At 58.0% G+C, this 128,719-nt stretch overlaps 5 protein-coding genes across 11 annotated transcripts; 2 read left to right on the top strand and 3 right to left on the bottom strand.

Moving 5' to 3' along the window:
- The first annotated feature begins 7,260 nt into the window (after positions 1–7,260).
- On the top strand, positions 7,261–12,887 carry PERM1 (PPARGC1 and ESRR induced regulator, muscle 1). Of its 2 annotated transcripts, XM_079930217.1 has the most exons (3): positions 7,261–11,129; positions 11,688–11,813; positions 12,075–12,887. In XM_079930217.1, exons 1-3 carry the CDS (start codon positions 9,122–9,124, stop codon positions 12,158–12,160), a joined length of 2,220 nt encoding a protein of 739 aa, XP_079786343.1. In that variant the 5' UTR covers positions 7,261–9,121; the 3' UTR covers positions 12,161–12,887. The 2 variants fall into 2 exon arrangements, with proteins under 2 accessions (XP_079786343.1, XP_079786342.1); XM_079930216.1 differs by having other exon boundaries at positions 11,688–12,887.
- Positions 12,888–13,443: 556 nt separating this feature from the next.
- Positions 13,444–20,728, bottom strand: PLEKHN1 (pleckstrin homology domain containing N1). The gene is made up of 15 exons (XM_079932075.1): positions 20,538–20,728; positions 20,339–20,438; positions 17,671–17,817; positions 17,504–17,584; positions 17,309–17,381; positions 16,682–17,010; positions 16,491–16,571; positions 15,647–15,722; positions 15,380–15,528; positions 15,118–15,255; positions 14,781–14,921; positions 14,486–14,617; positions 14,093–14,302; positions 13,783–13,831; positions 13,444–13,700 (listed from the first exon to the last, which is right to left on the bottom strand). The coding sequence occupies exons 1-15, from the start codon at positions 20,618–20,620 to the stop codon at positions 13,585–13,587; spliced, it is 1,905 nt and encodes a 634-aa protein (XP_079788201.1). The 5' UTR covers positions 20,621–20,728; the 3' UTR covers positions 13,444–13,584.
- Positions 20,729–21,404: 676 nt separating this feature from the next.
- KLHL17 (kelch like family member 17) lies at positions 21,405–27,279 on the bottom strand. Of its 4 annotated transcripts, none has more exons than XM_079943073.1 (12): positions 27,073–27,279; positions 25,957–26,216; positions 25,748–25,869; positions 25,366–25,587; positions 24,772–24,957; positions 24,378–24,684; positions 23,960–24,104; positions 23,708–23,875; positions 23,208–23,296; positions 23,052–23,125; positions 22,671–22,852; positions 21,405–22,332 (listed from the first exon to the last, which is right to left on the bottom strand). In XM_079943073.1, the coding sequence occupies exons 1-12, from the start codon at positions 27,180–27,182 to the stop codon at positions 22,104–22,106; spliced, it is 2,094 nt and encodes a 697-aa protein (XP_079799199.1). In that variant the 5' UTR covers positions 27,183–27,279; the 3' UTR covers positions 21,405–22,103. The 4 variants fall into 4 exon arrangements, with proteins under 4 accessions (XP_079799199.1, XP_079799201.1, XP_079799200.1 ...); XM_079943075.1 differs by having other exon boundaries at positions 24,378–24,591; XM_079943074.1 differs by having other exon boundaries at positions 24,772–24,888.
- Positions 27,280–28,757: 1,478 nt separating this feature from the next.
- NOC2L (NOC2 like nucleolar associated transcriptional repressor) lies at positions 28,758–41,093 on the top strand. Of its 3 annotated transcripts, none has more exons than XM_079943055.1 (19): positions 28,758–28,808; positions 28,952–29,104; positions 30,291–30,465; positions 30,554–30,670; positions 31,267–31,384; positions 31,471–31,561; positions 33,275–33,353; positions 33,464–33,574; positions 33,938–34,051; positions 34,758–34,946; positions 35,121–35,260; positions 36,084–36,195; positions 36,982–37,095; positions 37,347–37,448; positions 38,613–38,756; positions 38,862–38,975; positions 39,769–39,922; positions 40,121–40,177; positions 40,474–41,093. In XM_079943055.1, the coding sequence occupies exons 1-19, from the start codon at positions 28,783–28,785 to the stop codon at positions 40,584–40,586; spliced, it is 2,223 nt and encodes a 740-aa protein (XP_079799181.1). In that variant the 5' UTR covers positions 28,758–28,782; the 3' UTR covers positions 40,587–41,093. The 3 variants fall into 3 exon arrangements, with proteins under 3 accessions (XP_079799181.1, XP_079799180.1, XP_079799182.1); XM_079943054.1 differs by having other exon boundaries at positions 31,264–31,384; XM_079943056.1 differs by lacking the exon at positions 40,121–40,177 and having other exon boundaries at positions 31,264–31,384.
- Positions 41,094–41,098: 5 nt separating this feature from the next.
- SAMD11 (sterile alpha motif domain containing 11) lies at positions 41,099–60,732 on the bottom strand. The gene is made up of 14 exons (XM_079943113.1): positions 60,199–60,732; positions 59,010–59,101; positions 55,309–55,487; positions 53,697–53,747; positions 49,558–49,682; positions 46,500–46,589; positions 46,187–46,321; positions 44,301–44,463; positions 43,234–43,349; positions 42,930–43,008; positions 42,345–42,841; positions 41,996–42,120; positions 41,579–41,689; positions 41,099–41,463 (listed from the first exon to the last, which is right to left on the bottom strand). Exons 1-14 carry the CDS (start codon positions 60,713–60,715, stop codon positions 41,218–41,220), a joined length of 2,526 nt encoding a protein of 841 aa, XP_079799239.1. The 5' UTR covers positions 60,716–60,732; the 3' UTR covers positions 41,099–41,217.
- Positions 60,733–128,719: the final 67,987 nt, after the last annotated feature.

The raw sequence follows: 128,719 nt of genomic DNA, 5'->3' as shown, positions 1-128,719 counted from the left end.
CAGAAATTGACAAGCTGCTCCCAAAATTCATATGGAAATCCAAGGGACCCAGAATATCCAAAACAATCTTGAAAAAGAACAAAGTTGGAGGACTCAAACTTCCTGATTCCAAAAGTTACTACAAAGCTACAATAATCAAGACAGTGTGGTACCAGCATGAGGTTGAACATATTGATTGATGGAATAGAATTCAGAGTTCAGAAAGAAGCCTTCACTTTTAGTCACTTGGTTTTCAACCAGGATGCCAAGGCAATCCAGTAGAAGAAAGAACAGTCTCTTCAACAAATTGTGCTGGGACATCTGAATATCCATATGCAAAAGAATGAAGTTGAACCCCTTCCTCACACCATACAGAAAAATTAACTAAAAATGGATGATACACATAAGTGTAAGAGCTAAAACTATAAAACACTTAGAAGAAAATCTAGGAGTAGTTCTTCAGGACCTTGGGTCAGGAAGGACCTGAAGTCAGGTCCAGAAGACAAAGCCTTCTTGGATATGTTTCCAAAAGCAAAAGTGACAAAAGGTTAAAAAAAAAAAAAGATAAATTGGACTTCATAAAAATTAAAACTTTTGGCTTCAAAGGAGATTATCGAAAAAGTGAAAGACACATAGAATGGGAGAAAATATTTGCAAAACATATTGACAAGAGGTTTGTATTTAAAATGTATAAATAACTCTCTCAACTCAATAATAAGACAACCCAACTAAAAAATTGGAGAAAAATCTTAATAGACATTTCTCCAAAGATATATAAATGGCCAATAAACACACGAAAAGATGCCTGACATCATCAACCATCAGGGAAATTTAAATCAAACCACAATGAGATACCACTTCATACCCCCTAGGGTAGCTATAATTAAAAAGACAGATGGTAAAAAGTATTGGTGAGCTTGTGGAGAAATTGGAGCACTTATACATTGTTCATAGGAATGCAAAATGGTGCAGCCACTTTAGAAAACTGTTTGGAAGTTCCTCAAAAGGTTAAATGTAGAATTACCATATGACCCAGCAATTCCACTCCTAGGTACATACTCAAGAGAAATGAAAACATGTCTACACAAAAATGTGTGCATAAATGTTCACAGCAGCATTATTCATAATAGCCAAGAAGTGGAAATAACCCAAATTCCATCAACTGATGAATGGATAAATTTAAAAATGGGCTAGGGAACTTCTGTGGCAGTCAAGTGGTTAAGACACCCTGCTTTCACTGCGGGGGATGTGGGTTCAAACCCTGGTTGGAGAACTAAAATCCCACATGCTGCTCGGCATGGCCAAAAAGATAAATAAATAATACATACATACAATTTATTTACATAGCTTATTATTTACATATCTTACATACACACACACACACAAAATGTGCTATACCCATACAATGGAATATTCTTCGGCAACAAAAAGGAATGAAGTACTGACACATGCTATGACATGGATGGACCTTGAAAAGATTATGCCAGGTGAAAGAAGCCAGACCCAAAAGGCCACATATCGTGTGAGTCCATTTACATGAAATGTCCACAACAGGCAAATTGGTACAAAGTAGATTAGTGGTTGCCCATGGCTGGGGTGGAGGTCCAGGGGAATGGGGAATGACTACATATGGGGGTATGGGGTATCCTTGTGGGGTGATGAAAATGTTCTAAATTTGTTTATATTGATGGTTGCACAACGCTGACTATACTAAAAACTATTTAATTTAAATGGGTGAATTGTATGGGGTGTAAATTATATATCAATAAAACTGTTAACCCCTTCTCTATAAAAACAGCAGTAAAGAGAAGGTTTTAAGAGCCTCTGGAAAAAAAGACATGATATATACAGAGGAACAAGGACAAACAATGGCTGGTTTCTTGTTAGAAACAATGCGTGTGAGGAGACAGTGGAACTACGTCTTTACTGAAAGTAGAAACTATCAACCTAGAATTCTAGAAACAGAACCACCCATACCTATGTGGTCAGCTGACTTTCAACAAAGGTGCTAAGACAATTCAGTGGAGAAAGAAGAGTCTTTTCAACAAATGGTATAGGTACTATTGGATATCCATACAAAAATAAAATAATCTGGAACCATGTCTTTACACCATATACACAAATTAACTCAAAATGGATCATAGACCTAAATGCAAAACCTAAAACTAAAAAAAACTTCTTGGAGAAAATTTAGAAAATCTTTGGGATCTTTGGTTAGGCGAAGATTTCTTACATACAACCAAAAGAACAATCCATGAGAGAAAAATGGATAAATTGGAATTCATCAAAATTAAGAACTTCTGCCCTTCAAAAGACATTGTTCAGAAAATGAAAGATGAGCCACAGACTAGAAGGAAATAATTTCATATCACGTAACTGATGAAGAACTTATGTAAAGAATATATAAAGAACTCTTAAGACTCAACAATAAGAAAACAAGTAACCCAATGACGAAAATGGGCAGATTTGATCAGTTATTTCATGGAAGAAGATATATGGATGCATTTATTTATTTAAAATTTTTTTATTTAAAATTTAAATTTTTATTTAAATTTTTAAATTTAAATTTAAAAAAATTTAAATTTTTATTTAAATTTAAATATTTATTAAAAAATTTTTTGCCACGCGGCTTGTGGGATCTCAGTTCCCCGACCAGGGATCAAACCCAGGCCCTCGGCAGTGAAGGCGCCAAGTCCTAACCACTAGACCACCAGGGAATTTCCTGGATGCATTTAAACACACGAAAAGATGCTCAACTTTAGTCATTAAGGAAATGCAAATTAAAACCACAATGAGGGACTTCCCTGGTGGCACAGCGGTGAAGACTCCACACTCCCAATGCAGGGGGCCCGGGTTCAATCTCTGGTCAGGGAACTAGATCCCATATGCATGCTGCAACTAAGAGTTCACATGCCACAACTAGGGAGCTGGTGAGCCGCAACTAAGGAGCCCACCTACCACAACTAAGACCTGGCACAACCAAAAAAATAAATAAAATTAAAAAATAAAATAAAGGGGCTTCCCTGGTGGTGCAGTGGTTGAGAGTCCGCCTGCCGATGCAGGGGACGCGGGTTCATGCCCTGGTCCGGGAAGATCCCGCGTGCCGTGGAGCGGCTGGGCCCGTGAGCCATGGCCGCTGGGCCTGTGCGTCCGGAGCCTGTGCTCCGCAACGGGAGAGACCACAGCAGTGAGAGGCCCGCGTACCGCAAAAAAATAAATAAATAAAATAAAATAAAATACCCTCTTTAATAATCGTTTAAAAAAAAAGCAAGCAAAAAAACAAAAAACAAGAAAACTCCACAATGAGACAGTACTAACCATTTACTAGAATGGTAAAGTTAAAAAGTCTGACCAGGGCTTTGCTGGTGGCGCAGTGATTGAGGATCTGCCTGCCAATGCAGGGGACACGGGTTCGAGCCCTGGTCTGGGAAGATCCCGTATGCCGCGGAGCAATTGGGCCCGTGAGGCACAACTACTGAGCCTGCGCGTCTGGAGCCTGTGCTCCGCAACAAGAGAGGCCGCAATAGTGAGAGGCCCGCACACTGCGATGAAGAGTGGCCCCCGCTTGCCACAACTAGAGAAAGTCCTCGCACAGACATTAAGACCCAACACAGCCATAAATAAATAAATAAATTTAAATCATATGGGCTTCTAAGAAGACCTCTGCTTAAAAAAAAAAAAAAAAAGGTCTGACCAGACCTAGTGCTGGTGTGGACACGGAGCAACTGGAACTCTCAGGAACTCCTGGTGGGGATGAAAAAATGGTAACCACGCCGGAAAACAGTTTACCCAAGAGAAATGCAAGCACGTGTTCACACAAAGACTTAAACACAAACGTTTATAACATAGCCCCAAATGTCCATCAACAGGTGAATGGATAAACAAATCTTGGCATGTCCAACAATGGGACACTACTTATTAATTATAAAAATAACTATTGGCATACACAGTGGCATAGACGAATCTCAAAATAATTATGCTCAGTGACAGAAGACAGTCATACTGCACTCTTTTGTACTATACCAACGAGTGCCTACTGTATGATCCCATCTACATGAAGTTCTGGACGGTGCCACCCAACTGCAGTGACAGAAGGGAAGGAAGGCCCACGTGGCTGCCTGGGCAGAAGGCGGCGTCAGAAAGGGCACAGGAACCCTTGGGATGATGGGAGTGTGGTGATGGCTTCCCGGGTGACTACACATGTCAAAACTTAGCTAACTTTACACTTTAAATATGTGGAGTTTATCATATTAAATTATACATCAGTAAACTATTAAAAAATGAAAAGTAAAAAGCCTGTAATCTATGTAAAGCATTTAAGACTGCCGGGCGTGTAATAGCTGCTCGTTGAAAGTCGGCTCTTATTTTTGAGGGCTTATGTCTCAGGGTCAAGGGCTCAAAGCGGGCTAAGTGGCTTCGGGAAGGGGCCCTGGCACCCCCAAACACACCGCCCTCGCAGAGCCAGGCGCCGACGGCTCTGCTCTGCCAACTTCCGGTGGAGCCTGCTCGCCCGCTGGTGGCTTCCGGCGGTACCGCAGGCCGCGTGCCCGGCAACGCCACTCCCCGGCGGCTCCTCCAGCCCGTCCGTCTGCACCCGCTCACGAGCCTCCACAGAGACTTAAGGCCCCCAGCGCGGAGCTGGGTCAGAAGCGCGCAGATGCCCGTGTGCTCCAGAGCCCTTCCCACGAGGAGGCCCATGATTGGGGGGCGAGGAGAGAGAGGGGACGCCTCGGGTAACTCCAGCCACAGCTGCTCTTCAGAAGGAACCAGGTACACCGCGCCCTCCCCACAGCCTCCCCTCGGGTCCTGTACTGCCTTCTTCCAGGGCAGCCATGGCAACTGTAGAAAAGCCCCTGCCCCAAACCCTCCAAGCTTCCTCTGTCTGGGAAGTCCATGGGGGGGCTCTGCTGCTGTGGCTCTGTAGACAGACAGACACACACGTGTGCGCCACGGAGTCGTGATGTGACGCTGGGCCAACTGGTGTCCACACAGAAACAAAAAGGTGTGACAGGACCCCCATCACCCACCATCCACGAAAATCAGTACCATGTGGGTTGTAGTCCCAGTGAGAAAGGTAAAACGATGAAGTTCTAAAAACGTGGAAGGACATGGTGAAATCTTCATGACTTTTTGGGGCAGGCAAAGAGTTCTGTAAAAAGACAGAAGCAGGGCTTCCCTGGTGGCTCAGTGGTTAAGAATCCACCTGCCAGTGCAGAGCACACGGGTTCGAGCCCTGGTCCCGGAAGATCCCACATGCCGTGGAGCAACTGGGACCACGAGCCACAACTACTGAGCCTGCGCTCTAGAGCCCGTGCTCCGCAACAAGAGAAGCCACCGCAATGAGAAGCCCGCGCACCGCAACGAAGAGTAGCCCCCGCTCACCACAACTAGAGAAAAGCCCGCGCGCAGCAACAAAGACCCAACGCGGCCAAGAATAATTAATTAATTAATAAAAAAAGACAGAAACAGTGATAAGCATAAAGAAAATTGTTGATAATTTGGACTATGTTAAAATTTAAAACTTCTGTTCATCAAAAGGCACTGTTAAGAGATTGAAAAGTTGAGATGGGGGGGAGATATTCATAGTACAAATATTCAAAACAGAATCTTTACCCAGAATGGGTAACAAACTCCTACAGATCAATAAGAAAAAGGCATAAAAAAGAGGCAGAAGCACTGAAGAGACACACATCTTCACAAAGGAAGATGCCAGTGGGGACTTCCTTGGTGGTCCAGCGGTTAAGACTCTGCGCTCCCAATGCAGGGGTCCAGGGGTTCGATCCCTGGTCAGGGAACTAGATCCCACACGCTGCAACGAAGATCCTGACTGCCACAACTAAAGACCTGGTGCAGCCAAATAAATATTTAAAAAGAAGATGACAATGTCCAGTAACTTCATTCTTAAGGAAAGTGCTGCGCCAGGCGGTGACAGGCCGTAGGCAGTGTGGGCGCAGACACACTGGAGCAAGGGCACAGCCATCCCGGAAAACTGTTGGGCAGTGTCCTCTAGAGCTGGACAAACACCTCTGACCCCACAACTCTCCAAGACCGCCAAAAGAAATGTTCCAGAATGTTCATAGCATCACTGGGAATAGCTGCAAACTGGAAATGACCCAAATCTCCATCCACAGGAAAGCGATGCACGGATCACACGTGGACCACCCTCAGCGGCGAAGTTGACCAACACAGCCTTAGCCACCGAGTCCAGAGCCTGAGGAGGACCGGGGAAGAGGACTGTGGGATTAGAAGGCAGAGAGCATGGGTACTGGTCTCTGCCCCATTCCAGCACAGAGTGCCTGAACCTGGAAATTTCCTGCTGAGAGCACAGGAGCATCTTTTGTTCTAATGAGGCTCCTGTGGGGGCTGCTCACCGGAAAGACCAAGCCTGATGAGAAGCGTGGAACTTTCAGCCCCGCCCCCATCCTCTTGAGAAAGGAGAGGGGCTGAAAATGGGGTTAAATCGATCATGGCTGTGTGAAGAAGCCTCCACAAAATCCCGAGCGCTGGAGGTGGGTGGAGCTGCGTCCACGCTCCTTCCCACGAAGCCCTGCCCATCTCCCAACCTGGACCCTCATCTGCATCCTTCATCCTACCCTTTTATAATGAACTGGTGAGCGTTAGTGAATGTCTCCCTGAGTTCTCTGGCAAATTAATTTAATCCAAGGGGCAATGGGTCGTGGGAAGCTCACATCTGTAGCCAAGTCGGACAGAAGTGGTGGGTGACCTGGGGACCTGCTCCTTGCCATTGGCGTCTGAAGTTGGGGGCAGTCTGTGGGACTGAGCCCCTAAGCATCTCCAGATATTATCAGAATTGAGTTAACCTGTCAGACACGCCGCTAGTGTCACCGAATTGCCTGGCGTGGGACACCCCCTCCACACACACACACTTTTGGCGACCAGTAAAGGAGACTCACAGGAGAGACATAGGAGGGAAACCTGGGTTTTCCCAACACACAGAGGCAGCGAGGAGAGACCCCAGACCAGGCTTGCCCACCCAGGGTGGCCGAGAACATCACCCGACCTCGCTCTTCCGGGGTGACTCGGCCTCCTCCACTCGAAGCCTCGGCTGTCGTGGTCCCCACCTGCCCAGTCTCAATCCCCTGGACCCTCCTCAGAGGCCACCCTCCTCTCCACTCTAGGTCCTTCTTAAGATGTGTTGCTGTCAGAAATGATCCTATTTACCTGTTAGTTTCAATGTTTGCTGTCCAACCCCCCTACTCCCTCCTCTGTCCCCAGCGGGAGGGGTGTGTGTCACAATGACCAGGCTGGGGATCGGCAACACCAGCCTCGAGGGCAGGATGGCTCTGAGCAGGGCCTTTGGGGCCCAACTCTGCCACTTACTAGCTGTGTGGCTATGGACAACTCACTCACCCTCTCTGTGCCTTCCCAAGCTCAACTGTGAAGGAGGATCCTCCTGGCATCCCTCTCAGGATGGACACATTTTGGAAAAGTGCTCAGGGCACTGGGCAGGGTGATGCCTGTAAGGGGCTGTTCTCAGAGGCCACGCCTCCTGCCCGGCTCCTCCTGGTGACCTGCAGGTGGCAGCGCCAGACCCCTGTTCCTGGAGAGAGAGACTGCACTGCCACCCCCGCCTTGGGCCCCGCTTGCAGGAGCCTAGGTCGGGAGAGGTGCTGGTCTTGGGGGGCTGCCGGCAGGTGAGGTGGCAGGAGGAGTGGGGAGGGCTGAGTTTTCACAGTGGGCGGGGCCCCTTGAAGAGGAAAGGGCAGCCTTCGGCCAGGACGGGCAGCAGGGTAGCCTTCAGCTTAGGAAAGGGAGGGCCTGTGGGCCTGACTGCTGGTCAGCGTTCTCTAACTGGCATCTGCCCTGACCAGGAAGGCGTCCCTCACGTAGCTGGCAGCCCCTCAAATGCCATCTATTTGTGGCCTGTACCCTGCCGCCTGGCAGGAGACATGTGACTGCGGAGCTGTGGTATTTTGGGCAATGGGGGTGGGGCCTGCGTGGCGAGCCCTGCACCATGCTGCTCTGGGACAGGCAGCTTGGATGCCCAGCTCCGCTGCCCCGGCTGGCTGTGGGGTCCCAGGTACAGTACTGTCAGCCCCTCATTCCCACCCTAAGGGGTCCCAAGGCAGACAGCCCCCACTGGGACCTCCCCTAGGACCAGAGGGGAGGACGAGGTGCAGCGGGGTCAGGAAGCCGCAGTGCCCTGGTCTCAAGGCGCCTCCATCTCAGGACTTGCCTGGCCAGAGTGACCTCCCACCGCCCTGGGTCCAGTGGCAGCTGACCAAGGCCCAAAGGGCAGCCCCCTGCAGGGGGCTGAGAGGTTAGGGGGTGTCAGCCAGGTAGGGTTGCCTTAGTTCACTGAGACGCGGGGAGGGGACCTCTGCCGGCTGGGCAGATCTGGTCAGGGGCACAGACACTGAGGATGGCCCCGGGGGGGCTGGTGGGAATCAGGAGGCTCATTTCTGTTGTGGGACCTCCTGCCCAGGCAGGGGCAGAGCCAGGCTCGCCCTGATGACCCCTGAGAGGGCTCTGGCCAGCACTAGCTTGACCTTGGTAAGCTCAGAGGAAGCCCAGCAGTCTGTCCCAGCCAAGGCCGGTGGAAGGTCATCACCAAAGACTGGTCACCTGCTGGACACTGCGGCTCCTCTGAGGCATGTTGGGATAGTCCGGCGCTGACTGTCGCCCAGGTAAACTGAGCCCTGGTGGGTGGTCCTTGAAATGGGCTTTGGTATATAGAGTTGGCCTCGGTACCAACACCTCTGCAGGAAAGCTGGAGGCTGACCCAGCTGGACAGAAAATGCATAACGTTGTGGAGGAAAGCTCCTCCTGGGGATGAAAACTCAAACATGAGGAACCCTATTCTTTAGTGAACTTCACTAACCTGAATGCAGGACTGCAGCAATACGTCACTGTAACGTTATCATTTGCAGTCAGTTTGGGAGCACGGAAGGTGGGTTTCGGATGTTCTAGCTCCAGGAAGCCATCAGGTTTGAGATCAGCACAGCTTCCCTCTGGATTCTGTTTGTTCTGCTTTCTTTCAGGACGGAGATGGAGTGCTGGCCCCTGAGCCAGGGAGCAGCCAGGGGGCAGGTGGGGTGTGGGCAGTGTGTGCCGGCCAGGGCCCCGGGCCTGGGCCCATGAAGAGCCTGGTCTGTGGTTCACGTGCCTCTGCTGACCCAGAATGGAGAGCTTCCAGTGCAGCGTCCAGCTGAGCGGCCAGGACCGGGCTGAGTTTTCAGCCGCTGCCGCAGAGTGTGGCCTCCCGCGGGCCGGCCTGGCCTCTGGGCATGAGCTCTTGTCCAGTGACACTGACCAAAGGGACAGCAGTGGCAGCAGCCCCCCAGGGCCCCTGCCCCTTCCTGAGGGGCAGCTGGCTCCCAGGGGGAGTGACCGGCCTGGCTCTGAGGGGGAGAAGGTACCCGCCCGGCAGCTGGTCAGCAGGTCTTGGTGTGAGCCCGTGCTGGCCCCGGAGGCCGGTCAGCAGACGCCCAGCGTGTCCGTGTGGCCAGAAGTTCAGCCGTCCCTCAGCCCTGGTGCTGCCCCTCTGGTCCAGGGCTCATCCCTCCCGGGGCCAGTGTCTTCCAGAGGCGAGAGGGAGAGGCTTCTGCAGGGGGCAGCCCCCCGGGGTCTTGCCCCTACTCTCACGGGTGAGCCCGCTCGGAGCCCCGATTCCACCGGCTGCAGCACTGCCCCCCAGAGGCCCCCTGGCAGCCCTGGAGCCCCGCTGCGCAGCCCCAGCCAAAAGAAGAGGCGGGCTGCAGGCACCAAGGCGGGTGGGCGCTTGGGTGACCCAGGCCCTGCTCCCACCCAGCTGGGCTCCCTACTGCTCACTGAGGCCGGGGCCGAGGACGGCCTTGGCCTGGCTGGGTCCAGGGGGAAGGGCCTCCGGGTGGGGACCACAGGGCAGACAGCAGGAGCTGGGCAGATCGAGCTGGGGCCAGAGTCTCCAGAAGCCCCTGAGCAGGTGGCCAGGCGAGGGCCAGGTGTGGATCTGTCTACATCTGTCCCTACCACTGAGCAGGGTACAGACCTAATCGGAACGACCCTCAGAACTGAGCCACGCACTACATCCACGCTTGACCTGGAGGCTTCTGCAGGTGTCACAATGGCTAAGCCAGACGTGGCTTTGTCCACACCCACCTCCGAGCCTCAGCCCGATGAGCCTCTGTCTACACCTGCCTCCGAGCCTAGACTGGATGTGGACCTGCTTGTGCCAGGTCCAGGGGTCCAGCTGGAGGTGGGTTCATCTACGCCTGTCTCGAAGGCTATTCCCCGTACAGCTCTGCCTCACCTGGTTGCTGAGGCTGGGTCTGATGTGGGTGTGTCTACACCTGCTCCCATCCCCGAGGCTGGGCCTGACGTGGCGGAGCTGGAGGTTGCCCCAGTGGCCAAGCTGGGTTTGAGCCCTATTCGGTCTCCAGAGGGGGGCCGACAGAAGCTCAGAGGGGAGCCCTCAGCAGGTGCCCCTGGACACCGCACTGGGGAGCCCCCGCTAGGCCCTATCCAAGCCCCCAAGAAGAAGAAAGTGCGATTCTCCATGGCTGTGCCCAGCCCCGAGGAGCCAGGGTCAGGAGAGGCCTCAGGCCCAGCCTTCCCAGCCACAGCCCCCAGGACAGCAGCTGGGGGCCGCAGGGCATCTGGAGCCTGGGACACTGTGGCAGTTGGGCCCCGGACCCCCCAGCCTCGGATCCCGAAGCACCTGCCTCCCCCTGCCCCCTCTGCCTCAGCGGGGCCTGGGCGCAGCTGCTCCTTTGCGGTGACCCTCCCAGAAGCCTATGAGTTCTTCCTTTGTGACACCATCGAGGAAGAGGATGAAGACATTGAGGAGGAAGCAGAGGCTAGCCAGGCTCTGGCCGAAGTCCAGTGGCCGGACATGTGCGAGTTCTTCTTCCAAGATGGCCAAACCCAGAGGTCGAGGCACCAGGAAGGCCACTCCCAGGCCCCACCCCTCCAGGCTGAGCCTCTGCCGGCCCCTCCACCAGGAGATCCCACACCCATCTCCATCCCCGAGGCCTACGAACACTTCCTCGGGGAGGACGTGTCAGGGGGCATGCTGGGGCCGGCTGTGCTTCTCCAGATGCAGGCCACGGAGCCCCCCAGGTCAGTCCCCTGGGACGTGGGGACCGGCACCCCACCAGGGCCCAGCCCAGACTCAGCGAAGCAGCTTGCCCCGGCCATCAGGCAAGCAGGTGTGTGTTGCGGGGACCCCATGGCCTGTCCAGGACCTGGGTACACACTGTCCAGGGAGTTGGGCCAAGAGGGCCACTGGGGAGGGGCAAGCCAGGACCCTGGGTTGCGAGCTGGTGGGGGCCCTCAGGGATGATCTGGGCAGGAAGGACCAGCTCCTGGCCACCCCAGGACCCGGTCCAGGTGGGGCAGCCCCAGTCGAGCAGGGCTTTGGCTCCACACTGACTGTCGCCCTGTGTTCAGGCCCAGGTAACAGCAGTGCCTGCCCCCAGCCTGTAGCAGGCAGGCGTTGGGGCAGCTCCAGCTCAGGCCATGCCGCCTGCCAGAGCAGGCTCGCATTCCCCCTGGACGGTATTTTACAAACCAGGAAACGGTGCCCCAGACGTACTCGCCCAAGTCAGCCTGACTCAACTATGCCACACGCTATCCTGTATCACGGGGAGGATGTGACTCAAGACAGACATGTCTCAGGACAGACATGGCCAGGAGAGACATGTCCCAGGGCAGGTGCGTCTGAGTGGGACAACGGCAGGAGCTCAGGACATGCTTCTCTTTCCTAGGGGTACCCCGGGGTCCCCTCACCTCGTTTACCTTCAGCCAGAATGACATGTGCCTGGTGTTTGTAGCCTTCGCTACCTGGGCTGTGAGAACATCAGACCTGCATGCCCCAGATGCCTGGAAAACAGGTTTGTGGGCCCGGGGGGCGGGGGTCTGGTGTCTAGAAGCCAAAGGGAGGGGCAGTGGTAGTGTCCCAGCTGCTGGGCCAGCAGGGGTGAGGGGCACATGGGGAGGCGCAGGTGTCTCTCCTGACGGGTCTCCTGCGTTGCTGACCCACTCTCGCCCCGCTGGCCTCCTCCCATCCTTTGAGAACCCCGCCGTGTGGATGGAGGGTGGGGACCGGGCCGGAATGGAGCCGGCACTCAGGAGGTCTTGTACTTCTCTTGCAGTTCTGCTGGCCAACATCGGCACCATCTCCGCCATCCGGTACTTCCGCTGGCAGGTGGGGCGGGGCCGCCGCAGCCCCAGCTCCTAAGACCCAGGCTCCGCCCAGGAAGACGCAGGATGAGGAAATGTCCACAGGTGCTCAGGATGAGGTGCTGCCCTCAGGCCTCGCCCTTTGACCCTTGCGTTCTGCGGCGTCTAGGAAGGAGCCTGCGTCCTTGGTCCTGGCTCTCTTGGACTCCACCCGAGGGTCCAGCCAGTGGCCGAGGCCGAGGCTGTGTTCCACACTTGGGAGTGGGGAGATTCTGGAAGGCTGGGAGGGTAGGCCAAGCAGGGAGCTGGGCGTTAGTAAGGTGCCAGATTAGCAACAAAAAACACAAGGTGTCCATCGAAACTGGAGTAGTTTGAGACCTACTTATACTAAGGAATTATTTGTGGTTTATCTGAAGCCAGAGTTAACTGGAGTCCTAATCCTATGTGGTTATCCTGTTGGAGGGAGGGGCATGATGGGGCTTCAGAGCAGCAGCGAGGCCCCAGCTGGAGATCTGGGCAGAGGGCCTTGAGGCTGGGGGCTGGCGTCCCAGGGACCCTCTGCCCTGTTTATAAGTGGGCTGGGCCGCTGGAGGCCTCTGAGGCCTCTCTAACCCCTGAACCCCAGGGGTCTGTGGTCAAGGCCTCCTCGGCTCCCGCCCGAGATGCTGAGCAGGTACCCAGAGGGGCCCTGCAGGCTGGGGGTCTGTAGGGCAGAGCCTGGAGCCCCTCCTCTGGGGAGCCCTGGAGGAAGTGCAGAGGCAGAAGGCAAGGGTATCAGGTGGAGGGACGGGACACCTGGGTTCGCCCAGAGCTGACAGGAGCCGGAGGTGACACAGGAAGGTGGACAGGGTGCGGGCAGTAGTGGAGCAAGGGGGCTGCCAGACTAGGCGCTGGGGGGGCGTCCAGCTACGAGGCAGCACATACAGGGTCCCCAGGACGCAGGAGACTCCTGCTGCTCAGGACAGAACGCGTGGACACACGGCACCAATAAAATCTCTTTCTTTCTTGTTTAGTCTCTTGCCGGTTTCTCCCGACCTTCACGCTCACACGCGCCCAGGCCACCTTCCTGCCTCCTGCTTGTGATGTCTCAGACCCTGTGCCCTCTGGCCTCACACACTCTGACTCTCGCTAACTGACCTTCTCAGCCCTCTGACCTTTACACCTGTGCCATCCCCCCCTCTCCCAGCTGAAGCCCCTACCCCGAGTCCCCTCCCTCATTCCTTCCCTGAGAGGCAGGCTGAGGTTTGGCCCCTCTGGGCGTCCAGTCACCTTGGCCAAGGTGTCCTGAGGATGAGGCCCTCCTGACCCCTCAAGAGCCCAGGGTAACTCAGGGTTCTGGAGGCCCCCTCCACCTGCTGGGGTCAGACCCTGACTCGATACTGGGTGCCTGTGGCCCCACTAAAAAGCCCCAGGTCCTGCTTCAGCCCCTCCTGCAGGGTCGATGCAGGCAGGTGGTCCCGAGAAGCAGCCTCCTGGTGGCCATCAGATCCACTGCACGAGCCCGCCTTCAGCCTCAGCTGCTCCTCGAGGCCACCGCTGGTGGGAAGGTGACAGAGCTTTGTCCCGGGCACTGTTGGAGCTCCTTGGGGGGCGGCCGTCTGGTGGGGAGGGCAGAGGTGCATGTGCTTTCAGGAAGCAACACCCAGAGCTTTCCCAGGAAGAGGCAGGGCCCTCACTCACCTGGGGTAGGTGGCGGGGGCTCGGGCGCAACTTCCCTCGCAGGAGAGACCTGGGGACCCCAACGACAAGTCTGAGGGATGGGCCCTCGGACCGGCTTGGCGGCCAGCTCAGGGACCTGCCGGACCCCACCCCCACCTTTCCTCTTGCCCCCACCCCCTTACTGCCGCTGCTCCCGTCCTTGGTCTCCGCCCATCCTCCCTTCCCCCGTTTCTGTCTCTCCTGCTCCCTCAGGGTCCCAGGAGGCCCCATGCGGTCTCCTCTCCACCCCCGGCTGCAGAACCCCTTGCCCGGGGTGGGGGCTGCTACTCACAAACTGAGGGGAGCCTGGGGGCCGGGACCCCCGGCCCTTGATGGACCCGCGATGCCGCTGAGAGGCTCGGGCCTGCGGGACTCCCTTCTCGGAGAGCAAGTGGGGGCCGGAGAATCCAGAGCTGGGGTCAGAGACAGGCACGGACACGGGGCCAAAGGGGAATGGGCTCGAGGGCTCAGGTCCGAGTGAGCTCTGCATCGCACTGAGGAACTGTCAGGAGAGCGTTGGTGACTGAGGCCCTGGGCTGGGACCTCCGTGCAGCTGAGGGGCCCCTGCCCCAGAAACCCCCTTAGCTTCCCGTGGCAGCCTGAGCAGATCTCAGGTTTCAGGCGCCCTCTCAACCTCAGGCTGTGGCCACGTCCAGCTCTTTCTGTCACCCAGCAGGGGACTGACCTTGTCCAGGTCCTGGATGTCGGTGACCCTGCGGCGGGAAGTGGCAGGTGGTGTGTAGGGGTCAGCGTAGAGCGGGGAGTGCGGTGTCTCCAGAGAATGGTCTGGGGCCTCAGGGCCATCCTCCAGCCTCAACTACAGGCAAGAAACAGGACAGAACCGCTGGAGCTGGAAGTGTCCAAGCCCTCCCTTCTCTGTGCAAGAAGCCTCTGGGTGGCTCCAGGGCCGAGGAGGCCGGGGAGATGGAGGGCGGGAGGGAGAGCCATGCCTGGAGCCGGGGTCAGCGTGCTGGGCCCACCTTGGTCAGGTCCAGGTGCAGTGGGGTGGCTGGGCCGGGCCCCTCGCCCTGGGCCTTGCTCCTGGGTGATCGGTTGCTGCCGGCCCGTCTCAGCTTTGCCTTGTGCCCACCGACGCTGGTGCAGCCAGGGCTGGCTTGCTCCTGTGGGGACCAAGGGCCTTCCAGAATGTTCCCCGGGGCCCTCTCCCACATACCCCTCTGAGACTACACAGAGCCCCTCCGGTCTGAGTCCCCTCCCCTGAAGAACTAGGGCCCTACTTGCAGTGGTGTCCCCAACACAAACTCGCCGCAGTGTCCCCCGCCCCCTTCCTCTGCCCGTTTCCCCCCAGATACTCACTGGTGCGGGCCGGGCAGGGCAGCCTCCAGTGGACTCAGGCGTGGAGTGGCTGGTATGGTTGGAGGCATGTGCTGGGCACCCCGAGTCCCAGCTGGTCCGTCCGTCAGAGGAGAGTGAGCCTCGGCCACTGCCCACAGCCTGGGCAGCCGGCGGTGGGTAAGGGTGAGCCGGATGGCAGGGCCCCTCCCCCCACCGCCCCGGGCCCAGGCCCACCCTCCTGTTTCACCGCTGCCCAGCGGCACCTCCCCTGCTGACTCCTCACCTGTGGGGGCACCCGCAGCCCCGGGAAGCTCTCGGGGCCGGGCAGTGGGGAGGTCCTGTCCCCGCGGCAGGCCGACTGCAGGCAGAGCAGCCAGTGGCCATAATCCTCGTAGCTGGCGCACACCACACGGATGGTGTTGATGAGACGGCCTGGCACACAGATGCCGTGAGGGGGCCTGGCGGGCAGGGTGCCCCCTGCAAAGCCCCGGTGCAGAGCTGGGTGCGCGCTAGGCTCACACCCTCTCTCCCAGGCCTGGCCTCTGCCCACCTTCGATCAGGAAAGAGCGGATCTGTTTCTCCGTCTCGTTCAGGTTGATGTGGATGGCGCTGAGCGGGAGCTCCCCCTGCGGGGCATCCAGGGGGGACGAGGCCTTAGTTAGGGGGAGCAACCCTTGTGCCCACTGCCCCGTCTTGTCCTCCCGAGCTGGGTGGGCACTCGGACGCCGGGCAGAGGGCAAGGCAGGTCCAAGGCCGACACCCCGTGGGAGGCCAGGCACTCCCCGTCTGTCCTTGGGGGGTGCCTTCACCCCCGGTCTCCAGGTGGGGCCTTCGCCAGCCAGTGGCCGACACAGGACTGGTCGGGGACTGGTCCCCTGGGCTACCCGCTAAGATGGGGGTGGGTGGGAAGGGATTACGAGGAAGCCCTCTGTGTGTTTCTCAGTGACTGAAAGCCATGATCACCCCCAGAGTAGAATGTAGTACCCTGATGCACATGACACTCGCTCTGGCCCCGAAGGCCCTTCACACCCACGCCCGGGCCCACACGTGCACACGCACACGCATAGGCCTCAGGCACCAGGAAGATGCCTGCTCAGAGGTATAGGCCCCTTTTAGGGGCACTAGGGGCCCCCACACCACCCACCCCAGGTGATGGGTCTGCTGGTGCCTGAGGACCCTCTAGGATGACACGGGATGCTGAGGCAGGGCGCCCACCTTCCTTGCCCACGTCAGGCTAAGACCAGACTGACCAGGGCAGCGGGCTGGGTGGGTGGGGCCAGTGCTATCTGTCCCAACAGGCCCCGAAATACAGGTTCCTCCTGAGCTGCTGCCCCCTCCCACCCCCACGCAGAGGGTGCGTCCCTGGGGCGGGTCCACAGTGGGGAGGGACCCACCTTAAAGCAAAGCCCATCTGCTTCCTCGGAGAATATGGCCAGGGAGGTCGGGTACAGGACCAGGAGCCGGTCCCACTGCTCCTGTGAGGGGCCACAGAGCAGAGTAGGGGCTCCACCGGCACACACCCAGGGCCCCCACCTGCCGCCTGCACCCCTCCCCCGCCTCCTCCACCTCTGCGCCCCCCACCCACCTGTGAGGGCAGATGCTGCAGCTTGACCCTCGAGGCGCAGATGGCGGTGCCCACCACCTGGAGCCCTGATGCCGTCCGCAGCGGGGTCAGCCTGCGCTGCAGAGTCCAGGGGAGCTCGTTCTCAGGGGGGCCCTGGGAGAGGGGGTTCAAGGGCAGGAGGAGAGTGGGGATGGAAAGGGGCGTGGGGTTCCCAGCACTGACCTGCGGCGGTGCTGGGTGGCGGCGCGGCACCCCTCCCACGAGGGCTATCTGCTTCTCCAGGTGGTAGAGCCAGCGGTCCAGCTCGGCCTGGCTGGGGCAGAGCACGAGAAGGGGGGCGGGCAGCGGGCCTGCGGGAGAGGGGCAGAGTAGGCTAGGCCAGCGGCCACAAGAAAGGCTCCTCAAGGGTTGGGGGGAGCCACTGATGACCACACGCACAGCTCTGGAGGCCCCCGACCCACTGCCCTCCGCCCCAGCCCGGCAGACGCATGTGTGCCCATCGGAGGAAAGGCCAGGACCCCTCAACGTGCTCCGAGCCCCGCCCGGGTCCTGGGGCCGGTCGACGGCCTGGTTCACTGAGCAGCCTTAGTGCTCTCGCCCTCCTGGGGGCCAGGTCAGCACAGGCAGCACCCCCGTGCCCCTGCGCACCTGTGATCTGGAAGGCATGCTCTCTGGATCCCTCGAGCGGGCAGACACTCAGCTCCATCAGTGGTAACAGCCCCTGCCAGAGCACAGCGGGAGGGAAGGGCTGGGGGACTGGGCCCAGCAGGACTGGGCCGCGTGCCCCCCAAGGGGCTGCTCCCTCCCTCTCCCCCAGCTCCTCCGCTGCCCATGTCCCCTCACCTGGAAAGTGAGTCCTTCGGAACCATGGGCCTGGAAGTAGAGGTGGGAGGGGAAGAGCTCCAGGTAGCAGTCGCTGATGTCCTGGGGGAGAGTGGGGCCAGGGTCTGAGGGCTGGGGGCAGGCCCCGGGGTGGCCCTCAAGCATGCCCCTCCCGGCCCGGCCCCCACCTGGCTGTGCTGGAAACGCAGCTGGACCTTGGTGTAGTGCACAACCGTGCCCAGGCTCCTCACGGGCGCCCTCCGCTGCCCTGCCTTGAACACGCTCAGGAAAGGCTGCTCCAGGCTTGCTTGCTGGCTCTCCAGGCTCGGGATGCTCTGGGGTGGGGGCAGAGCTCAGGCGAGGGGGCCTGACCAGCGGCCAGCAGCCCTGGCCCCCAGTCTCACAATACACAGGTTAAGAAGGCGCACGCAGCATCACACGTGTGTACAGAACCCTGTCCACACTCACAGCCTCTTCACATGCAAACAACGCAGCACACACACACAGACACACACACACACACAGACACACACACACACACACACACACACACACACACACACACACACACACACACAGCCTCCATGCTGGTCACAGAACTCTGTGCGCTAGTCTTGGAGTCGTCGAGGTTTCAGTTCAACGCAGATACAACCTTAGCTTCGTTATTTCCTAACCGTGTTCCCTCATTTTGGTTATTCAACCTCCCAAGACTTGTTGGTCAGAAGGGTTTTCAGGTGTCCAGGTGAGACGATACTCGAATCCCTCCCACACCTCAGGGTTGGCTACTAACATTTTAGAACTTGGTTCTACCAAGAAAGAGGGGGGCTGATTTGTAGTATTTGCCAATTTCCCTGGTGTAAGTACTCCCGTTACAGCCCATTTCAAGCCACCAGCACACTGCCACCCGCGCCCAATCTCCCTCTCAGCGGAGGCCAAGGTCCTGACAATGACCAAGGGGTCCTCTCCGCTCACATCAGGCACGTGCCTGTCTCAGGAGCTCGGCCTTGCTGCCCCCTCTGCCTGGACCACTCAGCTCGGACCACTCAGCCCAGCCCCTTCTCACCCCATCCAGAGCCTGGCTCAGACCCCCTTCTCTGTGAGCCCCTGTCCGGGTGCCCTTCCAACATTTTAGCCTCACTGACCCCCGCGCATTGGTCCTCCTGTACGTTTCTGCTCAGCGCTGGCCATGTCTGGCTTACTCTGTCTTTTACTTCTTTGTTTTATCACCTGGCTCGGTCATGGGGTGAGAACGGTACGAGAATGGGGCCCGTTGCTGGGCCAGGGCCTAGGACGGGCCTGGAGTGTGCTGGGGGCTCCATGTCTGTCTGCTGAAGACAGGGAGGGTGAGCGCCCACCAACAGCTGACCCTGGCACACAGAGACTCCTCTATAAACAGGGGCTTGACTGTCAGAATGGAGTCAGATTGGGACGGGCGCCGAACTGGGGCTGGAGGGGCTGAGGTCTGGGATCAGGGCGTGCTGGGGAGCTGGCAGGGGCTGCTGCGCCCTGACCAAGCTGAGGCACCCCTTGGGCAAGCCCAGGAATGTGAACAGACAGACTCACAGCTTGCTGGCGTCCCTGCCTTTGGGTGGGGCCTCCTGCACCCACACCCAGTGCGGGGAATGATGCCGGACGGGACCCATGCAAAACAGGCCACGGCGCAGGAAGGGCCACGCAGCTGGCCCTGTGGCCTGGGCTCAGCCCTGGGGCCGTGGCTGGGCAGGCTCTCGTGTGGGTGTAGAACCCACACCCGGGCAGGGCTCGCGGAGCGCTGGCTCCTCCCCCGGCCCCACTCCCAGAGGTTCAGCAAGCCGGGTCCCCTCTCCAGCTGCCATGTCCCGGCCCAGGCGGGGCCTGGACAGAGGGAGCTGTGGTGTGAGATGCGGCCACACAGAGGGATGCCGCCTGGGACTTGTCGGAAGTGCTCTGTCCACTTCTCTGAGGCAGCCTGGTCTCTGAAGCCAGCACTTGGCCACAGGGAGCCCAGGACACCCCAGGGAGGAGGAGAGGGGACAGCCCGACTGGGACACTTGGGAAGCTGGCTTGGGAGCCCACACCAGCTGTTGTGAGGACCGAGGGGCGCAGGGCAGCTGTGTCTGGGGCAAGGACCTGGGGGGTCACTTCCCTCACACCCCAGGGCCTCTGCACACAGCAGAGCCTTGCCCCGCCCCTTGCCATGCTGGGTTAAAGGGCGGGTGTCTCTCCCCCTCGGCCAGCTGGGCAGGGGCTTGGCGGTGGCGTTCAGCTCGGGGTGGCCTGCCGTGCGCTTGGGAGCCATGTCCCTGTGGCAGGGCCTGGGGGCGGGGCGCAGGGGCTGCTGTGGGATGAGGCAGCGGTGGACACTGAAGGGACACCCCTTGGAGAAACCGGGGCCGAGGGTAGGGGGGAGGCCGGCTCACTGTGCACCCGAAGCCCCTAACTCTCGGAGTGACAGGGGGGCGTGGCGGTTCATGGCCCTGTCACCAGCCTGACCCCCGTGCCCACACGGCAGCGGCCAAGACACGCGTGCTCGTCCAGCTCCAACGTGCCCAGACACGCTGGCCTGGGCCCGGGCCCGGGGCGGGGGGCGGACACCAGGGCCCCCAGGCAGGGCTGGCACGTGGCGAGGCGTGGAGGCCCCGCCCCACCGCCCCACTGACTCAGGGCCGGGCCTCAGTTTCACTCTGCTCAGACTTTCGGCCGATGAGCTTCCCAGGGCAGGGCTGCACCTACTTCCTCCCTGTGCCGTGGACTTGACTCCCCTGGTCCGACGCGGAAGACTCCGGGCCCAGCACAGGCAGGACACACACGCCCGGTCACACGCAGACCACCACTGCCACGCCCCCTCGAGCCAGGGCTCACTGGCCGGCTGCTCACCGTTCCAGGGATGAAGCGGAAGATCTTGTCGGCAGTGGTGTCCCCATCCGGACTGGCCTCGGTGCCAAACAGGCCGACCAGCTTCCGGGCGCCGTCCTCTCTGGGAACAAGGGAAGGGGTGCTCACAGCCTGGCCCCCGAGGCAGATTGAGGGAGATCCTGTGACCGAGTGGCCGCGGCTGTACCCTGCCCCGCCTCACCTATTTCCCTTCAGCGAGGGCTTTCTGGAAAAGGAGGCTCGGAGCCTCCTAGGGGCCTGAGGGACACAGTGGCTGTTCCCCATGGGCAGCGGTGGCAGCCGGCCCGAGTAGAGCAGGTCGACAGGTCTGGGTCCCTCCGTCCCGAGCCTCCTGCCCCACCTCCTGGGGCGGGGCTCTGGGGCAGCCTGCCCTGTACCCAAGGGCCGGGGAGGCGGAGCCTTTCTGGGAGGGACCTGGCCCCCACCTGAGGCTGAGCTGAGCCTTTCAGTTCCCTGCCCGGGGTCCTCCACACACGCCAGCCAGCGGGGGGCAGGGAAGGCTCCCCTCCTCTCACCGCCCAGTGAAGAGTCCCCAGTCTGTACAGGAGGGGGCCCACAGGCCAGACTGTGATTGCATCAGACTGGGGGTGCCTAGAGCTGGAGCTCCGTGAGCCCAGGCGTCCCCTTCCAGACCTCCCCACCGTGTGAGCACACATCCTGTTTCCACCGAAATGCCTGTTGCTGAGTCACCAGTGACTGCAGGGGGCTGTGTGCTGACTCTCAGCTGTTGAAGCAGGAATTTGCAACTGGGTCAGGGGAAGCCAGGACCCTCCCGCAGCCTCCTCTCTTGCCTCAGTCCAATCCTCACCCCAGATCAAGGTCAGGGTCCCCAAGGCTTAACCAGAATCCAGGAGGGAGGTCATGACCCTCCCAGGTGCGCCTGGGACAGCCATGGTGAGGGGGAATGCCACGCATAGCCAGGAGTTAACGCACCGGCCACCACAGCCCTGCCCCTGGATGTGATGGTGCGGCCTCCAAGCCCCCAGGTGCCAACACAGCATCTCGGCCCAGCCGCATAGCCACCCCAGGCCCTCCTGGTCACCCCAGGCGGGACCCTGGAAGACAGAGATGGACACTCAGCCACAGGCCCGCAGAGCCCAGGAAATGTGTTTATTGTTCAAGGGGCTCATATTGCTGTATGCGGCCTGCGGTGCACGTGTGCCCAGCTCAGTGCAGGATCCAGAAATGACACCACAGCCACGGGAAGGAAGCCCGATTCGTGCCCGCCCCCGCCGGGAGTGTGCCTGGCTGGGCGAGGCCAGGAGGTGTGCACAGCTCAGGCTGGGGGTCTGCACCTGCTCAGAAAGTCCCCCCCCATAAGTGCTCTGCATCACCCCTCGGTCCCTCCAGGTCTAGAGAGTCCAAGTTGGCCCCTTACCCACGGGCAACGCCAGTGTCCACCCTGTCGCTCCCCAGTGCCCCTAGCACGGTGGGAGGACACCCAGGAGGGCAGCTTGGTCCCAGAGACAGGACACTTTAAAAGTAAACGGAGAGACTGGCAGCTGCAGCCTGCTCACCACCAGTCAATAAATAAACGAGTGAATAAATAAACGGCACACACAAACAAACACCGAGGAAGGAACACAGAAAGCCGCGGCCTAGACGCGCGGAGACTGGACAGACGGCCCCGGACGTTCCTGGTGGGGGCCGAGCCCCGCCCCACGCGCAGGGGAGGCAGGCGCTGGGCCCAGGGGGCTTAAGGCACGTGGGAGGCCGCGGGCGGGTCTCTGCGCAGCCGCACCACGGGTCAGAGGCTGGTGGACGACACGGACAGCGTGGGCGAAGAGGGCGGCGGGAAGTTGAGCAGCTCGAGCACTGCCACGCCCACGCTGCTGCGCCGCGTGAACATGCAGGACGCGGCCACCCACTTGTTGGTCCTCGGGTTGTACTTCTCAATGGAGTTGAGGCTGGAACTGCCATCGTTGCCCCCTACGGCGTACAACCAGCCATCCATGGACACCAGGTCGTGTGTGCTCCTGCCGGCAGGGCGGACAGGGAGAGGTAAGGGGCGAGGCTGGGGGTGAGGAGGGCGCAGGGCCGGGTCTGGGGCGGTAGACACCTGAGGAGCCTCAGGGGGCGGGGCCTTGGGAGGTATCATGGGGGCGGGACGGATGGGAGGGGGAAATGAGCCGGTGAGGCGGGGCCTTGGCATGATGGGGGCGGAGCCTTGGAGCAGTGGGGGCGGGGCCCTGGAGGGAGAGACCTGGGAAGGAGGTGGGGGCACACGCCGCGCAGGGGTGAGAGCCTGGGACACATCTGTCGGGGTCGGGGGTGCAGACCGCTGTGGTGGTGACAGGTGTGGGGGCCAGCACACCTTCGGATGTTCATGGGCGCCACACTCTCCCAGGCACCCGCCTTGGGGCTGTATCTCTCCACAGAGTTGAGGCAGCTGGTGCCGTCATTGCCACCAGCCACGTAGAGGGCCCCCTCCAGCACCGCCACACCCGCGGAGCTGCGCCGGCTCAGCATGGAGGCCACGGGCGTCCAGGAGCTCACCTGCGGTGGAGGGACGGGCTGGGGGCAGACCCACTACCAGCCTCCCTCCGTCTCCACGTGCAGGACTCTAGTCCAGGGTGGGATGTCTGTGGGACAGGGTGGACGTAAAGGGATGACCCTCCGGGGGATGGGGGTGGCCAGAGAGTGATGGCCCGAAGTAGCTCTGGGGAGGGGAATGTGTGGTTGGGGTGTTTCGCACCTGGGGCTCATACTTCTCCACGGTGGCCAGGTGTGACGAGCTGTCATAACCGCCCACGGCATACAGGTTCCCATCTGCAGAGAGTCAACACACCCATGGTGCACCTGCTGTGTGCGGGGGTCCCTGGGGTGGGAGCTATGCAAAGCAGTCACCCACCGAGCATGGCCACGCGCACGTATCGCCTCCGGGTGCTCATGGCGGCGATCGACGTCCATGTTCCCGTCAGGGGGTCGTAGCGCTCGGCACTGTAGACACCAGGACGGCTGCTGACCTTGAGCAGTGGCAGAAAGGCAGTCCCGGCCCCACGACCTGCCCTCCCCCGAGGAATGACTAAAATTCTGTGCTAGGCAGTCACGGAGGCTGACCCCAGAGTCCCACTGGAGCAGGAAGCAGGGCCTGCTGGGTGGACACAGGCCACAGGCTACCTGGATAATGCTGGGCGAGTGTCCACCTGGGCCCAGCCCCTGGCCTGGTGGGAAGGATGCCAGAGAGGAAAGAAGGGGCCACTGGGCTAGCCAGGTCACAGGGGACCCTGGTGACCTGACTCAGGCAGGGTCCCCCTTGGTTCCCCTCAGGCAGGACCTCTGCGGTCCTGGTGCAGCCACACCTGCTAAGCCAACCCTGAAAGGCCACCCGGCCCTGACCCCAGCCACTACCTGTTGAGGCAAGAGGCCCCATCGTAGCCACCGGCTGCATACAGGAGCCCGTGCAGGGCAGCCACACCCAGGCAGCTGCGCCTTGTGCCCATGGACACCTCAGGCTGCCAGGTGTTGGTCACAGGGTCGTAGGACTCTACGGTGGCCAGGTCTGAAGTCCCATCGTAACTAGGGGAGGGGTTTGCTGCCGGTCAGGGTTGGCCCAGTGGGCACATGCCAAGCCCCTGACCCGAGCCCAGCCCCCGCTCTTACCCGCCCACGGCATACAGCCGGTTCCCGACTGCCGCCACGCCCACCCGGGCCCGGCGCGCGGACATCGAGGCCACCACATGCCAGCGGTCAGCGCGTGTGTCGTACGCTTCACAGTCGCCGTGGATGGCGAACAGGCTCCCGCCACCTAGGCAGGGGGAGGTGATGGGGCAGGACGAGGGGCCAGGGGCACAGCGGGCTAGGGGGCTCTAGCACAGCCCGAGGCTGAGGGCCTGGAGGCTCCGAGGGCAAGTGGGGCCAGTGACTGGTGAGCAGGTCACACCGCGGTGGATGCAAGAGCAGGTGTGGGGTGAGCGCAGGGTGGCCTCGGCACGGGGTGGGGGGGCTTGTGCTGGGCTTGTGGGTAGGGACACAGGGCGTAGGGCAGGGATGGGGGACCGGACGGGACGGGTGGGCGTACCCACAGCGAAGAGCACAGGGCCAGCGCCCTCACAGCGCCGGGGCCGGGTGCGGCTGCTGCCCAGGACGCCCCTCTGCTCGGGCAGCAGGTGGAACTTGAGGGCCTCAATGAGTAGGTCCTTGCAGTCTGGGTGGTGCCGCACCAGGCTCTCGGCGTCCACGTGGCCCAGCAGGAAGTCCCGGCTCAGCAGGGGCAGGCGTACACACTTCATCAGCTGGGGTGTGGTAGCACGCCTGCTATGGTCGGGCCTGCTCATGTGTCCTGGACCCTCCTCAAGACACATGCCTGCATCACCCCTGTGGGATCTCTGGACACAGAAGGGCCCAGGCACGCCTGATCCTCAGTCACTGCATCCCCTCCCACGCACCGCAGGCCCCCCAGCGCCTGGCCTCACCCGAGGAACGTGCTGCCTCCGGGTATCCACGTCGTGCTTGACCCAACTCAGGACGGCACGGTAGACGTCCTCCTCTGAAGGCACGTTCAGGCTGTCGCTAGAAACCAGTTCCAGCACCTGGGGGTGGGGACCCTCAGACCTGAGATCTGGGGAGGGGCTTGGGGACCCATGGAGCCCTGAAGGTGCCTGGGAGGGAGAGTCCAAGGGGGCCCAGTGTTCCTATGAGGAAGACCCAAGCAGGGTCAGGAGTCACAGACCCAGTTCCCAGGGGCCTAGCTCCAGAGCAGTCCTGGGAGTACGGAACCAGGCACGGGAGACTGTGGGCAGGTGTGTAATCAGAAGAGGAGAGTGTCAGGTATCAATGGTGATAGCTTGTGTGGGGTTAGAAAATGGGGGTGGGGGGTTCCCAGGGGATGGGTGGCGGGGTTGGAACGTCAGTCAGAGACTGGAGATAAAGACTAAGGGGCAAAAGACCAGGTCTTATGGGCCCAGATGATGGGGGCCGGGGGGCCAAGGCTGGTACTGGAGTCTGGCAATTGGGTCAGGGTTGGGGTCCGAGTCAAGGTCCAGGCTGTGCTCCAGCTGCCACGTTACCTGCTTCAGCGGCAACAGCATGAACTCCTCAGTCTTGGCCACGTCCACGAAGTGCTGCAGCACGTACCTGTGTGCCGCCTTGAGCAGGTCACTGCACGAGTGTGTGTCGGCGAAGCCCCGGATGCCCAGACAGTTGGAGGGGTCGAGCTGACTCAGCAGGAACTTGCAGCAGGCATCACGGACCCCATTCAGCTGCAGAAGGCTGGCGGCCGGGAGCAGAGTCTATGGGGCAAGGTGGGAGAGAGGGCCAGGGGAGCAGGGACAGAGAAATGGACGTGAGGACTGAAGGGGTGGCAGCAGTACAGGGGATGCTGGGGGCGTGGGGAGAGCAGAGGCACAAGCACGATAGCGGTACAGGACATGAGAGGTGAGGCAACCTCACCTGCACGTTGCCTTCCCCCACCACGATCTCGGCCGTGTACGCAAACTGCACCAGCTGGTCCAAGGCCTGAGGGTCGATATCGTGCAGCGTCACATGCGTCTGACGGCTCTCACTCATCTCATCTGTGGGGACAGCAGGTCAGGCTGGTCCCCACCTTGGAAGAGCTGCAGAGTCCCCCAAGTGCCCGGACCCGATGGGGCAGTACTTGCTTGTGAACATGGCGTGGAAGTAGGGGCTGCAGGAGGCCAGCACCACCTTGTGTGCCCGGATCTCCTTAGCAGCCACGTGCAAGACGATGTCACACAGGAGGCCGCGCTGCCGCATGCGGCTCATGGCCACGAAGGCATCGTGGTAGTGCCGCTTGGAGTTGTGGGATACGGTGTGGCCCTCGCGGCTCAGCAGCTGCACTGCACCCTCCATGGGGCCCGTGGGCCGGGCCTGCCGGGGCCGGGCACGCTCTGCCTCGGGGCTGTAGGTGGGCAGTGCCTGGTCACGGTGTGCTCTGCAGGGAGCTGCTCACCCACCCCTGAGACCCTGGGCAGGGCCTGGGCACCCAGGAGGCCACCCGCCCCCAGCAGCCCGAATCAGGTTTCCATCAAGGACCCACTCCCCTCGGGACCTCCCCTGCTCTCCAGGCGCTACCGCACTCTGCTCCCTCGCATCCAGGGAGCCCAACTAGACTCTGCTCCAACCTGCTACCAGAGTGAGGTCGGATCCCACGGCAGACCCCGGTCCGTCATTGAACCTGTACATCTTCCTCTGCCGCGACCCCTGCTCCAATCAAGCACCACACTTCCCTCCGCCCGGGGGCCTCCGTGAAGAACCCGGCTCTCTAGACCCTCCTCGCGACTAGGCTCTCTGTCCATCGCTGGCAACCCTTCCCGTGCCCCCATCAGAGTCCGGTGTTCTCGGCACGGGCAGGGCATGAGGGAAGTGCACGAGGTGAAACCGGTCCGTACTGACCGGTGGCTCTGAAGCAGACCCCTACACCGATCAGCAAGTGTGACCTCTCTTGACCGCCAACCCCCCATCATTCAGACTGGCCGCCCGAGTCTTTGAACGGCGCAGCCGGCATTCAAGGGCGGTGGGAGGGGACAGAGCCTCCGGGAGCAGACTCCTCGGGACGCCCTGCCCCGCGCCGAATGTATGCGCGGGTAACGCAGGGGACCTGGACCCTCCGCGGTAGGGCCGAGCCTGCGGGGCACGAGGTCGCCCCCTCCCGGCAGCCTGCCAGGGTCGGCGCGCCCCTCCCTCCCTCCCTCCCTCCTTCCCCCCTCCTCCTCGGCCCTGGCCAGTCACGGTCCCCAGGCCCCCGGCCCACTCACGCTGCCGGCTGCGGCGGCGGCGGCGGCGGCGGCGCCTCGGGCGCGGGCCCCGGGCTGCCGTGCTCTGGACTTTGCGTCCTGCCGGCCGGGCGCTCGCTGCGCGGCTGCATGGGTTCGGCCGCCGGCCCGCCGCCGATCCGCGGAGGACGCTCGGACAAGCGGACGCCGAACGGCTGGAGGGCTGCTCGGCGGTGGCGGCAGGCTCTGCGTTCCTCGCTCCCGCCGCTTGCCCGCAGCCGCTGTTTCTCGGCGCCGCCCGCTCCGCCTCCTGCGCTCCCCCGAGGTTTCGGGGGCGCCGCGTAGCGCGCGAATCCTCCCAATGTTTCGGCGCTCCGCCCGCCTCCTCTTCCAGGAAGCCCCCCGGGCCCCGCCCGCCGCCTATCCCCAAGAAACCTCCTGGACCTTCCGCCCGCCTCAACTCGTTCAAGAAGCACCCCTCTCCCCTTTCGGGGCCCCGCATCTCCTGGGGGGCCGAATGGCCCCACGTGATGCCCCTGGGACCTGAGCCAGCCGGGGGCCGCGTCTGCCCTCCTCTCTCCAACCCCACGCAGGCCACTTTGCCGTCTGGCCTTGATCTGGACGCTGGCTGCAGAGCGGGAGAGGGGGTGGGGTGCACGCCCTGGGCGCTGTGGGGTCCCCTGTCTCGGGATCTGGCTGTCCAGGCCCGCGGACCTCCGCCATTAGGACGAGTGGGGGGAGGGGAGGGCATAGGTTGGCTTCCCCACCTCCTTCCTTCCCCAAGGCAACCTTCCAGCCTCCGGGCCTTTGCACCTGCAGGCTGTTCCACAGATAGGGCAGAGCAAAAGTGGCTGTCCCCGCCGGGGCCGGCCTGGGTACTTAGGCAGATGTGTTCGTAGCTGAATTCCCAGTAGAGGACTCGCTGGACTGAAATATCAGCCATCCTCTTTCAGGGAGACTTGGCCAACCTGGTTTCAGTAACGGTGCTCGGGTCTGTCCGCTGTCTCACCCCTCTGGCTCCCCCAGCGCAGGTGCTATGGGGCTGTCCAGTGAAGTGGAAACGGCTCTCATCGTTCTGATCCTCATCAGAGTGTCATTTATCAATTCCCAAACAGCTCATCTATAGCATCACCATTTCTATTTTCGTCTGTTTTTTCTACTAAAGATTGTTGGCTTTTTATTATTGATTTCTAAGAGCTCTTTGTATAGAAGTCCTCTCTGACACATGTTTCCCCCCATGCATTTTTTCCGTGGTCAATGCATTGACATCCTCACAGGCACGTGTTCACGGAACCCATGGAGGGGGCGGGGGGGGTGTGCTGTGGGCTGGGCTGGGCGACGGTGACCCGGCCCGGCCCTCCCCCAGGTCGGTGTCGTTACTAGTGCCTTTTTTGGTAAACGTCACAGATTTGTGAGCGGAATGGCGGGATTCCGCCCTACGCAGTCCTGCCGGGTGCTGGAGCTCCGCAGTCTGTCCCTCAGCGGAAACGAGCGGGAGCCGTGACTGAACCAGGCCTGCGCAGGGAGCTTTCATCCCGCGTGCCACCCTGGGAGGCCGAGCGCCTCCCGCCCAAAAAGAGATCCGAACGCGCCCTCCCGCCTGGATGCCGCCGCAGCCAAGGTTGGAGAACCTTAAAGCCACCTGGCGGGGCGCGGCGGGGCGGAGCCAGGGGCGGGGTTGCCTGCAGGAAGTGCGCCTGGCGCAAGGCCTGCTGGGGCCGGAAGTGGGGCGCACGCTACGGGCCTGCAGTTATGGCGGCGGCGTGGACCCGCAAGCGGTGAGTTGAGGCTCCGATCAGGCCTCCCGGCGGTCGCTTGCATCCAGAGAGGCTTCTCTTGCACCTCTCTGTGTTCCTGGGGCGGCCGGGCTGGGGCACATCGGGCTGGCGGGGAGTCATGACTCCAACGGCATGGCCCGCAGGCGCCTGGCGGAGCTGACGGTGGACGAGTTCCTGGCCTCGGGCTTTGATTCCGAGTCCGACTCGGAGCCCGAAGGAGCCCCAGAGGCGGAGACGCGGGCGGCGCGCGGAGCGACCCGGAGCCCGGACGGGCCAGGTGGGAGTCCCTTGCCCAGGTGAGTGGAGCGTCTTCTACGGGCCGTGTGTAAGCAGAACCCACTTAACCGTCCTGGCCCGCCCCACCGGAAGGGTGCTGACCACTCCTGGGGCCTCAGGACTGAGGCCTAGGGACCTCTGATCTCTCCCCCAGACCTTTCGATTTGTTTATTCTTCCGTCCGGTATTTACGGAGTGACTGCTCTGTGCCAAGTCATCCCGGTGTTGGGAAACGCTGGAGAATAGTATTCATTTTTGGTCCAGGAGAGCTTACTCGGCCTTGGATAAACTACAGCGTGTAGGGCGGTGGAAGAAATAAGTGCTGCAGACAGGAAGGAAAAGCAGAAGGAGCTGGAGGAATAGGGAGCATAGGTGGGAGCTTCTGCGGCAGCGTTAGGTGGAGTGGATAAGGCCGTTTTATGAAACCTGAGGGAGTAAATTGCAGCAGTAGGGGAAGAATGTCTGGGTGTTTTAGGCATTAGGAACAGCAAAGGTCTTGAGTTGGGAGTGAGCCTTACGCAGAGTTCAGCATGGCTGTGGCAGGAATGCGAGGAGAGTAGTAGGAGGTGAAGCTGGAGAGACGGTGATGGGGCTGGATCTCGTAGACCGTTTATATGGCGTCTTAGTACAGTTAGAAATTATCTTAGGGTTTTGAGTAGTGAAGTAACGTCGCGTGACATGTAACAGGATGGGTCCCTCCGGTTGCTGTGCTGAGAGCAGGTTGTAAGGGGCTGGAGTGGACAAGTGAATTGAGAGATGATGCTGGTTTGAGAGGAGTCGTGAGACTTTTGGAAGTATTGATGATGAGATCTCGTGGCAGAGTGCGCGCTGGGTGTGAGAGACAGAGAGGGTTTACCTTTCACGTGAGTACCTGGAAAGGGGGAGTTAGCGACAGCTGAGGTAGAGCAGCGTGTGGGCAGAGTAAGTTCGGGGGAAGCTGCAAGTTCAGCGTTGTTTTGAAACACGCCTTGGGTTTGAAACACGTGTGCAGAGGCTGCCGGACGTGTGAGTCCGGAGTTTGGGGGAGAGAGAGATCTGCTGAAAACTTGCTCTCTGGAAAGCTCCCTGCCTTGGTTGTTAGCAGCTGCTGTGGAGGGAGCAGACGAAGCCTCATAGGTTCTCTGAGGAGGACAGGAAGGCTGATCCCCCCTCCCCCCTTGGCCTTGGCTGTGCCAGCCGGTCAGACTTGATGACCCCACCTTCTCAGCCGGCGTAAGGGCCGTGCGTCTGAGCACAAGGACCAGCTCTCTCGACTGAAGGACAAAGACCCTGAGTTCTACGAGTTCCTGCAGGAGAATGACCAGAGCCTGCTGAACTTTAGTGATTCGGACAGCTCTGAGGGCGAGGAGGAGCAGCTCCACTCCCTGCCCGACGCGCTGGAGGTGAGAGCCTGTGCACAGCTGGGTGGGGGCGGGGGCGTGTTTGTGGCCTCTGCATCTGGTCCAGTGGGGCCCTCTGTGTCTGGTGCAGGAGGCGAGCGAGGAGGAAGATGAGGAGGACGGGGCCCCCAGAGGGCCTATGGGGAGGAGGAGGGGCTCTGCCTCTGTGACGCTCGCCACGGTTGAGAGATGGACGCAGGCGGCGAAGGTGAGAAGTGGCCTGGGGTGGGCCGCTGACCCCGCCCCAGCTCCCGTCCCCCTGCTTTCTTTCACGTACCTGGGGCAGTGCAGGTGGGAGGAGCCCCCTCTGATCCCGTTCAGCACGAGAGAGAATCTCGCAGTTTTCCCTGCATGCTAGGAGGGCTCAGGACTGCATTCTCTCCTTCATTCAGAGACTAGGGCCTCTGCCTTCTCCTTTCCTCTTTTTTTCTCCAGGGCTCTCTGAAGTTCACTGTGGGCAGGACATAGTCTCTGTGCCTTTGCTCGCTGGTGGAGCCAGGGCCCTTCTGAGGGCCTTGCAGTGGTTTCTGCGGGGAAAAGAAAGGCCGGAAAGGGAGGACTCCAGATACCACTTGGAGCTAGCCATTGTTTAGATTCAGGCTCCTCCGCCCCTCCCTCATGGCCCTTCCAGGAGGATGCTGGACTCTTTCTGTTCCTTGCACATGGCTCCGTAACGCTGCTCCCACCTCTGCTCTTGGTCTGAGGATGTGGCCGAGGATGCCTTCCTCTCATAGAGCAGATTCCTGGAGCCCCAGCTAGCTGAGTGCTCCTCCAACATTCTGGGTCCTTCTGCCCTTTTAGCAGCACCTCACTCCAAAGCTATTCCACGAAGTTGTGCAGGCGTTTCGAGCAGCCGTGGCCACCGCCCAAGGAGAACAGGAAGGCACTGAGACCAGCAAGTTCCAGGTCACGGACAGTGCTGGTGAGCTGGGGTGAGGGGACCAGGGATACAGTCTCTGTGTTCCATTTTCTGTCCTGAGAGTGGCATCTCTGGTTCCCTCGTTGCAGTGTTCAACGCTCTGGTCACTTTCTGCATCAGAGATCTCTTTGGCTGTCTCCAGGAGCTGCTCTTTAGAAAAGCCCCGAAGGACAGTAGCAGGTAAGAGGGAGGAGAATGGCATGGGGCGGCATGGTCGGGCCCTGCACTGGGGAAGGCAGGGGCTCTGGGACCTAGGGGCCCATTCTAGGCCTAGCTGGCACAGAGGGATGTGGAGGACAGAGCCAGGCTCTTTGTGGGGCTCTTGGGAGAGGCTGGACACTCAGGGCCCTATGGGGGTAGCCCTGTCCTTCCTCCTTCCTGCCCAGAATTCCTCAAGGGCCACAGAGTGTGTGCTGGGCTTTGCTCCCCTGGCTTTCCTGGTCAGGATTCTCTCTTTTCTCTTTGGACAAGTCAAGTCTTGTCCGCTCTCCTTGCTCTTTGGCTGGTGCGAGTGTGTGTGTCTAGGCAGGGACCCCATCCATGCTGGCTCGAGGACCTTGACTTCCGTGTGAGAGGTCAGTTGAGCGAAGGCCCTGGAAGGTTTCCAGAGGGGGCGGAGCAGCAGCCCGCATTTGGCAGCTTGCGGGCTCCACTGGGGCTCCCAGGAGCTTGCGGCCACGTGACCCGGAGGCAGGAAAGGCTTGGAGGGTCACACTCACCCCGACACTGCTCAGAGGGAGAAGGAAGCTCCAGGGAGAGGTCCGCCGGGACCACCTGGCGGGGGAGGAGGAAGAGGCCGGGACTCGGGGCTGGGAGTACCTGGGCCTGGGGGCATGGTCGGGGCTGGACTGATGCGGCCGCGTAGGGGTGGCTGCCTGAGGGGGCAGGGCAGCTGGCTGCTGGCGAGAGTGGAGGGCCACAGGCAGTGAGTGAGTGGGCAGCAAAGAGGCAGCGCTCAGTGGTGCTGGCGTTGGCTGGGTGCGCGCTTCCGTGGGGGCCGCTGCAGTGGGGAGAGCGGTCACCATGGAGGACAGCGGGCTTGGGAGGAAGCGGCAGCGCGGCCTGGGTCGTGGCTCCAGGTGCCCAGCAGCCGGCCTCAGCCCATGGGGAGGCTAACAGGGGCCCCTGTCCTTGGTTCTTTTGCACACGTTAGCAGAGTTAACAGACACTCAACGTGCTGAATTCTGCAAGTGTTGAGAGGCGATGCCTTTGAGAAACCTCCTAGGCACCAGTCACTGCTGCTGAAATTAAGGTGTAAATGACTTGGTCTCTGTAAAGCGTATGTGGCCCGGGGAGTTCCCCGGTGGTCCAGTGGTTAGGATTCGGTGCTTTCACTGCCGTGGCCCGGATTCAGTCCCTGGTCGGGGAACTGAGATCCCGTAAGCCGCAAGGCTAACAACAACGACAAAACTGTACGTGGCCCGAAGGAAGACAGCTTGTTGTGCTGGTTGGCGATGCCTGGGTCAGACCTGGGACTGCGGAGTGTGGGTGCCTGAGAGGCGTGGGGAGCTGGAGGCCAGGGGTCTGTCTGGGGGCTCTGGGGGAAGTGGCTGGCCCTGGGCTCAGACAGGAAGGATGGTCAGCCCTCTGGCCGGGTGGGGTGGCCTGTGGGGGGCTTGGGGCTTGGTGGTACCCCTCCTTAGGTGTAGCTGTGCGCCATCCTTGAGAGAGTCCTGGTGTGTCTCTCGCGTCTATCCAGCTGGAAAGGTCCCTGAACTCATGGGAAAGATGGGGGGCGGGGTGTCTCACCACAGGGCCATGTGCCCTTGCGTCCTGGACACTGTGTGTGTCCTGGATGGGACGTGGCTTGGGGCACACCCCTGCCTCCTGGTGGCCTCCTGGTGCCCTCCTTGTGGCCTCGTGTCTGAGCTGGAGGGCGCGGTCTCCCTGCAGGGTGCGGCAGCCATCCAGCAGCCCGCTGTGGGGGAAGCTCCGGCTAGACATCAAGGCTTACCTGAGCTCCGTCACACAGGTGCAGTCCTGGGGGGCGGGGCCTGCCGGGTCACATGGGGGCCTGGCCGCATCCACCGGTCCAATCCTTCCTCGTATCCCGGGCCTCGCTGACCTCTCCTGCTTCCCCAGCTGGTGGCCTGTGTGGCAGAGACGACAGTAGCGGCGGCCGTCCTCCAGCACGTCAGCAGCTCCGTGCCCTACTACCTGACCTTCCCCAAGCAGTGCCGCATGCTGCTCAAGGTGTGTTGGCCTCAGGGCAGCCCAGCTGCCGGCTGGAGTGCAGGGGGCATCTGTGCCACCCCATGGGGTTCTGTTTTTGGGGCACACTCGAGGCAGCACAGCCCAGTCACGCGAGGACGGGCTCCCCTGGGGGGCGGGGGGCAGCTTTCTGGCACCCACGTGCATACATGCGCTGGACAGCAGAGGTCAGTTTTCACCATACGGCCTTCAGGAGGGGTGACGTGCTTTGGTTTCGCTCCTCCCCGATTGAGCCCTAACTCGGGGAGTTCCCCGGGGGGGGTGCTGTGGGAAGGACTGTCTCTGGCCGGGCTCGGGGTGGGGGGTGGGGGGCCCGGGGCAGGCGGTGACAACTCGCCTCCACAGAGGATGGTGGTCCTGTGGGGCACGGGTGAGGAGACGCTGCGTGTGCTGGCCTTCCTGGTGCTCGTCAAGGTCTGCCGGCACAAGAAGGACGTCTTCCTGAGCCCCGTCCTCAAGGTAGCGGTGCCCCCGGCTCTTCCGTTAGGGTCCGGGTTGAAAGTCTTGATCTGAGGGCTGGGCAGGCTGCCTTTGTGGTCGGTGTTCCTCGCGGGTGCTGTGACCCTGGGCAGACCCAGGTCCTCGTCATGGCTTTCTCCAAGAGAAGTGGGGGACGGGATGGCGTGGGGACAGGAGCCGTTGGTCCCCCTGGGGCTCCACGTGGAGTGGCCTGCACAGCTCTCCCCTCAGTGGACGAGGACATCAGACGTGGAGAAGGACGGGGACCCTGCTGCCTGGCTCTAAGCCTGGGGTGGCCTGCCCTGCACAGAACCCTCTAGAAGCGCCCTGCATCAGCCTGGCGGGCAGCTGGGGCTTCTCTGCCTCCTTCCCTTCTGGTCCGTCCACGGCCCTTGCCCTTCCGCACGGTTATTCATGCTGCAGCTCCCTCCTTCCTGGGTGTCTAGGCCTCCCCGTAAGACCCTTCCCCTCGGCACTGCAGACTCTGCCTGGGGCCGGTGGGCTGAGCAGCAGTGGGGCCTCAAGAAGCAGGGCCGTGCGGCGGGGGGGGGGGGGGGGTCTGCGGCACACGTGGCTGGGCCGTGGTTCCTGCTGAGGCGAGCTCTGAGGGAAAGGCCCGGGTGTCTGCAGGGGGCTTGGAGCTGGGTGGTGGGGGCATGCGGCCCTGGGAGCTCAGAGGTGGCTCTGACTAAGGTGTTTCCGGCAGCAAATGTACATCACGTACGTGAGGAACTGCAGGTTCACCTCCCCCAGCACCCTGCCCCTCGTCAGCTTCATGCAGCGGACTCTGACAGAGCTGCTGGCCCTGGATGCGGGCGTCGCCTATCAGCACGCATTCCTCTACATCCGCCAGCTCGCCATCCACCTGCGCAATGCCATGACCACGCGCAAGAAGGTGGGTGGGGGCGGGGCCCGACCCACTGCGGGGGTGGGGGCCTGGCCTCCTGCGAGAGGCAGCTCAGCCACTTGGCGGCAGGCGCCAGGGCCCTTGCTGGCGGGGGCTGTGGCATAGGTGCAGGGGACCCCTTCACCTGGGCGGGGCTGACCGGGGGGACTGCGCTCTGCCCAGGAGACGCGCCAGTCCGTGTACAGCTGGCAGTTCGTCCACTGCCTCCACCTGTGGGGCCGCGCCCTCAGCACCATCTGCCCCAGTGAAGCTCTGCAGCCGTTGATCTACCCCCTGTCCCAGGTTGTCATCGGTTGCATCAAGTGAGTCGCGGCTGGGGGGTTGCCCCGAGGGCCGAAGGAGGTGGGGCCAGGGCTACACAGGGAGAAGGTTACAGGAGGCTGTCCTGGAGGTCAGGGTAGGGTCAGGGTTGTTCACAGAGGGTCTGGCCAGTGCCCCTGGCAGCTGGGGCCTCCAGGTGTGGTGTCTGTGACTTGGCAGCACCTGAGGAAGGTCTGGGCTGAGGCTGTCCGTGGCCTTGTCCCCGGTATCCCAGAATCGTTGTCAGCTGGGCCTCTTGGTTGCCTGTGACCTGGTACCTTAGTCCAGGATGCCGCACACACGTGCATTCTGGGGACGCGGGGTAGAGGGGACTGTGTGCAGTTTGAAGGCATTTGGGGTTATCTGCCTGGACGTCTTGGACAGAGCAGGTTTGGAGTGACGAGGCACGGCTGGGGTTGGTTTGCCTATGAATATCGTGCTGGTCTGTGGCGGCAGACACGGGCGGAGCCACATGTGGCCAGCAGAGGGCATCCTTGTTCTCCTGAAGGGAGAAGAAAGAACAGTTTTGCTGTCTCACGTGTTAAAATGAAATTGAGTTGCTAGCCAGGTGGGGTGGGGTGCCCGCCCCGGTAACTGAGCAAGGAGGCAGGTCCTTAGAACTGCGACTTCGGTGGGGGCCTTCTGTCCTGCTTTTATCTGTCTGAGGCTGGTGTGGCTGCTGACCCTGCCGGGGAGGAGCCCCTCCTGAGGTTGGAGCCCAGTGGGTGGGGAGAGTTCAGAGGCAGCGGGGCCAGGCAGGTGAGGCTGGTTTGGGGGTGTCTGAGTCTGGGGTCTCTGCTCACTCCCGCCTTCCCACATCCCCAGGCTGGTCCCCACGGCCCGCTTCTACCCGCTGCGCATGCACTGCGTGCGCACCCTGACACTGCTCTCGGAGAGCACAGGCACCTTCATCCCGGTGCTGCCCTTCATCCTTGAGGTGAGCAGGTGCTCGAGGGGGGGCGGAGGGTGCGGGAGGGAGGACGCCTCCTGCCGCATGTGGCCCGACGACTCCTCAACTCGGTGCAGCTCTCCTGAGTGCTGGCTCTTTGCCCATAGCACACGGGTTGCGAGGGTGTTAACTGTGTGCGGTGCCTGCCCGATAGGCGAGAGTGGCACCGCAGGTGGGTACAGCTGCTCTGCTGGGCTGGCCCGAGGGCGCTGATTTTAAGGCACAGACTTGGGTCGATCTGGGTGTTTCCCCAAGATTAGAGGGAGCGGCGGAGCTGGGCTGAAAGCCCCGTCTGATTCCAAAGCTGTGTTCCCTTTGCTGCCTCTGTGCGTGTGTATCCGTGTGTATACGTGTGCACGTAGCTTAGGTAGGGAGAGGCTTCAGTCCAAAGGCTAGAGGTCCGCTAGGGCCGGGACCAGGCTGTGGGGATGCGATCGTGGGTGAGGAAATTGCAGTGATGGTGACCCTGTGCAGGAGGGACCCTTCTTTGTCTCCAGACACTGGTTCTCATGTTTTTCTGGCCCAGTTTCAGGAGGGGGACAGCAGCAGTGTGTAAGGGTGTGGCCTGGTCCTGCCCCATTGACCAGGGCCCTGCTCTAGGGCAGAGGGACTCCCTTGGGGACCAGAGATCTGGAGCTGTGCGGGGAGGGGCTGGTGTCTGTGAGGCCGTGGGGCTGGCACTGTGTCTGGCCACTTGTCCTTGGTCTCAAGATGGGTGTCCAGAGACCCAGGGTACTGGGGTGGGCAGGCTAGGCTGACGGGTCCTTGGGGCAGATTTTCCAGCAGGTCGACTTCAACAGGAGGCCGGGGCGCATGAGCTCCAGGCCCATCAACTTTGCTGTGATCCTGAAGCTGTCCAAGGTCAACCTGCAGGAGAAGGCGTACCGGGTGAGCCCAGCCTCCAAAGGGGTCCGGGAACGCCCTGGGCGGGGTCACGGCAGGATGTCACGGGGCACCGAGGTCAGCGTGCGGGGTGACTGGAGGTAGACGAGTGTGGATGGGAGAAGGCCCGCTACCCTCCAGGCTTGAACCTTGTGGGCCTCCCGGGGCTGGGTAGCCTGATGAGCCTGAGCCCGAGTGTGGCTCCGAGGTCTGAGCTCCCCTCTGCCCTGACGCTGTCCGCTCCCTCGCTGCCTCAGGATGGCCTGGTGGAGCAGCTGTACGACCTCAGCCTGGAGTACCTGCACGGTCAGGCCCACAGCATTGCATTCCCCGAGTTGGCGCTGCCCGCTGTCTTGCAGGTGTGTGCCCGCTGCCCCCCGCCCGAGTCCCTCCGTGGGCCCAACCCCTCAGCAGACCAGACCGCCTCCTGACGGGCTGGCGCCCCTCGCGTGGGGCCAGAGCAGGGCAGCCCTGTCACAGCCGCACAGGGCCAGTGGCAGGGCCTGGTCAGCTTGGGGTCTCTGTGCTGGCATCACCTGGCAGCTGGGTCCCCGGGGCCGTGGTGTTGGGGTACATGCCTGGGAGCCTGAGGAGGGCGCTGGCCCGGGTGCGTCAGGAGGACCCCAGGACCTGTCAGCCCCGCTCTAGCGTGCTACAGCCCAGGGCCTGGACCAGCCGTGAGGGCTCCTGGGGGTGTTGGGGCTCAGCAGGCTGCACCGGCCCCCGGCTCTGGGTCGGGCTGGTCTCACTGCATGCTTTCCCAGGTGCTCCTGGGCCGGGTGAGGAGGTAGGAGACGTTAGGGGGTCACAGGAAGCCCTGGCCGCCCACCTCAGCTTTTCTTCAGGTGACATTCGGGGTGGGATGGGGGGGGTCTTTCCTCTCAGAAGCCCCTTGGAGATCCGTTTACTTTCAGCCTAGGTTTCTCATTTCAGGGAGGCCTGTGCCCGTCTGGCCCTGGTAGTGAGTGGGGCAGGGTTGCTCAGACATAGGTGTGTGTGCGTCGTCCTCTCTCTGAGTCTTGGGGATCGTGGTCTAGAAGAGGGTCAACAAACGTTTTTGGTAAAAAGTCAGATGGTAGATATTTTAGGTTTTGCAATCACGGGGTTTCTCAATCCGCTCAACTTGCCCGCAGAAGTGCAAAAAAATTCACAGAAATGCAGGAACGAATGAGTGTGCCGTGTGCCAGCACGACTTTACTTAGACAGGCAGCAGGCGGGACGTGGCCTGGAGGGTGGATCCATCCTGCCCCTGCCCACCCCTCTGCCTGGCCCACGGGGTTGGTGGTCATCCTCCCGTCAGCCCTTCGACCCCCACAGGTCCCTAAGGGCTGGGCCATAGAGTCACCCAGCCCCCCCCGCCCCCCCACACACTTGCACTGGGGCTCCCCCCAACCTCAGGTGTGTCCCCCAGGGCTCTGAGACACACGAACCCATGACCCGCCCCCGCCTGCCTGTGGTCACCGCTTGCAGGGTGCAGAGTAGCCTTGTGCCTGGGGCTAGGCTGAGCCCCCCTTCTTCTGCAGCTGAAATCCTTCCTCCGGGAGTGCAAGGTGGCCAACTACTGCCGTCAGGTGCGCCAGCTGCTCGAGAAGGTGCAGGAGAACGCAGAACACATCCGCAGGCTCCGCCAGAGGGTCTCCTTCGGCGTGTCCGACCAGCGTGCAGTGGTCAGCTGGGGGCTGGTGCCGGGGCCCGGGGGCCACTGGTCAGTGTGTGGCTGAGGTCTGGGGCTTTGCCCGGGGTGGGACATGACCCTGGATCTCCCTGCACAGGATGCCTGGGAGAAGCGAACCCGGGAGGAGGGGACCCCGCTCACGAAGTACTACAGCCAGTGGCGGAAGCTGAGGGACCGTGAGATCCAGCTGGAGATCAGTGGCAAAGAGCGGGTATGGTGGTGGTGGGTTGTTGGGGATGTGGGCACGGCTGGGAGGATGTCAGCAGCGGTCGGTGGGTGCTGCCCCCAGCCACCCTAGCTGCACCGTGTGCTGGCGCTGCCGATGCTCTGATGAGGCGGATGGCGGGCAGAACCGGGGAGAGTCTGGGGGCTTCTCCCATGACCCTCAGGTGGAGAGGCCCCAGGGCTGTGCTGGGGCAGAGGCTGCTACCCCTCAGGCCTGACGGGCTGCGGCTTTTGGAGGAGTGAGTGCTGGGCTGACCTTGTCACCTAGGCCAGCCTGTGGACACCAGAAGGGCCGGCAGGGAGGTACAGGAAGAGCTCTAGCTCTGTCTTTGGGTCTGGGCCTGATCGGTGGGTACGTGACGCTGTGACCTGAGGGGACAGCTTCGTGCCAAGCGGCCTGACTGTCTGCATCCCTGTCCTGGTGTCAGCATGGGCAGGCCATCTGTTCCGGGAGTGATGGCTGAAAATTAGGGAAGGAGCATGGTTGGAGCCTGCAGCTTTGATGTCACTTAGCGGCCTCCTCACTGGCCTGGTAGGGCGGCTGTCCAGGGAGCCTACCCAGTGATGCCGACCAAGTGTCCCAAAAGTGGCCAAGCGGGGTCCTTGCATGGGGGTGGGGGCTGGAGGCTAGAGGAGGGCCTCACGGGGTAGGAGGGTGCAGGACTGGGTCTGGAATGTGAGTCGGGCTTGGGCTTGGGCTGTGGTTTGGGCTGTGGCCAGTGGGCAGGCAGCCCTGAGAGCCCACCCTCACCTGCAGCTCTGGGTCCCTGTCCTTCCAGCTGGAAGATTTGAACTTCCCAGAGGTAAAGCGCCGCAAGGTGGCGGACAGGAAGAGTGAGGACAGAGCAGAATTCAAGGACCTCTTTGATCTGGACGTCGCTGAGGACGTCGACGCCGAGGACGCCGACGCCGCCCCCGACTTCCCAGAGAGAGGTGGGGCCCCCAGGCCTTGTGTCACCCCCTCCCACCACCACCTTTCAGGGCAGTTCTGGGTCCTCTCCCACTTGAACAGAGGAGACCTAAGGGAAAGTGGGGTCCAGGGCTGTGCCCCGGCCCCCGTCCTGCCTTAGCTGCCCCTCTGTGCGTTTGCCGGTGGGTCCACCCCCATGGGCTCTTGTGCTTGGTCCCCAGGGACGCCTGGGTCCCCAAGAGCTTGGCAGAGGGTGGAGGAAGTCAGCGGCTCAGAGGGTAAGTGGTTCCTGAGAGCGTGGGGTGCCGTGGTTTTTGAGCCCATCTGTCTGGGGACCGAGACTGTCATGGGGGATCCGGTGGGTGGGCAGGGCCATCGGCTCTAAGCTGGGCCCACGCCCTCCCCCCCTCCCCCACACACTGGGCCAGCTGCTCCATCCCCGCTGGCTCTGGCCCCCAGCAACAGCAGCAGCGATAAATTAATTAGTGCTGTGATTAATTAGTGATGAGTAACCTCCCAGGCTGGCTTCTTCCTGATAAAGCAGAATTTATGTAGCTGTGCGCTCTCCCTGCAGATGGAAACCCAGACACAGAGGCGGGGCCGGACCCCCAGGAGCCGTGGCGGCTGGCCCAGGGGCCGGAGGATGAGCTGCAGGATCTAGAGCTCTCCGAGGACGAGGACGACTGAGGGCTGCCCGCCTGGAGCCTTGTGGGGGGCTGCTGCATGGCGTTCCCAACCTCACTAGGCAGCCAGGTGTGCTGCTTCCCGGCTGCGGCGAGCCGAGGCCCTGGGGTCTGCGCCCACGCAGGGCGTAGATGGTGGATAGGGCTTTATTTTTACAACATAAGAGACCAGAAAGGACCAAGTGCTGTTCCAAGTCTTGGAGTGGCGGCCATAAACCACCGTGGGGCTGGCCTCCTGCCGCAGCTTATGGTGGCGGGTGAGACGCACCTACCCCGCGAAGGTGCCGACCTGGAGTGGGGCTCTGCCGGCGTTGGCACGCGGTCATGCCGTGCGCACGGCCAACGCTGCAGGGCCTGGGGTGCGCCTGCGCCTTCTCCATCTCTGCTTTGTCCGCAGCCACCCAGCGTGCAGCACCCCCGCCCCGTGCCTGGGTTCAGTCCCCACGCGGTCTGCACCAGGCCCTGCAGGCACCCGCAGAGAGTCTTTGGAAACTCATTCTTTCCCTCTTAAATCATGTGTTTTCGTTTTAAAAATTGTGTTTTTGCATCCAAAACCGAAAGGAGGATAAGCTGTGGGGTTGGGGGCCTTTGCCGGGGAGCAGCCGGCAGTGAAGGATGGGGGGTCTGACACCAGCTCAGCACAGAGGCTGGGAGGGGTCCGTGGGCCCTGGGAGCAGAGCCATGGTTCCGTTCTCCTGCTTGGGTGAGGCTCGGCTGGCAGGGGGCTGCGCGCCCCCATAGGGCGAGGGGGCCGGTGCTGGGGACAGGGGCTGCTCCCCCGAGTTGAGCTCCCTCTCGGGAGCCCGCAGTGTTGGTGGCTGCAGCGGCAGAGCCACGGGGAAGCTGGCCATGTAGAAGACTCGGCCCAGGCGCTTGGCCACCTGTGGAGAGACGGGCCTGGATGGGGCCTGCGGGGCTGCCACCGTACAGCCACACGCAGAGCCTCAGTGCTGCCCCTCCGTTGTCTGGAGACCACTGCCCCCAGCAGGCGCTCACCTGGGCCCGGATCTTGAGAGCAGGCCCCAGCTTCAGCCCCATGGTGGTCAGGAGATGTTCCTCTGTCAGCAGGGGCAGGGTCTCCCCGTCAATCCCCTGTTCTCTGAAGACCTGGGGGTGGGGGGCACAGTGTCAGGGCATGAGTGCCAGGGCCGTGCGTCCTGGGGTGGCCTCAAAGCTCTCCAGAGGAAGCGGAGCCAAGAGGAGCGGCTGGCGCAGTTGCAGGAAGAAGCGTCAGATGAAAGTCTCCTGTGTGTTAGGCACGTGTCCCACCTTGGAGGCGGAAGCACTGACAGCACGCACTGACTGGGGGCACTGGTGCATACCCCACCCCCGCAGTCTTTGAGGAGAAACTTGGGGTGGGAAGCAGCACTGGGTAGCGGGGGTGCTCAGACCATCCTGGGCAGGTCCCCTCACCGGTGCATATTCTCCGCAGCCGGACAGGCCGCCCACAAAGCTGCAGACGTCGTCCACTGTCCACTTGCTGACATCCTCGGGCGCTGTGGCCCCCTCCCCATCCATGAAGAGGCCCCCCGTGGCGCCTGGGTTGGGGGTAGAGTGTTACTAGGACTCTGGCCAGCTCTTTCCTATGCTCCCACCCCGGTCTGCTGACCTTTGCTCGCCCTAATTGTTCAGAAATGTTGGACTGATGACGGAAAGGGATCTTTCTCCCGGTGGACGCCCTCCCTGAGACCCTGGGTGGGGGATGGGGGACGGTCTCCTTCCACCCCATGGAGGGATCTCAAGGCATGGCGGGGGTGCCCACCTGTGTGGAAGTAGGGGCTGACCGTGTAAGGCAAGCCCAGGGGCAGTGGAGGGGGCAGCATGGACCCTGAGGCAAGCCCCTTCCCCTCAGAGCTGGCCCCTCCAGTTGGGCCCTGGCCCCCAGCAGCCACCATCTCGGGGTCCTCTCCGTCTGAGTCCTTGGGGGGCTCATCTTCAGAACCGTCTTGTGCCCAGAGCCCAGCCCCTGTGGTCTCCTTGGGCTCACTGGGCCGGGCTGAGGCAGGGCTGGGGCCCCCCTTCCGAGGAGCTCGGCGGGCAGGCTCCTGGGGCGGGGTGGGGGGACCGGGGCCCGGGGGTCCCTGGGGAGGCAGGGCCAGCAGGGGCGCAGAGCTGTGTCTCAGCACCAGCATAGCCCCGCGCCGCTGCAGCTCCTCGGCACCGTCGGGTGGGCGCAGGGCGGCCTCGGGTGCCAGCAGCTGCGGCCGGTGCGCGCTCTCCAGCTCCTTCTGGCGCAGCAGCTCTGCTGACATCTCCAGCCTGGCCGTGGAGACAGACCGCAGAGTATCAGCCAGCTCGGCAGTGACACTTCCCGCCCCGCCGCCCCACCCCCCGGTGAAGCACCTACCGGGCCAGGTTCTGCTTCCGCAGGAGCTCCTGCTGCCGGGCGAGCATCTCCGCCTGGGCAGGGGGCAGGAAGCCGTAGCCTGGTGGGAAGGGGACAGACCACGAGGCCGGGTGGCCGAGTGGTCCAGGGCCACCCAAGCCCGCCCTGGTCTGTCCTTGGCTTCCATAGGGGGAGGGGCGGGTTCGCCGGGAGCACTGATGGACACGCGGTCTGTGACAGACGAACCCGGCTGGCCCCGCACCAACAGCCCCACCCCACCCCCCAACCTCCGGGGCACAGAATCGCGCACCAGCCTACTCCTCACCTGGGGTCTGGCACAGTGCCGAGGGCACCCCCAAAAAGGGGGGCCTGAGGTGGGGGCCCAGGGCGATGTGGGGGGCATTCTGGGGCGACAGCAAGGGGGGCGGCTGCGACAACTCCCTGTGGACAGCAGGGCGGTGAGCCGCGCGAGCCGCAGCCTCGGGCCCCCTCCCCGCGCGCCCCCTTCTTCCCGGAACTGCCGCCCCCCGCCCCCGCGGCCCCCCGCTCCGGCCGCCTCTGCTAATTGCCGGCCCTGCGGGCGGTCGATGTGCGCCCGCCGCGGCTCGGGTCGCCTCCGCCCCCGCTGGCGGCGCCAATTAATCTCGGCGGCGGCGCGGAGGCGCTGGCCCGGCGGGCGGCGGCGACTGTGGCGGTAATTACCGCGCTGGGGCCCCCGCCCCCGCGGCCCCTGCCCCTAGCCGACCCTGCGCGGACGCGGCGCAGTTAGCCGCGGTCCGGGAGGCGGCGGCTGCAGCCAGAAACTCGCGGGCGCGGGCGCGAGGGCGGCCTCCCGGCGGGAGGGGCGGGGAGCCTCCGAAGTCCTTCCGCCCCAGCCCCCTCCTGGGGTATTCCGGCCCCTACAAGCCCCGGAGGCCTCGCCTGTGCTGCTAGCGGCTCCGGTGTCTGAATCGGTACTGCTGGGGGGCTCTCCCCGCCCCCAGCTCTCCTCCGACTTTGGGGTTCCCAGACCTTGCACTGCCCCCCCTCCTCTGCCTCAAGCCCCCTCACCTACCTGTTGGGGGAGCAAAGCCCTCAGCTGTCTCAGGGGCACCTGGATTCAGCGGGCCCCACAGCTGCTCCGTGGAAACACACCCCACCCAGAGAGATGGTCACCCCCACACATTCTACCCCAGAAGTGTTCTGGGCCTCTGCCCGGCTGCCACCGACCGAGGCCCGAGCACAGTGCCCGGTTCACTCAGGACCCTGCGGCTGTACAGCGGCGAAGGGGAAGTGCGGGCTGTGGACCTCACATGCAGAAAGCAGGGGATAGGTCTGCCAACCGCAGCTCTGTAGCCCCGAAACAAGCACAGGGAATGTAGGGGTCTCTCTGAAACGCAGGCACCCCGATACCTCTCTGAGAAGGACGGGGCGCCAGCTGGGGCGGTGACGTCTCGGTGCTGAGCCAGGCCCTGCTTCCGACGCTGACCTGCTGTGGATGAGGGCAGGTGGACTTCCAGGCCGCTGGGGCTCCTCGCGGCTGCCGCTGCCACCTCCTGCCGGACCCTCAGGAGATCTGAGGAGGGGGCAGCAGCAGCAGTGACCCAGAGGCCAGCCCCCACCAGGCCCTCATGTCCCCCACACCCTGTAGTACACTGGCCAAGGACACGCAGACCCGGAGCACATTCTCCCACCGACCCCGCTGGTTCGTCACCGGGACAGAAAGACGAGCAGAAGGCCATGGGGCAGGGCCGACACCAGACATCCCAGCGCAAGGCCCGCTGGTGGCACCCACCGGTCTTGGGAGGGGGGCCAAGTGGGCATTTGTAAGGGATATGGGGATGTCAGAAACAAGAAAGTGGTTGGGATGGAGAGAGGGAAAGGTCTCACGCAGGGGAGTCTGGTGGTGCAGGAACCAGAGTTGAGACTGCCGAGAGCAAGGCTGCAGAGCCCGTGAGGGGAGGGGTCGTGCAAAGGCCCCAGAGTGAGGGCAGTGGGACCTGTCCAGGAGTTGGGGCGGGTCTCCAACCCCCTCCTAGGTAACACCCGGGCCCACTGTGCGGTCTACGCACTCTGCTCCCCACCCCTGGCCCTCTGTCCTGTTCAGGGCCGGACCTCACAGTCCCCCCCCGTAGCCCCCCCACTGTGCAGGCTCCGCCGCCACCGCCTGTTTATAAATTAATTACCCGAAAAGCGGAGGTGGGTCCTGCCCGGGGCCGGGTGCCAGGCCGCAGAGCCCAGCCGGCGCGGCCGCCCGCATCGATCCCGATCCCGGCAGGGCCCCGCGCCCCCGCCCGCCCGCGGCCTGGGTTATTTACCGTCGGCTCTGGGCGGGGGCGGCGGGCGGGGGCCTGATTGACAGCCCGACTCCGCGCCGCTCCCCGCGGCCATCGCCCCTCCCCCGCGCAGGCCGGCGGAGCCGGCCCCAGGCAGGGCAGGGAAAGCAATTAAAAAGGAAGATTTTTAAATTATTAACATTTGGTGAATTATTCAGGCTCTCGGTGCCTGACTGCCCTGGGGGACAGTGCCTGTGTAAGGAGAGGAAATCCGGCCCCGTTTTCCCAGCACCCTCTCACCCAGTTCCAGCCAGAAAAGGCAAGCCCCCGGCCCCAGCCCCCGGACTGGGGTCTGCAAAGCCCGGGTGCAGCTGGACAGGGTGCTGGACTGTGCCCTCGCGGTGGCAGGGGGGCTTCCAAGCGTCCCATCTGGGAGCCGGGTGGGATGGGCATGGCGCCTCTGTCCGGAGCGCCTTCTGAGCACTGGTGAAGGCCGGGCGGCCAAACCTGAACCGTCGCCCATCCTGCTTCTGGACGGACGTCCACAGTGGACTTTCAGGGGCTGACTGCTGCCCCGCTCTTGGCCTCCCCGAGGAGGGGCCTGGCACTCGCCAGACGGAGCCGTCCAGACCAGGGGCCACGGGGCCCTGCGTGCGCTGGGCCTGGGGAAACCCCCACCTCCCACTCTCGCGTGGGCTCCCGAGACTTAGCTTCCTCATCTGTGAAGTGACAGTGGCCATTCGAGGCCCAGCTGGGAGAGTCTGTGGGAGACCTGTTGTGGGGGGACTCCCCCAGATCCACCCAAACAAGCGCTGCTTGGGCAGGGGGAGGAGGAGGTGGGCCTCATTGCCCACCTACAAGGGTTTTCGAGGTTTGAGGGGCCGAAAGACCTGCATGCAATCCCAGCCTTGGTGTCAGCAGCCAGAGACCCCAGGGCCTCTTTGCAGGGCGAGCAGAGACCTCTCGGGACAGGGAGAGTCCGGTGCACGTGGTGGGCTCTCATGCTGGGGAGGGGCTACATACCGTGGCCGGGGAGGCCCAGGTGGTAGAGACGCTGAGGGTCCTCAAAGGTGCCGGCCTCACTCAGGGCGGACACCAGCCGGCGGTAATGGTCCTCGGGGGCCATGCCGGGCCCTAGTTCCGGAAGCAATGGACCCTCTGTGTTGGGCAAGCACAGGAGAGGGGGTCTTCCCCTTCAGATACAGCCGAGGGGGAGAGGCAAGGGGCTCCCCTCTTAGAAACTGCTGCTGTGCTGACCCTGCCCTGCAGAGGGTCCGGGCTGTCCCCCTTCCTCTCCAGTGCCTGTGCCTCCACCCCCCGGGGGTCGGGCTCACACCTTGAGGGGACTTGCTTCGGGCTTTCTTCTCCGAAGGGCAGTCACCGCTGATGTGGGGGGAGCGACCCAGCCTCTTGCCCAACAGGTCACCTGGGAGAGGGCAGAGTGAACCCCGCCCTGCCTCTCAGGGCTCGTAGGGGCCAGGGCGGGAACAGCTCAGGCCCACCCCAATACCGGCCTCAGTCCCGGCCCAGCTCCAGCTCAGCCTGGAACCACACCCCTCATTCCTCAGGGGTGCCTGTGGGTCCTGGCCAGGTTAAAGCCGTGCCCAGCCTGGGGTCCCTCATGTGGGGCTGGGACAGGGCGAGGGCCTGGGACGGTCCAGACCCTGGGCTCTGGACTGTGTGTGCATAGATACGATGGGAGATCCACAGCTACGGCCTCAGGTAGCAACTCGGGACCCCACAGGTGCCATGCTGCCCGCACCAGCCAGACTAGTCTCCTCTGCAGGGTAAGGAGCCTTCCTCAGCACCCTGATTTGACTGGAAACCAACCTCTCCTCCTAGGGTACGGGTGAGGACCGGCAGTGCAGAGTCCCGTGCCAGGGTACCCAAAGCTCTTCGTAGAGGCCACAGACCCCGGCACACCTGCCACACCCATTCTTCCTGGGCCCCTGCCCCCAGGCCACATCCCTCACTGCCCCCAGAAAGCCCGAGCCACCACCCTGGCCTGGCCTGTCACACACATGCCCACCTGCCCGGCTGGGCTAAGCCCCCAAGGGCACCCCAAGCAGCCTCACCCACTGCGTACAGCCGCTCACGTGGCCCAAGCCCCGCCCCAGCCCCACCCCCATCCTGAAGTCCTCTCTCAGGTCCCACATCCAAGCCATACTCATCCATCCCGGCCCCTGCACCCAGACGCCAGGCCCCCTCCCGAGCCCAAGGCCTGGGAGGTTTCTGTGGAACAGCTCAGCAATTGGCTCGGTCTCCTGGACCCACCACAGTTACCTACCCTAACCCACCACAATGCTGGCCTCCCGTCCAGACCCCGTGCTCCTGGCCCCCTCTCCATCCTCACGGGGCTCTGGGTGGGCGAGGGGCCCGCCTTCTCCTTATTCCTTTAATCTGTCATTTTTATCAGGTGGGGAAGTGCGTGCAGATCAATCTGCACTTTACAGCTGACAGAATGGTGCTAATAACTTATTGATCTCGGCTACCTCCTGCCACTGGCCGGGGCCCAGGGGCCTAGCCCCAGGCCTTGCACCGGGAGGGACGAGGGACCGCCCAGACGAAGGGTCCTACCTCAGTGACCTAGCAGGATGGGTGGGGGGGTGCTCAACCTGCACAAGGCCCCTCGGGAAGCCAAAGGGTCTCCGGCCAGCAGGGCTGCCGCGTCCAGCTGTGCCAGACGGGAAGGTGGGTCTGGGCTGGGTCCACACCTGCTGCCCGAACCCCACCCTGTACGCACGCCTCCTGGACCCAGAGAACGACCCAGGGCTCTCATCTCCCTGCGATCTGTTTCCCATTTTCCATGCTGGGGGTGGGGCTCCTCTCTGCCTGGGAGAGGTGCTGGGGAGCACCTGACTGTGGGGGGGACCCACAGTGAGAACCAGGCCCATGGCCGCAGGGGGCTCCTGCCGTGGGGGTCTGGGGCTCACCAGGCCCTCATGAGGCCACATCTACTCACAGGCACACCCAGGGCAGCCAGAAGCAGACACACACACGGTCGCCAGAGGTCTGCAGGGCCGCCCCAAGCCCTCTCCTCCCGACCCTTCCCGCCCGGGGAAGAACAGGACTGACACGTGCTGCTGGGGCTGAGAAGGTGAGGGCGGGCGAAGGCCTCCACCCAGGGGCCGGCCGCAGGACGTGGGAGCCGCTGAGAAGTGGAGTCCCGAGAGGAGGGCAGGGCTCGGGCGAAACCTGGACACACGCGGTGCCTCATGCAGACCACGTGGGACCCCGAAGTGCTCACATGCGGGCCTTGCACCTGAGCACAGAGTGAGGGCACCCTGACGCACGCGTGTCGCACGGGCGTGAGTGGACACCCAGGCCTCTGGCCGGGTCCGGGGCGCACACGCGCGCTCAGGCCACGCACCATGGGGAGGACTCCACGTGTGCAGGCAGCAGGGGGCCTGGCGGCTCAGAATATCTCAACCACTGTGGGGCTCCGGAGGCTCCCCCGATTGATGGGGCAATTCGATTTTATCAGCCGCCTGCTCCGCCCCCAACACGGCTCCAGAAGCAGCACTCCCCCAGAGGCCTACCTAGGCACAGGCACACCTGGAGGCCCTGATGGGGGTACTCAGGTGTCCCAGGACGGTGGACCATCCCCTGCCCAGCCTTCCTGAGAGCTGCAGCCGCTGCTGGGAACTTCGCGGGTTTGCCCTGGTCCATAGGGCAGCAAGGGACCCCTGCCACCTCCTCTCAGCACCCCCCCACACCTTCAGCCACAGCTCAGCCATGCCGCACAGTCTCTGCAGTGGTGCCTCGTGGGTCCCCAAGTTGTCCCTCCCTCTGAGCTCCTGCTGTCACCAAGAGCCGCCCCTCCTCAGGGGCAGAGCTCCTGGGCCAGCACACTCCTGCCCCACCCCTGCAGAGGTCCAGGCCCCAGTCCCCCTTCTCTCAGGGCGTGGCCCCCTTCCCTCTCGGGGCCCCTCGCTCTGTGGGGTCGGTGGGTACTCCGCGCGTGCACAGCGTGTCCCTGCCCATCCGGGAGCCACTCCCAGGTGTGCACCTCGGAGCCTCCGTGAGGCCTGCCCTCCCTGACTGTCCTGCCTTCCGCTGCCCCTGGGGCCTCCGCCGCTCCAAGCCCCCTGCAGCAGCAGCCACGGTGGAGCCACCGCCTCCGCCTTCTGTCTGCACGGCTGGCCGGGATTAACACAATTACCATCACACAGAGCCCCGGGGGACAGCCGGCCTCGCCCCCTCCCGCCGCCTCCGCTGGCCTCCCTGGCTGCCCGCCAAGGCTGCTGGGGGCGGTGGCGGCACCCAGAGCCGACGGGCAGAGACGCAGGGAGGGCCGTGGGGCGGCCATGCTCTCGCTGAGCTGCCCTGGCTCCGGCAGCCCCGTCCTCATCCCCCGCCACCCCCCCACCCCCGGCACTGCCCTGGCCCCTCACCTGCGGCTCCCAGGCCGACCTCCACGCTGCCTCTCTGGAATTCACAGCGGCTCTGATGCTCGGGCATAACGAGGTGGCGGCTGCGACGCAGGCTGGATATGAGGGTGGGGAGGTCGCTGTCCTGGCTGCAGCGAAGCAGATGGGGAAGGTGAGACCCGGTGGGGCTCCTGACTGAGCTCGCGTGTGAGCGCTGTGAGCATCTCCATTCCCTGGTGGGTGTGGGCTCTCACCCTGACCCACGCAGGCGCCACCTGGGCCCACCAGCTCTTGCCGAGTGTCGGCTGGACGTGGAGGCCTTGCCCTCAGACCCCACTGCTGCTCCCAGGGAGGGTCTGTCTGGAGTGCAGGGCTGGCCCTGTCCTGCAGTGCTCTCTCCAGAGAGACCGGCCACGGTGTCCCTGCCTCCTGCCTCGGGGGGCCTGCTCCTGGGGTGTAGGCTGCCAGAGGGGCCCAGCACTCATTCCTGTGCACGTGCTAAACTTGCAGTCACCCCTGGACTCTCGATTTCTTCAAATAAGGAAACCGAGGTTGAGAGCAATGTCTGCAGCCAATGAGGTGTGCGCGTGTCCAGGGACACACAGGGGCGCACGCACACTCACCAAGGCCTGCAGACACACACAGACAGACGCGCACCGCGGTCCCCGGTGGCCCGTGCTCAGGACACTCTGTCCTCTCCAGGGTTCCCCGCCAAGAACCCTGGGATGAACACAAATTTAACTTTGTTCCCTCATTTCTCTTACTGTCAAATCAGCTCAATGCCTGTATCACAGAACCCCAGAGAAAAGAGGGAGGGAATGGTCCCCCAACCCGTTTGCTCTTGGGGCTCTGAGAGCATCTCCTTTAGCACAGGGAAGGGCCACTCGCCACCTTGCAGATGCAGCCAGGAGTGGCAGGAAGTTGGGATACGACAGAAGAGGAGCAGGGACGGACCCCAGCCCGCCCTGTGACACCCCAGCGCTCCCTCCCCAGCACCCTCGCTCCCCAGCCCACCCTGTGACTCGCCAGCGCTCCCTCCCCAGCACCCTTGCTCCCCAGCCCACCTGTAACGGAGCAGCCTCCTGTCTGGGCCACTGCAAGGGGGGCCTCCACTGAGTGACCTGGGAACCAACCCTAAACCTCATTAAATAGCCCCCAGCACCCCTCCCCCCAGCCTGGGTGGCTGGAGCACGCTAATCCAGAGCTGGCCCCTAAGCAGATCAGTTTCAGCTCCGAAGCCTCCAGGGCTGGGCTCTAGAGCCTCTGGGAGACCCTGATGCAGGCTCTCTCCCACCCCCAACCCCCTTTCCCTGGAGGCGAGAAGGCCCCCGCCGCCCTGCAAACAAGAGGGCAGGTGGGGTGGGAATAAGTACTTTATGGGATTAATTGGCAGCAATCCTCACCCCCTCTATCATCCTCATCAATGCGGGGGCGGGGCGGGGTGGGGGGGGTGGAAGAGAGAAGTGCTGTCCTCAGCACCAGGGAGGGGCGGCGGGTGCCTAGTGGCGAGGCTGCTGCTGCCACGGAGCTCTCCCTTGAGGGGACCCCCTTCTGGTGTCCCTAGGACTCCTGCAGGAGGGGGACCAACTCCCCAGAGACTGAGGAGTAGGGTCAGGCCCCATCAGTTTGCTCCCCATGAATCCTCAGTCGAGAGCCCCACGCAGGGACTGGGTCTGCCCCCGTCACCACCACCGTGGCCAACAGTGCTTTCACTCGTTGGTCATTCAGGCACGGGAGGTGCTGCAGCCCCAGGGAGGTGAAGCCTAGTGGGAAACAGGCCACAGTCCACCCACCAAACCCCTGCTCCCTGCCTTGGGGGTCTGCCCCATGGGCCCCAGGAAACCTGTGTGGTCACTCCGTCGTTCACTTTACATAAAGCCTGGTGTCATTCACGCCAGGCTTTATATAAAGAACCGTGAACAAATTTTGTACACGCCAGCCTGAACACGTGTGAACCCTCAGATCCCGTCTCCCCGTGAGGGGCCCTCGGGTTCCTCCAGTGCCTGCTGTGCTGTCCAGCCCTTGTCCACCTCCGGGCCAGCTCAGGGGCCTCGGGAGGGCAGGGGCCACATCTCCTGCCTGCTGCCCAGGATGCAGGGGGCCTAATGGGGAGCTCCAACCAGGCAGGTGGTTCACTGCAGTCACGCAGACAGAGGGACGGGGACGAATGGACCGACGGATGGAACCGATGGACAGACAGACAGATGAAGATCGATGGATGAAGTCAGATGACCAGACAGACGGAGGTGGACAGACAGACATGGACAGGCGCTACTGGACCGACAGAAAGGATGGCAACAGCAGACAAACAGATGGACAGAGCCTGAAGTACAGACAGCAGACTAGAGACAGAAAGACACATGGACAGGGCCAAAAGGAGCCAGGAAGAGACAAAGACAGAGCCGGGGTGGGGGCAGTGTGAGGCTGCTGGGCCGTGTGCTTGCCAGCCCTCCCTGGCCAGACGCCGGGGTGTGCAGTGGGGGACTGGCGGGGGGGCCGATGGGCTGTAAGTCCTCTTAGCTGAGCCCCTCAGTCTCCCCTCTGGCAAAGTCCAGAAAATCAGCCCTGCTGCTCTGAGCGCCTGTGCCAGGCCGAAGGAGCACCCTCACACTGGGGCCTGGCCTCTTGCTAGGGGCTCCCTGCGTCTGGACACCTGGGCCCTCTCCCACATCCCATGGCCAGGTGGGGTGAGCAGCGGCTACAGGCAGCGGAGGAGCAGCCTGGGATTTCCCTACAGGCTTCGCTGACAAACTTATCATGTAGCTTCCCAAGTAAAAGGCTCATAAAACGTCGTCAATGTTCGTGACGGTTCATAAAAATGATCAGTTGAGTGGGCAACTTCAAAATGAGGTGGAGATAAGTTTAAAGATGTTTTCATTGTAATTTGGCTCCAGGACCCAGACATTCTCAGAAATGTAAATAATAACACATCCGGGACTTCCCTGGTGGCACAGTGGTTAAGAATCCGCCTGCCAACGCAGGAGACACGGGTTCGAGCCCTGGTCCGGGAAGATTCCGCATGCCGCGGAGCAACTGAGCCCGTGCACCACAACTACTGAGCCTGCGCTCTAGAGCCCGCGAGCCACAACTACTGAAGCCCGCGTGCCTAGAGCCCGTGCTCTGCAACAAGAAGCCACCGCAATGAGAAACCCATGCACCGCAACGAAGAGTAGTCCCCGCTCGCCACAACTAGAGAAAGCCCACACGCAGCAATGAAGACCCAACGCAAAAATAAATAAATAAATAAAATAATAACACATCTGGCACAAAGCCAGGCAGCAAGTGGGGCCACTCAGTGCTGGACGCCCACTGCCTGCTCGGTTGGGCCCTTCCTGGGCCTTCCCTGGAAGCGCTGGGCCAAGACTTGACCCCACTGAGCAGACATCACAGGCACCACAGCCTGGGCTCTGCCCACAGACTGTCCACCCCTGCCCTTCTGAAACGGGGGACTTTGGTCTCCCCAACACGCCCCAGCCTCCTCATCAGGTTCCCTCATTTTTATCTCCTTACTACATCTTGGATTGGCAGCCCCCTCAGCCTCTCTGCTTCCACCATGCCTGGATCACCATGGACTGGAGCAAACCCCCAACCTGCTGGGCGGGGCCTCCAGCAGGACCTTGTCAAAACATACACTGGTTACTCCCCTGCTCAAGAACTTTCAGTGGCTCCCCACTGCCTGAAGGACAATGCCAACAGTCCCAGCATCTAAGGCCCTTTAGCATCCAGTTGAGCCAGGCCTACCAGCTTCCCCTCCTCCCTTCTCACATCCCCTTCCCTCCCTCCTCCATGTCTTTGCAGACATCCCCTTTCCCTAGTGAACTCCTATGCATCCTTCAAGACCCCACTCACACATCACCATTCTCACATCCCAGTGGTTCTCTGGGAGGGTGGGAGGGGCTGGTCATGGCCTTAGCTCTGGGCAGATGGGTTTCAATGTGCGAGGGGGAGCGCACTTTGGCTTCAGGGTTGGGCAGTCCAGCACCCACGGCCGTGCTGCTGTCACAGCCTAGGCACAAGTCAACGGACAGACGACGGACTAAGGAGAGGAGGAGGGGAGGGAAGCTGGAGAGACTGAGAAGCAGACCCAGGGGACGTGGAGCAAGAAGGCTCTGTCCTGCGCATGCACAGCATGTGGGGGCAGCCTGGCCCCAGCCTGGCCCTACCTGCAGGACGTCTCTCGGAAGGAGATGTTCACATCCCAGTGGGTGTGGACTCTGCAAAGAGAGAAGCAGAGGGTCAGCGTGGCCTCCAGGACTCGGCACGGGGACAGCAGGACGTGTGTGTGTGTGTGGGGCACACCCTGTGTCTGCCCTGGAGCGCCAGCCTCAAGGGAACTGGGCTGGCTCAGAGCACCCTCAACAGGCCGGCGGCTGCCGCCAGGACAGGCTCACGGGGCAGAAGCCAGCTCCTGGCCTCACCAGACAGAGGAATCGGGAAGGGCAGAATTGAGAGCCCGAGTCTCTGCTTCTTGTTGCAGTGGAACCAGAGCAGCCCCCACGCTGTGCTGGGGGTGGGGCTGTGGCTTCCTCTGCACGTGTCACTTGTGTGACTGAACCCAACTTCCTAGCTGCTAGAGCTGCTCCGGGCAGGGAATGAGCCCCATGGCCACTGTCGGCTCCAGTGGTGGCCCCTGGGTCCCGGCTGCTGCCAACCTGCCTCCTGAAAGCGACCATCACACAGCAGAGGCAGGCGAGGGCAAGAAAGGAAGCAGCTCTGCCCTGTGCCCACGCTCTCATCCCAGCAGCACCCCTGAAAAGGCCCTCGGGCTGATGGAGGGCAGTGGGAGGCCCACGTGGTGCTTCACCTTAGCACGGGTAGGAGTGGGGGCGGCAGGGGGTGTGTGTCTCGGGTGGCCCGGACGGTTAGGGTTAGGGTAGGAGAAACGAACATGTTAAAAGACCAAGCAAGGGGCTTCCCTGGTGGCGCGGTGGTTGAGAGTCCGCCTGCCGATGCAGGGAACACGGGTTCGTGCCCCCGTCTGGGAGGATCCCACATGCCGCGGAGCGGCTGGGCCCGTGAGCCATGGCTGTTGAGCCTGCGCATCCGGAGCCTGTGCTCCGCAGCGGGAGAGGCCACAACAGTGAGAGGCCCGTGTACCGCAAAAAAAAAACACAACAGACCAAGCAGGAAGAGAAAGGGCCTAAAATTCTGGGGATGCACAATACACGCCGGACAGACAGATGATGGACCTACAGATGGATGGAAGGATGGAAAAAGGGGTGAGTGGACAGAGGGAGGGGCCTCTGTCAGGAGGGGAGAAGGTGGGAGGTCAGGAAGGGTAGCCTCAAGCCTGGGAGGGACAGTAGGAGCCGGGGGGAGTGGCCCCTCTGGTGAGAGCGAGCGTGGGGCCCGCCCAGCTCCCCTTTCCCCGCCTGGCTGCGGTGCCGCCAGACCCTCCTCCTAGAGACGCCTTCCTTCCTCACACCCAGTGGCTCCGGGCCTCCCGGCCAACTACCCTCCGTGGCCTGCTCTGGCCGTGACCGCTGGTGATGCCCGCTCCCCGGCGATGCCACCGAGTCCTGGCCCGACACTCGGCCCCCAGGCGGGGGCAAGGTGGGCTCGCAGCCATCCTGTGGCATGTCCCCGGGGGTCCAGGTTCTGTTTCAGCCGTGGCAGCTATCAGCGTCCACGGAGACACAGCAAGCTAAACTGGGGCCCTATCCCCAGGGCAAAGGCCCCCCACCCGAAGCCTGATGTGGCCTTCCGCTGCCTGGAGACCCCAGTTCTGCCACCTGCCAGAGCCCGCGTGCCCTCCCACCCTGGCCCTTGAAGCACCTTCTTTTCATGATACGGACATGCGGGTCGTCCTCCTGCTTCAAGCCCAGCCGCTGCCCACAGGCCGGGCCACTCCTGTCACTGTCACTACTGGCTGAGAAGCTGGGGGTCAGCTCCTTCTTCAGGACACGGGCAGGGGGCAAGGCAACTGTCCTCTTGTCTGCCAGCCGCCCCCGGTTCTGGACAGGGAGTGGGGAGAGGAAGGTTAGGACAAACCGGGTCGCTCAGCTTCCTGGGTGCCTACAGCAGAGGGGCCTCCAGCCTCCAGGACCGTCACAACCGGCCAGAGGCCAAGACAAGAGCAGGGGGGCAAGGCCTCCACCAGGAACCCCTGAAGAGACTGCCTTCCACTCCACCCTGGGGGGCTGGGGTGTGGCAGTGCCTTGTCGCGGCTCCACACTCGGCCCAGGCCCCTCCGCAGGCACTCGCCTGCTGGAGACCAGCGCGGCTTTCCCAGCTCCAGGGAGCGCAGAGGGGCCGCGAGTACCCGCGGGACGCTGTGGGTCCTGTCACCGTTCACCGTGCAGTTACCTCTGCCTGCATGTCTGCCTGGCAACCCCCCTCACACTCTGCGTGAACCCCCCACCCATGCCAAGCCCACCTTCTGATTAGTGCCAAATGGAGCCCGGCTCAGGGGGAGCTGAAGCTGACCCCTGGCAAATTGCAGGTCTTTGGTTCACAGGTCACCTGGCAGCTGAGACCCTTTGTCCCACGGGCCCTGGGGGGGGCTCTGCCCCCTGGGTTAGGAACTAAAAGATTCGGAGTTTTTCAACGAGGCGCACCTGTCCCGGCCCTGCGACCGCCACGTGAGTGGGGAGCAGGGGCACACGCGCAGGGCCCCCACAGAGGCGCTCAGAGCCCGCGCACAGCCGGTGGCTCGTGCTCGGGCCCTGCACGGTATGGTACCTGCCAGTGCCTGCAGGCGCTGCCACCCTAGGGAAAAAAAGTTCCTATTGTCTGGTGGGCAGGGGGCTCTTTCTTATTTAATAACAGGTGACTGGTTCAGGGAGGTGGCAGGGGCCTGGGGCTTACCTAATTCTCTTTCATCTTTTCAGTGACCGAGGCCTCCTAGGACCCCACCCTCCTGTTGCTAGGACAACGTGTCCCCGCCACACACAGGACACACGCAGGAGCTTGGGGAAGAAGGTGTCCAGGGGGCTCTCGCCCCTCCCCGCACAGCATCGCCCTGGATCTGAAGGGCCGCGGTGTACAGCCACCACAGTGCTACCCTCCAGAGGAAAGGTTCTCTTCAGACCCAGACCACCCTCACCTCCACACGACCCGTCCCAGCCCCAGATTTGGGCAGTGCCCCTGACAGGCTCTGGGAGCCAGTCTCTGCCACACCTGCCCTCACACATCCACCCAGGAGGCCCCCCCATGGTCGGCTCTGCAGCACACACTCAGCAAGATGGACTGGGCAGTGCTGGGGACGGGTGGCGTGGGGGGGAAGGAGCCGGGTTAGGCCTGCAAGACGAGGGGGCCCGGCCTTGGCTCGGTGCTACACCAGCGACAGCAGAGCTCGGGCGAGGCGGGGTGGCGGGCGGGAGGGGGTGACTGCCCATCTGGGCCCCGAGCCTCTTCAGGACAGGCTCTGGGGGGAGGGTTCCCAACAGCCCTGACCTGTCAGGAGTGTGCTCAGCTGCAAAGGCCCCTCGGCTCTGCCCTTCTCTAGCCTGCTGTAGCCCAAGCAAAAGGACCTCCTCTCCTGCCTTTCCGCTTTAATTAAGCTGTTCTCTTAAGAAAAAAGTAAATGCATTTCTCTCTGCTTCTCATCTGTGGGACAAGGAAGAGGAGAGGGAAACAGAGCAGTAAGGCTGCCACGTGGGGTGCGGCCAGACCAGCTAGGGTGGCCTGGGATGGCCCCAGGGTGGGGGGCCAGGATGGGCAGCCCTGCTGACCCTGGCCAAGGACAGGGAACTCACATGCCTCCCCCACACACACCAGAGACCTCAGCTGCTCACCCCTGCTCAGCACAGAGATTTAAGAACTGGGTGCTAAGCCCCTGCCCCAGCCACGCACTGGCTCCTCAGACAGCGAGGGCGGGTGTGTGGAGGCCGGCTGCGTGAGCCCGGCGCCGTGTGCACACCCATATTCTGTGACCGTGCGGTGTGCACACACCTGTGGGCCTGGCCACGGGGAGTAGGGAAAACAGTCTCTCTGTGGAAAAGGTGGGGCCTGGAAAGACAAGGGGGTCCATGAGACTCCTTCCTTCCTAAGGGAGGGGTGCAGGGATGGGCCTGGGAGGGACCGGGCTCAGAAGAGGCAGGCCCAGGTCTGAGCCATCCCTCATGCAGGGCAGGGACCTGGGAGCCCCTGACAGGCAGGCAGCCCTGCAAGCAATGTCCTAGAGGGGGCTGATGCTGTGCTCAGGCCACCTGCCCACCCCCCTCCTACGGGAGACCTTCAAAAGGGGATGATGGGAGAGGCAGGGCTCCTCTCACCCGGGCAGAAAACCCAGACCAGCCTGGAGGGTGTCCTCTTGGGCACCAGCTGCTTGAGAAGGGGAGCGAGAGCTCAGCCTCCTGCCCCAGGCAGGTATGGTGGCAGCGGGCAAAGGTGGGCTGCCTGTGTACATGCTCTGTCTGGGGGGCTCTGTGGGCGGGCATGCCTGTGAGTATGGCGAGCTCATGCCAGACAGTGTGTGGGGTGGGCACGTGGGGAGGTTCAGCTGCGTCCTCTTCCCCTGCCCAACTTGTGTGTCTTTACAGGACTGCGCGTGGCTTCCTAGCTTGCCCACCCCCAGGGCCCACGAGGAATCCAGGACATCCCCTCCCCCACCCTACCGCCAGTCCAAAGTAAACAAGCTGAGGGCGGCCTGCAGGGTCCTCTCAGGCCTTCCTGGCAGCGGGGCTACCGAGTGGTGCCAGGAGCCATGGCCCTAATGGGCTCTCCCCCAGGGGCTCGAACTGTCCCCCTCAAGGAGAAATTTCCTTTTCAGGTTTGCCCTCCAACCACTGCTGCCTGGAGGGCGTGCGACGGGGAAGGCAGTGCTTCAGGGCAGGCACAGGCCCCGCCCCTCTTGCTCCCCTAGGCTAGTGAGGGGTCAAGAGACGTCTACACTGGGTTGGAGGCCCCACACCAGCTCCCAGCTGCAGTTCTCTTGACACCCAAGGCCCACACCGCACCTCCTGTGCCCCAAGCTGGGTTGTATCCCCGGACACTCCTGGACATCTAGGACCTTGCCCTGTAGGGCTCCAGCCCTGGGCACCCAGAGATGCACGTCACTCACATCCAAGCCTGTGGCCACCCCAGAATGTACATCCAGGCCAGCCGACACTGTCACACTGTCACATCCCAGAACAAGCATTCCCTTAGGACTGGCCCCTCTCCCAGGCTGGGCCAGCTGACATGGTGACCCCCTCCCAACCTGTGACAAGGCAAAGTCCCCAAGCCCCAGTCAGGTGACACTGTCCAGGGAGGAATCCTTCACACCGTGGGCTGTCCCCAGGACCTCAGGAGAAGCAGCTCCCAGACTCCCAAGGAGAGGTTCCAGGATAGGCAGGACCCTGCCCTGCATCAAGGGGGTGAGGGCTCTGGTGCCCCGGGATTCCCACCCAAAGTCATCTCCTCTCTTAGTCCCTGGGGGCTCCCTCCTGCCCATCGGCAGGGTTGAAGTTAGGACTGATCCTAGAAAATACAGGCACAAGCTCCGCGGCGGAGAAACAAGACCCCGAAGCCCCAACTTTTCTCCCGCATCTCACCACCGGGGAGGATATTCGACAGCCTGGACAGTCGCAGATCGGAGGATGCACCTGCAGGATCCCCTTGGACATAAGCGTCTTCAGACTTTTCCCTGCGAGGAGAGCCGAGGCAGGACCAGTGAGGGAGCGGGGCGGGCACAGGTGGGGCCGGGCACGCGGGCACGCTTCCGGGGCGCTGTCAGGGTCAAGGCCAGGTTCCCTCCCACCACGACTATGAACACCCGCCTCCGTCCAACTTCCGAACCCTCCGCCAGGCCTCGCGGCTCACCCTACCCTCGCGGACGCCGCGGGGATCTGCAGAGCTCAGAAACTCAAGATCCGGTGAGCGCCCCCCCTTGACGGAGGGCGGCCTTCTCCCCTCCCCCTGCGCCACTCCTCCCGCGCTCCACGCTCTCCAAGCCGGTCCTCCGGAACCCGGAGCCGGGCGGAGGAGGGTCGGGCCCGGCGCAGGTGAGCGGCGCGGTCGGGACCCGGGACTGCGCTTGACCTCGTGGAGCCGTGAGCACCAAAGTCGACGAGCGTGACCGGGCCCCTAACTTTCTAACCACCCCCTACCCCCGGCCTGGCGCTCACCCCGCCTCCCCCACCGCATGCCCGCTCTGGCGCCCGCACGTCGCGCCCTCGGAGCCAGACTCCTGCGGGAGCCCAAGCGGCTGCTCCCAGCCCCGCCGCCGCTCGGCTCCGCGCGCGCTCCCGCCCCGACGCGCGCCCCCGCGCCCCCCACCTGCCTGCGCCACCCCTGCACCTTGCCTTTCGCTTTACCAGCGCGCGTCCGCACCCGGCCGCCTCACGTGTGCCCCTCCACTCCCGCCAGAACCGGTGGCTCCTCGACCCCGCAGGGGAGTACCCCGCCCAGTCGGCCTCCCGCCCGCTCTCCCGAGTTCCCGTAAACTTCCCCGTGAGCCTCAGGCCCAGGAATCCCGCAAAGACCTTCCGGACGGAAGGAGCCGCCGGCTCGTGCGGCCAGCGCTGCGGGGACCGCGGAGGCCGAGGGCGCTCTGCCTGGGTCCACCAAGGCGACCGTGCTTGGGGGAAGGGGGCGTCTCTGCGGTGGCCCCGGAGTCGCAGCGCCCTCTCTAGGCAGAGATGGAGTCTCCCAGGTGTCAGGACGAGGGGGGTCCGGACCCACGGGTCCTCGGGGAGCAGAGGGGAGGGACCGGAGAGGCCCGCGCCCCCACGGCGGCCGCACCTTTGTGGCGGATGCTGCGCTTCCAGTCCTTGGCCGTCTCGCGGCCGCTGACGAACTGGAACTCGTTGGGTGTGAGCCACTCGCCGCGGTGGCGGATGGACGGACCCTTGCTGCCCTGGCAGAGTTTGCGCACGTAGAGCAGCGCGCGGTTGGCGCCGCACTCCACCTCGATGCACGGCTCGCCGTTGTCCAGCAGCGGCTGGAAATCCGGTGCCGCGGCCGCAGTGGCTGAGAAGCGCTCGAGGGCCAGAGGGTCTCTGGGCAGGTGAAGGTGCGGGGCGGCCTCGTGCAGGCTCAGGTAGGCGCGCGGGGCGCGGAGAGGCGGGGGCAAGAGCGCCTCGTAGCCCGCGGTCGCGGCTGGTAGCGAGGCAGCCGGGGGCAGGGCGGCCGCGGCGGGCAGTGGCGCCAGGTAGCCGGGCAGCGGCGGCAGTGGCAGCGCGGCCAGGGTCGGGTGGAAGGTGGCCAGAGCCAGGGCGAGGTCTTCGCGGCCGGGTAGCTCCTTCTTGACCGCCGGCATGGTGGGCGGGTGGTCCTGCAGCCTGGCTCTCCGCAGCCGGCCCAACTAGTTCCGGCCCGGGCTGGAGTTGGGTCTCGAGGGCGGGGGCCTGGGGGGCTCCTGGCCGCGCACCCGTCCTCGCCGCTACTGCGCCCCAGCCGGGCCACCTCGGACCGCTGCCCGGCCGGCTGGCGGGGCCTCTGCTGCCTGAGACATGGTGCTGCCGGAGCTGTATCGATCCCCGATCGACCTGCCCAGCGCCGCAGCTCCAGGACCCTGGGGCTCCACAGGGCGCTGGGCCACCTTCGCCCGCGCCCCCCGGGGCGGCCCCGCGCCCGGTTTGCTGCTGCGCCCGCCGGGCCGAGCCGGGCAGTGAGGAGGTGTGGAGCCTCCGGCCGCGTGCCCCGCCCCGCCGGAGGGTCCCAGGCCCCCGCCCCGCCGTCCCAGCCGCGCACCCGCGTACTCCAGCGCGCGCCCGCCTGGCGGGGACTTGGGAGACTCGCGCCGCCGCCGCCGCCGCCGCCGCCGCCGCCACAACTTGGCCCATTTAAACGGCCCCGGCGCGGCGGGCGGGCGGCACGGGCTCCAGCAGGGGGTGCGTGACGGCCGACTGGGCTCACGGGGGGGACCCGACGGGCCCCGGCTGCACCCTCTGCCCTATTCCCGAGTGGGAGAGAACAGGAGGAAAGGAGACTGGTGTGTGTGGGGGGGGATGGGGGTGGTGCGGGGGACGGATGCCAGCGAGAGGCGGCGCGCATGGACCGCGCCAGGTGCTGAGGGAGTCACTGTTTGGGCGCCCCAGCCGGAGTCCTGGACTCTGGCTCCTTGCGAAGGAGCGGATCCGGGATCGGAATCGCCGCTTGCCTGGCGGGGGTGTGTGTGAGCCGGCAGCTCTGGGTAGGTGGTGGGCATCAGTGGGGAGGGCATGGGTGGTCTCCTCTGCTCTACAGGGTGTGCGCTGTGTGGCCTCGGCAAAGGTGTTGGGGAGGGTTCGTGGTGTGTGAATAACAACGATAACAGTTCCATCAACCATTGCCCCCTCACCATACACTTCACACACCTTAGTTCACCTGATGATCCCAACACGAGTTTTCCTTTATTATCCCCATTTTACAGATGAGGAAGGTGAGATACAAAGAGGCCAAGTAACTGTACTGACGTTTCAAATCCAGGCTGTCTGCCTCTACGGCAGACAGTATCTGAGCTATAGGGTGGGGCGAGAAAGTGGGCTAGATCCAATCCGGGTTAGGGGTGGGGGACGTGGGGGGGGGAGGGGCAGCTGAATAGGGGGCCGTGCAGCGGAGCACGTTGCTGCTCCTTGCCACGTGCAAGTCTGGGGACGAGGGACCTACGCATCCACGTCCACCTCCGTGCCTTCGGGGGAGAGGTCAGCCTTGCTCTAGGCCTGGTATGAGGGCAGCTGTCCCCTGGGATCAACCCACACCTCCCTGCAGGTCAGCATGGTGGCCTCGCAGTGGGATAACTAGGAAGAGAAACTGAGAGCCTCGGTGGTTTTGATAGTAGCTGGCGAGACCTTGTATTTCTCTGGTGTGCCATTTTGGACAAGCTAGAGAGTAGCCTCTGATCCCAAGCCAGCTCCCAGACCCCTGCCCGTGCCCCTCTGAGATGCACCTGGTAGGGCACCCATGTGGGCATCTTCCTGACCAGGCTTGGGCGGGGGATAGGGGGGCTGCTGAGCTGGGTCATAGGAGTGCTTGCACCTTCTGCAAGGGAGGGGCTGGGAGTGAGGGAACAATCCCCCTCAGCCCCTCCTACCAGACGCCAGCACCACCTGGGCATGTGGCCACTGCTGGAGACCACGCTGCTTTCGTGTGCTAATGCGTGCTGCCCACCTCGTCCTCAGCTAAGGTACCAGCCAGCCCCAAGACCAACCTGGGGAGTGAGGTCTGGGCTCAGACCAGGCATGTGTCTGGGACCCTCTGCCCCTTTACTCCTTGTATCTCTGTCTGTGGGAGTTTAAGGGGCAGGTGGGAAGATGGGTGTGAATGTGAGTGACCCCCTCCTTACTTCACCACCCTTGGCCCCATTGCCCTCTCTGTAACCTGGACACCTGCACATACCTGACCCCAGGAGTGAGAGCTAGGGAGCTCCCCCCACACCCAGCCTCTGTAGCCTGTGTCTTGCTCTCAGGTGCGATGCCTCCATGTCAAATGGATGCAGGAGGCTGTCCTCGCCTGAGAGCCAAGGCCCGTGGAGGAGCCTTCTTGTTAATCTGTGGTCATAGCTCAGTGTGGAGAGGCCATCAGGGCTCAGCTGGAGGCCAAGTGGGCCTGTGTGCCCACTGCTTGGCCACAGCCCTGACCCTGCTGCCAAAAGACAGCCTCCACCCATCTCTTCTAATGTTTGCCTGCACCTGTCTGTTGAGCCTTAGGCCTCCTAACCCCTGACCTTCACACTGCGGTTTGGGGAGGGGAGGTTGGCAAAGCACATCTCTAGATGTGAGAAGATACCAGGCAGCTGTCAGGCCAGGCCTCTCCTCTGTCCTGAGCCTGAGGAGGGGGGCCTCCCGTCCCTTCTGCTGGACCACCCCTCACTCACCCCTGGCCTCTTTCATCACACACTGGCCCACAATGGTTAAGGAGTGCCATGGGGGGCCCCAACTCTGGCTTTCAGGGGAGGGGTCCAGCTGGCAAGGTGTGGGGACTGACCTAGCTCACCCAGCCTAACCTCCACGCCACCATCTGGCTCCAGCCCTCTTTGGAGGACCAGGATTCCCTCCTGAAAAGACCGCGACTGGGCCCAGAGCTCTCTGCAGGACGCTCTCTCCTTCTGGGGCCACTCCCTGACTCCAAGGACACCTCCCTCCAGAGGCTGTCGGGGTCTTGGCTGACCAGGGCAGTTCACCCCCCACACACATGTTGCCCCCTGTTCTTGGGAAATAGAGCCCTCTGCCCACGGGGCTCAGAGTGACATTCCCACGCTGACGGGACCAGGCATCCTCACCCCTGGACATTATACTCTTCGCAGGAGCATCTGCTCACTTCCTCCCGCCTGTCCAGGTCTGGCACCTGAGCCCGCACGTTCCTCTGTACTCCGCAGACTGGAACCAGAGGGAAGAGGGACAGAATTTTGGCGCTGGGATCACCGTTGCTTGGCCCTCAGGCCCGGAGGCCCCGCGGAGAACACAGGTCGGGTCGGTGGCTGCAGCCCCTCCTCCGGCCGGCGGAGCTCCGCCCCTGGCCGCCCGCCGGCATCCGCGGCGCCATCGCTGCTCGCGGTCCCCCCCGCGCGGGGCCCTCCGCCGCCCCGGCTGCCGCCGCCGCCGCCGCCGCCGCCGCCGCCGCCGCCGCCGCCGCCGCCGCCGCCGCCGCCGCCGCCGCCGCCGCCGCCGCCGCCGCCGCCGCCAGGGAGGGAGAGGGGGTCATAAATAACCCGCGGGGCGGCGCGGCCGGCGGTGCAGACGGTGACCCGAGACGTCCCCGGGGAGCACGGGGGCGGCCCACAGACCCTGCTGCCCCCAGCCCAGGCTCGGCCAGCCTTGACCGCCCCTCTGGCGCTGCCCGGCCTGCCCAGAGCTGGTGGTCCCTCCCATCCTGGAGTGCCCGCCTACCTCCTCGCCAGACCGCACCCTTGGAGCCCCCTTCTCATCCATTTGTTCACCAATCAATCATTTATTGAGCACCAGATGTGGTAAAACCCCAGGAAGAGAAACCCAGAGGTGGGGTTGGAAGAAGAGAGATGCAGAGGAAAGCAGTGTGTCCCTGAGGCCACAGTTGCAGGGCCGGGCCTGCCCCCCTCAGCCTCCATTTTCCTGTGCTCAGCCCGGGTGCCTGAAAGGCTGGGAGCGTGCAGGCCGAGACCTGCCCAGACACAGGAAGGCATGCAGGGACGGATCACAGGGGCCCCACAGGTGTGGGCACAGTGCACACACACATGCCCACACAGCACCCACGGCAACCAACACATGCATGCCTTCTCAAAGCACACAGACAGCAGCCCACACGTGTGCTCACACCCACACACATGCACAGCAGCTCCCAAAGCTGCTCGCACAGGACAGGTGCAGAGGCACAGATGCTGACATCCTAGCCACAAACATGCACAGACAGTGTGTGTGCTAACTGAACATGGCAGCCAAGATCGAAGACACCACCAAGACCTGTGCACAAAACACACATAGACACACGGGCCTGCAGCGTGAATGCCAGAGCGATAGAGTTGTCATGTCCAAGACAGCTTGTCTGGTGCAAGGGTCTTGTGTGTAGCACTGTTCCACCAGGAAGGGTTAGCCTGGGAGGTCAGAGGTTTGTGGCACTTTAGCTGGGGCTCCATCAGACACCCCTGCGAGAGTGGTCAGAGCCTCCAGGAATGTGTCTGTTCTTGGATCCAGGTCAGACACAGGAGGGGCTGCCCTGCTGGGACATGCCTTGCTTTTGGCCAACTGTGAGCTGGCTGCAGGCCATGCCACCTCTCCCTCAGGAAATGAGGTGTTTCTGAGGCTGGTCTGTTCCCTGACCTTAACTTATGCCATTTAAAGAAGCAAAGAGTTAGGGCCTAGTGTCCAGACTTGGGGCACCCACAGGGCACACATTGTCGGTTACATATGCCATGATAGTCACAGGCTATGTTACACATACTGACATATACACACCTTCTCAGACAGATGCAGTGACCCCAGACACGAGCAGTGACACACATGTGCTCGACACACCACAGGGTGCACTGGGTACACTGACGTCAGCACAGAGGAAGCTGTTGTCTGCTCACATGGGTGGGACTCTTGGCTGCCACTGGCTCTGCATGCCTGGTCCCTCCCTAGGAGTGAAAATACCCCCTTACTGGCATCACTGGGGGCAGAGAGCAGGCTCTGCCTCAGGGCAGCCTGCTCGGTGCTGTGGCCCTGCCTGGGCGTGAGCTGTGCTGGGGAGGCTGAAGTAGGCGGTGGAGAGAGCTGACCCTGCAGTGGCCTGAGACTTGGGTCCTCCTGGCCGGCCACTGTGTGACATAGCCCCCTCTGCCCTTATCGTGACCTTGGTTTCCCCATCTGAAAGTGAGAGAGGGCCTCAAAACCTGTGGGGTCCCCTTTGGCTTGGAGCAGAGCAGTCAGGGTGAAATGGGCCGTACAGTGAGGGCGCCTGGCATACCCTACATGCTTCCTCTATAAATGGTCTCAGGATGCAGAAGCTGGAGGGCTCCCCACAAAAGTGCGGCCAAGCAAAGGGAAGGAATAGAGTCCTCCAGGGCCCCCAGAGACACCACTGTGCCGTCCTCAGCCACAGGGCACCAGTCAGGGACCCTGGGGGCAGCAGGAGGGGGCTGTGGAAGAGTGAGCTCAGGCGGGCTCTCTGCCAGGCCACTGGTGCAAGTTGGAGAAGAGAGGACATCCAGGCAGGGACCCTCGAGGCCGAGGGAAGCTGGAGCTGAGGTGCTGGTTGGCGGCGGAAGCCACTGCCCCCAGGCCCAGCTCTGAAAGGCTCCCAGGCTGTGCAGGGAGTCCAGGCTGGCCCAGCAGTGACCATTTATATGTTGGACTTCCTGCCGAATGTGAGCTCCCTGCGAGCAGGGCTTTGGTGTGTCCTCCGACACACTCACGTGTCAGTGTTTGAGGACTGCCCGCAGGGACTGCACCAGCGCAGCCCCTCCCGGCCCAGCCTGGCCTCATCTCTTCCCCCAGCACCTGCCCGCTGAGCTTCTGCCCAGGCAAGACTCTGAATACCCTCCTGTCCGAGAAGCTTCTTAAGAAGTTGGCCACAGGCATCCTCTTCACCAGAGCAAGAGAGAAGACTCAGGAGCCTGGGAGACCCTCCCGGCAGGGGTCAGGGTGGGCACCCTTGATTGTTGGCAGGTGTTGCCCACACTGAGGGGGGAGATCAGAGTCCAGGGACAGGTGTGGTGGCCTGTTCCGAGGTCCCTGCCGGTGACCTGGGGGTGGCACAGAGGCCCCATGATGGATCCCACCCAGCAGCAGCGGGCAAGGGCTTGCACCTGCTCCTGCGTGAAGAAGCAGATGCAGACCTTGGAGGGGTCTCCGAGATACTGCACCCCTGGTACAGGCTGTGGCTACCTGAGGCCTCCTGACCTCATGTTCCTCCCACAAAGTGCCTTCTCTGTGCTACATGGAGGGGTCACGAGCATGTGACAAGGTCTCTGGGGCCTTAGAGGGCAGAACTCAGGCACAGGGGAAGCAGAGTGGAACCTCAAAATAAAGAAAAACAGCCAGTTACCTGGAAATGGCCTCCACTCTGTCCTGGGTAATGAGCTCCTTGTTAAGAAGCAGCCCTGGAGAGCCTGACACAGATGGTGGGGATGCAGCGGCGCAGGTGCGGGTCCCAGCACACACGTAGAGCTCCTCACATGGGCACTTGCCCTTGTGCCAGTGTGGCCTGGGTACACGTAGCACGTGACACGGAATAGCAAAGTGCACGTGGGCACACAACACAATGGGACCATGCACGTGGGTGTACAACGCAGATCACCCCCGCCCCCCTGCACACAGGTGCCCACCTCGCGTCCATTAAGTGCGGCCAGGGCTGTTGAAGAACATCACGTAAACCGCAGCTGCACCCCAACAATTTACAGGGCTTCACCGTACAGTTGGCTGTATATTTTAGGAACTCATCCACCTGTGCTCTGCACCTGCCTGCAGCAGGAGGAGGGGTGGGTGGTCTGAGTCTCTTGAACACAGTCCCGCCCACAGGGTCACCTGGAGGGCCAACGGTCACTTTGTCAGCACTGATTTGTCCGTCAGGGATTTTCAGAAGAGGAAAGCTGAGGTGGACAGTGAGTTTTACTGTTTATCCTCACAACTCTGGCCCAGCCTGGCCTTCTGAGGTCACGGACTTAGACGGACCCCATCCAAGGCCAAGTCTTGGACTCCCATTGCCAACGATCCTATCCCTCCAGGGCAGGTTGAGTCAGTGACGTCCTTGTGGGGCGCCTTGATGTCTTTGTGGGCGCTGTTTGGGTGTGACCTGCTGAGCTCTCCACGAGGCCATCCAGTCCTCTGTGCTGATGTCTGGGGTGTCACAATGGGCAGCCCTGGGATGCGCACGCCCCTGGAGTTATGCACGGCGCCCAGAAGTGGGTTGGCTGGAGGGTACAGCTTCGTACTAGCTGAGACCCTGAGTGGAGCCCGTGTGCAGAGGCCAGACCAGACCTACCACAGACATGGGAGGGCAGCAGCTCCATGCCTGTGTCCAAGGCCACAACCTGCCACTTTTCCCAGGGCACTTAACAAAGTCCCAGGTTGGCACTGGGGGCTTCCCGCCTGCAGACTGGGGAACTGGGAAGACTGCTCAGCGGCCACTGAGAAGTGGGAGGAGAAGAGGCAGTTGGCAGGGCTGGGGCTGGTTTGAGGTATTTGCACCTCTCTATAGAGGAGTGCAGGCATCTCCAAGTGTGGGGTTCTCCTGTGCTGCCAGGTCAGAGGAGCCCAACTTTTGATGCTCTGTGTACATGCAGATGCCAACAGACTCTCCTGCCAGAACAGACAGGTCATTCGCCTGGACTCGGTGGCACTGTCAAAATCTGAGAGTTTGCCCCATGTCAGCAGTTGAGTAATTTTGTGTCTGAGACCCAGTGGGAATGTGTGGGTTCCTGAGCCCCTGAGTCCTCAGAGATGTGACAGGTGATTGAAAACTGGTAAAGGGGGACTTCCCTGGTGGTCCCGTGGGGAAGACTCTGTGCTCCCAATGCAGGGGGCCCGGGTTCGGTCTCCGGTCGGGGAACTAGATCCCTCAAGCATGCCGCGACTAAGAGTTTGCATGCCGCAACTAAGAAGCCTGCATGCCACAACTAAACATGCCGCAGCGAAGATCCCGTGAGCCGCACCCAGGACCTGGCGCAGCCAAAATAAATAAATAAATATTTTTTTAAAAAGAACAAAAAACCCAGAAAACTGGTAAAGGGCAAACCTAGGACTTGGGCTGCGTCATCCCACCTTCAGCCAGGAACACGGCCCTCAGCAAACTTGTCAGCTTCTGCTCCGGGCTGACGTTCTGCTTCCCGTTTCTGCCGCAGGCTGGCCTTGACACATTGGGGTTTTTCTTATTGCTTTTAGCTGGTGAATGTATATTAGATGAGCTCCGCTCGTGGGCGCATGCCCCGAGACCCTCCTCTCAGATCAGCCTCCCATTCTCTCACTCCTCATTCCTTCCTTCCCGATCCTTCTGCTTCACCCACTCCTTAAACATGGGCTGGCTGGCTGGCTGGATGGGTGGATGATGGATGGATGGATGCGTATATGAGTGGATGGGTGGAAGGCTGATGGAGGGATGGATGGATGCGTACATGAGTGGATGGGTGGATGGCTGATGGAGGGATGGGTGGATGGGTGGATGGCTGATGGAGGGATGGGTGGATGGGCGGGTGATTGAGTGGATGATGGTTGGGTGGGTTCCGCCCTAGGCGCTCTTCTCTTTCTTGTGTACTTCTGTGGTTTCCTTTATAGATTATGACCCCAGATCTAGCTTCAGTCCAGATACTAAAGAGTCTACAGCTCACCATATGTGTCCACTTCACAGTCCCTGGAGCCCCTTTCCCACCACTGTGTTGTCATCACCGTCTGGCTTTCAGTCACCCAGAGACCACCCTAGACTCCTCCCCGTTAGCCGAGTGGCAAGCCTCATCTGTGCTCCCGCCTAGATCCCTCTCCCTCCTGGTGACCTACCTGGCCCCTCTCACCCATCATTATTTCCATGACACCCCAGACTCCGCCCCAGCTTGTCCGGCGCCTGATGGGCACGTCTGGCCACACTGCTCTCCGGGCTGCTCGGGGAACAGCCCAGGCTGCCTGCACTCCAGGCCCTGCCTCTGCTCCAGGGCCCAGCTTTTGGTCTCCCTGCCCTCCCTCAATGTCAGAGCACAGCTGAGTGGTTTCCTCTGCCCAGGAGCCCCACGTCCCAATACTACCACTCTGTAGCCACCCAGGGTCCCATTCCGACTTGCATACCACCTTTTGCCTTCGTGGGCCACCTCCTCCATTAAAGACGAATATAATCCATGCTAGATTCATTATTCACTATTATTATATTCTTTTTTCCTTCTGACTTTAAAGGAAATTAAAATAAAAATGTTTTTGTGATCCTTAAAAGTACCAGGGGTCCAGGTGCTATACCCTCTGTGCCTGGTGGTGACATCGGCCCTGCTACTCCCTACTCGCCTTCAAGACCCGCGGCAGCATCCCCTCCTCCAAAAGCCTCCCAGGATCACCCTCCTCCCCTGTTAGGGCCCCGCTGTGTCCAGACCAGCAGCACGTACCCTAGTCCCACAGGTTTCCTGCTGTGCTGCCAGAGCCGTGGGCAGGCCCGGGTGCTCAGAGGTGCCCCAACCAAACGGAGCCCAGGGTGGGTGAGGAACAGGGTGCTGGTGGCTTACAAGGGTCAGGTGGTGCCCCCTTGGGGGTGCTGACTTGGGTGGCTTCAATGAGAGGTGGTGCTGGCAGCCTGGTCCAGAAGCTGGTCCAGAAGTGCTAGGAGCAGGGGAAGGGAGTGTTGGCAGAGACTGAGGGTTTTTTTTTTAATATGTATTTATTTATTTGGCTGCATTGGGTCTTACTTGCAGCAGGCAGGCTCTTCGTTGTGGCATGTAGGATCTTTTGCTGTGGTATGCAGGCTTCTCTCTAGTTGTGGCGTGCGGGCGCTAGAGTGCACGGGCTTAGTTGCCCCATGGCATATGGGATCTTAGTTCCCCAACCAGGTATTGAACCTGCGTCCCCTGCATTGGAAGGCGGATTCTTAACCACTGGACAACCAGGGAAGTCCCGAGACTGAGTTCTTGAAGAAGAACCTGGCCTTCAGGGAGGGGCAGGCAAGGTCAGCAGACATCACCCCCAATTCTGGGTGGGCAGTAGGAGCCCAGGTACACGGTGGCCCATAGATGCCAAGACCTCCCCATGTCCATCTCTGGGGATCCCGGCGGGATGCACCTGCACCTGCAGACAGAGCTGTGCCAGGCCACCATATCTCTGGAGCTGGGGCCTGAACGCCCTCCCTCTGGGCCCCTCCTCCAGCCCTTTGGCCCTCAGGATGCCCAGGCAGGTCCAGCTGCCTCCCCCACCCCTGAACCCCACTCTGGCTCTGTCCAGGCTCACAAAGCCCCACCACGGGGAGAGGCAGACACCGACCCAGGCCTAGGCGCACATGGGGTCTCCCTCTTGACCTTCCGGTGCCTAGCCTGGGGGTCCAGCAGTGGCTGCTCATTCTGCTGCCGTGGGGATAGGGGTCTAGGAGATGCCTGTGTCCCTGGGGTCTGCCCATGACAACAGGAGGAACCATCAGGCCCCTCTGAACAGCGCGGGAGGATTCCAGAGACCTCCGTCCCCCACCCCACCTCCCCTGCCTGCAGCACTGAGGCCAAGACTAATAAAACCCCCAGCCTCACAGGAGACAGCTTTATCTTGTTGATCGGAAGTCTGCCAGCCCAGTTTATGATGGAACAGAAGCTCTCCACATCTGAGTTTATGTGCTGCAGTATAACGAGGGGTCAATGAGATTAAAAGTGGGCTCGCGAGAGGACCGTGGACAGCTCACTCGTCAGCGCTGCCGCAGAAAGCCTCCAGCAGCCCCTGCACCCGGGGAGCGGCAGGGCAGGAACAGGAAGGGCAGGAGAGAGAGCAGCCCAGGAGGCAGGCGACGCCACCGCCGGGTGGGGGGGCGGCGCGGGGGGCGGCAGGAGAAGCTGACGCAGTGCGGCGCAGGGCTGGGGCCAGAGGCGGCGAGGCTGGCCTGGAGCAGGGACCTGGGGAGTAGGAGGACAGGGGGCGCAGAGGGGCTCCCTTAGGGCCAGGGGAAGGCCCTGGCCCTGAGAACAGGTAGCAGAGGGCCCTACGGTGGGTTGAAGGACAGAGTTCTGACCCTGGCCCGGGACCCATTGTCTGAGGAGGTTTCGGTGGGCGTGCTGCAGCTCAGGCCCCCCTCCCTGCCCCCTCCGCAACCCGCTCTGTCAATACCCCCTTGGAGTCCTGGGTGAGGGTGAGGGTGAGGGAGGGGTGTCCTCTGGCCAGGTGGGGGCCTGGGCACTGGCCCGCGTGAGGCTGGCTTTGGAGCTCAGGCTAGACCCTGACTTCAGAATTTATACAAATAAACAAAATGAAAAGTGCTGGCAGCACTGATCTGATTACAGAGTCATTCATTCTCTGGTCGTTAATAATTTGTGCAATAAAGGATCGCGGCCGCTCGGGGAGCAGAAGGCTGTGGCCCAGCCTTCCCTCGGCGCCTGGGCCGCGGGAGCTGGAAACATAAATTATTAGTTTCTTATCGCTCAGCCCGCCATCGCTCATGCTGCCAGGGGCCTGGCAGGAGCCGGCGGCAGTCCCCCCGCCTGCCTGGGCCTGGCTCTCAGCTGCTGCTTGCTGTGGAGACTCTGGGGGGCCCCTCATCCTCCCTCCCTTAATGGCGGGACCCCTGGAGCCTCGGCCTTGGCTTAGAGTCTGCGGCTGGTGCCAAGGCCGACTCTGGAGCAGGCGGGGCTGTGGGGTTTCGCTCTTGTGCTCTGGACCTCAACACAGCGCCCCTCCCCCCGCCCCCGCCGGCGAAGCCCCATCACTGGAGGTTGCTGAAGCGGCCTCCCACGCCTGGCCCCTGGTACTTGCCCGGTCAGTGCCGAGGTCACCATCACCAGCACAACAGAGGCCCCCACACCCCTCCCCACAATGCCCCACCCAGGGCGAAGGAAGGATCCGTGTCTGGGTTTGTGTGGCCTCTTCCAGGTGCGTCTGTGGTGCCTCCCTGGGTGGGACGCAGCGCAGGCACCTGTCCCAGGTGTGCGTACCTGCAGGCATGGCACTCACCCCCTGGCTCATCCTGTCCTCCTGTGTCCAGCACTGGGCTCCTGGTCAGGCAGGCGGGCTGCGAGGAAACAGTCTAGATCCGTGGTTGGTCTGACGGAAGTGCCCTGAGCCGCGGCGGGGTGGAGCCGGGGGAGGGGGGTGGCCCGGGGCTGTCCCCTGGGCTGTGCGTCTGTGCCCCCAGGTGGAGCTACTGAAGTGCACAGACGTGGGGGCTGAATGCCGAGGCCACAGACCCCAGCGTGCTCCAGCCTGAGTGGTGGTTAAGGCAATTATGGTAATTACAGAATTACAGAAATGAGCACCCTCAGACCGGGCTCCCACCCCCAAGCTGAGGAGGCCGAGGCTGAGGCCAGGTTGAAGTTGGGGTGGGGGCTCTGGGCTCCAGCCGTCCCGGACGGAGAATGTGGCAGGATCAGACGCAGGCACCGACACCTCTCTCCTGCCAGCTAATGTTGGACCTGAACGCTGATGGGCTTCCCTGTCCCGGCTTGCTTACCCTAAGCCTACCTTGAACCCGCCAGGTTGGCAAGACCTGGGGGTCAGTGGTGTGCAGCGCAGAGTGCCCAAGGCCACATGCCCGGGCCGCTGCACCCCCCACTTACTGGCTGCATGGCCCTGGGACAAACTTCACCCTCTCTGAGCCTGAATCTGTAAAAAGGGAGTAAGAATTAAACAAGATGAAAGTATATGCCTTGAGCACCTAGTCTGTGCCAGGCATCCCAGGCCTGTGTGGGGCGGGGTACGTGTGCCGCCGGCCTCCGCAGGGTCTGGCTCTGAGCCCCACCCCACAGCAGCATTCATTTTTGCTCCAGACACATTCAGTGTGTCCTCTGGCCTCGCGAACACCTGGATGCGGTTGTAGGAAAAGTTTCCATGTCCTGGAGCACCCGTGCTTTCATCCCAGTTGTTGCTGGGCTGTATCCTCCTGCCTCCGTGCGTGCCTCTTGGTTTTTGGTTGGGTAATCAGGACTGTGAGTTTTGTTGGGAGCTGAATATTTTCATAAACATCCTTGCACTTTGCTCCGGACACCAGGAAGTTACTTGGTAGCAGTTTGGTCCCTTCAGGTCTTGCTTTTAAGCTTTGCTGGGAGAGCCAGAGCAGCCTTTAGTCTTGGGCCGATTCTGTCCCATTTTACTGTGGCAAGACCCACTTGATCCTCTGCCCCATTTTCAGGTCTTCTGGCCCGGCTGTTGGAACGAGCCCGCACTTTTCACAGCCCGTGTGAACTCTGGACCCGACTCCCTTTAACCTTCTTGGTGGGTCTCTCCTGGCCTCTGGCACGATCCTCACACGCACGGGCTGATCCGTGCTCTGCAGACTCTGGGGCTCTCTCCTCTCTGTGCTGCGAACTCTTGCCGCCTCGGCTTTCCGGGCCTCCCAGCTCCGTGTCTCCCCGCCGGGGCATCCCTGAGCCCGCCTGGGTCCCCTGCCTGCGCCACAGCTGGAGACCCCGGAGGCAGCGCGCTGGGGGACCCGAGGGCTCACCCCAAGGGCTCATCCCGATGCTTCAGCGTCATGGTTCCCCGTCCCTTGACATCTGATGTGCTGTCTCGAGGGCCACTGTTTCCTGTATTTTGCCTGGTGTTTGAGTTGTTCTGGCAGGAGAGTAGGCCTGGTTGCTCTGTCTTGTCAGAGTGCCTGTCCCACGAGCTCACAAGTTGCCCCATACCTGGTACAGGGCCAGGCATAGAGGAGGCTCTCAGCAGGTATTTTCGTTTTTTCTTTTAAAGAATATTTATTTGGCTGCGCCGGGTCTTAGTTGTGGTACATGGGATCCTCGTTTCTGTGTGCGGGATCTTCCTTGTGGCATGCGGGATCTAGTTCCCCGACCAGGGATCGAACCTGGGCCCCCTGCATTGGGAGCACGGAGTCTTAGCCATGGCGCCGCCAGGGAAGTCCCTCGGCAGGCGTTTTCTGGGCCCCACGGTCTGCCTCACAGCAGACTCTCAGCCCCATCACTTGCCAGTTCACCACAGCCTGGTAAAGGCGGGACATCCTGAACTCCATCCCAGGGAGGGGGCGTCAGAGGGGGCTCCATGGTCAAGGGCCTGGAAGACGTGCTCTCTGCAGCACCCCAGCATGTCCTCTGTTGGCCACTTCCACCTCCAGGCCCTTAGGCCCATCCCTGCTGCCCAGGGCGGCTGGTGGCTTTACTATGGGGACCAGGGGCGCATGGGAGCAGGGAGCGAGGGCCACGGCACATTAGAGGCGAAAGTGCTCCCCATGCGTGCAGCAGCGAGAGCTGGGACGGAGTCTGAGTCCACTCTGGGGAGAGCCCAGTGGGCCCGGGACCGGGGTTCCATCCATCAGTGGGGAAAGCTTTGTCATCAGTGCCCCGCTGACAGTCACTGGGAGAAGAAATTTAATCTTGGAAAGCCCCTGGTTCGTCTTATCTCCTGCAAGTACACTCTGTAGACTGTGTGAGCAGCAGCCTCGGTCATGGACACAGACATGTCACACACGGGACACAGGCAGGGCTGGCGGCATCAGGCTTTGGCTTGGAGTGGACACTGTCTGAAACAGAGGTGGGTTCAGATCTCAGCCTGTCACTGCCCAGGGGCTCCAAGGACAGGGTGCTGCTGACATGGGGCGCTCGCGGAGGATTCTCTAGGGCTGGCCCTCTGGCCACAGAAGCAGCCTGGGGCATGGTACCCAGAGGAGGCAGACGTCTGACCTGCAGGCAGACCTGGGCCTTGGCCCCTAGCTCTGCAGGTGGATGGGCTCTTCCTGAGCAGGGTGGGGATGGTGGACAAAGCGGAGGGGAAGTGAGGGTGTCATCCGTATGAATCTTGGTCTTGAACTGCGCTATGTTTCTTCTGTTTGTGGGGCGGGTGAGACCCACAGGCTTCAAGGAGCCAGGCATTCTTTAAGTGGCAGGTAAAACTTTCCCAGAGGGAGCCTGGGAAAAGGGCCTAGTTCAAAATGCCACCCACCTTCAACACAGCCAGCAGCAAGCTAGAGCCTCTGGGAACCCCAAGTCAGAGGCCGATGTGGGGAGGGTGCTGCTTCGACGCAGCCCTAGGGGAGCTTGAAGCCCAGTGCTCGCCTGGGAGGCGCTGTCCTCAGAGTCGGTGGCTTTGGGAAGCTCAGTGCCTGAGCAGCACAGATGCCACAGACCCCGCCCAGCCGTTTCTTCCAGCCCCGGGCTGGATCTCAGGTGGGAACCCCCCTCCACCGCCCCCGCCACTTGCCCCGCGCTTGCCCCCTGTTAGAGGCTCAGGCCTCCCTTGCCGGGCAGCCCCCCTAGGCCCCTGCTGTTGCCCCGCTGGCCTCTCTGGTGCTGCTTGGAGCGTTCAGCCTGTCATTTCCCGACTCATTAACTCCACGGCCCCACTGCCAGAAGGACAAGCACACAGTTATCGTTTCTCCGTGATTTGTTCAACTAGCACTGAGCCTGCCTCTGCGCCAGGCACAGTGTTGCACACCTGGGACAAGGTGGGCGGCTCACACGGTCCCTCCTTCCTGGTGTGGGAGCTGGAGAAGAGGCTCCGACCCACCTCCTGGACTGGGCAGACCCACCTCTCAGAGCCCCTGCAGGACGCAACCCAGGAGCTGCGGGATCCCCCGCATCCCAGAACAGCACTTTGACGCCAGTCCCCTCCATCTGCTCCCTACTCATCTTTTGATGCCGATTTCAAACGCCACTTCCTCCATGAAACCTTCTGGATCTCTCCAGTTAGATGAGGACATTGTCCCTTGAGCTTGTGAGCATGTGTTCCTGCATTTCCAGAACTCAGGCTCTGATTTGCATAGGAATCCAATATTCCCACCTGAACTGGGGGCCCCAGAGGGGTCTCCTCTCTGTTCTGGGGGCAGCTGGCACTCAGGAGGCCTTGGAAATAAATATGTGTCATAATGACTCAGCATTTCACAAGCTTCACAAGCATAATCTCAGGTGCCTTTAGAGCATCTATGAGGTAGATGCTCTTTTTACCTCCTGTTACAGGTGACAGCTGGCAGGTGGCAGAATAGCCTTGTGGCCACATCCTCTGTGCTTTAATCAAACAAGCCCTCAGCTGCTCTGGGCCAAGGCTTGCTCCTGAGCTCATCACTTTGATTATTCATTACCCCCTTAATTATCAGCTAAGGACTTCTCAGGGATTCCTGGGCTAAAAGCAGAAGAAAGCAGGGGAGCCAGTAGGATCCAGAGGCGCCATTGGACGTCGTCTTGCTGTCGGGCAAGATGCTGAGAGCGGCCTGAGCTCTGGATGCCTGAAGGTCTGCAGGCTGCTGTTTGGAAGGCCAGGAGCTCACGTGACGCACGAACCTGCAGGGGGTGCCGTGCCGGTCATCCTGCCTGTATGCCAACGAGCTGCCTGCTTCCCTGCCTCGGCAGCAGGCTGCGCTCCGAGACACCAGCCCCTCCTCCTGTCTGCCTTAGCACCCCACTCTGTGGCTCACCCCACTTTTCTGATTCCTCCAGTGGCTTCCCCTGGGGATGCAGCCTCTCTGCTCTGGGGCCTTGTTCAGCACCCACCTGGCTACCATGCCGGGATTCCGAATCCCCACTGGTCGCCCTCCAAGGCTCGGCCCCCAACCACCCCCATCATCACTCTGCAGGGCTGACACGCTGGCTCAGAGCACACGCACAGAATCACACGCGTGTGTCTTCTTACCAGCAAGAATACAGATCAGGTCACACAAACCCACTAACTTGGCTCTTTCCGGGCTGTGTGTTAACACAGAGACACAATTTACCTGGGTTTCCCACACCCAGGCCCAGAAACCCTGAATGGGGCGTCCCTACCCCCAGCCGGTGTGGTTGCCTCTGGGCTGATTTCCTTTATCACTGGCCAAGGATGAGTAATTGTATCGTGAAACACAGTTCAGGGTGATAGATGAAGGAGCACAGTTCAGGGTGATAGATGAAGGAGCACAGTTCAGGGTGATAGATGAAGGAGCGGGGCAGATGATTGCCTCACTGCCTCCCTCCCGTTGGAGAGGGAGGCTGGAAGGAGAGTCCTGCCCTTCTATAAAGGGAAGGCAGCCAGGAGGGGACGCGTGGGGAGCAGCCGCAGAGAGCCTGGTGGGCAAGGCCGGCGTGGGGCTGGGGTGGGGGAGGCAGAGGACACCGTGGGAGCCCAGGCAGGCAGGCAGATGTGTCCCCCAGTGCTATTCAGGGTCGAGGTCTAGGGGGTCCTACGTGGGGGGCAGGGCAGGGGCGCTGCTCCAGTGTCCAGACCGGAAAACGCGGAGCAACTTTTGTCTGAAAACTGCCACAGTCCTTCCCAGGAGCCTCAACTCCATCTTTTATTTGTGATGAAATTCTCTATGAACTGATATCTTTTTCAACAGTGCTCAGCTCACTGGCATGAGCAAGCAGATCTATACTTTTCAAAATGACAACCGAGACTATCTCAACGCTTGGGGGCCAGTTTTGGGTTTTCTGGAGCCTCTTCCAGGTGCTCCCGTTAGGGTTCTAGTCTGAACAGCTGCTGGTGGGTGTGCGCGGGGGTGCTCACCTGCCCGTCCACCACCAAGTGGTGGCCACAGTGTGAAACCGAGTGCGGCCCTGTGAGGCTCCTGGGCATGGAGGCCTCTTTTTTGTTTTGTCTCTCATTTCTTGTAGGCGAGACTCCAGCCTCCATGACCTTCCCTGGGTTCCAACGGGCGCATTCGAACAGTTGCTAATCAGGGGGGAAGCAGCCAGGAAACCACCTGAGGCGAGATTCGAGGGACCCGAGAAGCTCCTCCTCAAGATTCGGAGAGCGACCAGCGGAGATGAGATTACGGGAGTACAAGCCCTGCACACACCCTGATCTTGTCAGCAACCCCTCCCTTGAAGTACTGAGTATTGATGAGTACCTCCTCATCACATCCTCCCGGGTGGGGACACACAGTTTTCTGAGGCAGGAGCCTACTGTGTCCCCCTTTGTCTGACAAAGCAATAAAGCTCTCCTCTTCCACTTTACCCAAAACTCTGTCTCCGAGATTCCATTCCGCACCGGTGTGCAGAGAAGCTGAGCTTTCCGCATCAGGTCGGGTGGCTGACGGCGGGGCAGGAGGGTGCTAGTAGCAGCCACCGGGTGCCCAGGGAGCAGGTTCACCCCGGTCTGTTATGGGATGCGAGGGTCTGGGGTCTGGGAGTGGGCGGGAACTAACAGAACCGGCGCCCCCGCCCACCAGGTACGGTCAGCCAAAGCGATCGGCTACAGAGGGGCGACCCCCTCCGCTCCACGGGACCCGCAGGTCGCTCCGCGGCTGGACCTCAGGACGCATTGAGCCCTGCAGCGGGGAGAGGCGCTGGCTGGCTGGTGGGCACCAGCCCTAGCGGCACGCGTGGGAGGCGCCGGCGGCGACGCTGTCACTGCGGTTGACAAGCCCCTCGAGAGACAGTGCCCGCCGCCCACAGGCCGGGGGCGGGAGCTGGGGGCCGGCGCGGGAGCGGACCTGTCCCCAGGCAGCCGGCGGCGCGTCCCCAGAGGCCGCCGGCGGCGGCGCGGCGGAGGCGCCAGGCGCGTCCGGGAAGTCTGGGCGGCCGTCCGCCCGTAGCTGCCCCCGGGCCTGCGCCCCAGCCAATCGGGGCCACGCGCCCGCGGCTCCCCCCGCCCCCCCACAGCCACCCGGCCGCGCGGCTTAACCCTTCCCTCCCCGGCCCTCCGGCCTGGCGCGCAGGTGCCAGGCGACTCGGCTGGACCCGGGCCTGAGGCCGGCACGCAGAGCCTGGGTGTCCCCGGCTCCGCTATGCCGCCGGGGCAGAGGTCCCGGTGGGCGGTCCCGGGAGCTGCAGGTCTGGGACCCGCGGCTGGGTCCTCCCGGGTCACTGAGGAAACCAGCCCTCCCGGCCTCGGCCCCACGGCCACCAGGCTCTCTGCAGCCACATCTGCCCTCCTGCCCTTCCTCCCGACATCACAGGGGTGACAATGACATACCAATGACAATGACACTTTCCGTATTATTAGTGTGCTAGGCACTGTGCTGTTCATGCAAGTCGTGAAGCTAACAATCGTTGTGTTGCCTCAGGGTGCAGATGCGGAAATGGCGGACCAGACAGGCAAGGACTTGGCCACAGTCACCAAGAACCACACGAGCAGCGTCCTGCTTCCTGCTTCAGGGCCAAGGCCCCCTCTAGCCCCACCTGCGCCACCCGCCTCCGTACATTCAGACTCTTCTTCCTTTGCAGCTGCTTCTCCCCAGCCCCACAGCCTCACACATCACAACGCACAAACCTTTCCTTTCAGCCACACCTGTCTCTTTCCTGTTTCAGCAAAACCTCTAGAGTTGTTCGCAGAGGATTGACAGTCTCCCCTGCTCTGTAACCTTCACACTCCAGCTTCCACCCTCACCAGCCAGGAAACCGCTTTGTCAGGCGCTGCCAGGACTCCACCCACCCCTCCCTGCAACCCAGGATCTAAACCACACTCTCACCCTCAGTGTTGGATCCCCTGCACTCCCATCTGTACCTTTTTGTTTTGTTCTACGCCTGCTGCCATGCAGCTTTAACGGCCCCATATACTGATGAAAAGTTTTTATTGAGCTCCTACTGTGTGCAGAGCTCTGCTAGGTGCCAGGAGCTTGTATTCCACTAGGGGTGGGGCAGATAGTGAACAAATAGACTAATTAATAAATAAGAAAAACACTAGACAGTCTTATGTGGAGGACTGAGAGAGAGTGGTTTTAACAAGCTCAGTGCTTCTGCGGTAGTTCTTGGCTGGATGTCTGTCTTGGTCAGAGGGAAGCCCCTTCAGGTAGAAAGAGGATCCCTGGGAAGCCCTAAGGCAAGACTGAGCTTGGTGGGCGGGGCAGGGGAGGGTGCAGGGATTCTGGGTGATCTCCACGCTGGGGTCTGCACTCCCATGCTGGTCAGGACAGAGGGAGTTCGAGATTTCTTAATGTCTGGGAAAGAGCGCTACACTGGGGGCTTCTCGGTTCCCCAGGTGGACTGTGCCGGAGGCGATGTGGCCCACGGGTAGGTAACTGTGGGACTCCTGGGGCTCAGGATGAGGGCTGGCAGGCAAGGATCCCTGGGGGGGAGGGGGAGGAAGTGTCAGCCCCAAACACTCGCTGAGCCCAAAGAATGTGGATTTCAGCAGCTTTAATCAGGTGAGACCCCCCGACCCCGCCCTCTCCTCCTTGACCCTGCAGGGGCGGAGGAAATGCACGCAGAACCAAGTCCCTTCTGCCCACTGCAGGAGGCCGGCTTGACCACTCACACAGGACTGGGCATTCTAATCACTGAAATGAGACTTTTAAAAATGACCTTAAGGAACAGAAGACTTCAGTTACTGGAGAATGACAGAAAAGTCTTGGGACTTACCTTAGGTTTCACCTACTACGGGGAAAATCAGATGTCACAGAGTGGGGCTCCCCGAGTTGTTTCTGTGGGCCCAGCTTCTTCACACGGTGGCCCTGTAACCTGTGCTCCCCAAGACTTGGGGCTGGGTGTCTGGGCGCAGAAAACTGTAGGGTGAGTGTGTTTAACGGGGAGGTGGCTGCAAACCCAGGAGGCACTGAGCTGTCTGTCTGTAGCTAATGGGAGACAACCTGCCTGCAGGTTGTGACAGAGGCGCCGCTGATCCCCCAGAGCCCCCCCCCACCCCGCCGTCCCCATCCCATAGTGTAGGGTTCCGCAGGAAGGCAGCCCGACTGTCTTCCTGGCCTCTGTATTTTAGGTGAGGAGTGGCTGGGGTGAGAGGGTGAGTGGAGGCTGAGTTTCCAGTGCCTTCCTGGGGGTCTCGCCTTCTCTGGAGCGTGGAAGGAGCTATCCCAGGTGGAAGAACCTGGCTCCCTCAGGTCAGGTAGAGAGCCACCCAGGGGATCCCACACAACTTTGTCGAGTGAGAAAAGACCTCAGTGACTGTGGGGTGAGGCTCCAATTCTGGGTTATGTGTCCCCAGATGTCTGCCCACCCTGATGAACACAAGGTAGCTATCATTGCCCCCCCACCCGGCCCCAAGGTGGATGAAGAGGGGGCGTCCAGGGTAGCTTGGAGAAGAGGCCTTCACATTTCGGGAGGAGTGAGAGGAAGCAGCAGGGGGCTTAGAGAGGAGGGGAGCCCTCGGCCCCGAGAAAGGCCATGGGGACGCTGGAACGCAGTGCTGGAAGCGCTCCTTGGAGCTGCCTCCTGGGCCGGCAAGGCCGGCATGAAGCTGGGATGCGGCCCGGGGCACAGGGTGAGCAGAGGTCTGCCTGTGGGCTACACTGCCTAGAGGCCTGACCAGGAGTGCCAGAGAGAGGAGCAGAGTGGAGGGAAAGCTGATGCCTCCTCCTTCAGTTTGGGAGCGACTGAGTGTGTTAGAGGCCAAGGGTCTGCTTTAGAGGCCGTGGTTGAAGAGGCAGGAGGAGTTTCCCAAAGGAGCAAGGGCAGCCTTGGACAGGAGGAGGAAGCCCAGCCTCAGGCTGAGGACAGGAGTGCCCGACAGGTCAGGTCAAGGCTGGTGAAAGAGGAGGAAGAATGGGCCCAAAGGTTGCTGCCGGGTCACTGGCATTGGGGTGTGGGTTTTGGAATTGGGGTGGTCATGGGTCCCCTGGGGGGGTGGAGGAAGCAGGAGACGAGAGGCATGAAGCCGGAGGAAGGTGGAGGGCCTGGGTGAGGGCAGGTGATGTGGAGAGGAAGGTGCCAGCAGGGGCATGGGGGGGGGGCCTGCAGGTGGGGGTGGGGGAACCATTCGCCCCAGAGCAGCAGACTGTGGGCCGGCGTCCCAGGGGGTCGCTGGGCTCCCATTACCCCAGGCACGTAATGCTGACTTGGTTTACTTATTTATTTTATTGAGATTAAATTCACATCATGTAAAGTTAATTATGTTAAAGGGAACAGTTTGGTGGCGTTTAGTGCATTCACAGTGTTGTGCCACCAGCCATCTTCATCACACCAAGAGGAAACCCCACACCCGTTACACGGTCATTCCCTGTTATCCTCTCCTGTACCCCTGGCAACCACTCATCTATTTTCATCTCCATGGAGCTGCCTCTTCTGGACATTTCATAAAATGGACTCGTACAATAAGTGACCTTTTGTGACTGGTTTCTTCCATGTTTTCAAGATACATCCATGTTGTAGCCTGCATCAGCATGTTTTCAAGATTCATCCATGTTGTGGCCTGCATCAGTGCTTCATTTCGTTTATGGCTGAATAATATTCCATTGGGTACATATGCCACAATTAAAAAAATTTATTTATTTATTTGGTTGTGCGGGGTCTTAGTTGTGGCAGGCGGGCTCTTTAGTTGCAGCATGTGGGCCCCCTGGTTGTGGCTCATGGGCTCCTTAGTTGTGGCATGCGATCTCTCAGCTGCGGCTCTCATGCGTGTGGGCTCTAATTCCCTGGCCAGGGATTGAACCGGGGCCCCCCGCATTGGGAGCACAGAGTCCCATCCACTGCGCCACCAGGGAAGTCCCCTATGCCACAATTTTTGTATCCATTCATCAGCTGATGGGCATTTGCGTTGTTTCTACTTTTTGGATGATGCTATGAGCATATGTGGACCAGATTTTGCTCAAACGTATATTTTCAGTTCTCTTGGGCATATTGCCAAGGAGTGGAATGGCAATGCTATGTGTAACTTTCTGGGGAATGACTAGACTGTTCCTCAGTGGCTGCCCCACTTTACATCCCCACCAGCAGCGCACAAGGGTTCCAACTTCCGCGCAGCCTCCCCAACACTTGCTTTTTTTTTTTCCCCCTTTAAAAAAGATTATAGCCATTCTAGTGGATGTGGAGTGGTACCTGGTTTGTTTGTTTTATGTATTTGTTTTCTCAGTTGGACAGTGGTTTCAGAAGGCAGCAGTGTACCAGTGGGGTGTGGAGGACGGAGAGGGCTCAGCTGTCTGGGGGTGGGGTGGGAGCAGCATCATTGCCTCTGATGGTCCCAACGACCCCTCCAGGAGGCACTGTTATCTCTATCACAGAATAGCCTCAGAGAGGCTGGATGACTCACTCATGTGGATTCTTACTAGGGAAGGAATTTGCTGATTTCAAAGCCTTCTTCTTTGCTTCTTCTATTTATTCTTTGCTGTCCCTACAAGGCTGTGTCTTGGGAAATAGGCTCGTCCCCAGATGAGCTCAAAAGGCCACAAACCTGCACGCTGTGGCGCTGGAGTCCCACATGTGGTCACCCAGAAGTGGGGACTAGGGCAGATGTCAGAACCAAATTTCAATAGGCAGGTACTTCCCAGGACATGAGCCTCTTTAATGTAACTTTGGGGTCCAGAACTAGACCAGAACTTTGGGAACCTGGCCATTTTTATGATGTTTGTCGCTTCCGTCAAAGCTTCCCGTTTGCTTACCCTTAATTCCGCGCGCCTGTGTTTTGGAACTCCTTTCCGCAGGGCTGCCCCAAATCCAGGGACAGTTCCGCGGCATTTCAAGGGGGCAGCGCCCCCTTGTGGCGGCGCTGCGAGCCTGCGCGGAGGACCCGCCGCTCCCGCCCGGGAAATCAGGTGGGCGGTGCCTTCTGGGTGCAGGTAATGGACAGAGACCCCTGCCCGCAGCAGCAGCATGCGGGAGCCCAGGGCATCGAGGGACAGAACAGGGGTACGGGGAGGGTGGGAGGCAGCAGCACCTCAGTCATCTAGGTTCTGGAGGAGGGAAGGCCCAGGTGCAGGCAGGGACATGGGCCTAGCACCCCAAGCCCCAGGACCCCTGTTTCTTGGGGTTTTCTTAAAAGGGTGAGCAGAAGGAGGGGCCTTGATGTGGGCGCATCTCCTCGACACAAGGAGGGTGATGGGCGGGGGTATCAGGTGGCCCTGGAGCCTCACCAAAATCCCGGGTGGCAGGGCCTCTTCAGACCTCATGGATTTGCATGTGAGGAGGGTCCGCCACCCTCATCTCCTCCGGGCCCTGGCTCTGAGGAGGAGAAATCTGGGCTCAGAGAGGCGGGACCCAGTGCCCTCCCACCCTCCTGCTGCTCTTCCCAGCGCGTCGCTGAGGCTCAGCAGGGTTGAAGGCCTTGCTTCAAATCGGGGGCACGGATCACTGCGTCCTGCGCGGCTGGCACAGTGCTCACCCACAAGCCCCTTTGTGCGGCCCAGTGATTCCCACTGCCGGGGGAACTCTGGCTGCAGCGGTCTAGCCCAGAGCCACAGGTGTCTCGCTGAGACACCCCTCACTAGGCCAAATTCCGGGTCCAGCTCGGATCCGAGCTCTTTCCGGGGCCTGGTCACCTGTGACGCTGTCTGTCCCTGCCCTCTGGTGTCAGTTCTTTCCTCACTGGCAGAGGAAAAGGCCTGGGATATCCTTCTCCTTGGGCCTCTGGCTCTGGCTCCCCCTGCCCAAGCCCAGTATTCAGCCCTGTCTTTGACTTTTTAAGAAATTTTTTCCAGCTAAAAATATGACCCTTCACAATAGTATGCATTTACATACGTTAATGTAAAATTAATGCAGGGCCTAGTTGGAGGCTGAGCCAGTGTCCAAAGAGCATGGGCCTCTGAACCCCTTTCTAATGCCATGCCCTGGGGTCTCTGAGGAGGGCTGTGATCCGGACCTTGAGGATGAATTGAGGAGCTTTATGTGGGGGTGGGGGTGGAGGACAATCTAGAGGAGGGAGATGAACTTGTGTTAGCAGAAGTCATAGACGTGGCGTGTTCCTTCACTCTCAACTCCTTAGTGTCCAGCATATATCTACAATGCAATCTACAGATTCAATTCAATCCCTATCAAAATTCGAATGACATTTTTCACAGAAAAAAAAAAGAAAACCTAAAATTTGTCCAGAAATGCAAAAGACACTGAATTGCCAAAGCAATCTTGAGAAAGAACAAAGCTGGAGGTATCACACACCCTGATTTCAAGCTATATTACAAAACTATAGTAATCAAAACAGTATAGTATTGGCATAAAAACAGATACATAGATCAATGAAACAGAACAGAGAGCACAGAAGTAAACCCATGACTATATGGTCAATTCATTTATGACAAAGGAGCCAAGAGTATAAAATGGGGAAAGGACAATCTCTTCAATAATGGTGTTGGGAAACATGGACAGCCACATGCGAAAGAGTGAAACTGGACCACTGTCTTACACCATACACAAATATTGACTCAATATGGATTAAAGACTTGAATGTAAGACCAGATGTAGGCTCCTAGAAGAAAACATAGAGTGGTAAGCTCCTTGACATCAATCTTGGCAATAATTTTTTGGATTTGACACCAAAAGCAAAGGCAACAAATGTAAAAAAAAACCAAGTGGGATTACATCAAACTAAAAAGCTTCAAAAAAAAAAACTAAAAAGCTTCTGCACATCAAAGGAAACCATCAACAAAATGAAAAGGCAGCTCATGGAATGGAGAAAATACAGAGAAAAAGACTGGCCTTGAGAAGGAGGGTTACCAGGCAGGGACTTTTCTTGAATGAAGGGCTCCTCCAGCATGAGCCCTGCCACTGAAAGTTTCCAGATATTCCCGTAAGTTCCCCAGGTCTCCCCTCCAGTTCACATTCTCATCAGCACCTCGGCAGTGTGGCAGGCACAGCTGTCCTGGTTGCGGTGGAGCCATGAAGGGCGTGTAACCCCGCAGGCCTGAAGCACCGCGCTTGTGCCCAGAGCCTCCAAAGTTTCCGTGAAGCAGCACCCTTGGTGTTCACCCTCTAACCGAACTGTTACCTGCTATCTAGATGCCAGGCCGCCCTCCCATTGTCCCCATGTCCCCTCTCTGTTCTCCCCAGCTCCTCTGCGGCCAAACTCACCTTTCTTCTTTCGGAGAAAACTACATTCCCTGCCGTATGTAGTGGGGATCTGGAAGGCCCCCAGAAGTGTCTGAGCTCCAATCCTGCCCCCAAGGACACCTCGGGCCCCAGGACCACACTCATGGCCGAGGCCTCAGCTCCTGTGTGGCTTGGTGAAGGCAGGAGTGCCCGAAGCTCGCAGCTCCCCAGATCCCCAGCAGGACAGTCAGCGTTAGGCCTGGCTGCTCCTGAGAGGTGCCTGCAGTGCACCTGCCGCAGGGGTCCCAGCCGGGGCGCCCCCGCCCCCAGGTGAGAGCGCTTTCCTCGCCTGGGCTTTTCCGTATCTGCTTGCGGTTCTGAGCCTGCCTTGCCGGTTGCAGGAGCTGCTGCTGGTCTCTTGCTCATTTACTGCGAGCAGTTAGCACCCTGCTCACTGGCTCATGAGCCCAGCGCTCTCGCCCAGAGCTCCAAGGGGGAGTACTACGCTCTCTCGCCACATTCCCTGCTCCTCCCCTGCGGTTATTAACTCTCTCCCTTCCCCCCCCCACCACCGTGTCTCGCTGCTAGGAAACAAGAGGGGCTCAGACGGGGTTGGGGGGGGAGATGCTGGGGAATGGGGGAAGGAGCAGGGGGCTTGGGACTCAGGGTGTTAGAAGTTGCGGGAGGGGGTGGGCGTCAGGCTGGCTTCTGTTGAGACGGTGGCCCGTCCCTGCTCAGTGCCCAGGAGTGGGGCCGGCAGGAGCTCAATCTGCCTTTCCAGAGACTGTGCTAATTCAGGAGGAGAAGCCGGGGTGGGGGGAGGGGCCAAACATCCATACCCCACATGTGACTGTTCCTCACCTCCTCCTTTTGCTCTAAGTTATGGCCCCCTGCTTTTGAACAAGTGTCCAGTGTGCCCATGGCCCAGCGGTCCTGGCAAACACTGGGAAGAAACCAGGCCCTGACACGCTCCTACGGACCTGTTGGCAGGTGCAGCGGGACCTTCCTGGAACAAGCACGTGGAGGGGTGCTCTTCGGGAGGCTGTGCTGACAGCCCACCATGGCCGCAGACTGACCCCTCCCCCCACTGCCCTTCCTGAGGCCTCCAGCCCCACATCTGGAAGCCCAGAGACACCCAGGCTTGGCCGGTCCCAAATGAAGCTGCCCCCAACCTGTGTTCCCACAGGCCTCTCTGTGGGTAGGGGTCACCCATCCCCCTGACCGGGCATCCCGCCTTCTAGACACCTTCACTGCTGGACCCTCCTTGAGAGGGTGGCCTGGGCCTGACAGTGGTGACGGGGGTTAGTGCAGCTCTCCTGGGTTCCCCGTTTCCCACCGTGTCACTCGGCTTGGGCTGCCATGAAAGACTGGGTGGCCCCAACAACAGAAATGGGCTCCCAGGCTCCAGAACTGCGAAAAGATAAATAAGCACCGGTGTCCTTATTAGAGGAAGAGATTAGGACACAGACACACACAGAGGCTCAACCATGTAAGGACACGGGGAGAAGACGGCCGTCTCCACGCCAGGGACAGAGGCCTCAGGAGGAACCAACCCTGCTGACACTTTGATTTCGGACTTTCAGCCTCCAAAATCGTGAGAAAATAAATTGCTGTTGTTTAAGCCACCCGGCCTGTGCCATTTGTGGTGGCAGCCCTGGCAAACAAATATGGTGAGTGACACAGTGCAGCCCACTCGCTGGGCCTGCGCGCCCCACTCCCTGCAAGCCAGCTTTGCCTTTCAGCGGAGGAGACTTGAACCTTGACTGATTTCCCAGAACTCAGGTGAGAGGGAACTGCTACTAACTGCCCCCCACTAACCCACCCTTCCCCCTCTGGGGGCCTGACCCCAGTTGTCCCCCAGGGGGTACAGGGGAGCACAGCCTCTAGGGTAGTGCAGGCTGGGGAGCAGAGCCGCCTGGACGGAGCAGTGTCCTTCAGTTAGGATGAGGCCTGAGGCCCTGTGGCCAGCTCTCAGGGTGAGATAGGCAGGAAGCCCAGGAGCCCATGGGCTCTGCCCAGCAGCAGCCTTGGACGCTGGGCCAGGAGAGACCAGAGCCGTCTGCCCCTGGGGATCCCCCCAGGGGATCTGCCACCTGCTCTCCATGGTGCCCCAGGCAGGAAGTCCTTTTCCTGGGTCTGCTAACTAACCTGCTGTCACAGCTGTCCCCGAGGCTCCTTCCCCGGTTCAAGCACGTCGCACAGGGCACTCCCCCAACCCAGGGTCGCACGCAAAGACCGACCTCTTCCCCGGATACACGAGGACACCCTTGCACCGAGAGTTCTTAGTAAACAGAGCTGCCTACCTGGCTGCCACCTCATTTGGTCACACATGCTGACCGCCAGAGACCTCGCACACATGGCTACACACACACGGCACCCTCCACGGGTGTATGGATCCCCTTCACTCTCCCAGAACACTCAGCCCACATGGACCCTGCCCACCACACAAAGGAGACACCCACTCTCCCTTCACCTCACCCCACCCAGACCCGGCTGCCTGTGCATACTCCCCTTTCACACAGGGCCCTCCCCACCCCACGCACCTAGAGAGAAGGGAGGGGTTTTCTAGGTGGCTCTTTTCCCTGGGATCCCTTCCAGAGACTCCAGGCCAGGGAGGGCAGATGGAATGCTCTTTGTGGGCCTGGGTACCATTTGTCTCGGTAGTCTCGGGGCTTTTCCCTCAGAGAAGACAGTCCTGGCCTCTCCCTGCTGTGCCTGGGAGATGCAGGGACTTGTTTGTCCTGGACGCCATGCAGGCAGTGACAACCATGGGGGATGCAGCTCAGGACCCCGGGTTGGCACTGGCCCACACCCCCTTACTGACTTCCAGACGTGGCCTTGAAGGCTGGCCAGTCTCAGCACTCCTAGTGTCATTTGAGAAGGTGCTTTTAGAATTGTATTTTATATTTAGAAGAGAAAAAACAAACCATATTGTTTCTTTGTTAACCCAAGGGTGGAACACAGAAAACTGTGATTGGTGGCCCTCACAGAACACATAGTGTGAGGGAGGGTGGCCCTATGTTGGTGACGCCGTTTATGCCACCTCCTCAGGGGGCCTCACTCTCACAGGGCGGGCAGAGGGAAAGGACTACAGATCTGGGCCGCCGAAGCACCCAGGGCCAGACACACCAGGGGCTTTTACCTTTTATTATTACCCAGCTCTCTTAGCCAACAACTCCTTATATTAAATTACTAGTGTGGTTTCTGTCTCCTGACTGGACACTGACAGGTGCAGTGAGAAGTGATATTTGTAAGTTGCTGGGTTTTTGACCTTGTTTATCACTCAACATAACCTAGAGGAAGCTGACTAATACAGGTTTTGAATGAGAGCAGCTATTAAAACCCATGAATCATTTCCAGTCAAGTTTCCCCATCCCAACCCCCCAGAACTGTTGTTTAAGGTCATCAATGACCTCTACACTGGTAAATGCCATCTGCCGTCAAGTTGATCACTTCTCCTCCGATCACTGCTTTTCACTGGGTTTCAAGGATGTCACAACCTCCTGCTGTTCTCCTACCTGATCGAGGCTTCTCAGTCTCTTTTCCTGATTCTTCCTTCTTTACTGGACCTCTGACAGCTGGAGGTCCCGGTGCTCTGTCCTTGGGCTTCTTCTCTTTTTACACTGCCCTCTCTGTGACGATCTCATCTGGTTTCACAGCTGTACACGTTATCCACGTGCACCCCTCTCGCCCTCCCTCTCACAGAGACTCACACCTCCACACGGATGTTGGAGCAGATGCTGTCGGAGCCCACACACCTGTCCTCCACACCCACCTACAGCTTTTTATCGCAAGCTGCTGCACTGTGCCCAGGGCTTTCTCTGGTCGCAGGAACGTGCACGCCCAGGCCAAAGTGCCAGAGAACTCATGCCCTGGAAGCAGCGTTCTAACAGAGATGGATGGGGGTCAGTGAACAACGCCGCCCCCCTCGCCCCCCACAGTGCCAGGGTGCAAATCTGAGGTGTGTCCCACAGTCTCCGTGAGGTCCCCGGAAGGGCCGAGTCCAGCTGCCCGCAGCGATGACTTGCATGCCCCCCCCCGCCTGTGCTTCCTAGGATTGCCCCCCCCCCCCAACTTCCACCAACATCTTCAAGTCAAAAATTGATCGTTGCTCAGGGCAAACTTTCAGCCTTACTTAACACCGACTCCTCTCTCTCGCGACACTCTGCAACCCTCCCTCCGAATCGGGGCCCTCTTTGACCCGGAACACCTCGCGCCTTCCGCGTCGTCCGTACCCTTTCCGCCCGGCGCTGAGCCTTCTGGGAAGTGTAGTCCACGCCGCTCAGTCACCTTTGCTGAGAAGTCGAGAACCTAGGCGACGCTCTGCTTTGGGGGCCCTTTCGGTTTGGCTAACGAGGTACCCGTCAACGAAACGGACTTCCCGCCTTCTTCGCCCGCCCAGCGTGGGCCGAGCGCCCCTCGCACGTGCCCCACTATCTCTGCGCCTTCAGGTGTGGGAGCATTTACCGTGTCAGTCGCCTCGGGACATAAGTTCTTTTTGGCACCGCCTGCATTTACCCACCCCCGGGTCTACACCGCTGCCCGCATACCCGCGGCACCGTGTCATTCATTGATTCAACAGTACTTGACCACTGCTGCGTCCCTGGTAGTGCTCTGAGCGCTGGGGATGCAACAGCCACGAAAACGTCCCTGCCCTCGCGGGATGGACACTCGTCAGTCAGACAGCAACACTCAAATAGCTGGATGAGGGACTTCCCTGGTGGCGCATTGGTTAAGAATCCACCTGCCAATGGAGGGGACACGGGTTGGAGCCCTGGTCCGGGAAGATCCCGCATGCCGCGGAGCAACTAAGCCCGTGCACCCCAACTATGGAGCCTGTGCTCTAGAGCCTGTGAGCCACAACTACTGAAGCCCGCACGCCTAGAGCCCGTGCTCCGCAGCAAGAGAGGAGCCACCACAATGAGAAGCCCCCGCTCGCCGCAACTTGAGAAAGCCCGCACGCAGCAACGAAGCCCCAATGCATCCAAAAAAAAAAAAAAAAACGCTGGACGAGCCCCAGTGCGACGGTGCCAAGGAGGAAAGTGCACCAGGGAGGGGAGGGGGGGAGGAGGGGACTAGGGGTGGGGGATTATTTTATAGGGTTCTCGGAGAAGGCCCGCGGAGGAGCTGGCGTTGGACCAGAGGCCCAGATATGACGGGAGCCCGCGCACACCTGGGCAGACCCCTGAGGATGAGGCAGGGCGGCAGCGTGGGGGGTGCGAGTGAGGGAAACGGGCCAGGGCATGGAGGGCTGGAGGGCTCTTGGATCTTCCCTGGCTGAGATGGGCAGCCACTGGAAAGTTTCGAGCAGAAGGGTGACAGTACTGGGCGTTTTTCTAACTGGATCACTCGGCTACTCTGGAGAGGCAAGGGCTGAAGCGGGGAGACCCTTTAACAGCCTCCTGGCTGTGCGACCTGGGGCAAGCCTGTTAACACCTCTGTGACTCAGTCTCTGCATCCGTGGACAGGGTGTAATAACAGCACCTACCTCATAGGGTTGCTGTTGTCAGCTTTAAGAACAAGGCCTGGCTGCAGCAAGTGCTCAGAGCAGCGTTAGCCTGGAGTTAGAGCTGCCTCACTCCTACTTCTTACCTTTCCCCATGGGTTTCCACCGAGGGGCAGATACATAAGACCAGTTACTCAAAGAGAGAAACCTGCAATGCCAGGCCCCAGACATGCCTCCTCCGGTCACTGCCCAGGGCTTAGACTAGAGCTCAGAGCTGGCTTCCTGGTTCTGCCTCCTCTGGTCAAGAATGGACAGGCCTTGGTGTCAACTCCAAGTCTGCAGACACGGCTTAGAGCCAACACACAGGCAGCGAAGGAGGAAGAACGTCCTACGGTGCTCCTCCTGTCTCAGTCTGTCCAGGCTGCTGTAACCAAACACCGTGGAAGGGGTGCTTGCACACAGCAGTTCTGGAGGCTGGACCTTCAGGATCAGGGTGACAGCCGAGTTGGATGAGGGCCTTCCCTGTTCTAGCTGGTGCCTTCTCCTGGTGTCCTCACATGGTGGAAGGGGTGAGGGAGCTCTGTAGGGTCTCTTCTACAAGAGCACTGATTCCATTCGTGAAGGCTCCACCCTTATGACCTAAGTACCTCCCAAAGGCCCCACCTTCTAACATTATCACATTGGGCATTAGGATTCCAACATGTGAATTTTGGTGTGAATGCGGGAGAACACAAGCTTTAAGATCATAGTGCCTCCTGACTAGAAAAACAGGACCAAAGTGTTCTATGGTGGGAGCTAAGTTCAGAGATCTGACCTGTGAGTGACCCCCCGGGGCCACACTTTCCACAAGAGGTTCATTGTCTAGGGCCTGCTGACTAGTGACAGGAGACAGCTCTTCGCTGTGAGGTTTCTCTTAGATAAAACTTGGTTTTTTTCCCTTCTGCTTACATATTATTTTCCCAGGCAGACAGATTTCTATAGTTTTGACTAAATTGCTGTGCTCTTTAAACTGGCTTTGCTTTGGCATGTGTGTATTTCTGGTTATCTTGATTTGATGTATTGTATCCTGGCCTCTCAATTAAATTTGAGAGACACCTTTTTTTTTTTTTTTTAAGTTAAATTTGCTAGACACTCGATTTCTTGGTAAAGATGCAGGGAATGTCCTTGCCCCATGCCCCGCAGGTCTGGGTGGTCACGGCAAGGGAGGCCCAAGCAGAGGCCAGGGCCAGGAAGGGAGCTGCGGTGGCTTTAGGGCTCACAGTTTTATTTCCCTTCTCTCGGGGATTACAGCCCTGCCGTGCCCATTTTCTAAAGTCTCTAAGCAGCTATTGCTGTCTTGTTCAGTTTTCTGGTTGCTTACATGGTTCACAACTCAGACCAACAGCAAGACCTGGAAATCTTTGTTCCCTACCTGCCTCCTCCCCAAACACAGCACGTTTTGTGAGTTTCTGGTGAACCCTTATTTTGGAAGCAAACTATGCAAATGCCCACACGGACCTTCTCATTCACTTTCTTTTTTCACAGATAATAGACACTGTGTGGGCTGCCCAGCACCCTGCTTGTGTTTTGGGGAGCCCTCCACTCTTCCACATGGGGACCCTCCTCTTGCCTTTTTAACCAAAAAAACATTATTTATTTGGTTGTGCCGGATCTTAGTTGCAGTACATGGGCTCTTTAGTTGCGGCTCCAGGGCTTCTTAGTTGCGGCACGTGGGTTCCTTAATTGTGGCATGCAAACTCTTAGTTGCGGCATGCATGTGGGATCTAGTTCCCTCTTCAGGGATCGAACCCAGGCCACCTGCATTGGGACTGTGGAGTGTTATCCACTGCGCCACCGGGGAAGTCACCCCTCCTGCTCTTTATGTGCATAGTTCTGCATATGCAGATGCACTGCAGTTTATTCAGCCAGTTCCCTGCTGAGAGACATTTGGGTTGTTTCTAATATTTTGCTTTTACAAATATTGCTTTAAGTGAAGACCTCAGGCATGTAACATTTTGACTTGTGGAGGTGTACCTTCAGGATAGATTCCTAGAAGTGGGATTGCCAGGTCAACGGGCAATGTACCCATAACTTTGTTAGATGGAATCAAATTCTTCTCATTGATAACATACTCTTTGTTTTTTTTCCATTTGAAATGAGTTGGTTTAATTCCAGGTGGAACAGAATTCAGGATAGAACAGAACCCGAAGAACACACATTCTGGGCTGGGTTTACTCTGATCTCATAGATGAGGTAGAAATGGCTGTGAAGAACTAAAGAAAAGATGAGCCACTGTATGTTTCTTAAGTGTACAATAGGTTTTGAGACAACACTTCAGTCTAGCTGTAGGTGGCAACAGATGTTATGGCAGGGAATCCAGATGTTTACACAAGAGTGGGGCTAAGGATCATCGGTGCCTCGGGCAGAAGGAACAGCTTCTTTCTTGGCCAGATTTCTGAATTCCCCCCGTGGCAGGGGCCCTTCCCCGCGGCTTCCCTTTTAGCCCCTCGCCTTCCCTCTGCCCGTCCTCCTGTTTCTGCGGGAATGCCTCACCTTCCTCACCACCCCCTTGGCCGGTTTCCTGGGCTGCTCCAGGGGCTGCTTCTTTCAGCTTTGCCACCGGACGTGGCACCTGCCGCCCGTTCCCCAGACCCTGCCGCTGAAGCTGGTAACACGCTCTTTGTCCATATTCTTCCACAGCTTCTCCAGCGGAGCATTTCGTCAGAATTCCGGATTTTTGTCGCTTCGATAGACGAGAACTAATTCATGATGTCAGTGTAATGTGATTTGCATTTCTCTATTATTGGTGAAATCAAGCATCTTTTTCTATGTTCAAGGGCATTTCTCTATTATTAGTGAAATCGAGCATCTTTTTCTATGCTCAAGGGCATTTCTCTATTATTAGTGGAATCAAGTGGCTTTTCCTATGTTCATGGGCATTTCTCTATTATTAGTGGAATCCAGCGTCTTTTCCTATGTTCACGGGCATTTCTCTATTATTAGTGGAATCGAGCGTCTTTCTCTATGTTCACGGGCATTTCTCTATTATTAGTGAAATCGAGCATCTTTCTGTATGTTCATGGGCATTTCTCTATTATTAGTGGAATCGAGCATCTTTCTCTATGCTCAAGGGCATTTCTCTATTATTAGTGGAATCGAGCATCTTTCTCTATGCTCAAGGGCATTTCTCTATTATTAGTGAAATCAAGGATCTTACTCTATGTTCACGGGCATTTCTCTATTATTAGTGAAATCGAGCATCTTTCTCTATGTTCACGGGCATTTCTCTATTAGTGGAATCAAGCGTCTTTTTCTATGTTCAAGGGCATTTCTCTATTATTAGTGGAATCCAGCGTCTTTCTCTATGTTCAAGGGCATTTCTTTATTATTAGTGGAATCAAGCATCTTTTTCTATGCTCAAGGACATTTCTCTATTATTAGTGAAATCAAGGATCTTACTCTATGTTCACGGGCATTTCTCTATTATTAGTGAAATCGAGCATCTTTCTCTATGTTCACGGGCATTTCTCTATTATTAGTGAAATCGAGCGTCTTTCTCTATGTTCACGGGCATTTCTCTATTATTAGTGGAATCGAGCGTCTTTCTCTATGTTCAGGGCATCTCTCTATTATTAGTGGAATCCAGCGTCTTTCTCTATGTTCAAGGGCATCTCTCTATTATTAGTGGAATCGAGCATCTTACTCTATGTTCATGGGCATTTCTCTATTATTAGTGGAATCAAGCGTCTTTTTCTATGCTCAAGGGCATTTCTCTATTATTAGTGGAATCAAGCGTCGTCTTCTATGCTCAAGGGCATCTCTCTATTATTAGTGGAATCCAGCGTCTTTCTCTATGTTCAAGGGCATTTCTCTATTATTAGTGGAGTCAAGCATCTTTCTCTATGTTCAAGGGCATCTCTCTATTATTAGTGGAATCAAGCGTCTTTTTCTACGCTCAAGGGCATTTCTCTATTATTAGTGGAATCAAGCGTCTTTCTCTATGCTCAAGGGCATTTCTCTATTATTAGTGGAATCGAGCATCTTTCTCTATGCTCAAGGGCATTTCTCTATTAGTGGAATCGAGCATCTTTTTCTATGTTCAAGGGCATTTCTCTATTATTGGTGAAATCAAGCATCTTTCTCTATGCTCAAGGGCATTTCTCTATTATTAGTGGAATCGAGCATCTTTCTCTATGCTCACGGGCTGTTCGCTGTCTTTTCTGGGAACAGACTGTGTATTTTGCCTATTTTTTTTTAAAGGGCTTTACGTTGTTTTCTTTTCGATTTTTAAAAACTCTTTATGTATTAGGAGTATTAGCTGCCCCTTTTAAAAAATGATGTAATACTTTCAAAACTTTTTTTTAATTAATTTATTTTATTTTTGGGTCTTCGTTGCTGTGCTCGGGCTTTCTCTCATTGCCGCGAGCTGGGACTACTTTTCATTGCGGTGTGTGGGCTTCTCGTTGCAGTGGCTTCTCTTGTTGCGGAGCATGGGTTCTAGGCACGTGTGCTTCAGTAGTTGTGGTTCGCGGGCTCTAGAGCGCAGGCTCAGTAGTTGTGGCGCATGGGCTTAGTTGCTCCAAGGCATGTGGGATCGAACCCGTGTGTCCTGCGTTGGCAGGCGGATTCTTAACCACTGCGCCACCAGGGAAACCCCGTTAGCCCCCAATTTTTTAATGAGATAAGTTGTGTGGTTTTCTGCCAGTCATTTGGATTTGTCTTTGCTCATGGGACCTCCAATTCCTTCCTGAAATGTCCTCTGCCCTTGGCCTCTGGCTGCCTGGCTGCCGCTCCTCTGAGACCCTTCTCTCCTCTGAGGCCCTTCTCTCTCTTCCCGCCAATGTCTGTGTCCTGTGCTCTACCCTCTTCTCTGCCGGCACCCTCTCTGGATGGTCTCGCTCGGAACCCAGCCTCAGTGAGAACCTCTGTGCACATCTCCGAATCCGCACCACTAGCTTGGACTCTCTGCCCATCTGCCCCATCATCACTAGACCCTCCACTCACACGTCTGCCAAGCATTCAGGCTGCGTGGGTCCCAGACTGGAGTCAGACACACACTTTCCCTGTGACCGCGCTCCTGGAGGCGGCACCCCTCTCTTAGGCAGAGATCTTGTGGTCCCAGTTCTCTGAGCTTCCCTACATCACACCTACAGGTTCCTGCTCGGATTCTGGGTGGGGCAATGTCTTCTCTTTTTACAAACTTTGTGGTGCTCTGAGAAGTTCTCAATATCCTGGTCCAGGGAGATCTTGACTGGGGGTTGAGGATTCCACTGGGCAGGACGACCCCACCTCAGAGGCTTCGTGGCATCTGCTTCCTTTGACTTGCTTGGGATCCAGTGCCCTCGACTAAACGTCATGCTTCTGCGCCCTGGGAAGGGCCATCGTGGCTCACATAAGTAGGAGCTTCCTCCCGGGCATTTTTCCTCAGCACCTACGCCACACTCCTCACCGTGCACTTCAACCTCCAGGCCCCTTCTGCACCTGGAGTGCTGTGTGCCCCCAGGAGGCTCTGATCCTGCAAATCCAGAACCCTATGGGACACTTGGGCAGTGAGTTTTTCACCCAAGTATAGATGTGCCCAGCCTGGCGTAGCTGGACAGAGGTTGCATCAGTGCACAATGGGGTTTCCTCAGCATGAGGAGAGTTAAACTCCTCTCTTGGCCCCAGAAGAAACCCTGTCTAATTGACTCTCTTTAGAGCAGAATTCTCAGCGCTCTGAGGATCCTTAACGGGCACCTAAAACCTAATGTAACCAAAATGGCACTTAAGCTCTTCATCTGAAACTTGCCCCGTGTCAGCACCCACTGTCTCAGCAGCAGCTCACCTGCCCACCTGATTAAGGCAGAAATCCAGGTCTTATCTACAATTTCTCCCTTTCTCTCAGTCCCCACACCTGTTTGGTTCCCAGTCCCACCCTGTATAGGACCCCTTTTGTTCTTTGTGGCATCAAAACTCATGTCCTCAAGCATCAGCGGCCCCAGGGGCCTGCAGGGCTGGACTCGTGGTGTGGAGTGAGGGAGGTGGCCTGGGTGCACAGAGTGGATGGCAGAGCAGACGTGCTATGCAGCACCCTTGCATTGTTGCCGTGTGGCGACGGCCCAGTGCCGCTAAATCTTCTGAGTTTTTTCAGAAGCTAGGACTCTGGATTTGAAAACTGGAATCTCCTTTTCTTCCCTTTCTTTGGCAATCATCTGGGCGTGCCAGCCTCCTCCCTGGTTTTTATTTTATTTTCTTCTCCATTCCCTACCCTAATGTCTCCGCAGCGTCTCAGACCCCTGAGCGAAAGCGTTGAGAACATGTCTTAGGTTATGTGCATATCCTTCATGCCCTGCTTGTGTGTGTGTGCTTTTGGTCTCTGTGCACGTTACTGGGCTGCAGACCTTGCACCTCTCGCTCAGTGCAATCTCAGTGCGACGTTACACGTGCACAGTGCAGCTGTCCTGCGTAGGCGCCTGCCCCGCCCAGCTCGCCTGCCCCGTGATGGGCCGGAAGGAGCCTCCAGCTCCCAGGTAAAGCTGCGACGGGCACCCTTGTCTATTCAGGAACGGCCTGGAGCTGCAGTGCTGTGTCATGGGACACGTGTGTTCAGCAGTACCAAGTGCTGACAGATTGCACTCCAGAAAATGCTTCACCGGTTTACACTCCTCCGGCCTCCACGTGCCCCACCCTTGCCTTGCCAACCTTTGTACATGCACAGGGGTAAAGTGACATGTGATTTTTGTTTTAATTCACTCCGTTTGAACAGTACTCAAAATAGCTTTATAAACAAAACTTTTCATGAGAAAAATGTTGCACAAGCAAAGGGAAATTTCTTCTGCGCTGAATACTTGCCTCCATGACTATCCTGTGAAAAGGTGAGACATTTAGACCTTTCATAACTTATGTGATAGAAAGTGGAGCTGTTACAGTTCTCTGATGGCAGTAAATTTCATCCTGGCATTTGAAACTTTGCTTGCAATTTTGGAATCAGAAAAGATATTCAAACAGCTGTTTGAGTAGAAAGACCAATGAAGAAATACAGTGTGGAAGGCTATTTTAAGTTCTGCTATGATTATTTTATCTTCTTCTAAATCTCTCTTAATAAAAAATCTGTTATTTTGTCACTTTCTTTGGTAATAGTTGATGAAACCATTCATTTCCTATTCCCAGCTGTTAGCATATACTGCTTTATACCTGACTCTCCACCATTCCCACGTTGAGCGAACACTTGCGTGTTGCACCAAGAGCTCCAGAAACTTGCAGTCGCTCTTGGTTGCTACTAGGATTAACTTAAGTTCACAATATGGAAAAATCATGCTTCAACCTTAATGTTGTGAATTTTAACGTGGGTACTTCCTGATAGAGAGACCAGCCAGTAGACAAAAGTGTATTTGTTACTTCATTGTCTTAGATACATTTTTTAAAATTGGAGTATAATTGCTCTATAATGTTGTGTTAGTTTCTGCCGTACAGCGAAGTGAATCAGCTGTATGTATACATATACCCCCTCCCACTTGTGCCTCCCTCCCTCCCCCCCAATCCCATCCATCTAGGTCATCACAGAGCACCAAGCTGAGCTCCCTGTGCCATACAGCAGGTTCCCAATAGCTATCTATTTTACACATGGCAGCGTATATATGTCAATCCTAATCTCCCACTTCTTCCCACCTTCCCCTTCCCCCTCTGCGTCCACATGTTCATTCTCTACGTCTGCGTCTCTGTTCCTGCCCTGCAAATGGGTTCATCTGTACCACTTTTCTAGATTCCACATTTATTAGGTACATTTTTGATTTATCATTTTTTAGAGAATGTCAGGGACGCACAAACTGATGTGTGAGGATTTCTAGGTTAGTTTTGTTAGTTTTGTGAGAGTTTTGGGGTAGTATTGATACACCTCACTCTTCTGTCCTGTGGCCTCCTCAGGACCCACGAAGGGAACACAGAAGGGATGCTGCTGTGCTCCTGGCATCCTTGTCCCAGGTAAGCTGAGGCTTTCCTCCCCTTTCCTAAAAGTTATTTGTCTTTGCTATAGGTAAGCATATTATCTTCCTTGGCCTGGTGCTTCACTGCTCTTCTAAAACCCACCCGTGGAACCTCAGTTCTTCTTTCCTATACAATGGGCACCAGAAGGCCCAGTGTGGCAGGTGGTGAAATTTCCTCTCTGTGAACTCCTGAGGCCTGGGCATCAGCATGTTCTCACAAGGATCGTAGTGTTCCTTGTCTCTTCCCTACGTAACATTTACACACACGGTCAGTTCACATCTTCTCACCCACTGTCAGAAATGCGTTGGGCCCACAGAATGTTCAAGAGAAATAAATAACTACATCTTTCTTCCAGGAACTCATAATTTCACATGGGGACACCATCAATAGTAGTGAAAATGAATAATTGCTTACTGTGTGCCAGGCTGTGTGCTAAGCCCTTTACGTTAATTTTCTTAAGTAAGTTCTCTTCCACAAACTATAGTGCAAGCAGACTGGGCTGCTGCTTTTATCCCGGGAATAATTCTGGGGTCTGGGGACATAGGAGCCAGTATGTCACGGGCAAGGAAACTTTGCGGGTATGAGGACAAACTAGGCACACTTTTGATGTGTTTGTGTTGGCTGGCATGGTAAAAGGGAATCTGGAGGAGCCCTGAAGGGTAGAGTGCATCTTCCCGGCCCACCAGTTTCCCACATGGTGCTCCTGTTAAGTATACAGCAGCACTGGGCATTCGGAGCATTGCGGTGTCTCAAAGTCCCGTGGGATGCAGAGGCCTGACCCCACCATCAACACCTTTGAACCAGAGGTGAGGTGAAACTAAAGAATCAACCCAGACCTAATGCTGTTTAATTGGAAGAGATCACCCTTCACCCTTGTTGCCTGACAGAGGAAATAGTGAACGCTTTCTGGGAGAAACATTTTCTGTCTCTACTGTAGAGTGTCTGGGATACAAAATCAATTTTGAGACATGAAGCAGCAGGAGAAGGTGACCCATAATCAAGAAGGACACCCACAGATGACTCATGTGTTGAAATCAGCAGAGAAGGACTTAAAAATAATGAATCGTAAATGTGCTAAAGGACTTAGAGGAAATGATGGAGAAAAGTGGGTGAAAAGATAGTGTAGTTCAGCAAATAAATGGGAACCAAAAAGAACCAACGGGAAAATTGAGATCTGAAAAATACAGTATTGAAATTGAAGAATTAATTCAGTCTGTCTGGGCAGAGTGGTAAAAGGAACCATGAAATTGAAGACAGGTCAATAGAAATTATCCAAACTGAAGCTCCAAACTGAAGCACAAAGAGTAAAAGGAATGGATAAAACTAACCAGGCATCCAAGACCTGTTGGATATTATCGAAAAGTCTAACTTAGGTATAATTAGAGTCCTGAAAGGAGAGGAGAGGAAACAGGGAAAGAAATATTTTCCAAAATTGATGAAAGATGTCGATACACAAGTCCAAGAAGCTGAGGAACCCCAAGCATGATAAATACAAAGAAAGCCACCCCTAGACTTACCATGGTCATCACAGGACGAGTTACCTGGAAGCGGATGCTGAGACGGCATCAAACGTGCAAGATGCTTGTTAGGGAGTGTGGTAGCCCTAGATGGCCTCCAGTAACCCTTGCCTCCTGGTGTTCGTGCCCTGTGAAATCCCCGATCCACGACTGTGAGGTGGATCTAGTGAGTTTCAATTTTCATTATAACTTTTGATTTTGACAAGTTTGCACTCAAAAGACCTTGCAAAAATAGCACAGAAATTTCCTGTGTACTCTACTCAGCTTTACCCAATGATAATATCTTACATAGTCATAGCATACTGGTAAATCAAGGAAACTGATTTTTGTACGATTTTATTAACTTAGTTACAGAACTTATTTGGACTTTGCCAGCTTTTACATGCACTCTTTGTTGTATAGTTCTTTCAGGTTTTTTAAAAAAATAAATTTATTATTTATTTATTATTTTTAGCTGCGCTGGGTCTTCGTTGCTGCACGCAGGCTTTCTCTAGTTGTGGCTAGTGGGGGTTACTCTTCGTTGCGGTGCATGGGCTTCTCATTGCAGTGGCTTGTCTTGTTGCGGAGCACGGGCTCTAGGCATGCGGGCTTCAGTAGTTGTGGCTCGTGGGCGTCAGTAGTGTGGCTTGTGGGCTCTAGAGTGCAGGCTCAGCAGTTGTGGTGCACGGGATTAGTTGCTCCGTGGCATGTGGGATCTTCCCGGACCAGGGCTCGAACCCGTGTCCCTTGCATTGGCAGGTGGATTCTTAACCACTGCGCAACCAGGGAAGCCCCTATCAGGGGCATTTGAATAAACATCACCACAATCAGGATACAGAAATGTTCCCACTTCACAAAGAAACTATCTCATGTTATTCCTTAATAGTCACACCCTTCCCCCAGCCCTAAGCCCTGGCCACTACTGATCTGTTCTCTAATACCATAATTTTATCACTTTGAGAATATTAATGGATTATACAGCATGTAACCACTCATAATGCCCTGAGATCCACCCAAGTAGCTGCGTGTATCAATAATTTACTTCTTTTTACTGTTAGGCAGTGTTCTATTGTATGGATATACCACAGTTTATCTATTCACCCATTGAAGGATATTTGAGTTTCCTGTTTTTGGCTATTATAAGCAAATCTGCTGTGAACACTTGTGTACAGGGTTTTGAGTGAACCTAAGTTTTTAATTTCTCTAGGATAAATACCCAAGAATCAAGTTGCTCTAGTCACGTGTCCACCGAAACCTCCAGCAAGCTATTCACTTCTTACCCATCTAATCTGATCAACATAATTTCATCAATGAAATGGATCAGTGTTGTGCTCTGCAGCATGCCATGATGGTCAGATCTCTTTGGACCATATTTTGACAGAGGTGAGAGAGTAAATGTATATTGTCCATTCCATGTGAATGTGAACTGTTTCTATTTTCTGAATGGGATAGAAGAGAATACAAGTACCTGGTGCCCAAGACAGGATCCTTTCATTTACCACCATCATCAGCCATGTTTTTCAGCAAATGGAAGAACTTCTTGCTGTCGCGGGAGGACAGCAAGAGCATCGGGTGGGTGGCCGCAGCCCTGACCTTATGTGAATCCTCTCCGACCTTGGGCTTCAGATTCTGTGCTGTGCAGCGGGCTGTCAGTGACGTGGAATCTCATACTTTCACCGAGCCAGCATCTGTCCTCATGTCCACGTGCAGCACCTAGCTTTCCTTTGGGAACTACATCTCACCTGCTTCCAGTCCAAACAGTTTCAGAGGGCTGACCCATGTTCCACCCACCTGGAAGATGAATGTATGATCTTCGTCTAGACAATCCCAGTTTCAGTCCTCTGCCTGCTGTGTTTGGTTCAAGGATGAGAATGTGACCCAAGCCAGGCCAAAGGCATTCAAAGTAATGTGTTTGCATGGAGCCTTAGGGAGGGAGAAACCCTTCCCAGTAGAAGGCACGTCGAGTGTGTGTCATCCTGCAGATGCAGTGAGGGAGACAGCGCCTGTGAACGGGGCCCCCAAGGCCCTCAGCAGGACTGACGGTTGGAGAGGGACCAGGCCACACTATGAGAATGTGAGCCCTTGGACCTGATACCTCCAACCCCACTCTCAACTTGTCTCTTGGAAGCAATAAGTTATTTCTGTCATTTAAAAATAATATTAATTTATTTTACTTGAGTAAGCGTGTCTAAACCCTTGTAATTAAAAAAGTCCTGAGATGTCAGGACCAATGGTCCCTGAGACACCCTCTGGCACCATGTCCTCACTGGGTGGGCGTGTCGGGGGGAGGTGAAGATACTGGGTGGGGTCAGATCTAAGGGGAGCTGCCAATCCACTCTGTGTCTGTTTCTTCTGTATCCCAGGAGAGGGAAACACCAGAACAATGAGAGGAGAGCTCGCTGGGAAAAAGGGTCATAGCATGGTTAATTGGTCGGCTTGTATTTTCCATATTTTAGGGTTCATTTTATTTGTGTGTTATTAGGAAATCACCCTTTTATTCTAGATTTACAGGGTGATGCAATAGCTTGTTCGTATTTGACTTTTAATTTCACCTCTCATTCTAGTTTTCTACGGAATTGTCACAGTTAATGAACAAATATGGATACCTTATTATGAACTAAAATCCGTATTTTATTCAGGTTCCCTTCATTCTCCCTTTTTCTGTCCTAGGATCCCACCCAGGCTATCACATGGCATTTCGTCATAGTGTCACTTTCGTATGTTCATGGCTCTGACCTTTTCCCACACTGCCCTTCTCTCAGTGGCCTAGGCGGACTAGCTGGGCTCCGTGCAGACTGTCCCGAGTGGGGATTTACCTGGTGTTTTTCTTGTGATTAGAATGGGGTCGTGGGTTTTGAGGAAGCAGATCACAGGGGTAAAGTGCTATCTCATTACTTTGTACCACGGGAACATACATCAAGGCAACTTACCACTGTTCATGTTAACTTTGCCTTCCTGGCTCAGGTAGTGTTTGTCAGATTTTCCCCAAGTCTGTACTGTGTGTCTTCCTTGGGATGAAGTTACTATGCGGCCCGCGCACTCCAGGAGAGGGGAGTCAGCCCCGCCTCCTTAATGGACGGTTGAGTATCTACAGCAACTCTTCGGAACCCTTCCACGTAGGAGATTTCTATTCAGCGCTCCTGAGGAAAAGAAACCTCCACTGTGTAATTATTTATTTTAACCGGTGTGGATGCCCACTCGGGTAGTTATTTTAAGCTTTTGGTTAGAAGCCAGCAGTACAGTATATGCCTGCTCAGTTCATTCCTGCTCTGGCGAGTCAGAGCTCTTTCCATTGGCTCCTGCTTTCCTCTGACATAATTCCGTCTTGGGGGTTGCTTTCTTTCTTGGTACACATCTTTTTATGTGCTTGTTCACCATTTGCATTTTTTGTCTGGTCCTTGTTGAAGTCCTTTTCCATTTTAAAATTTGGGTTGTCTTTTTGTTGATGATTTGTATAAGTTCTTGATGTGTTCTGAAGAAAAGTCTCTTGTTAGCTATATCCTGTGCAAATACTTTTTTCCGTTCTGTGGGCTGTGTTTTCACTTTCTGGATAGCACCTTTTGATGCACAAAAGTTTTTAAAATTGAGGAAGTGTAAACTATCCATTGTCACGCGGGTATTGTAACCATTGGCCTTTGCTTATCTGTAACATCGCGCTCCGAGGGTAAGAAACCTGGCTTCCGCCGTCTGTCCTTCATTGAATCCACTGCTTGCTCCACTTCGGATTACAGATGCAGTGGTTTCAGTATTATTAGCCTCTGCCACCTTGGGAAAGAGCTTGCAGAGTCCAGTGTTTGCGCGTGGCACAATTTGCCCTTGTGCTGCAGATTCCGTTCTCTCCCAAAGCTAACTAGCTCAAGTACCTTTCGTTCCACCACCAACAGTGGGTTTTCTTTCGTACATTTCTAGATCAGGTGCTTTGGCACATTCTCTCTTCCACCCTATGACACTCCCATATCCTGAATAACTACATTTGAATATTTGATTTACTTGTTGGGTTGTAAAAATCCATGAGTTTAGACTAATGCATAGTGGCAGGTATCTATCACTCAAGTATCACAGGGAAGATTTCAAGCCCCCACCCCATAACCTGTTTACCATCTCTGATTTACCTGTTCCAGGATGCCACAGAAATGGAGTCATACAGTGTGTGGCCTCCTCAGACTGAATCCATTCACGTAGCAGTACACATGTAAGATTCATCCTTGTTTTTTGTTTCTTCCTTTCTATTTCTGAATAGTATTTTACTGTATGCGTATGGGAGAAAAAACAATTTTCCCCGTTCCCTCCTAGGTTCTTGATTGAGGATCCCCCCCTCCTGTAAAAAAAAGACACACAAAATCATACAGACAAATGCAAATAGATGTGTCTGTCTTTACAAAGCTTTAGCCATGAGTCAGTAAAACTGAGTAATAAAATACTATCTGTTTATATAAATAGTCGGCTCTGAATCGTGTTTCTGGCAGGTGGAACAGAAAGATTACTTGCTTAGTGAGAGCTAAAGGTTTTTACTAATATTTGTGGAGAAGATTTTTAAGATTCAGATTTGCCCTGATATGTAATCTTATGGAGGCTGTGGACTAAACTCTGGACAGAGGAATTTTTGGAAATACCATGTGTGCCTCTTGGTGTTTTTTTTGTTTTTGTTTTTGTTTTTTTGCGGTATGCAGGCCGCTCACTGTTGTGGCCTCTCCCGTTGCGGAGCACAGGCTCCGGACGTGCAGGCTCAGCGGCCATGGCTCACGGGCCCAGCCGCTCCGCGGCATGTGGGATCTTCCCAGACCGGGGCACGAACCCGTGTCCCCTGCATCGGCAGGCGGACTCTCAACCACTGCGCCACCAGGGAAGCCCATCTGAGTGGATAAAATACCCAGTTTGTCTACAGTTTGCATTTTCCTTTCCAGTCTCAGGCAGTGATTTTAGTGGTCTAAGCTACTTTCAATGGCTGAGCATGCAAAGGAAGAAAGTGTTGTGACTTTTTTTGGGGTGTGGTGGGGAGGAGATTGTAATTGCACTTATCAGGTGAAGAAAGGAATGTCTCATGTTTTATGACAGGAGGCAAGGAGCACAATTAAAGGCAAGGCACCCTCAAGTTAGAGTTATTTCCTTGGATGTTCACATTTAAAGACTCAGTTCTCAGGACCAGGAGGACAGCTCTTGCTGGCAGAAGGTTCTGAGGAAGGATGGAAGCATCTTAAAGGAGAACTTCTGGGGCCAGTATCCTATTATCAGAGGTGTAGGGCAATTACTATTTAAGTGTTTCTTCTTTCTAGAGTGTAGGACACTTCTTTTCCCAACGCCCAGACATAAGAAGAAAGTGGAGACTTTGATATCCGTAAGAAGGTTGTGTGGGCTTTGAATTCCTCCTAGAGCTGCATTTCTGCTTCTGTATAGGTGAGATTAGTAAAGCACGGAGGGTTGTTTTTTTAAAAAAATAAATTTATTTATTTATTTTTGGCTGTGTTGGGTCTTCGCTGCTGTGCATGGGCTTTCTCTAGTTGTGGCGAGCGGGGGTTACTCTTCGTTGTGGTGTGCGGGCTTCTCATCGTGGTGGCTTCTCTTGTTGTGGAGCACGGGCTCTAGGTGTGCGGGCTTCAGTAGTTGCAGCACGTGGGCTCCAGTAGTTGTGGCTCGTGGGCTCTAGAGTGCAGGCTCCGTAGTTGTGGCACACGGGCTTCGCTGCTCCGCGGCATGTGGGATCTTCCCGGACCAGGGCTCGAACCCGTGTCCCCTGCATTGGCAGGCAGATTCTTAACCACTGCGCCACCAGGGAAGTCCCAGATCGTTGTTTTTAATTCTTTGAAGAATTGCATATCCTACTCAATGATAACTTCAAGAGGCTGACCTGCCTATCTGGAGGATGGCATGAGCACAGTGTATATATGGGTGGGATGATTGATGGTGTACAAGGATTTTAAGTTTTGTTTTGGTTGGGTTTATTTTGCCACGCCATGTGGCTTGCAGGATCTTAGTTCCCCAACCAGGGATTGAATCCAGGCTCACGGCAGTGAAAGCACCAAGTCTTAACCACTGGACAGCCAGGGAATTCTCTTTAACTTTTGCTCTAAATCTGATTTCTGTTCTTTGTTTTGTTAAGGAAGTGTTCTTAGGCTCTCCATGATACTCCTTTGTCTTTCTTTTAATTTGATCATCTGAGAGGTTTCAATAGGATCTTTGTTTTAAGGTGAAAACCTAAAAAAAAAAAAATCCTTGCAAATATTGTTTTATCAGGTGTTTGGCCAGGACAACCGGCAAATTCTCCTGGCAGTATTGAACCTGTTTCTTCCTTGCAGGGAGTCTCCAAGGGTATACCTATTCCAAATGTGAGTCAAAACCAATAAGCCTTTTTTTTTTTTTTTTTTTTTTTTTTTGGCAGTACGCAGACCTCTCACTGTTGTGGCCTCTCCCGTTGCGGAGCACAGGCTCCGGACGCGCAGGCTCAGCGGCCATGGCTCATGGGCCCAGCCGCTCCACGGCATGTGGGATCTTCCCGGACCGGGGCACGAACCCCTGTCCCCTGCATCGGCAGGTGGACTCTCAACCACTGTGCCATCAGGGAAGCCCCAATAAGCCTTTTAAAAAATTAATTAATTAATTAATTTTGGCTGCTCCAGGTCTTAGTTTCGGCACGCGGACTCTTAGTTGCGGCACGCAGGATCTAGTTCCCCAACCAGGGATCAAACCCAGGCCCCCTGTATTGGGAGCACAGACCCTTACCCACTGGACCACCAGGGAAGTCCCCAATAAGCCTTTTCATAGCTTAACCATGGACAAGATGTCACTAAAGAGGGTGAAAAAAGAGCAGCTCCCACGATCCAGAGTCACTCCCAAAGACAGCCCAAAGAAATAAAGAGTAGATGAACAAGAGGAAAGGGTTATTTCTACCGCCAAGAGCCAACCAAAAAAGTAACTGACATGTTAAATGGTGAAAGTTAAAAGCTTATAAACCTAACTTAATAGCAGAAAGGGAGAGGGGAGAATTGGCTTCTATGGGAAGAACAGATGGGTTTCTTCAGGAAAGACAGCAGGTTCTTTGGAATACAACGGGTTATAAGAAAGTTTGTGATCATGTTTGTCTGTCTGTGCGTGAGTGTTCTCTGCATCTTCTTCAGGGTCATAAAGCGCCTCACAGAAGGGATTTATGGTAGGTTTATTTTGGTCTCTCTCCTGGGAATAGAAGCCACCCTGAAGAAGGAATTTATGGCCGTGGTCATTTCTCAAAAGTTTCTGCTTTTATTCAGATAAGGGGAACTCCGAGAAGGCTTTTTTTCTGTATCTGTTGAATCTCAAGTATATTCAGGTATAAATTGTCTTTATACCAATCGTGGGGTTCCGCCTGACTCTCCATACCTCCAACTTTTTCTTCTTTTTCAAGATTCCTTGATCTATTTTGAGCCCCTTGCATTTTTCACGTGAATTTTAGATTGGTTGTCAATTTCTGCAAAACATAACCTGGGATTTTGGTAGCAATTCTTTGACTCTTTAGATCTATTCATGGAGTACCTCCACCTTAACAGAATTAAGCCTTCTGACCCATGACTATGGGGTTATTTTCCAGAAATTTAGAAGTTTTTCTTAATTTCTTTAACAAGCTATTGTTGTTTTCAGTGTGCAAGTCTTTTTGCATTTTCTCAATGTCATCAGATCAGTGTACAAGTCTTATCCACCTTTTTCCTCACTTCTACTGAATGCTGATTCAGAACATACACAACCTCCTGGAGAAACTTGCCCCAACCCTGCCGTGTACTGCCACCTAGCTGGCCTGGAACTGAGTCACCAAAAGCCTTTGTTATTTACTTAATTCTTAATTCCTTTAGAATTCATTATTGTCATAAATATTTATTGTCCTTGTAATAAATCATTTTAAAATAAAAAAGAAATAATGTACTTTAGTTACTCCATAGATGAATACAAATGGATCACACGACATACGACTTTAATCTTTGTAGAATTATTAAAGTAATACACACATTATAAAAATTGAAGTATCACCTAAGGGAGAAGAGGAGAGCTTTGCAAACCCCACCCCCAGAGGCGACTGTCACGGATGGCTTGGTGCATCTCCCTCAGGCTCTGTCTCTCCTTCTGTCTCTCTCTGTCTCTCTCTCTCTCTCTCTCACACACAAGCAGATTCATTTACATCTATGTTGATTTCACATATATGCAGTCTTACAGATGGGATCCTGGGTGCAGACGGTTGGTTTACATGCATCCCACATATAAACCCTGAAGTCTCCCCTGTCGTCAGGTAGAGACCCTGCAACCACTTTCCCAGCTGCACAGCATCCATTCATCCGTGTGGACCAGGACTGATGGATCCCACCCCCCTCCATGAACATTAGTGTTGTTTCCGATCACCTTCTGTTTCAGCCAGTGCTGTGATGAGTATCCTTGAAATGACATCTTTGAAAAATGGTGCAGGGATTGTAGTGGGATCGACTCTAAGAATCAGCACTGCTAGTAAAGGGTCACACCTGTGGGACTTTGATGGGTCCTGCACACTGTTCTCCCAGAGAGGAGTGTCTGGTCACTCTTCCCTCTAGGGGATCTGCTGGGGCCTCTTCTTCCTCACTTTGTCCCCTGGGCTGGTGGTCACCAGACTAGAAACGTGCCAGCGTGATGGTGACGAAAGCTGTCTCCACAGTGTTTATGTCTGCACGTGTCCCATCTGAGAGGCTGAGCATCTCTCACATACACTGGCCATATGCACGGCCTCTCAGTGGAATTGCATGTGTTTGCTCTCTTTTTAGAACATTGATCTTCAAGAGGTATTCTCCGGCCTTGGTTGTGAGGAATGCTTTTCCAGTTTGTGTGTGTTGGCTCCTGCAAATCAGTTCATTCTGGGAACCTTCTGTCGTGAGTACTGTGGCGCTAGTCAGCTTTGTGATGACAAAGCCAGCTCCTCTCCTGCCTGTTTATGAGGAAAGGCCTGAGTCTGAGCCGCTATAGCTTCTCTAGATATCTTGGCACATGGACCGAGCCCCACCCTCCCATCCTGCCAGACCCCTTGTACAAACACCTCCATTTGAAGAGTTCTTTCTTTGAAGAGCACACGCCCCTCCCCCCCAATACCCAACAAACAAGCAGACAGACATCCAGCTGGCCTCCTTCCACCTCAACCTCTCCAGAGAGCCACTCTCTTAGAAATACCTTAAGCTCAATGACACACCGCTGTCTCCCTTTCTCTGGCACCATGCCAACCCCGGGTGAGCCCCGTCTTATGTGGGCACGATGGCTCCATTCAGGTTAGCCGGAGACAGTACCCCGAAGTGGCCTGATGGTACCACCGTACATGGAAAATGGCCTACACACCAAATCGGCTTTAAACACGGTGGTTCAGAGACCAGAGATGTGCATGCGCCTCCGATAAAATCACTGCTCAGGAGACCCAGCGTCTGTCAGCGACCTTCTGCGTATTTCTCTGACCTTTACTCTTCCTCTTTTCAGCTGATATCTTGCTAGATCGTTCATGGAGAAGTTAGATCCCATTTGGCAAGCAGAATCATCTTCCCAACACATGAGAAGAGAACAGGCACAGGCCCGCACCCATCTTATCCCTCCTTGCCTGCCCCGCCCGTCATGTCAGAAACATGTGTCCCTCCTCTTGTCAGAAGCCTAACCCCAGGGAAAGGACTTAGATGTAAAGGAAACCAGAATATTGTCTTGAGCTGCGGACACTTCAAAAAACAAAGCAAAACCAACTCCTCCTCCCTCCACAATACAGCAGGTGCAGAAGGGCGTTCTGAGCCTTCTCCTCTTTCTTCCTGGAAGCAGCAGATAACATGTCCCCCGGCCCCACCCCCAGAGGAAGACGCCTTCCCTCTGCTGGAAGGAGAGTGACATTGCGATTGTCAAGGGCAGAGAGTGGAGAGTGAGAGAATTCTGTGCAAACAGACCTTGTTCAACCTAATTCTCAACCTCCTTAGCCTCCCCACATAGTGTAGGTCCTTTTCCACAATCGCCTCTGTGTTCAACCCAACAGAAAAGAATTTCTGCCACTTCTCTGGGTCTTCCTTCATTTCCTTAGGAGGGGGCCCTGGGTCAGGGAAAACTTGTGGGAAATAAATGTGTATGGTTCCGTCCTGTAAGTCTGTTTCACGCCCATTTAATTCTCAGGACCAGCCGTCAGCTCTAAGAGGGTGGAGGTCAGGTTCGGTCTCGGCCACATCTTCCCCGCCGGCATCTTTAAATTCTACCTCCTTCCTTGGCTTGACTCCTCAGCATGCTGACATGCTCTCAGCGACCATCTTCAGAAGCTCTGTGAACGTGGGCTGGGTCTTTCAAAATGAAACGCATTCTTCCTCTACGATCCAGCCCTCAAACTCCTTGGTACTGATGGAGCTAAATGAGTCGAATGCTTCCGTCTACACAGAAACTTGCCTCTGGACGTTTACGGCAGCTTTATTCATAACTGCCAGAACTTGGAAGCAACCAAGATGTCCTTCGGGAGGTGAATGGACAGATAGACGGGGCTCCATCCATGCAGCAGAATGTTCTTCTCACTGAAAAGAAAAATGAGAGAGAGAGGGAGCCACGGGGTGGCAGGTGGGGCACCTTAACTGCATGTCACTCACTGAAAGAAGCCAATCTGGAAAGGTGCCACAGCTGAGGGTACCAACTACCTATGACATTTGGGAAAAGGCGAACCACGGAAAGGGTGGGTTGCTAGGGGTTTGTGGCGGGGTTAAGGGGTGGGGTATGATAAACAGCTCAAGCACAGAGGACTTTCAAGGCAGTGAAACTATTCATTGTGATACATTCATGGCGAGATACATTTGTCAAAACCCATAGAATGTACAACACCAGGAGTGAACCCTAGTGTAAATTCTGGACTCTGATGACCATGATGTGTCCATGTAGATTCAGCGATAGTGACCAACACACAGAATGTTGATAGGCTAGTTGGGGTGAGGGAAACTCTGAGCACCTGTGTGGGTGGCGGGGAGGGGGTGGATGGAGAGAGCAGTAACAGCAGAGCAGGGGGCACGTGGCACCGGTCTGTACTCTGCCCAATTTTGCTGTGAATTCAAAACTTCTTTAAAAAAATGATAAACCCCATTTAAACAAAGAAACAAATGAACATTCCAGTAGCATCACATGACTCCTCCTCTTCAAGTCCTCAATTTGCCTGGGCCACTTGAGAGTCAAACTTCAGGAGGCACTTGGCCTTTCAATCAGCATCCTTTCAAAGTTTCATCTGATGCCCGCTCTTTATCTCACTACACTCTTTTTTACACATTTTTAATTAAAAAAAATTTTTTTGGGGCTGCAGCGTGCAGCTTGCCGGATCTTAGTTCCCTGACCAGGGATTGAACCTGCGCCCTCAGTAGTGAAAGCACAGAGTCCTAACCAGTGGACCACCAGGGAACTCCCCAACACTTTTTAAAAAATATATTTATTTATTTATTTGGCTGCACCGGGTGTTTGTTACAGCACGCGGGATCTTTTAGTTACTGCATGTGGGCTCTAGTTCCCTGACCAGGGATCGAACCCGGGCCCCCTGCATTGGGAGCACAGAGTCTTAACCACTGGACCACCAGGGAAGTCCCTCTTTTTTTAAAAAAAATATTTACTTATATATTTGGTTGCATCGGGTTTTAGTTGCAGCAGGTGGGCTCCTTAGTTGCAGCACGTGGGCTCCTTAGTTGCAGCATGTGGGCTCCTTAGTTGCAGCATGTGGGCTTCTTAGTTGTGGCATGAGAACTCTTAGTTGTGGCATGCATGTGGGTTCTAGTTCCCTGACCAGGGATCAAACCCCGGCCCCCTGCATTGGGAGCGCAGAGTCTTATCCACTGCGCCACCAGGGAAGTTCCCCCTCCTCTTTTTAAGATAGTATTTTTTCTTCTTTTTTAAAATTGAGGTATACTTGACAGGCAATATTATATATTAGTTTTCTGGAACACAACATAGTGACTTGATATTTTTATACTCTACAAAATGATCACCAAGATAAGTCTAGTTACAATTTGTCACCATACAATGTTATTACAGTATTATGGACGCTATTCCTTATGCTGTAAACCACACCCCAGGACATTTGTTTTATAACTGGGATTTGGAACTTCTCAATCTTTCTCAACTAGTGCACTCATCCCTCCACTCCCTCCCATCTGGCAGCCACCAGCGTGTTCTTGGCATCTATGAGTCCATTTCTGTTTTGTGGTGTTTGTTCATTTGTTTTGTTTTGTAGATTCTACATATAAGTGATATCGTAAGGTAATTGTCTTTCTCTGTCTGCTACATCTCACTTAGCATAATGCCCTCTAGGTCCATTCATGTTGTCATATGATTTCATTCTTTTTTATGGCTGAGTAATATTCCAGTGTGTGTGTGTGTGTGTGTGTGTGTGTGTGTGTCCAGTTTTCATACATATACATGAAAACTTCTTTATCCAATCGTCTATTGATGGACACTTTGGTGGCTTCCACATCTTGACTATTGCCAATAAAGCTGCCATGAACATAAGGCTGCATGTATCTTTCTGAATTTGTGTTTTGGTTTCCTTCAGAAAGATACCCCCAAGTGTAATTCCTGCATCATATGGTAGGTCTATTTTTAATTACTTGAGGAACCTCCATACTGTTTTCCATAGTGGTTGTACCAATGAACATTCCCAACAAAAGTGCATGAGCGTTCCCTTTTGTCCACATCCTGAGCAAGACTTGTTATTTGTTGTCTTTTAGATGGTGGCCATTCTTTGAGGTGTGAGCTGATAATCTCACTGTGGTTTGGATGTGCATTTCCCTGATGATGAGTGACGCTGACCATCTTTTCATGTGTCTTTTGGTCAACTGTATATATTCTTTGGAAACATGTTTGGTCTTCTGCCAATTTTTTATTTGGGTTTTTGTTTTTTTGGAGGCTAACTTGTGTAAGTGAGTTCTTGGTCTATTTTGTGTATGAACCACTTACCAGATATATTGTTTGTAAATATTTCTCACATTCAGTAGGCTGCCTTTTTTGTTTTGTGGATGGTTTCCTTTGCCGTTGAAAAACTTTTCAGTTTGATGGAGTCCCATTGCTCTATTTTGCCTTTGTTTCCCTTGCTTGAGGAGACAGGTCCAAAAAGTATTGCTAAGACTGATGTCAAAGAGTGTACTGCCTATGTTTTCTTCTAGGAGTTTTATGGCTTCATGTCTTTGTTCTAGTTCACCTAAAAAGTCCATTGGTATTTTTCTAGAAATGGCATTGAATCTCTAGATAGCCTTGGGGTGTGGAATCATTTTTTTTTTTTTTTGCGGTACGCGGGCCTCTCACTGTTGTGGCCTCTTTCGTTGCGGAGCACAGGCTCTGGACGTGCAAGCTCAGCGGCCGTGGCACACGGGCCCAGCCGTTCTGCGGCATGTGGGATCTTCCCGGACCGGGGCATGAACCTGTGTCCCCTGCATCGGCAGGCGGACTCTCAACCACTGCGCCACCAGGGAAGCCCTGGAATCATTTTAACAATACGAATTCTTCTAATCCATGAGCATGGTATGTCTTTCCATTTGTGTCGTCTTCAGTCTCTTTCATCAATGTCTTCCAGTTTTCTGAGTACAGGTCTTTCACCTCCTCGGTTAGATGTATTCCTAGGTATTTTATCTTTGTTAATGTCCTTGTCCATGGGGTTGTTTTCTTAATTTCTCCTTCTGGCATTTTGTTGTGAGTGTATAGAGATGCAGCCGATCTCTGGAGATTGATTTTGTGTGCTGCAACTTAACTGTGCTTCCTGATGAGTTCTATTTGGTTTTGGGTGTCATCTTCAAGGTCTTCTGTATAGAGTACCCTGTCATCTGCAAACAGTGACAGTTTTACTTTTTCCTCTGCCATGAGATTCCTTTTATTTTTATTTTTTTAAATCTCATTACTATGACTAGGACTTCTTAGACCATGTCAAATGAAAGTGGCTGGAATGGTCAGGGCTAGAGTTAGGTTTAAGCATAACTGGCCCTCTTCCCCTTCCTCTCTCTCCATGTCTCTGACACCTCCATGAAGGACAGGACTAGTCCACAGTCACAAATGGCTCAGGGAGTTGAGCTGGACCATTGTTTTTTCTGCCCCCTAGTCCTGGGCATAGTTTTGTGTACTGTCTGTGTATCTTCTTTGGCCAGGTGTCCATTCAGATCTTTCCCTATTTTAATTGGGTTGTTTGTGTTAGCGTTATTTGTGTTTTGAGACAAAACCTTTATGAGATATGTGTTTGCAAATATTTTTCTCCTGGTTTGTGACTTGTCTTTTGATTTTCTGAGTAAGGTCATTCACAGAGTACAAATCTTTAATTAAGTCCATGTTATTGCTTGTTTTCATTTTTAGATTGCCTTTTTGTGTTGTGTGTTAGAACTCCAAAGCTCATGATTTACATGGGCAAACCCAAGCTCATGTCAATTTTCTTGTATAATTTGAATAGTTTTGTATTTAAAATTTGTCTGTGGGGACTTCCATGGTGGCGCAGTTGTTAAGAGTCCGCCTGCCAATTCAGGGGACACGGGCTTGAGCCCTGGTCCAGGAAGATCCCGCATGCTGCAGAGCAACTAAGCCTGCGCGGCACGACTACTGAAGCCCACGCGGCTAGCTGTGCTCCCCAACAAGAGAAGCCACCACAATGAGAAGCCCGTGCACCGCAACGAAGAGTAGCCCTGCTGGATGCAACTACAGAAAGCCCACGTGCAGCAACGAAGACCCAATGCAGTGAAAAATAAATTATAAAATAAAATAAAATTTGCCTCTGAATAACTTTGAGTGAATTTGGTATAAGTTGTAAAGTTTGCATCTACATTCATTTCATTCCAAATGGTTTCCAATTAGTTGTTCCTCAACTAATTTTAGAAAACTTTTGGAATAGAGACTCCACTTCAGTTTGAATTTCCAGTTTAATGGATTCAGCAGTTCTGTCAGTAGGGGCCGCTGTCTCCAGTGACCTGAGAGGGAGGCGCTGCCTGCACTTCCTGCACTGACCACATGGTGGCGCCAAGCTCCGCTCTCTGACCCACAGCGTATGCCCGTTCCCTGCGGACTCGATTCTGAGCGCAGCTGAGAGGAGTTGTGCCTCCTCCGGCGCGGGGGCGGGGGCTTCGGGTGGGACGCCCGGCTCAGCGTCTCTGCTGAGAGGAGCTCGGTCTCCTTAGGACTCGCTGGGGTTTCGGCTTCAGGACAAAGTGGGGCTGCGTCCACGCTGACTAGGGAACAGGTTTCCTGAGGACCCAGGTGATGCCTGAGGGAAAGGTGAAGAGACAGCGAGGAAAAGTGGGGAGAAGCTTCTTGGGGGCGACTGACGGCCGAGGGGGTCCGTCTTCATGTGACCGAGGAAGGGCTTGGTGTGGAAAGCTGGGTTTTGGGTCAGGTTTGTGTGCAGGGTAGCCAGCATGAGCTATGGGGTGTCCAGTTTTCCCAGCACCATTTACTGTGGGGAGTGTCGTGCTCCGTGGTGTGTCCTTGGTCCCTGTGTCGTGAATTAACTGACCCCGTCCGTGTGGGCTGAATTCTGGCTCTCCGTCCTGTTCCTCTGGTCCCTGCGCCTGTTTTGAGCCAGTTCCGCGCTGTTTTGGGGACTGTAGCTTCGTGATGAAGTGTGAAGTCAGGGAGGGAGATGCCTCCAGCCTGTTCTCTTTTCTCAGGGTCGCTTTGGCTATTTGGGGTCCTTTGTGGCTCCACACAGATACTAGGAGGATTTGCTCTATTTTGGGGGAAAATACCGTGGAATTTTGGGAGGGATTGCATTCACTGTGTCCATTGCTTTGGGTAGAATGGGTATTTTAACAATATTAGTTGTTCCGTTCCCTGAGAACAGGATGTCTTTCCATTTATTGGTGTGTTTTTCAATTTCTCCATCAATGTCTTAAACTTTTCAGTGTGCAGGTCTTTCACATCCTTGGTTAGCTTTATTCCCAGGTATTTTGTTCTTTTGGATGCAGTTGTAAATAGGGTTGCCTTCTTTCTCTTTCTGATGGTTCATTATTAGTGTTTAGAAATGCAACTGATTTCTGTGTATTGATTTTGCAACTTTACTGAATTCATTTATTAGTTCTAATAGCTTTTTTGTGGAATGAAGTGGAAAATTGGAATTCAAAAATCCCACTGTTTCTACCGTATCCAGGTCGTCCACAACACGGAGGACAGTGGCTCCTAATATAACCTTCCCCCAGTGCCTCTAAATGACATGTGGACTTTGGGTGAACTGGATCTGGGTAAAGCTTGGCTTCTATATGGAAGTTTGATGTTTTCTCTGCTTTTCTGGCGTGCTATTGGCATACATGATGTTTTGAAAAGTAATTTACTTTCCAGTAATTTCAAACATACAACTTTACATGCATAAAACAAGTCTTGTACCTTGATTAAATATACTCCTAAATATTGATGTTGACATTATTTAAAATGGAATTGTTTTCATAAATTCTTTTTCAGATTATTTTTTGCTAGCGTATACATATAAGACAGATTTTCATGAATTGATATTTTGTTCTATAACTTTGCTTAATTAGCTCAAATAATTTCTTTGCTGATTATAGGTAGTTTTATATGTAAGATGATGTGACCTATGCTCTGTGAATAGACACAGTTTTAATTTTTCCATTCACATATGGATGCCTTTGGTTTCTTCCCTCAAAACTCTGGGTAGAACTTCCAGTACACTATTATCGGTGGTGGAGGCCAGCTTCCTGGCCTTGTTCCTGATTTCAGGAGTGAATCTTGCAGTCTTTAACATTGAGCATGATGTTTGCTGTGGCTTTGTATGCTACTCTTTTTCATATTGAACAAAATTCCTTTTATTCCTACTTTCTTGAGTGTTTGTATCATGAAATAGCGCTGGATTTTGATTATAGCTTTTTCTGCAGTAATTGATACGATCATGTGTTTTTACTTCACATCTTTATAGTTGTTCAATACATTGCTTAGTTTTTTTTTTTTTTTGCAGCATGCAGGCCTCTCACTGTTGTGGCCTCTCCCGTTGTGGAGCACAGGCTCCGGACGCGCAGGCCCAGCGGCCATGGCTCACGGGCCCGGCCGCTCCGCGGCATGTGGGATCTTCCCGGACCGGGGCACGAACCCGTGTCCCCTGCATCGGCAGGCGGGCTCTCAGCCACTGCGCCACCAGGGAGGCCCCATTGCTTAGGTTAATGTGTTGGCCACCCTAGCATTTCCGGTGTGGAGATACTTGCTTATGGCATCATCCGTTTAATGTTCTGTTGGTTTCGTGTTGCTCTGATTTTGTGGAGGATCCTTGCGTTTATATTTGTGAGGTGTACTGCTGTACTTTTCTTTTTTATGACGTATTTGTGTGACTTGATTAGATTTGGCTTGGTGTTGGTGGTTTGAAGGGTTAGCATTAGGGCTGGGACTGGGTTATGGTTGCCCTATGTGACCCCACACATCCCAGACCAGGCCGCCTGCCTCTGACCTCTGCATCCTGCCCGCCAGCTCCAGCCCGGCCCTCTAGAGACTCCTCATCCCCCAGAGGACAGGGGTGACCGCCCACTTGGCCTCCCTCCCGCCTCTGCCTGTCCATCTGTCCTCCCTGAGTCAGGATACCTCTTCCTCTGTGAGGCTCCTGGATTCCGGCCTTGGAGGCCCCCCCGCCGCCCACATCTTCCCCCGGGAAGATGGACTCCCTGGGACCTCAGATTGGGACTTTGTGTGCAGATGGGACACCACAGAGCTGCCCAGGTTGACCTGTGTGCGGGGGGTCCTCATGGGGGGAATTTGGACACAGACACACAGGGGAGAAGGCGATGTGACGGCAGAGATGGAGACGGGGCTGGGAGTGGCCTGGGACTGACTGACCTCAGAACCCGTGGAGGAGCGGGCCCCCAGCACCTTGACCTCGGGCTCCAGGCCTGAGAGGAAGTGTCCCCTGTCCCAACCCCGCCCCCTGTCTGCTGTTCTGTGCGGGGGCCACAGGAATCCCACACCTGGCCTGCGGGGCATGGCGCTGTGCTTGCTGACACCCAGGACCATCACCGGCTGCCCCCGCTCTGGGCATGACCCCCACTCCTCCTCGGGGAGGGACTCAGGGCCCAGGACTCCTGATCCACACACCCCTGTCACGGCGACCTTCCCCCCTCACCCAGCCATCCATGGGGCACCTCAGGCCGCAGAAAGGAGCTGCAGTGGCGTGGTGACCTCGGCGAGTGGCCACAGGCCACCCCACCCCACCCCGAGACCTGAGTGTGGCCATCTGAGAAGGGACCCACAAGCCCCCCGACCCAGGCGCCACGTTTCACAGGGCAGGTCCTCTTACCGAGTCTCTGGAGGGTGGGTGTCGAGCAGGGGTGACTGAGGGCTGTGAACATGTGGGCCAGAGAGGTCCTCCCCAGGAGCCCAGGCACAGTGAGCCCGGGGCGTGTGCATCCCTCCCCTCCTGTACCCCACGGAGTGAGGATAAAGCCCCAGTGACCCCCAAGAAGAGACAAGACACCCAGAGGACTAGACCATCCACAGATCAGGGATTGAGTGTCCACCTCATTTCCCTGGAGAGAACAATGTCTTCACAGGGGCTTAAGACTGCCCCATGTGCCCACAGACACCCAGCTTCAGTGAACCAGCCACACAGCGAACCCCCTTCCAGGGTCCCCTGTGTTAATAGACCCAGCCTTTGGGGGAGGGGGGCCGGCCCAAGCGAGGATGCACGTGCTCCAGTGCTGGACACTCACTGCCCGTCCCCCTGCCCACCCCCTGTCCCTCTCCTGCACCCTGTGGCCTCACCCCCTCAGGAACCCTCCTCTCCAGGCTCCAAGCACCCACATTTCCCACCTCCACTTCAATTTGCCTGTTTCCCCGCCAGCTGAAGAGGAGGGCAAACGTCCCACACTGGTGTTTTCAGCAGTGTAGACAGGGTTTCCTTTCTCTTCCTGGCGGGGGTCTGGCCTGGACACCAGTGGCTTCCAGCGGCGCGGGGCTAGTCGCCGCCCTGCAGGGAGCAGCCCTGATCCCGCGCCTACAGCGCCACCTGCTGGACACTGGGTGGTTTCCAGCCCTGTGGGGCTTGGGCGCCGCCCTGCAGGGAGCAGCCCTGATCCTGCCCTACAGCGCCGCCTGCTGGTCTCTCCGTCCTTCCATCCGGCACAGTCTTCACCTTCCCCGCTGCCTTGGATGGTCCCTCTCCACACTGTCCGGCGATCAGCCCCTCGTCCCCACCGTCGTCACCCCCAGCTCCACACCCCTCCTCCAGCCTCAGGGATGACCCAGGACCCTTCCTGGGCTCCCCGCCTGCCCACCCTTGGTCTGTGTCCTCAGTCCACCTGTGCAGACAGGTGAGGATCCCCTCCAGAGGCTCCCAAACGCTTCACCCCTACATCCTCCCTGGGGTCGGCCCGTGTCCTGTCAGGATGTTCCACCCTCAGCAAGCCCCCAAGTACATGGCAAGGGCAGGCGTCAGGCCTGCTGCGTGCACTGCTGTGTGTCCTGCTGTATACACAGGCATGACCCTGCCCCAGGGTGCAGGAAAGGCAGCCTTACCTCGGGACGTGGAGAGAGGGGCTGCCCACAGGGTGGACGTCAGCTCTCGGCTCAGCAGGCAAGGGCAGCCGGGTTCTCGCTCCTTGGACCCTTTCTCACCCAGCTGGATCATAACCCGGCTTTGTTCCCACCCCTGTTGTCCCTCCATTGGCCTCGCTCTTGTGAGCAGAGCAGGGCAGCGTGGTCTGTGGTTACAGGCTGAGACACACAGACACTGGCTGACCCGCGTGCACCCAGCTGACCACGCGGAACGGGCACCGCACCAGGGCCCGTGCGGTGTGGGTTCACCTGCCCACAGAGAGGCCGGGCCTCTGTCCTGGCTCCAGAGGTCACCTTGAGTCTGACGGGAGTGTCCGTGCTCCGTGGGCCTCGCTCCAGGCTGGTCTGTGCTGACAGCGTGATACACGGTGGGGCTTCCCGATTCCCCCCGGGGGCTGGAGGCCAAGGTCAGGCACATGGCGGTCCCCACATTGACGTGACAGACCCCAATAAACCCTGCACCTCAGGACTCAGGTGGGCTTCCCTGGGCTGCCACAGCCGAGGAGGCTGGACCCTGCTCGTCCCCCTGTCTTCTCTGATTTTAACTTGCATCCTTCACCGTAATAAACCCTGAGTATAACAGCTTCAGGGAATTCTGGGAGCCTCCAAGGACAAAGAAGCCGGGGAGGGGGTCTCTTGGTCCCCGACTTTGCAGTTGGGGGCAGAAGTCGGTGGGGAGGATCTTGGGGCCCTGGAATCTGAAGGGCCCCCCTACCAGGGGAGGGGTGGGAGACCCTGGGTGGTAGTTAAGCTGAGTCCAAGGCCCTCCTGTGTAGGAGGCATCCTAGCCCCGGGGATCCTGAAGCGGCCGGCTCCCTCCTCCCCTCCGCCTCCAGGCCTGGTCCGGGCTCTTGAGAGATTCCCTAGGGTGGGGTCCTGGTGCTGGAGGTGCCCCGATGCTGTGGCCTCCTGAGTCTCCAGGGAGGATAACGGGAGTGGGGGAAGACCTGTTCACAGAAAGGGAGCTTCTGCCAGAGCAAAGCCTGGGTCTGCTGCTCCCGACCCCAGGTGCACTGGGGCAGGAATGTGAGAGCGAGGCTCCCTCCCCTCCCAGGACACACAGGACACATGGGCGCTGGGCACTGGACTCCCACACAATATTAAAATCTCCCACGCAGGCCTCATGGATGAGAGACACTATTTAAAGACTATTAATGGGCCCAGGGGGGCCCAGGGAGAGAGGCGGATGTGGGGAGAGTTGGAAATCACCCAAGGATGCACTATCCCTGCAACGACCCCCCAGGTGAGCCCAGGTGGACGTGGACCCATCAAGTCAGAGCCCACATCCTGGGTCTTTGGGGGACAAATAGCCAAGCACCCCCAGTCCTTGCCTCCACCTGCTGCAGTTAGGGCCTGCCCTGTCTTCTTCATGGCCAAGTTCTCACCCCTCCCAGAAGGCCTCTTGGGGGCTAATGGGATGGGGGTGTCCATGGCAGGACTGGAGGGTCTGTGGTGGGCTGGAGCCCACGTGGCAGGCAGGAGGGCTCCCACCGATCCTGCCGGTCCACACCTCCTGGTCATAGGCCCGCACAGAGTCCACCAGGCTATGGATGTGGTAGAAGGTGCCAGGGACCAGTCCAGCCCATGCAGGTGTCTGACCACCGAGCGGTCTGTGTGGAGTATTCCCAGGGAGCCCTGGCCATGCTCGCACCCTCCCGGGAAGGACACGTCAGCATCGTCCCTGGAATGACCGGGAGGTCAGCCAGAAGCGCCCCCACCCAACCTCACTGTTACCACAAGAAATAAGAGACAACTCCGTGAGGAAACACAGAACATCACCAGCCTGATGCTGTCCTGAGGAAGGTCGGCTGGCATCTGGGAACTGGGTGCTATAGTGGGTTGAATGGGGGGGTCCCCAGAAGTTATGTCCACGTCATGCCCCCCAGAGTCTGAGAATGGAACCTTATTTGGAAGTAGGGTCTTTGCAGGTATAATTAGTTACGGATCTGAAGATGAGGTCATCCTGGATCAGGGTGGCCCTAAATCAGTGACAGTGTCCTTCTAAGAGACAAGCAGAGAGACACAGACACACAGGAGACACCATGTGAAGACGGAGGCAGAGACGGGAGGGATGCGGCCACAAGCCCAGGGACGCCTGGAGCCCCCAGAAGCTGGAAGAGGCAGGCAGGACCCTCCCCTGGAGTCTCCGGAGGGAGCGCAGCCCTGGGACACTTTGACCTCAGACGTCTGGTCTCAGGACATGTTTCTGTTGCTCTGAGCCTCCGTTTGTGGTCGTTTGTCACAGCTGCCCCGGGAAGCTAATGCAGCTGGTGAGCAGCTCCCTGGCCTGATCTAAACCCTCCCGCCTCCCGTTAGGGGCAGCCCGCTGCGCCTGTGCTGTTTGTACAAACCATGTGGTTCATACTGAACCCCGGCTCCCCTTCTGGGCACCGGCATTTTGGGGGGTGAGGGCAGAGCACACCACGTGACCGCCCCCAGCCGGGTACCAAGCCGCTAATGAGCTTCCCTGGGGGGACGGGGGTGGTAACTGTCATGGTTCTGCCCTTCATCGCTGGGGGAAGAGACATCCTAGAGACCCTCGAGGGAAGGAGGGGGCATGAAGGGTCATGAGGTGACTGGAGCAGGGCCTCTCCCTCCCGGGCATCCCTACTGCGTGCTGTGACCCATCTCAGCTGTGAGAACACAAGTCACAAGCATGTGCCGGGTCCTGTGAGCCTCCCAGCCGATACCTGAAGGTGAGGGCGGCCCTGCAGACCACAGCCCTCTCCTGCACGTCTAGTAGGTGGAAGACCCACTTCTGCTTGCCATTCCAGAAGCGGTTCTGGAGCTGTCCTGGGAGGGCTTCTGGGGTTATGCAGGCTGAGCCCCTGTTGCTAAGTCCCCACTTCCCCACAAGAGCCTCCAGAGCAAGCTGTTTGCCCTGTTGCCTGAATGACCGCCCACCAGTTTTCTCAGGAAAGAATCAGGGGTTTCTGTAGCAGCGTCTGCAGGCAGCTCTGCATCTAGGCCCACGTTCACAACTTCTGTGTGAACACCGAGAACCTTCCCTGACACGTGCCCCCGGCTGACCGCCTCCACATGCCGACCACAGGTCCCAGTGCGGGCGTCAGACTGACCGCCCATCTCAGCCTCCTCTTGTTGTCAGAGCTGCTCCAGGCCCTGCTCAAGCCCCGTGCACCCACCTTTCACAGGGCTGTCCTGCACCCCCACCTTCAGCAGCAGTTCACCTAAGTATTTAAGTGAAGGGGTCCAGAGGTAAGAAAGGAAGCCAGAAACAAACAGATGGACCCAGCTGGGACCAGGCTGGCAACGAATGTGACCTCCAACAGACCCCGAGTCTCATCACGTGTTGAATTTACTATATCGGCATATTAGGTGACACACCCACCGGCGGCCATGGCTGGACATGAAGGACCAGAAACGGGTAAAAGGAGGTGGTACCCCAGCCCCTTGGAAGAAGCCCCGCCCCTTCCCCGGAAGGCCTCTTCATCCCATCACTAGCCTCCCTCCTCCTCCCTGTCTTTACTCTTTAAAATTAAACCTCTCTCTCCAGGAGGGCGAGAAGGTGATCTGTGAACTCAGTTCCCGCTTCTCCATTCTTTGGCCACTGAGTAGAGCCTGTGCTGTATTGGTCTCGGCTTTGGTTCTGTTCTTTGCCTACTGGAACCCACGTGGGAAAAGGAAACCTTCCCCGCTGGGGCAGAGCACCTCGCAGGCTGGGGCCCGAGCAGGGTCCACATGACTTCACCTGGTAACAGTCTGTAAGGGGACGGTGGTCTCTGCCCGCGGGGTGGGGAGGGAACACCTACAGCCACAGCACCGGCTCCGTGGACGGCACGGCCCCTCTTGGGCCTGGACCGTGTGCTCTCGTTCCCCCACGCCTGACACCGCTGACAGTCGTGACGTGGTGACACTGGCTGCTGGGCGTCCAGCCAGGGGGGACCAGAGGCAGCACCTGGTGCCAGGTGAGACGTGCCTTTTCACAGGCAGGGGACATAGGAGATATTAGGACTTTGTGTCTAGAAAACAAACCAAACGGCTAGAAGGTGATCTGAGCTGTGGACTTGAAACCCACGTGCGAGGTGAGGGCTCCCACTGGACAGTGGCTCGGGAGCTTCCGCACAGGCGAGACCACACCCGTGCTTCCCGCCCGACCCCTCCAGGCCTCCCTGCGGGCACAGCTGGGCCTGCGCCCCTCAGGCTCCCCGACCCAGAGCCTGGAGGGCTGATGCTGGCAGGGCCTGGGGACACGAGGGGTCCCTCCACCAGCGCTGCTCGGCCCCTCCTGCCCAGTGACCAGGGGAGGGAAGCCCCGTGGAGTCTGAGGCCCGGCACAGGCGAAGCTCGTACCGCCCCCCCCCCGGGGACCCCCGGCCCCGCCCTGCTTCCTCAGGCCCCCGCCTGTCCCTCCCGGTGCCCGCGTCCCACCGACCCACATTCCCGGCGTGGACGTCCACGTGCACAAGCCGCCGCGTGTCCTGTTCCCGCATGGGACACCCCCATCCCTGCTTCTCCCTAATGACGACCCGGACCCTGAATGTTCTGGGCAGGAAGAGGGCCGAGGAGGACGCCGGCCTGTCCCGCCTGCCTCCAGGGGGCCCAGACACAGGGCTCGGGGGCTGCTGGGCCTTGAGGTCTGGATGCTTCTAGGTGTGGGATGAACCTGCCACTGCCCGCTGGAGCTGCCTCTTCCGAGACTCAGGAAACAGGGCACCAAATGGAGCCCGTCCCCAGGCTCTGCTGCCAGTCTGCTCGGCTTTGCTCTCCTGATCCTGAAGACAGCCCTGCGGGAAACAGGGCCTGCGATTCCCACAAGGACAGTGTTCTGTGGAATTTCCACTAGACCCCTTCCTACCCTGTTCTGAGCAAATTACTAGTCAGTCCATGCTACCATCACCCCACGAGCAGACCAGGAAGCTGAGGCTCCGAGAAGCCAAGTAATCCAGCTGGAAGCACAGCTGTGGGACACGGAGTGGGGTCTGCACCCGCCGCCCGCCCAGGGGGACTGCCCACTCCCCGCAGCTTCCACGCCTGTTCCCTTCACCCCCTCCCGGGACCAGCTCACAGAGCCTCCTCCTGGGGGGACTCACTTACCTTCTTCTAACAGGATCCGTCTCACTGTCCTGTTCTGGGATCACCCGGAAGGCTTGTCACTCTGAAGCAGGATCAGCCTCACGTCACCAGGGCAGCTTTCCTGGATCACACTCACCACCTGCACGTCCACTCTCAGCTCAGACCCAGAAAGGCCCCCTCGGCCCCGAGCCCCATGGCTCTGCCTGGGCTCCCACCCCCTCCTGCCTGGTCCGTCCCTCTCATCTCCCCTGCAGCGTCACCAGGAGCTCCCACCTGCCCCAGGCAGGCTCTCTGTCCTGGGGAGGCCTCTGTGGTGTCAGGTGGAAGACACAAGAGGTACCCGTGGGGCCTCCCTCATGCAGCCCGGTGGCCAGCACCCGCCTACTCACCTCATCACTCTAGATGGACAGGGGTTCAGGGGGCCCGTGGCATCTCCTGGTTCTCATTTCAACCCAGCACTGCCCACAGGGAAGTTGCTAAGCAACTCTGTGCTGGCTGCACGGAGAGGGTGCTCATACACATGCCCTACTCCCAGCACACAGGGCTCTCGTGGCCAGGCCCCTCCCCGGGTATGGAGCTCACCTGGGCAGGAACCCAGCAGCCCACGGGGCTCTCGTGGTCAGGCCCCTCCCTGGATATGGAGCTCACCTGTGCAGGTACCCAGCAGCCCCCGGGGCTCTTGTGGCCAGGCCCCTCCCAGGGTACGGAGCTCACCTGTGCAGGTACCCAGCAGCCCACTGGGCTCTCATGGTCAGGCCCCTCCCTGGATATGGAGCTCACCTGTGCAGGTACCCAGCAGCCCACGGGGCCCTCGTGGTCAGGCCCCTCCCCAGGTATGGAGCTCACCTGGGCAGGCACCCAGCAAGGCTGGGCACCCAGGAACCATGCATGTAGCCCTCATTGCAGAGCACCCCCAGCTCACCTGTTGCTCAGAGCTGACCCTGAGCACCTCAGAGCAGGACCTGAACTAACAAACAGCACCTCTGACAGATCTGTGACCCTGGGCTTCACTCTGTGCGGCCTCCCTCCACCGGGTCTTCCAGAGGCTTCCACTGCAGCTGGGGCACCAGGCCTCTGTTTTCACCCACCACCCCTCCTCTCCCTGACTCCTGGGTTCCTTTCATTAGGAGAGGGTCTTGAAGTTGTCTCCCACTCATGGACCATAAAAAATGATTAGAAAACAAGCAGGGTTGCAGCCCCGTGTCTATCCTGACCCTGAGGACCCTACACCTGTTCCTTGGACCTGGCCAATGCAGCAAGGCCCGTTTTCTGCAGCTATGAGCCCCTGAGGGGCGAGGATTGGCTGACCTGGGCAGCCTGACCCAGCCCACCAGCCCTCCCCAGGTGTGCCTGGGTTGACGTCTATATAAACACCCCTCCAGGCAGCAAGAGCCCCTGCAGCTGTGCCTGACGCCATATTCTCTGCCCCGTCAGCAGTGTCGGGGCTGGGCTGGTGGGAGGGAGTAGGGCCCACGGCTCTGTGGGTGGCCTGGTGTGAGTGGGGCTCTGCTGGACTTTCCGCAGGAGTTGCTGGGCTGCCACCTGCTAAAGAAGAGGATGTGTCACCCATACCTGCAGCTGGAATTTCTCCCCGGGAAGAGGTGAGGAAGGAGAAAAGCAGTGGGGGCCGGGACAGGAGGGGTATGTCAGGCAGGGAACTGGAAAGCTTCCAGAAGAACGCCCGGGGCCAGGACCATCCCGGCTGGCCTGCAGGCACCAACTCAGCCTGCGTGCTGTGACTGGTGTGGCTCCACGGTCCTTTCTCTAGGCTTTCAAGTCCTTGCACACATTCAGGTATTTTACCTGGGGAGGGTGGGAACAGTTCAGCAGCAGCTGGCCTGGGGCTCAGCTCACGTTTACTCACAGACGCCTCGGCACCGTCCCCCAGCCCTGCAATGAGGACGCTCCTTGCAGCGGGGGGCTTCTGGTTGCATGGGAGATGATTCCCCACCTCTGTTGGTCATAATTCTTTACCACTGGAGCAAGTGTTCTGATAAGGTTTTCATCTGTGTAGCTAGTGGGTTCTTAATTAGCAACGTGAACGGTGACATCAGAGGTCCTGAATCAGGATGGAAATACTTATCCCCAACATGTACAGGCGTAAAAACCTGGGGAGGGGGCTTCCCTGGTGGCTCAGTGGTTGAGAGTCCGCCTGACGATGCAGGGGACACGGGTTCGTGACCCGGTCTGGGAGGATCCCACATGCTGCGAAGCAGCTGGGCCCGTGAGCCATGGCCACTGAGCCTCTGTGTCCAGAGCCTGTGCTCTGCAATGGGAGAGGCTGCAACAGTGAGAGGCCCACGTACCGCAAAAAAAAAAAAAAAAAAGAAAAGAAAAATCCTGGGGAGGCTGTGTGCAGCCGGCATCCTTAGGGATTGGCTTCCGACTGACCCCTGAACATTCTGGTGTCCAGCCACTGCTTTAGGAGTTCTGGGGCCCAGTGCTGACTCTATGGGTTCTGCAATCCAGCCTCTGTCGGCCTTTAATGAGACCCGCACTTCCAGGATCCTACAGAGCAGGGTCTGTGTGACTGTTCTGTGGCTTCTATAAAAAATGACACAAGCTGGGTGGTTTAAAATAACGGGAATTCATCCTCCCCCAGTCCTGGCGACCAGACATCTGAGATCAAGGTGTTGCAGGACAGAAGTCCCTCCAGAGGCTCCAGGATAGGGTTCTTCCTGCCTTTTCCAGCTTTTGGGGGCTCCAGGCATTCCCAGGCTTGCGGCTGCATTCCTCCCGTCTCTGCCTCTGTCTTCACGTGGTTTCTCCTCTATGTCTCTGTTTCTCCTCTTTTGTCTCTCATAAGGACTCTCTCAATTGGATTGAGGGCCACCCTAACCCAAGATGACTTCACCTCGAGATCCTTAACTACATATAGAAAGATGCTTTTCCCAGATATGGTCCTGTTCACGTGTTCTTGGGGGGCACATCTTTCGGGGCCAGCGTTCAACCCATTACCTGTGTATAAAATAACACTCTTTTAGGAGATTACCAAGGTCCCGTATGGACTGGCACAGACAGCAGCCATGTAGGTGGTGCACGTGGGGCCGTGGTGGTCTGGGGAGAATGAGGACCCTGGAATAACCTGGAAGGGATGAAGTCCTGGTTGCATTAGGTGAGCTCTTCCACCACGGGGTCCGTGGAAACAGCCACTCCACTCTGTCCGTGGAAAGGGACCCAGTGCCGAGTCCAGAAATGGTTATATTGCTAAGCTGGCTCTTCTGGGATTTCATCATCAATAGCATCATGTAACCAATAACTACGGGCTTGGAGGAGTCACTCTCTGGCACATGATGACAGCAC

Source organism: Stenella coeruleoalba (genome assembly GCF_951394435.1).
Source record: "Stenella coeruleoalba genome assembly, chromosome: 1".
Lineage (NCBI taxonomy): Eukaryota > Metazoa > Chordata > Mammalia > Artiodactyla > Delphinidae > Stenella > Stenella coeruleoalba.
This window is presented reverse-complemented; position numbering and strand designations above follow the sequence as displayed.

Excerpts from the sequence above, each read along its gene's own strand:
- PERM1 (XM_079930216.1), top strand. The coding sequence starts at position 9,122 with ATGGAGAGCTTCCAGTGCAGCGTCCAGCTGAGCGGCCAGGACCGGGCT. Across the intron at positions 11,130-11,687 it reads CCCGGCCATCAGGCAAGCAG|GGGTACCCCGGGGTCCCCTC; the intron begins GTGTGTGTTGCG and ends TCTCTTTCCTAG.
- PLEKHN1 (XM_079932075.1), bottom strand. The coding sequence starts at position 20,620 with ATGGGGAACAGCCACTGTGTCCCTCAGGCCCCTAGGAGGCTCCGAGCC. Across the intron at positions 15,723-16,490 it reads CAGATGGGCTTTGCTTTAAG|GGGGAGCTCCCGCTCAGCGC; the intron begins GTGGGTCCCTCC and ends GATGCCCCGCAG. Across the intron at positions 15,529-15,646 it reads CCGCTCTTTCCTGATCGAAG|GCCGTCTCATCAACACCATC; the intron begins GTGGGCAGAGGC and ends TCTGTGTGCCAG.
- KLHL17 (XM_079943073.1), bottom strand. The coding sequence starts at position 27,182 with ATGCAGCCGCGCAGCGAGCGCCCGGCCGGCAGGACGCAAAGTCCAGAG. Across the intron at positions 24,105-24,377 it reads CCCTGTGCTCTTCGCTGTGG|GTGGCGGGAGCCTGTTCGCC; the intron begins GTACGCCCACCC and ends CCCCCTGCCTAG. Across the intron at positions 23,876-23,959 it reads CGGCTGTATGCCGTGGGCGG|TTACGATGGGACTTCAGACC; the intron begins GTAAGAGCGGGG and ends CCCCTCCCCTAG.
- NOC2L (XM_079943054.1), top strand. The coding sequence starts at position 28,783 with ATGGCGGCGGCGTGGACCCGCAAGCG. Across the intron at positions 30,466-30,553 it reads CCCTGCCCGACGCGCTGGAG|GAGGCGAGCGAGGAGGAAGA; the intron begins GTGAGAGCCTGT and ends TGTCTGGTGCAG. Across the intron at positions 39,923-40,120 it reads CCCCGACTTCCCAGAGAGAG|GGACGCCTGGGTCCCCAAGA; the intron begins GTGGGGCCCCCA and ends CTTGGTCCCCAG.
- SAMD11 (XM_079943113.1), bottom strand. The coding sequence starts at position 60,715 with ATGCCGGCGGTCAAGAAGGAGCTACCCGGCCGCGAAGACCTCGCCCTG. Across the intron at positions 53,748-55,308 it reads GTCCGTATCATGAAAAGAAG|AGTCCACACCCACTGGGATG; the intron begins GTGCTTCAAGGG and ends CTCTCTTTGCAG. Across the intron at positions 42,121-42,344 it reads CAGCCCCTACTTCCACACAG|GCGCCACGGGGGGCCTCTTC; the intron begins GTGGGCACCCCC and ends CCCCCAACCCAG.